At 47.1% G+C, this 144,179-nt stretch overlaps 1 protein-coding gene across 2 annotated transcripts; it reads left to right on the plus strand.

Annotated features, from left to right (window-relative positions):
- Window positions 1-18,070: 18,070 nt before the first annotated feature.
- ASPP (Ankyrin-repeat, SH3-domain, and Proline-rich-region containing Protein) lies at window positions 18,071-109,463 on the plus strand. Of its 2 annotated transcripts, XM_084584596.1 has the most exons (14): window positions 18,071-18,414; window positions 26,845-26,910; window positions 31,920-32,163; window positions 33,182-33,360; window positions 43,670-44,065; window positions 49,903-49,968; window positions 52,609-52,667; window positions 56,191-56,344; window positions 68,529-68,610; window positions 69,475-69,617; window positions 81,753-81,886; window positions 94,159-94,325; window positions 105,128-105,345; window positions 109,256-109,463. In XM_084584596.1, exons 1-14 carry the CDS (start codon window positions 18,406-18,408, stop codon window positions 109,298-109,300), a joined length of 1,962 nt encoding a protein of 653 aa, XP_084440722.1. In that variant the 5' UTR covers window positions 18,071-18,405; the 3' UTR covers window positions 109,301-109,463. The 2 variants fall into 2 exon arrangements, with proteins under 2 accessions (XP_084440722.1, XP_084440723.1); XM_084584597.1 differs by lacking the exon at window positions 26,845-26,910 and having other exon boundaries at window positions 18,073-18,414.
- Window positions 109,464-144,179: the final 34,716 nt, after the last annotated feature.

Here is a 144,179-nt window from a genome sequence, read left to right on the forward strand (position 1 = left end):
AGAGCACACGGTGGCAATTAGCGTTTCGCCTCCACTTAAACGCGGGGGGTGCGGTCGACTTCAGTCCCGATAACTCGATCCTCCTCAGTAGCCTGAGCCACTGCGGCGGGTTATTGAGCAGACCCATGCAATTACTTTGAAGACCAGACCCAGTGTTTCTGTTCTCTGGCAAGATTACGAAGACATAACATGTCTCTGCACTTGCTATTCAGACTAGGGCTCTAGAGCTGGTTATAAAGCGCGCTGTAGTTCTGCAGTTTGGCGCGATGGTGATACAAATGAAATGAAGATGATACTACAATAATAACACAGGATACAAAATTTAAATCTAATATGCTCTTGGCTAACCTGTGATGCAGCTTTTCAGATATCGCCTGTTCTGATATCACACTCTTCCATGAAATTATCTACCCGCTCTGCCTTTTTGACCGCGGAATTCGTGAAATCCATACTGTACAGGCAGTGGTAAAGCGCAAGCATGAAAAATCTGAACTCTTGCAACAGGAGCCCTATATGCGCTACTTTTCTGATGCTCAGAATGCTGGTTTGCAAGCTCGCTGGATTTTCCTGCGGTTGCACCGGTACGAAACCGCTCGCAGTTTACTATAGCAGTTTATTGTAGTTTACTGTAGCAATATATTGCATGTAAACGAGGCAAGCGTGTACCATTAAGCAAAGAAAGAACATTGGTTCATTGGTCAAGGAATGAACTAATTAGCGTGGTGTTGTAATGAAAGTGGGGCACTCAAAAGGAACTCCACTTCGTACGCAACCTTGTTGACGCTCGTCTGCAGCAAACACTTGATGCATATGGAGGCGATGTAGTCCCAGACGGCCGTAATAACCAACACATGCCCACTATTATAAAATATACGATTCCCTTGCTTACACTGTCAACGCGGAAATGCCCGCGAGACGCGCAGAAACGGCAGATCGCACGCGCGCACCACGGCCGCGCTTGCCGCATGAGGCCCGCCTCGGGTTCCGACGGCCGCCGCTACGCGGCTTTCAGTGGCGCCCCTATAGGCGCTGCGCATGGTGTATAGTATTCTAGGCACTGTACAGGGACTTGAATATTTGAGGGCTGGGATTTAAAACATTCCTATGGAAAATCTACTACCCCCTTCGAGCTGAAATAACGTTCACAAAGTAGTAAAATATAGTCTACGTTATCTGATAAGTCAGTCAACATCGGTACTTGCCTAGATTTTTCGAAATCGAGAAAAAACTGCTCTCGGTGGCGTGCACAATTTTCGCAGAAGAGAGTCGAAAAGCTATTTTGACATGGTGCGTCATCTGTCGGGCAGCGAGGCAAGCGCGCCAACGGCCGGGATGGAGCTTGCCTCACTGCTCGACAGATGACGCACTATGTCGAAGCAGCGTTTCGACTCTCTTCTGCGAAAATTGTGCACGCCACCGAGAGCAGTTTTTTCTCGATTTCGGAAAATCTAGGCAAGTAACGATGTTGAATCACCTATCAGATAACGTAGACGATATTTCGATACTTTGTGAACATTATTTCGGCTCGAATTGGGTAGTAGATTTTGCATAGGAATTTTTTAAATCGCAGCCCCCAAATATTCAAGTCCCTGTAGTATAGATGGGCTCCGGAAGAACAACGTCGCACAAATCTTTGTACAACTTTTTCTTTTCACATTTGATAAATATTCTTTTGAAAATCTTGCAGAAAGAAATCGCACACTTTAAACAACTTCTCTAAAGTAACCAAAAATACCTCCCGTGTAACATTCGGTTGGTACAACAAAATCTGGCAGTGCACGTCCAAGCCTAATTTGGCAGACAGTGAACAAAAATGGATCATGAACGTCACGCAGGAACAGAAATCTGCTGACAATCTGCCGCAAAAAAAAGATGCCCTAAGCCCACGCCTCCATCCTTGGCACTTCTGAATAAATTCGTGCGGCTGCAAATTTCCCATTTTGAAGCCCACACAAAAACCGCGAATACCCTATGCAGCTTCTGCACACCGTCGTCTGCGTCAGTCGTCTGCGTCAGTCGTCTGCGTAGCCTAGCGCTGTGAATTTTCTGCGTGTTGGCTTATCGGCCAAAGTCGCGATTTTTCGTCGCGGTTCTTTTACTCTGTGCATCTCATTCCTGCTGGCTCTTCGCCCCTTCGTGAGACAAGAGACTTGTCTGCGTGCAGCTCCAGTTCCATGGACCCATCTCGTCTGCGATTGTGCTGGTCATTACAGTCGGTGATATCCGCTGTGGTTCGTGTTGTTGAACTTGTTACATTCATGTGCTGTGGAGAGACGTAAGTGCGTTTCGAAGATGACGGTTCTTCCAGGAAGGGTAGTGTAAATTTTTAATAATGCATTTTGGTTATGTATAGCACGGTTACATGTGATTACTTGCATCAAATACCAACCACTAGGCAACTAGAACGCAGGTATTTGCTCCATGTTTCTACATTGGTTTGATGGTATGGAATGCGTAGAATGAATATGTGCATCATTTATTTAATTTCGTATCAACAGTACACATGCTGAAAGAAGCAGTGCCGGCAAACTGGGTTATTTTGTAGTGATAAAGCAAGCATGCAAGATTACAATGTTAGCGCAGAACACAGAACACTACTGTAAACTTTTGGCTATGTAAAGTATGTGTGTGTGTGAGGGATACCTCGTCGCATCTTTTCATTTTCTGTTTCACGTGCAGTTATTAAAAAAGGGAAACGATATCTACTGTTCTCTGTGCTATTTCTTGCTGCGGTCGGGTACGCTTGCTCGCGAGCGCCTGCGCCCTCGAGAGCGCTATGCTTGTGGTTTTTCCAAGGTATATCTACCTTGGTTTTTCTTTACATCACACTGTTCCTGCCGCGAGCCGGTCGCGCCGCGGAAGAACGATGACGCGGTAGAAAATCCACGGGCAGAGCGTTTTCCCGGGCGCGGGCGCACGCGAGCGCGCGACCCGCGCTGCTTGAAGCAACGTACCGACACCCCCTTCAGCACACCGTTTTTTTGGACCAGTCCGCTATACGGCTTCCCCCGTCAAGTCCATTTTTTACGCGCCCCCTTCCGCTATAATCCTATAATGGGGAGTTTGGCGCTAGCGTCTGTAATTCGTGGCCGCTGGTAGGTAGGGAGTTTCATACCCCTGACGCAATCTTGCACAGTGTAAAACTTGCATTACATACCACAGCCTAGAAACGAAGCAGAGGTTGCACACTGTCGCTCTTGCAAAAATTGATAAACCAGTTCCTTTCCACTTATCTGCCCTTTCCCGCATGTCATCTGTGCGTGCTCTCCAATGTCTCGCTATCACGATAGCATGCTAGTGGCACGCCAAGGTACTTTGGCTGAGTCGTCACCCAGGACACGTTTGCAAAATTATCAGGAGCACTTTGCCATCTACCATGCCAGAGTCCCAGGGACTTGGACCAGTTTACCCTACTGCCTGTAACTTCGTTAAAGTTTTTACAGAATCAACAACTTTGTTTATACCCTCCTGGTTAACCGTGAAAACCGCAACATCATCGGCGTACGCCAGCAGCTTCACTTTCACGGCTTGCAAACGAAAACCAGCAATATTCTCATTGTCCAAGATATTTAAGCAAAGGGTTTCAATGTAAATGCAGAATAAAAGAGGGCTGAGGGGACAGCCTTGCCGCACAGAACGCTGCACGCTAATGGGGGCCCCAGATATTTATTTACGACTAATCTCGTAGTGTAATTTCGGTACGACAAGGCCACGCCCTCACGAATAACAAAACCAACATTTACATGGTCTATTATACAAAGCAGAATTTCATGGGCAACACAGTCAAACTATAGGAAACCCAAGCTCAAGTTTCGCCGCACGATGGCAGCGCCGCATTCCTGGCATGGTGGCGAAATATGAAACGATGGGACGTCGCCGGAACAGACGCTCCGCTAGATTCCTGTGCACGTGCGGCGATCGACTTGCCCCTGGCGGTTATTTGGCGATACAAAAACGCTTCCGCTGATGCGAAACGGAGGTACTAAGTAGCATTGTGTCATGGGTAGCCACAATAGTAGGCTAAGCGCCAAAGACGAGGCTCACGTGTGGAACTTTGCAGATTTCATTGGAAGCGTTTCCACAAGACCTGTTTTCCAACCGCATGACAGCATTCTGAGAAGTCTCGCGCTCTTTGTGGAAACGAAAAGGGCCAATTTTACCCTTCTCCATAAACTCAGAAATGTTCGACAGTTGACAAAGGCGTCTTAGAGAGGCATCAAAAGAGTACAATGGTTTAACGCCATCTATAAGAAGTGAAAGGGGTAGAGGATTATCCTGCTCTTCGCTCCGCGCGTGTCTTGCTTTGCCGATTTTCTGTGCTCTCTCCCTGCTTTGCGAGTGCTCTGAAAGCAACCAAATCAACAGATATCCAGCGTGCGACGTCCGCGATCGATAATGATGTGTGAATGTGCCCTACGACCAAGAAAATATCTAGGAACGAGGCCTTTTTTTGTTTTGTTTTATTTTTATTTTTTTTTGGGGGGGGGGGGGGGAACATGCTTGGCTGAGCCGCTTTTACAGATTTTCGCAAATTGGCCAATAAATGAACCAACATTATTATTATTCATAACCAAGATATGTTGGAAGTGCAATACAAAAGCGATCCTAGTTATGGCTCGATTGACACTATTCGCACGGAGCACCCTATTCGCGTCACAGGTTTCGTAAATGCAAACCAAATATAAATAAATTACAACCATTCAGTAAGAACCGAAATAAAGCACGATTGTAGTACAAGCTTGGATTTCAGCTTCCGTAATTCCGAGCCAGCGAGCCGGTTATGTCGCGTGCAGCGCGCAGAGCACGCATGTGCTTTTGAGACTGCTAGCGTTTGTGCCTTTGAAGAAACATCTCCTTCGGACTATAGCTTATTCTTCTACTGCAAGATTTGCTTTAGTAAGATCGTAATAATAAAAACAAAACCGTATATAGATCTCATGCTACAGGCCAAAACAATAATCAACAAGCCAGCAACTTTATCTCAGAGTACTGATAATACTTCCGCAGTTTTTAAACATATTATATACGACAATATAGTTGCATAGCTGACTTACCTCGAGATAAACTTCCTACGTTTTCGCTATCGTGGGAAACGCATTCACAAACAATATTTACTCATCGCCGTCTGTCGTCTGTTCTACAGTGCTGACGTGAATAAAAATTTTCTCGCCTATAAATACTTCTCTTCCATGGAAATACGCGGCAGGTTGTCCAATAATCAAGACGGAATGCAGGCGGCATGTTGCGATGCGCCTGCGGGGGCGCGTCAGGGCGCGTGCTCGTTCGAGAGAAAGCGCGCGGCGCACGTCGCGAAGGCAGCGAGCCGAGCCGGTGGCGTCCCAGTGTGTGTTTTTCTGCCACAGATGGCGTTGCCCATCAGGAACCGCAATCCTTGGGTAAACGAAGGATTGGCATACATTGGAAAGCATGAGCAATCACTTAAGGCCAAAGGGCGAAGGAATGCCGGGATAATGAAGCATAAGGCATTGTGGGGATACAAAAGGTATGAGGTTTTGAGGGGTATTTGGAAAGGAATTATGGTGCCGGGACTTACTTTCGGAAATGCGGTTTTGTGCCTAAAATCAGAGGTACAGTCGACATTAGAAACAAATCAGAGATCCGTTGGACGATTAGCACTAGGTGCCCACGGCAAAACTACAAATGAGGCGGTACAAGAAGATATGGGCTGGGCATCTTTCGAAGTGCGGGAAGCTCAGAGTAAAATATTATATGAGGAACGCCTGAGGAAATTGGACAGTAACAGATGGGCAGCTAAAGTATTTAAATACCTGTACCTAAAAAGCGTTGACTCACAACGGAGGAAAAGAACTAGGAAACTAACTAATAAGTATGCTAGTAACAAGGACGGAGAAATAAAGAGCATTAAGCAACAGGTGAAAAACACAGAAGGTAAACATTGGATAAATTCGATGGAAAAGAAACAGAGTGTGGAATTATACCGAAAGTGGAAAATGCAGATCAGGAAGGAAGATTTCTTTGATAACTCAAGAGGCAGCGCCCTACTTTTTGAAGCTAGATCAGGGTGCCTTAGAACACGCAGCTACGAAAAGAAGTTTAACAATGGAGATGACGCATGTGCTGTATGTGGAAACTCCAGTGAAACAATTGACCATATTATACTCGAATGCAACGGTATCCATCCGGAAGTTGATGCAGGCGCAGTAACTGTTCCTGAAGCTCAGGGGTTTAGAGATACCAGTGGCCGGGTGAATAAACCGGCGGTGGAAACTAGCAAAAAACGACTGGAAGATTGGTGGCTTAAAAGCAGAGAAGTGACATAATGTTGTAGTGTAGAAACAAAGATGTAATAAATAGAATGGTGGTTTAGTTAACCATTCTAAATCAATAATTAAGAAATGGGGAGAAAAATGAGCATGATAGTTACTGCTACCACCCCGTTTCAAAGGGGACGATCCCATATTCCATCCATCCATCCATACCATTGAGGGAACGGAATCACGCCCATGCGGCGCCTTTCATTTGGCGCTTCCTCGAATGCCACACCACAGAGCATATATAAAAATAGACGCAGTACAGCAGGCATCAGCGGCGTTTAAGGGGCCACTGTCCAGGGAAGGACCTTTTAGGCGAAGGAGCCCAGTGTTTCGATCAGGTACCAGAGATAGTCTGTGCAAAATGCTACAGTGACACGCGCGCCGCAAAGCAACGAAAATAAGCTCTCTCATGCTCTCCTTCGGGAAGCCAGCTTCCCCGTTTCCTGCGCTGGCCCGTCGATTGATTGATTGATTGATTGATTGATTGATTGATTGATTGATTGATTGATTGATTGATTGATTGATTGATTGATTGATTGATTGATTGATTGATTGATTGATTGATTGATTGATTGATTGAAACTTTAATTTCCACCGATTTAGGAGGCCCCCTACTCCCCGCTGCTGGCACGCAGGCCTGAGGAATGGGGGCTGGAACCTCCGCGACTAAGGACTGGCGATTATAGATTGGTTATTCGCGGCCTCAGCCTCCAGGCGGACGGCTTTCTGCTGGTCAGCGGGGACGTCGCTTCGCAGCAGGGTTACCCAGGCTTCTGTACTTTTAATGTTGTCCCTAGCGCCCGGAGACTTAGGGCATTCCCAAAGTATATAGTCGAGGGTCCCCCTCGCTTCGCAGGCTTTACATTTATCATTATTTCTCTCATCTATCTGGGTGTGAAACAACCAGACAGGCTTCGGGAAATTTCCAGCTTGTAATAATTTATTATTTAAGCTAGGATCCGGTGGCGGCATCAGACGTCTTCCTAATCTATAATTTTCGATTATTTCTTTATAAGTTTGCAAACGTTCGTCCATCGCCTGGCAGTCGGGCGGCTCCGCGTTTGCCCGGAAGTAGAGACCTCGGGCTAAATCATAGGCCGCCTCGTTGCCGGGGACGGACGTCTGTGCTGGGACCCAAATTAGGGTGATTTTGCGATCGATTTTAGTTGCACCTTTTAGAATTCGGGCGGCTTCTTGCGAGACCCTGCCTTTTCCGATATTCCAGAGAGCAGTTTTACTGTCGCTAAAGATCAATCTAGCCTTCGTTCCGACGCAAGCGAGCGCTATTGCGACCTCTTCAGCCGTGTCTATGTTTCTGCTTCGGATGGTGGCGGAGACGACTGGTGCGCCGCTACCATCGACTACCGCGGCGACTGCCGCCCCTGATCTGCCGCTTGCAGCGTCTACGTCGGCAACTTTTTTTACTCTGAATTCTTTTGCACTTTTAACCAGTGCTCCTGCTCTCTTCTCCCGTCTCTCCTTGTGGTATTCTGTGTGCATGTTGCGGGGAGAGGACGGACAATGATGTTCTTGCGACATTGTGGCGGTAGGGCAACCTTGTCGGCTGTGCCCCTATCTATTTTTCGACCCACCCATTCTAAGATGGTTCGACCCGTGCTCGACCTACTTAATCTCTCATGTTGGGCGATTCTCACCGCTTCAGCAAGTTCCGTCCAGCTATTATGCACTCCCATTTTTATCAGGCGTTCCGTAGAACAGGAGATGGGTAGACCCAGCGCCCTCTTGACGCAACGCCTGATGAGTGCGTCTATCTTATCTTTTTCATTGGTCCTGATGTTGAGGAACGGTGTGGCATAGCATATTCGACTTATTATGTACGCCTGCATCAGTCTCAAGAGGCTTCTCTCTTTGAGGCCTCTTCCTTTGAATGCAATCCTCCTAAATATCCCTGTTACTTGCGTCGCGTAGGAAGTGAGTTTTTTTTTTATCGTTCCGTCGTTATACCCGTCCTCTTGAATAAAAAGTCCGAGGATTCTGATTTGCTGGACTTTTGGTACGGTTTTGCCATCGACCTTAATTTCTACGTTAAAGTCGCCCTTGCACCTCATTGATTTTGGATTATATATGAAAAGTTCGGATTTTTGCGGAGAGCACGAAAGACCCATTTCGGCCGCGTAGGACACAATGGTGTCCGCCGCCGCCTGTAGGCGTTCCTCTATGCTGCCATCGCTGCCATTGTTCATCCAGAGATTAACGTCGTCCGCGTAAATGCTGAACTTCAGGTCTTTTATGACTTTAGGAGCGGCAGGAAGGCCTCTCATCACCACGTTAAAAAGGAAGGGGGAGAGCACTGAGCCTTGCGGCGTTCCTTTACTTCCCAGGTGGACAGTGGGGGATTCTAGGTCCTGAAACTTTGGCTTCAACGTCCTGTTTGTCAGGAAATCCATTACGTAATTATATGTCATCTCGCCGACTCCTAATTCCTGTAGTCCCGTGAGAATTGGCTGCTGTTTTACGTTGTCAGATGCTTTTGCTAGATCTAGTGCTAGAATTACCTTCGCGTCTCTGGATTTCGAGTCAATTATGTCATGTTGTAATCGGAGCATAACGTCCTGTGTGCACAGGCCCGGTCGGAACCCCACCATCTCGGGCGGCCACAGGTCGTTTTTCTCCATGAAATTAGTTAGCCTTGATTGGATTACGCGTTCCATAAGCTTTCCAATGCATGAGGTTAGAGAAATAGGTCTGAGGTTTTCCAATTTAGGGGGCTTGCCAGGTTTTGGAATTAGCACAACGTTTGCAGTTTTCCACTGCTGGGGAAGACGATCGCTACTCCATACTTCTTGCATGTAGTTGGTGAGTGCCGTTATGGAAGCGTCGTCTAGGTTTCGTAGCATTTTATTTGTTATTCCGTCGGGGCCGGGAGCTGATCGCATCTTTAAGCTCAGCATTTCGGCTCTAACTTCCGCTTCTGAGATTGGCGCGTCGAGGGCCTCGTTCGGTGGGCCCGCGTATTGCCTAAAAGGGAGGGATGTTGTATCGCCGACATATGTGTCTACAAGTAATGCCGACAGTTGGGCGAGTTGGTTAACATTCATGATGGAAAATAGCGCGAAAGTACACGAAGGACGGAAGGAAGTAAGACACGGACAAGCGCTAACTCTCAACTGCAGGGTTTATTGCTGAAGCACGCAATAAATACAGGTCACATGAAAAAAATAACAGAAAAAACAAACGGGAAGAGAAGAGAGAGAGAGAGAGAAGCAGCCTCCTAAATGGGAAGCTAGGTCATAACATAGACAGTGATACACAGTAACACGTGCCACTCATTGCTGGGGGGGGGGGGGGGGAAGATACAGCTAAGTATAGATAAGTAAAGTTAATGTAAAGTAGAGTCTAAGAAATCAAATTCGCAATCTACCAAGTTAACCGACGGTTCGCTGACACACAAATTTTGACATTTTTTAATATAGTAAGCCTCCATAATTTCACGAACCAGCTTGTCACGATGTCTAAAAAGAACGGTGGCCATAGAAAAAAGCGGTGTGCACTTTTGATTCCCCCTATGGTTCTCTTTAATGCTACAAGCGCGGCAATGCTCCGGAAGATTACCAGACTGTTCTTTTAAAGAGTTGTGGTGTTCCCCTAGCCTAACGTTGAGACACCGCCCCGTTTGTCCTATGTAAACGCCTCCGCAAGACAAGTTGCCTTTGTCTTGCGGAGGCGTTTACATAGGACAAACGGGGCGGTGTCTCAACGTTAGGCTAGGGGAACACCACAACTCTTTAAAAGAACAGTCTGGTAATCTTCCGGAGCACTGCCGCGCTTGTAGCATTAAAGAGAACCATAAGGGGAATCAAAAGTGCACACCGCTTTTTTCTATGGCCACCGTTCTTTTTAGACATCGTGACAAGCTGGTTCGTGAAATTATGGAGGCTTACTATATTAAAAAATGTCAAAATTTGTGTGTCAGCGAACCGTCGGTTAACTTGGTAGATTGCGAATTTGATTCCTTAGACTCTACTTTACATTAACTTTACTTATCTATACTTAGCTGTATCTTCCCCCCCCCCCCCCCCCCCCCCAGCAATGAGTGGCACGTGTTACTGTGTATCACTGTCTATGTTATGACCTAGCTTCCCATTTAGGAGGCTGCTTCTCTCTCTCTCTCTCTCTTCTCTTCCCGTTTGTTTTTTCTGTTATTTTTTTCATGTGACCTGTATTTATTGCGTGCTTCAGCAATAAACCCTGCAGTTGCGAGTTAGCGCTTGTCCGTGTCTTACTTCCTTCCGTCCTTCGTGTACTTTCGCGCTATTTTCCATCATGAATGTGTCTACAAGTTTAGTTATTAGTTCCGCGTCAGTCCCTCGAACGCGTGTCTTGCCTTTGCTATTGTTGTGTTTGACTGTGTTTTAGAACTGTCGGGATCAAGAAAATATCGTAGCAGGCTCCACGTCTTTGAAAGGTTCATGTTGCCCTCCATTTCATCGCACCTGTTACACCAGTTTTGCTCGCAGAGTTTAATTGCATAATCCTCAATTTCCTTATTGTGCCTGGCTATTTTTCGCCTTAGGTTTCGGTTCCATCTCGGACACCGGAGGCGTCTTTCCATACTTTTTTTGCTTCCCACATGTGTAGGAGTTTCCTGTTGACTTTTTTCGGTGCATCGTCCCCCTCTAGGGTAATGGTAGCAGATTTAACGTGATGCATGAGGGTTTCTGCCCAATCGTCGATATTTTCAATATTTTCGTCCATGTTTGCAGATTCCCTAATTTGTCTGAATTTCTCCCATTCGATTGCGCTGATGATCTTTTCTCGTCTTACTTTGACTCCCCGTTTAAGCGTTATTTCGAGGACGTAATGATCGCTTCCAAACTTGAGCTCTGTGTTCTTCCACCTAAGCTCCTCTATATTTTTGATGAATGTTAAGTCAGGGGTTGTGTCTTTGCACACACTGTTTCCCACCCTGGTCGGGCAGCCAGAGTCTGTCTGCAGGGTAAGGTTTAATTCGTGAAAATCTTCCCATAACTGCCTGCCCTTCGGATCTTGCCTATTATATCCCCACTCTTTATGGCAGGCGTTGAAGTCTCCTACAATTAGCAGGGGGTTAGCTCCGGCTGCCTTCATTGCTTTGCGAAATAATGTCTTGAACCTAACTTTGCGCTGCTGAGGAGAGCTATATATGTTTAAGATGAAAATACTGGGTTCCTTCTTCCTGCCCGTGATGATTTCAACGAAAACCGCCTCAATGTCGCGGGAACTAATTTCATGTTCGATTACCGCTACGTTCCTTTTGACGAATGTAGTGACCCGGGATTTTTCTCCCCTTCCACTGATAATTTTCTGATAATTTAATTACTCCTTTGCCAGTTTCTTGTAGGGTTACGACTAGAGGTTTTTCAACTATTTGCTCGAGATGTTGTTGCACTAACACTCGCTTGCGCGGGAATCCTCGGCAGTTCCTCTGCCATACCGTCGAATTATTCTTTGGTTGCGTTTTGCCCATGTTGGAATTGGTCAAGTATCCCTTCTCTCACTGTTTGCCTTTCTGCCATAGCAGCAAGAGCCGCGTTTGTTTCTTAAATTGTTCCTAAATTCGGTTTAGGGCACCTATGATGTTGGTCATGCCTGTCTCGAGCCGCTCGAGTCTCGCCCCGTATTTGGCGTCTAGTCTACGCTCTATAGCCACCAGCGGATCCGTTTCCCCGCCTCTTCGTTTCTGCGGGGGAGGCGGCCTGCACTGTTCAGTGATCATTGCGTCCTCCTCCGTGTCTGACGCCGCGGGTGGTGTTAGCACCTTTGGCGTCGCAGGTGGTGGTGTCGGTTTGGCTACTTGTTTTGCGGGGGGAGCCTGTGGAGGCAGGGGAGCCCCGGAATTTGGCTGTGATTTGGATTGGTGGAGGTCCTGGGTGAGTTTCTTAATTATCTCCCTCAGTTCCTCAACTTCCTTTCTTAACTTTTCTATTTGTTTATCTTTTTCTTTGTTTTCCTCATCTTTAGCCTGGGGAACCCCACTGCTGAAACTCACGGTTTTACTGCCCCCGCTCGGGCTTCGCTTTTGGGTGGCCGACGGGTTCCTTGGGTCCCTGGAGTTGGCCGTGGCTCTGGATTTGGACCCCGACCTGGACTTAGAGTAAGAAGAATAAGAATAATGTTTATTTAACATCTTGAGGATGCTGGGTGCGCCGGCAAAAACTTGGATCCGGACCGCTCCCTGCTGCTGCGGGAGCTTGAACGGTGACGTCGGTCGGCGTCCTCCAACTGCGGGAAGTCCCCGCTCTGCGCCCGGAAGCATCCGTCCCTGTCTTGAGAATATCCGCGTTGGTCACGGTGGTCTCTTCTGAATTTCGAGCGTCCTCTGCGGCCGCTCTCAGGTGTGGTGTTGGGATATTGCTGCTGCTCGTTGTGCTGCTACTGCTATTCGGCAATTTTCTGCTCCCATTGACGTTTTTTGGTCTGGTAGTGAGTCCTGTAGAGTTCTCTGCACTTCTTGTGACCAAGCGGATGGTCTTTACCGCACAGCTGACATTTTATTTCGCAGGTGTGTTCCTGATCTGGGCGCTCTTCTCCGCATCCTCTGCACTTAGCGTTATTGGGATCTGGGCAGACATCTTCGCGGTGCCCTAGGCGCCCGCACGCGTTGCAAACCTCGTATTTCTTTCTATATAATACACATTTTTGCCATGTAAGGGAGAGTTTCACCCACCTCGGAACCTCTGGCTTTTCAAACATTATGAGCACGGTGGTTGAGCTCCTGCCCAGGCGCCTGGCTCCTAAGCACGGGGGGGTTGCCTTTGATCGTGCGTAGCCGTTGCACTATTTCTTCCTCGGTGATGCGAAGGGGAATATCGTGTACCACCCCCTTGCCGCAGTCTTCGGGCATAGCGACGTACGCCGTGATTTCGATTTTCTGGCCCTCGAATTCGAGGACGCGTAGTGCGACGTATTTCCTTTTCCGGTCTTCGCTGTCTGTTGCGATGGGGATAGACTGCTGTTTTGTGTTGACCGAGAAGGTGTCTTCCGCAGCCTCTCTGATGTTTATATTCGCGGTGCGAGCGATCAACTCGGCAAGTTCAATGTTGCCGTACTTAAGCAGGCGGCTGACTCCTCCACGCGTGGGCGGAGAATTATTTTGTCAGTTCCGTCGGGTATCTTGATCGATTGCCTTTCAACCGACTTTGCTGCCAATCTCTTTCCGGCGAGCTTGGACGCGGCTCGCTGTCTCCCTTGATCATCGGTGACGCTGCGTGCCTCGTTCTCAAGTGGCACCGCCTTTCCTCTTTTCTTAGCAATAAACCACTGGCCAGGTTATTTCAGCTCCGCAGGGTCTATGCTCGTTCCCTCCTCATTTCATTTTCGTCGAGCTTCTAACGGCCGGGGGTGCCTTTGTTTGCCTAGGCCTGACTAGGCCTAGTGTCCCCCGTGGCTTGCGAAGTTCTTCAAAGCCTCAGAAATGTGCGAAAGAATCGGCCCACCTTGGAGTCTTGATAATCCGCGGTGAGCGCTTCCTGAACAGAGTCGAATCCCACAAAATTTCCGAAATCCAGTGGCCGAAATAGAGCGCAAGCATTCGTGGTCGATGAAGCCCATCGATTGCACGTCCGCTCTCCAGCTTGGTCGGCGTGGCCTGGCCCGTCGAGCCACATTAATGACGTACTTTTCGCGAACGACGTCCATTGGTCCGTCTCGCTGTCTGAGGGTGAAGGATGGGTGTCTACCACTCGCGGCGCGCGTTTCCCTCGCCACGGCCCGACTGAATCCAGAGGCGCGCTCCCTCGCCCGTTTTCATTTTTTTTTTCGCGCAGGTGGAGTGCCATGCCCCACCTCCCGCCAAACGCGGAGGATGAAGGGGAATTTGTCTTGCGGAGGCTAGACGACCGGGTAGGAGAGTGAAAAACCTTTGCGAGGGAACGGAAGGAATCGGGTGATTGGGGTGGCTGTAACTGCGTTATTAGTTACTCTTTTCAAAAACATTTTGCGGCCTTGCGTTCTGGGGGCGAAGTCTCACAGTTACCGGGGAAGAAAATACTTTCGACCGGAGGGTGGACAGTGGGCCTTCAATGGTTGACAGCAAAGAAATGCGCAGTATCTGTGAAAATTGTAGCCAATCACAAACTGTCTACAGTCGATGCTTAAATTGGCTTTCGCCTTGAAGCACTTTAGTGAGCCAGAGTGTGAGTGCCCCTGAATTCTTTTCTTCGCTCCCTCCACCCCCCCCCCCCCCCCCGCGCCCTTTTTCTTAAGGCGAAAGCCTTTAATGACTCTTGCTGTCGTGGACAAACTGTGTTCTGCTTTTGAGGCGTTCTGATTGGCCGAGGCGGGATGCTTCCCTGCCATCTGCAATGCCACACTTGAACTCTCGCCAAGGAACGCCACGCGACAGGAGCGATGGTGTACCGTCCAAACTCACACTTGCCGGAGAAAGTGTGATAGATACTGCGCCTTTCATTTCCTGTAAACCATTTATAATTATATGTAATACTGCAACGAATGCCGACAAGAGGCTAACGATGGGAGGCAAATTATAGGATAGGAAGGGTAGGCTCCCAAAGCCCAGAGACGTGCTGCTCCGCGCCCTACGTACAGCGTGCCCGTTTACTCCGCCGTGGTGCGCTTTTTACGACGCTTGCTCAGTGTTTACACAGCTACTTCCACGCTAACTGTCAGTTTTTCTCGGCTTCGATCACCAGCAAGAGGGCGACGAAATTCGAGACAGGGAAAAATAAAATAAAATAGGGGAATGGAATGGCCACCCACCGCGCTTTCCTCCGGATTTTTGCGTTCGCTTGCCACACTAGAAGTCGGTGGTAAGTAAATACGACCTAAGAAAACGCAAAATAGGCTATATTAAATGAACAGAAAGCCACATTTACAAGATATATCCAGCATCCTGAGTGCTCACAGGGCAATACTGCGTCGGCGGCTAAGAATCTCCAATCGACGGGGGACGCGACAGCTAAGGAGGAGGAGGAGGTAAACTTTAATAAAGAAGAGGTCGTAGGCGCGGGGTGGGTTGGCGTTCCCGTCCCCGCGGTGGGCTCCTCTTCTAGGCCGGACGCCAGGTGGCCGACCGACGATGTCGTTCGGCGACCTCTTCGGCTCGCTCCGTGACTCGGAGTTGAACCTCCGGGTCGGAGCTGAGCAGCGCGGCCCCCCACTGAGATTGGGTAGAGAGCTGCAGACTCTGTGATGGCTTGTCTTGATTACATGAGTATAGGATGTGTGGTGTGTCTGCCTTTTGATGTCCACAGAGAGAACAGACAGGGCTGAACTGCTCTGGGAACCATATGGAGTACATGTACGGATTAAAGAAAGTGTCTGTTTGAAGCTGCCGCCAGGTGACTTGTTGTGTTTTACTTAGAGATCGATGTGGTTCTGGGAAGATTTGTCTTTCTTTCTTGAAGTGGGTAGTAATTTCTTTGTAGGTTGTCATCCGCTCCCTAACCGACCTGAGCTCAGGGCAGCGCACCTCCCGGTTAACTACGAATCCTCGGGCAAATTGGCGCGCTGCCTCGTTCCCAGGATGGTCCGAATGGGCAGGGACCCAGATCAATGTGATAAGGCGGGTATGGGAGATTTTTTGTAAGATTTTGATGGCTGCGGAGTGGGCCCTTCCTTTTGCAAAATTTCGAATTGCGGTTTTAGAGTCGCTAAGGATGTATTTGGCAGTGGTGGAGGTAATGGCTAAAGCTATGGCAGCCTCTTCGGCCTCCTCCGGAAATTTTGTTTTATTGATTGTAGCCGATGCGAGGGGAGAACCTCGATGATCGACAACTGCCAGGGAATAGGCATCTCTGTCCGCATGTTCTGCCACGTCCACGTGCGCCGTGTCTTTCTGTACTGAAAATCTTTCGTGCAATTTTTGTGCTCTAGCCCTTCTTCTGTCCGTATCATATTCTGGATGCATGTTTTTAGGCAGATGACGGACTATTAATTGCTCGTGCACGTGTCTTGGAATCGGCAAAGTGTGGGCCCGGGTCCCTTCATATTCTCTTCCTGCTCTTTTTAGGATGAAACGTCCCGTTTCAGTGCTTGACAGTCGTTCGTACTGTGCGGTGAGGTGTGCTTCCACCATTTCCGCTAAGGTGTTATGAATTCCTAACTTTAGTAGTGTTTCATTTGGGGTATGACGAGGGAGGTTTAGCGCAATTTTATAGGACTGCCTAATTAGTGAATCCAGGTCGTCTCTTTCTCTAACTGTGAGGGTGACGTATGGTGTAGAGTAGATAACTCTGCTAAGAACGAAGGCTTCTACTAGTTTCCTGGTCTCAGCTTCTTTAACTCCTTCACGCCTATTCGCGATTCGTCTGAGGAGGAGGGAAATTTGGTTGACGGTGTTTTTCAGTTTCTTAATTAGTGTGTCGTTTTTTTGGTTTGACTGTATGAGCATTCCCAAGATTCTTAGTATTTCCACTTCTTGGATGGCTGCACCTTCCGCGTAGATTTTTATCGCAGGCGCTTTATTCTTTCTTTGACGCTTTGGGTGTAGAATGAGTAACTCAGATTTCTGGGGGGAACACGCGAGTCCCGCGGCTTGCGCCTCCTCTACGACTACGTCTACCGCTCGTTGTAGCGTATCTTGTATCGTGCCAATACTCCCCTTGGTGGTCCAAAGGGTGATATCGTCCGCGTACAAAGAGTGTTCTAGGTCTGGGATTCTTGCGAGTTCGTGTGCCATTTTGATTAGGGTTATATTGAATAAAAAGGGGGAGAGGACCGATCCTTGCGGAGTTCCTCTATCTCCTAAAGTGAAGGTGTCGGATTTGATAGTGCCAATTTGAATTTTAGCCGTCCTATCGGAGAGAAAGTCTTTGATGTAGTTAAACGTTCTTGCGCCTACATTCAGCAGTGAAAGAGATTCAGGATTGCTTTGTGTCTAACGTTATCAAAGGCTTTGGTTAAATCTAGGGCTAGGATTGCCCTGGTACTCCTTTCTTGCTCATGAGATAGGACTTCGTTTGCTAGTCTTAGCATCGTATCCTGTGTTGATAAATGTGGTCTAAAGCCGACCATAGTGTTTGGATATAAATTCTCTTTTTGCATGTGGGACTGGAGTCTGTCTAGTATGACGTGCTCTATCAGTTTTCCTATGCAAGAAGTAAGCGAAATAGGTCTGAGGTTTTCGAGCGCCAGCTTTTTGCCAGGTTTTGGGATGAATTTAACGATGGCATGTTTCCAAGACGCTGGGAGTTTTCCCTCCCTCCAACACTCGTTCGAAAAGTCCGCGAGGGCTGTGATAGAAGCGTCGTCTAGATTTCTGAGTGTCTTATTGTTAATGCCGTCCTCTCCTGGGGCGGATGTTGTACGTACCTTAAAGAGGGCTGCTCTTATTTCCGCGACAGCTAAGAGAAACGATGGACAAGAGATTGAATTTCGCGGTCATTTTCTCATGCGTCGGACAGGGCAGCGCGTACGACGGCATGCCGAAGTCGCCGATTCATCCCAGAACCCAGCTCGTTTCTTGTGATGATCAAGCTTCATAAACATTGTTCACTTAAGATCTCAAAATGTCTCTTCTACACTGCGCGGCCAAAAAGAAGAAGAAGAAGAAAAAAAAAAAAAAAAACTATGCATTGATCGATGATTGAAACAGAAACCGAAACTTCAGTTAATTTTTTTTTTACCTGTTGTGGCAAATACCACAAAGAAGTCAGTGGGTTTAGAGCCCGATTTGAAAGAAGAAAATACGCAAGTAATTTTGATGTCTACATTTAGAATTTTTCTGGGTCAAAATACGCTGCAGCGCACACGTAAGTACATACGTTCATTTGGCTAATTGCGCTGCATACGCTGTATCTGAAAGGCTGTCTGAAACAAGTCCCGAAACAATTATTGCAGGGTAAACGGGACACAAAAATGCTGCACAATAAAATGTGAGCTGCCGTAATGTGCAACGTGGGGGAATCCCATTCAAGGCAACATTACGGAAGTAAAAAACAAAGATGTAAATAGAGCGGTGGAGTCCAAGAGAGAGAAGGCGCAAAGGGCGAAGCCAACCGCGTGGAAAGGAGCACGAAGCGTTGCTGCAGCGTCGTTTTCCTCCCGTCCGAGGCGGTCCGGTCCGATCGCGCACCAGCCTCCGGAATGCGGCGGTTATTGGTTTACGTTGTGTCCGTGGCTGCGTTGACGTGAGAGCGGACCCACGGCCATGGTTTTGGTAAGTGTTGAGCAGTGCCGCGCAACAACCTGTTGACGTGCGAAGGCCTTGAGGCCTGCCGGCACTCGTGCTCCACTTTGACATGTTCCCGCGAGAAACCGCGCCTGTGGCTTTCCGTGCGTTGCGCATTGCTCTTCGTGCTATCTCATTGCGATCGAGTAGCGAGGCTGCTGCGCGCGTGAGCCCGTAGCTATCAGCTAGTTCCGCGTTCTCTGCTCTCACTAGACCACGCAGTGTAGACTCGATGCTCTTGGCTGGGTCACTCGTAGCCGGGACGGCAGTCTCGGTGCCGCGAGCGCTTGTATAATGGCGAATTCCAGCGGCCCGTTCTCAGAATCGAAGTTGCTCCAGTTTACTGCGCGCCTTTCGTACACGTGCTTTTCGACCAATGGATTGTATTACGAAAACAGCGCTCTGATCTAACTCTATACTCTCCTAGTAGCATTTCGTACGCGAGTTCGGTGCTAAACTACATCGCAAGCGTCTTTCCGTCTGAAGTTCGCTCGCGGCTGCCCGTGCCTCCGACGCGCGTGGTTGGCTTGTCGTGACGGGTGATGTCCTCCACACCGTCGTGCTGTCGAGGTTGCTGGGTTGGCCTTGCCGGTGCTTTGGCCGATGTGCCAAGTGCAACTGACAAGCGTACTTGAGCCTCCATCGTATGTATACGTGCCCTCGCTGTCTCAGTCAAACGTTGGTGTGTCTGGTATGAAAGCAGTCGCAAATGATCAATCCGTCCGACCTCCCGTGCTGATTCACGGACCGTAGATGGTGATTATCTCAGCTTGAAGCGCTCGAAATTTCCATGATATGTTAATTGATGGTCGTTCTCCGAAGCTGCCACTTGGAACCGTGCCGCAAGCGGTTCGTGGCACGTTACTGGTTTAGTCTCGTCTGCTGAATCATGAACATATGCAGGAATACCTGAGTATTGATGTATCCACGTTTTGTGTTGTCCTACTGCCAGCACTATCTGTTAGTATTGGCCTCTTGTTTCACGTTCTACTAATTGAAAGAAAGGCTTGCAGTGACATGGCTCGTAGCTCTGCTATCAAGGGCTGGTTGGCTGCCAGTCATACCGTGTGAATGGCATGTTGTATTGTTGAACACTGCTGCAGTGTTGTGGTCTGGCCTGATAGCAGTTTTAATTCTCTCTTCCTATTGGTACACATAATGGCTAGAAAATTGTCATATCGGAGCTGGTGTCTGGTGTCGCACGTCGTGCTGTTGAAATATATCATAGTTTCACATCTAAACTTCTTTTTCAGAAATGATGATTGTTTCGCTTCTTAAAAACATTTGGAGAAGCTTAATGATGTTCATATGTTATGTGTCTTGCCCCGTAATATCTTGCCCCATAATGAGCTAAACTTTGGCACGTTCCAGCTTTGTCATTACTCTGTTGTGCATGAACTTGGTTCCTTTCCACCATGTCCAGAACAGTGCATTTGACTTACTGACTCATGAATAGTACTTGCAGGGAATTCAACAGGTTTTGGATGTAATATTTTGGTTTTGTTACGGACTGGCCTAAAGTTATTCTTCAGTTCATCTTGATTCTAGCTTCCACAGGGCACGCATAATACCAACATAATGCGATATCAATGGCAGTGTGTGCCTCTTCTTTCATAGCTTGGCGTTAAACAGCACATTTACTGATAGTCAACTGGCCGGTTGTGCATAATGATAAGTGGCTTGAAGTTGGATATGGATGTCACGGCAGTAGTGATGGATTTTGGCTCCAATCTGCTACGCGGTGCAGGAGAGTGTGCAGTATTAGAGTATCGTGTCACCAGGGGGGTGCAGTAGCATCGTTCACAAGAGCTTGAGAGAGTTTTTGAGAGAGGCAGTGTAGAGTCATGGTCTTGAAAGGACAAATATAAAAACGGCGCACATAAAATACGAAAACACAGAACAAGACGGACAAGCGCTCTTGTATGTCCTGTTCTCTCTGTTTTATGTGTGCCGTTTCTAGATGAATCATTGCCGACTGCTCCAACTTTATACTTTACTGAACTCTTTTCTTTATTTATTTATGCATAATCCCACAATGCCGTTAGGCATTACAACAGGGGGGATGGGACATATATCCAAGCAAAATATAATCATACATGCAGGAAATGTCACAATTTGTCGCAAACCCCCGCCTTTACGGTCAACAGAGGCGCGGGATCCCCTTTACAGTTACCCGTTGTCCCTCTATGAGGTTTGAGAACACATTTAAAAGTTAGGCCGGTCAACCTGTGAAGTACGTGAATCGGTGTGTGATTGAGGAATATGTTCAAATAGGTCACTTTCTTTTACAAACAATTGAATGTTTATAAATAGTAGTCCAAATTACACTGCATAATAATAGAGTACAATAAAAAAAAAATAAAATGCCCTGACACGATAGTCATAAAAGACAACTCGGTAAATGACAAGAGGAAACCTAACAATGAACAAAACACTGTACTAAAAAGAAGGCTATAAAGGTAACAGAGCAAGTATTCCAGATATAATAAGTAGGGGCAAGGGTTACATAGAAAACACAGCGTAAAAGTATTACTATGTCAGGTAAAGGTTAAAAAAAGCGAAAATAATGCTCGATTGAACACCAGTCTGTGGCGAAATGGAATTCTCACGGCTTCCTTGCGAGTTGAGGCGTCGAAGGCTGGGTTGTTTGGTAGCGGAGGCCATACAGATGAGACGATGCGTCGATCGCGGACCCGGTTAAACAAAAGACGATTTCCCGGAGTGGCCGTGAGAGTGGCCCGGAAGTCTGAATCTTCCCAGAGTGCACTAGCGCAGGCGTTCTGTGGTCTGTCATTTTATAACTCTGCTTCTGCGCAGTGCCCACGTCAAGGACGTCCGGTCACTGCCCCATCGGCGTGTGAATCTTGCTCAGAGGAGCGGCGGGGTCCCGTGAGCTTCACTCTATATCTGAGGAAGAAGCTCCCTCAACTTCCGCTGTATAATAAGTAAGGCAGCTTGTGACACTGCCCCCCACTGAAGAATATTGCCTCGGAATGTTCTAGACAGAACGACGTTATTGCGCCCCGCAGAGGGGTTCGATGCACTGAAGAGCGTTCGTTCATTACGGTTCATGACGCTTACCATATACGCACTGGTCAGAACCCGCACAGCACCACAACACTGTAATTTGTCAGTCATGTCTTGAGCACATGTCACAAGTCATTGATCACTGATAACAATCAAGTGAGCACAAATAGACAGGCACATCATGCATAATTTTCATTACACAATCAACACAATGCAGCTAGGTAGTGGTGCAAGCCGAACAACTATTCCAGCCGGCTCATGTAATCTGCTCCCACGTTCTTGCTGCCTTTAATATGCTCGACACGAAAGTTGTATTCCTGAAGCTTAGTACTCCAGCGAAGAACGCGGCTGTTCGCAGATTTTGTTTTTATGAACTTCAAAGGCTGGTGGTTCGCTAGAACGAGAAACCTTCACCCGTTAAGGAAGACTTCAAATATCTTGATTCCTCAAACGAATGCTAAAGCCTCTTTCTCAGTGGTAAAATAGGCTACCTCTCAAGGGAGCAACTTGCGGTTCGTATAAGCAACTTAGTGCAGGATTTCGTCATGCGATTGAAGCAGAACGGCTCCAACACCTCTATCAGAAGCATCCGTTCGCAGGACGAATTCTATGTCAAAATCTGGAAGTTTCCGAATTGGTGCTTCTGCCAGTTTTTCCCGCAAGTTCTTGAAAGCTAGTTCTTGCTTGGGGCCCCAGCTCACGACTGAAGGTTGTCCCTTCCGTGTTAGATCTAACAGAGGACAGGTCAGGTCAGCATAGTTCGGAATGAAATCACAGTAGTAACCCGTGAGTCCCAAGAAGGATCGGACCTGCTTCTTTGTTGTCGGACGTGAAGCTTCTTGTATTTTCTGTAGGGTCATGGTGAGGCGTGACAACTCTCCGGACGCAATTTGGTGGCCCAGGAATGCGACGGGTTCCATTCCGATCTTGCATTTGAGTGGTTTGATGGTGAGACCAGCCGCCTCAATTTGAGCAAAGAGCTCGTACAATGTTTGGCTATGCTGTTTCCATGTCGCACTTGTAATGAGTACATTGTCGAAGAAGTACACCACGTCGGGAATATTGGCCAAGATGCTTCGCATCAGCTTCATAAAAATGGCTGGCGCCGTCTTAATACCGAAGGGCATATATCGGAATTGAAAGCGCCTCGTGCCAACCGTGAAAGCAGTCATCGCCTTTGAATCGGGTGACAACAGTACTTGCCAATATCGCTTAGATAAGTCCAGCTTGGAAAAGAATTTCTTGCGGCCTACCGAGGCGATAAGGTCGTCTGTACGTGTTAAGGGCTCGGCGTCGTCTGCGATGACTTCATTTAGCTTCCGAAAGTCAATGCATAGCCGATGCGTCCCGTCAGGCTTGTGTACGGCGATCACAGGGGAGTTGTCGGGCGACTCCGATGGCTCAATGATGTCTAATTGGAGCAAGTCGTCCGCTTCTGATGCAATTGCCTGCCTCAAAGCGTACGGTAGCAGATATTGTTTTACATTTATCGGCCTGTTGCTCTGTAACTTCAGTTGGCACTCGATCAGCGTGGTCTTTCCCGGAAGGTCCGAAAATATACCTTCGTAATGTTGCAGAAGTTCCTTGGCTTTGCTCTGCTCTAGGTGGTCAGTCTCGGAAATGTGTATGTCCCTGATAGACTGCGTCTGGGAGGGCTTAGGAAACTCTGTCTCTCCAGCGTCTGTGTCTCCTCCTGCCGATATTACTGCACCGACAGCTGCCACGATAGTGTCGTCTTTCCTTTGCTGGTATTTCTTTAGCATGTTGATATGGAATATTTTTGTGGCATGGCTCAAATCCACTTCATAGTCGGCATTGCCCCTGCGGCTGATGACCGAAAAAGGACCCTTCCATTGCACGAGTAGCTTATTGTGCTCTGTGGGAAGCATAATAAGAGCCTGCTCTCCTGGTTGGAGTGAGCGTTTGCGGCTCTTGATGTTGTAGTAGCGGCTGTAACGCTCTCCTGCGCGCTCCAGCTCTTTGTGGGCAAGTTTACAGGTATTTTCCAGTCTGTCCGGTAGAGCAAGCACATACTTGTACGTAGTTAGCAACTCGTCAGGGATGGTTGCATTAATCCAAAGCTCTCAGGAGTCCACGCACATTTCGTCCATATAACAGTTCGATTGGGGAAAAGCTGAGGCTTTCTTGGGGTACTTCCCTGTATGCGAACAGGAGTGGAGCCAGGTAGCGATCCCAATCAGTCTACCCTGACACATGCGCTTAATTAAGCATTTGTTTAGGTGTGCTGTTAAACCGTTCGACTAGGCCGTTCGCTTTTGGGTGGTAGGGAGAGGCATGCAGCTGTTTTACTGACAACAGACGGTTAACCTCTTTTGTTACTTCGGACGTAAAATTAGTGCCCCTGTCACTGATGACCTCTCTGGGCACTCCTGCACGGGAAAACATTTCGACAAGTGCTTCGGCTACCCTTTCGGTCTCGGTGCTAGGAAGCGCGACTGCATCAGGGTACAGAGTTGCATAGTCCACCATGGTCAGGATGTACCGATTCCTTGAGCGGACTTCGGGTTGAGTGAGCCAACGGTGTCGATTGCCACCCTCTGGAACGGGGTCTCAATGACGGGTACTCGGACCAAAGGCATGACCCTTCGGAGTTGTTCGTAGGCACAGATCGCAAGAGGCAACGAACCGCTTAGTGTCAGCCTGCATTGCGGGCCAGAAGAATTCTGTCTGAAGCTTTAGTAGGGTTTTCTTTGCCTTGGTGGCCTCCAATAAACCCATCATGGGCCAGCTTGAGAATAGCTGATCTGTACTTTTGGGGCACAACAACTTGAGTGTACTCCCCGCCGGGCTCGGCGACATATTTCATTTGAAGGACGCCGTTAGCAATGCAAAAATGGTGGCTACCCTTTCCTTTCTTCGCTTGTGGTAGGCGCGATCGAAGCACAAGTGTAGGGTCGCGTCATTCTCTTGGTCTTAAACCAACTCCTCGCGTGCCTGTGCTCTAGTCACTACCGGTCAAGCTACAGTGGCATCCGAAATGGGTGCGGTGCTCTCTTCAGTGTACTTCAGTGCACTCCGTAGTCTCGTTTTTCTGTTGTTTTGTGTCAGTTTGAATCGGGGTTGTCTGCTGGTCTAGCACCTTCCACATTTCCCAGCACCAAATCGTACTAGGGATTCTCCATACACTTAGCAGCAAGAAGTCGTCCCTTAAAGTATAGGGTGTCGACATCGGCCCAAGCTTCTGGGAGCATTAGGACTGAGCGGTCAAGTAGGTAAACTGGAGACTTCGTATCGGTGATATCTTCCTTCCGTACTAAGTCCTTCCTTACCACCACCATGTTGCAGCCCGTGTCTCTCAAGACTCTGATTGTCTGGCCTCCAATCATGCCGATAGGTAAGCATTCCCTGACTGCGCATTCTTTACTGGTGAAACCAGCGTTGATGACGAGGATCTTCCCTCCGTCCTTTAGTTCTCAACGCATACTGTAGCGGACTCCCGATTTTCTTCTCTCTGTTTTGGGGCCCCATTTGTCCAGCATCTCCTGCTTGGATGACTTGGCTTTCCGCATTTGTGGCATTTCTTGGGCGGTCCCGATACGTTGGAGGGGGCGGCCTGGCAATTTTTGGGGCAGTGTCCCGTGCGTGAACAGATAAAACATTTCTTTTCATCGCTGCTCTTAGCATCCGATAATTGAAGCAAATTTTCCTTTCTCTCGGTAGTCTTGGAGACAGTGTTTTCTGCCTTATTCTTCAGGGTGCTTCGCTTTCCGAAGTTCGACCAGCCATGGGCCGCCACATACTTTTCTGCCCTTGCTACTGTTTCCGTGAAGGATGTGTGCTTGTTTTCATTCAAAAACATTTGTAGCGGAGTGGCGCAGTTAGAAAGGAACTGTTTCTTTAGAATCAGGTCAAAGAGATTTGCATACTCTTTCTTTGTGTCCGACAGCTCTATCCATCTGTCTAGGAAGTTCTGTAGACGCGTCATGAATTGTGAACACGTTTCTTCGTTCCGGGGACTAGCAGGCCTGAATTTTTCTCTGAACCCTTCTTCTGTCATACGGAAGCGAATTATGAGCGCCTGCCGAAGCTTGTTGTAGTTTAAGCACTCAGACGCAGACATGGGACTAAAAACGCTGAGCGCTTCACCACTTAAACATAGACTAAGGGCTGTAGCCCACTGATCGTGAGGCCAATTCTGACTCTCAGCGACATGCTCGAAATACATGAGGTAAGCGTCAAGGTCGTCCCTGCCCTCAATAAAAACCGGCATCAGCTTGCGCGGGCTTATGCGTTCGGGCTGAGCAACTTGACCGTCCCGTGTTTCTGACCTTGTCTCTATGGTGCTGTTAGCGTCAGCTGCCGGATTATTCGGTAGGTCTCGCTGGAGCATCAGTAACTCCTTTTCTTTCTCCATCTCCGCCATCCGGAGTTCAGACTGTTCTTGGGCCTTCTGCGACTCTAGTTCTGCCTCCTCTTTCCGCCGCGCACGTTCCTCATTGCGTTCTTCTCTGTGACAAGCTTACTCTTGGTCTACCCATTTGAGCTGCTCTTGACCCTCAAAGCCGAAAGTTCGACCATACTCAACAAATCGTTCTAACCCTGCATCGGCCATGTTAGGTGGGAAGCGTTATGCAGTGTTTAGACACAACACTAAAAAAAATTGCACCTATTCCTCTCTCTCTCACCGACACTTGGTTGACCAGTCCTGTTCGCAGACGCCAATTATGTCAAAAAACCCCGCCTTTACGGTCAAAAGAGGCGCGGGATCCCCTTTACGGTTACCCGTCGTCACTCTATGAGGTTTGACAATACATTTAAAAGTTAGGCTGGTCAACCCGTGAAGCACGTGTGTCGTTGTGTGATTGAGGAATAAGTTCAAGGTCACTTTGTTTTACAAAAAATTGAATATTTATAGATATTAGTCCAAATTACACTGCATACAATACAATGCAAGAGTGCAATAAAAAAAAATAAAATGCCCCGACATGATAGTCATAAAAAACGACTTGGTAAATGACAAGAGGAAACCTAACAATGAACAAAACACTGCACTAAAAAGAAGACTATAAAGATAACAAAGCAAGTATTCCAGATATAATAAGTATGGGCAAGGGTTACATAGAAAACACAGCGTAAAAATATTACTAAGTCAGCTAAAGGTTAACAAAAGCGAAAATAATGCTTGGTTGAACAACAGTCTGTGGCGAAATGGAATTCTCACGGCTTTCTTGCGAGTTGAGGCGTCGAAGGCTGGGTTGTTCGGTAGCGGAGGCCGTACAGATGAGGAGACGCGTCGATCGCGGCCTCGATTTAACAAAGGATGATTTCCCGGAGCGGCCGCGAGAGTGGCCCAGAAGTCTGAATCTTCTCAGAGCGCACTAGTGCGGGCGTTCTGCAGTCTGTTATTTTATACACTCTGCTTCTGTGCAGCGCCCGCGTCAAGGACGGCTGCCCCATCGGCATGTTGAATCTTGCTCAGAGGAGTGGCGGGGTCCTGTGAGTTTCGCTCTATATCTCAGACAGAAGCTCCCGCAACTACCGCCGTATAATAGTTGAGGCAGCTTGTGACACAGTTCCTCTTAACAATGCATGACAGCAGTGTACACTTTTTATATCAAAATCATGGCACGCAGGACAGCTATGCTTTAAAATAAATAACAATAAAGGGGACTCCGAGGGAAATAAGAACTTAGCCTTCAATGCTAAAAAGTTGCCCTGAACCTGAATAGAAGTTTCACTGAACATGTAGTTTGTGAAGGTTGAGTGTTTCACGAGTTAATACTTATGATGATACTTCTTGTTAAAAGCTTGACTGGAAGTCTTGCACATTTGTCATGCATGCACATCCCAACATACCAGTTTGGCATAGACTGACATCACAGAAAGTCACGGCAGGTTTGTGTACTAATTATAGTTGTTCCTAGCACATTTGACAGCTTTGTAGCAGGCTGAGGTGCATGGAACCCCCTTGACCTTACTTGCTTGTGCACCAAAATTCTACAAAGAAGTGAAGCGTGAAGGTTAGACACAAAACACATATGCAAGCAGCAAATGTTCTTTAAGAATTCGTTATTTTTGTTGTGAAAGCAACACTACGACAGCCAAAGCGACACCTTGCGTGGCCGCAACTACGCCGTGAGGAGGCATAACGGTCTCCTCATAAAAAAATCAGCCTGCCATGACATTTGAATTCACGTTACCCCTATGCCACGGGCAGGAGCTACCAACTCAGGTCGCTCCTTTCATATGGGAGGATGATATCAGAATTAGCCTGCCGGAACCGTTTCATTCTAGTTACCCCTACGACACGCAGGCACGTTCATACAGCTTGGTTGAAGTGTGACTTTATATGTGGGCTGGTAGATTACGCTCTCGCGTCATTAGCCTTAAAGGATGAGCTTAAGTACTCACAATAATGTAGCACTTTACACTGATAGGGCATGATAGGGAATAATGTAGCAGGCAAAACTAGCTTCCGCCGTTGCTTTTGCAATTCAACTAGGGTTAACCAGAGCTAAACCACAACTATTTTTTTTTTGAACGGACAGTGCAGTATTATATCCTTCAACACTATCCAATGGTCCTCAATATTAGAAGCTTGAAATAAGAGCAAAATTTTGTTACCCGGAGCAAATGATTTGGTTACTGTAGGAATCATATAGCTAGGTAGGTAATGAGCTAAGATGCTCTAATTATCTAATTAACTTTCTGACCAAAGTATGGCAGATAGTGCCTATCCAGAGTTTGAAGCTGTGGGCAAAGCAATGTCTTTGCGGTTTTTAAAAGGAAGAAAGTGACTTTCTCTGAAGTGCTGCAATAGAAGCAGTTCAGTTCAGTCGTTTAGTCGTGTCCGACTTTTCGTGACCCTATGGACCATATCACGCCAAACTTTCCGGTCCGGTCTCTCACTATCTTCCTAACATCACATAACTTCATGAAGTAGAAGCAAGTGTGGTGCTATTTTCATGCTAAAGGGAAAACTTGAATGTGTTAGGCTCACAGGAAATTGGTGCAAATACATCTAGTGATGTCATGTTGCAGGGACTACAGCACTAAATTTAGGTGGCCTGCTCCATTCTACCATGACAGACAATGTCGTTTGCTCCAACACTCTGAAAAAATAATGACTACGCTATTGTTGATGGCTGTCCATATGATTTCACTCATCTTTGAAGCAAAAGAGCATACATGTGGATGTATACAAGCATGCAGTTCAAATTTGGTGCCATAGAAATATCGCGCATCATATGTACTATCGGCAACAAAAGTCTGCGGACCATGCAAACTGCAATCAAAGTGCATAACTTTCGTATCGGTCAGCAGTCTGGGACCATACTTGTCGATGTGAAAGTTGGACTTCAGTTCTTTCATGCGTGCTAGAGAAAAAATTGTAGAGGGCACTTTGGACCTCTAAAGTGCGATGAGGCAAAAGCCATTATAGCACGGTGGATCGTAGCCCTCCACTACTCCACCTCTATCCTCTCTCTTCTTTCACTCTCACCTTCCTCCCTTCCTTTGCAGCGTGGCACATGTGTCTGTAGAGAATTGTGACATATACTGCATGTTTTCTATCCTGTAAATCAATTTGAAATGCCGCTGATGCCTGCTGTACTAACGCCTCCTAGACATCTGGGTCTGCATCTATTTGCTGTGTGGTGCGGCGTTCAAGGAAGTGCCAAATGAAAGGCGAAAACAGCCAGCATTCCATTGAATGCATCGAAGTTCACCGGCATTCTGTAATTTGTTTACAGGAAATTAAAGGCCCAGTATCTGTCACTCGCGGAATCCCGCTATCCTCACGGTAGACAAGGAGAATTATGATAAATGTTTCACGATCCGGGGTGTGGCACAGTTGGTAAAGTGCTCGGCTGGGGATCCAAGGGATCGAGATTCGATTTCCGGTGGCGACAAGGTTTATTTATTTTTAACTATCTCCCTCGAAAGCGTGATAACTTCTGCCGACAGTTTCTGCTGACAACGATGAGGCATTATAGGCTTCCGCCTTAATAACGGTTTAATTCTTTAACTTGGTGCTTGCAGCCCAAAATCGCCAGACGTGTGGTCCAGAGACTTTTGTCCCCGATAGTACCAGGTTTCCCGGATGCTTCAGTGCTCAGTTTTGATTTTAAACAGCAAAAAAAAAAAAAAAAAAAATAAAGTCAGATTTTTTCATACTGCAGACATTCAGGGAATGACCTTTCATTCATTTCAAAAACTGATATGACTTCATCTAGTTGATGGCTTCGAGCTCCCCGTATGCACTAACCACCAAAGCATCTTATTGATTTAACTAGTGTATAATTATTAATTAGATACCTAATTACAGAGACTTCCTTAGTACTCTAGTAACTGATGTCTGCCGTGAATGGGACTGTATTAAGAAACTTAGAGAATATTTGCGTACACACCCAGTATGCCAAGAGCCATTCTAAGATAGGCACTGTGTCATTCATTACCTGGGCTAAATTGAGCCAGGAGAACTCCACATAAAAGCTTTAAGATGCTCAAGATACATAACGTCACCACATGCCAGTAATGACAGTTCACCGTCTTTCTAATGTTCTTTTTTTCAGCCTGGCCTAATCCACTCACTAGACTTACAAACCTGTGATGAAAGTCACAAAAATCTATAGGCTTCAGGTTTTAAAAATATCTAATAAAATAAAGGGGAGGCGGGGAACACCCATTCAAATGTATTGGAAATAAAGGGAATCAAGTTGGCTTTTAGTTGTTTCCGCTTGTGGTTTTAAGATAAAGCTTCTTTCTTCTCTTATCACCGAGAAGGGAAGTTCAAGAAAGCATATTAAGTGAAAAAATGAGTCGTTTGAACTGGGGCAGAACAAAGTGGACTTGCTTCACAGAGTGTGAATTTCATAGCTAGAGACAGCCATCTTTCAGTAGCAAAACATGTAATGTTTCCCTATGGAAGGAAGATTAACTGCTGAACACTACCAAGATCTCCGGCAGAAGGCACATGTGGAGCTAATATCATGCTTGAAAATGTCGACCTCGAAAAGTGTGTTAATTGATCCTCAATGTTCGTGGGGGATTGAACAGCACAAGGTGACAAGATGAAAGTGCACACAGCCACCAATTCCAGCGTCAGCTATCTTGTCAAAAAAAAAGGTAGCTAAAAATGAAAAAGTTATTTTTGACTTTTTGGCGAAAAATGAAGTCAAAAGTTACGTTTGACTTCATTGCATGGCGCAGAGAAATTAGAATTTCTCTTTTCAGGTGCCATAAAGTCCATCTTGAGGAATATCGCAAAACAGAGGACGGATGAAAGAGAAGACGACACAAACGCTGATGTCACCGTCCATTTAGCCTTCTCTTTCATCTGTCGCTTGTCTGTTTTGTGGTACTCCTCAAGGTGAATGTTAACCATCTTGCCCTATACAGTGTGCTACGAAGTATTGAGTGATCTGTTTACGCAGCTTTTTATTTCGTTAGCAGATCTCTGCATCTTCAACTTGCATTTTGATCTCTTGTTTTTTGCTACGACCCATGTGGTAACTATCGTGAGGTGCTTCATTTTGCCTCTTGGCCGATTAGCCTTGCCACAAGTGTACAGGTACAAAAATGTCATTTCTTTTGAAATGCTTCTCAGCTTGAGTCGAGTTAGACCTGCGTTGTGGACAAGTAAATAATTATAGAAATTACAATATTAACATATTACCTTACAATATGCTTTCTATTGTACATTGTTAATTTGCATCAGCCTTGCCTGCTGCTTTCAGTGCTTTTCATGTCAGCTGTACTACATCTTGAACTGCTCCATTTGCTCCATTTGCCTGCTTATGCTTTGAGCTTGTATGACAAGTGGAGAGATGTTGTAAGCCAGATGTGTATGCCTTAAGTGTGGTGAACAGGAGAAGGTGGTGAATGCTGGCATTTACAAATGAAATTCTAATGCTGTCCAGACACAATTTGTGTCAGGGAAAGTGTTAGCAGCTGTCCTGTGTCTTTTTACGTGATATGGTAGGCCAAGTTCCCTGCCAGTTTCATCATTGTCACAGAGAGGATGCTGGTAATTGTATTATTTTATAGACACAGATTGCTAGCCATGGCAGCTAGTGCAGGTGTAAAAGGATGGATCTGTTGTATGATTGGCACTCTTCTATTCTTATTTACATTGGGATTTGGAATGAAACTTGTGAATCTAGACTGATGAAACCATTTAAATGTTCTTTTTTGTTTAAACTGTTTGCAATGTACTGAAACATGCAAAGTTTATTGCATTTCTCCTTTCAAGGGGAACTTGCAAACATATGCTATGACATCCACGAAAGTAAAATTCACTCCATTGATGCACCCCATTGGAGGCTACTTTGTGGCAGTGCTAGGAATTTTCTGTTAGGGTCTTCAATATGGGCACGATAGTGAGAACTGTGAAGATCACTGTATGCACGGAAAGAGTGGGGATTTGTGTCAGGTGCAATGGAACTGACTTGTTGTAGTAATTTCATCTGATTGTTTCTGAAGCACCCACACCTCACTCTGTGCAGCTGCCTGCCCCCGCAGCTGGTGATGGGCCCCCGGCATCCGGGGGTGGCGCCCTGAGCGTGGCGGAGCTGCGGGCGGTTGCCCTACGCCAGCAGCAGCAGCTGGCCTGGCAGCAACAGCAACTGGTGGCGCGAGAACAACGGCTGCGCTTTCTCCGCCAGGCTGCGCCCCATGAACCGCAGGAACTGAAGCTGCGGAGGCTGCGCGCACAGCTTGACCAACAGCAGGCTGGGAATGCGAGCCTCGGTGGGTGCTCACTTCCACATTGGGAACTGTCGGGAATCCTAGGGGAACGGTAAAGTGATTGTTTGCTGGGATTGCATGTTAAAACAAACTTGTGGCAAGCCGAGCAAATGTTCTGGTCCCTTCGTCTTAATGGAGTCTACCATGGTATGCAACCGTCGCATAGCCAGAGGTAGTTTTAAGGAAGAATAAGGTAACATTTTGTACTCAGTTGATGGGAGTGAACAGGGGTTCTGAGAAGTTCCTGTGATATTGGTCACAGATGAACGGAGGGCTGTTGCAGCACTAGCTCAGTGTTCATCTTGCTTCATCCGAAACCAATACCTGATGCTGCTTGCTGTGCAACGTGATGTGCTTTCATTTTTCTTTCTGCAGCATAATTAGAGAAGGAGGCTGGGAGATACAGGCACAATCAGCCATATTGTAAAATAAAATTTAAAAAAAAGCTCAGTGTTTTTGCATAGGTCAACACTTGCAGGTGTGCAGCTGTGCACTTCTGTTGTTTCTGGGCTTTTCTGTGAAAGGTTGTTGATTTCATATGTGTGCGTGGGCACCCAGCCTTTGCTACTTGCACTTATGTGATTACTGAATACTTTTGCAGTAACATTGACCTTGTTTGTGCTTTACATTTGCTTCGTTCTTTCTTTCAAAGCATCATTGCAAGAATTATTCAGGGAGCTTGGGTTTCACTGTAGCAAAGGAAAGTGCAGATTCTGCTGTAGCTGCCACTGGCATGTGCTGTGGTCTCCCTTGTCCTTAGCAGTGCTATTACCCCGATGTAGTTTGAATTAGATTTACTTGAGAAAATTTGTTTTGTGTTCTTGCCTTGACTTTGGTTATTTTCTTCCATGGCCCCTAAGCACCAGTCTCTGTCTCCATGAGGGAGATGAAATTTTTACACCATGTCATGTGATAACGACAGCAGTGATCTTGGCATTTCGCTAGTGATCTGCGTAGTCAGGGTTAGGTGTAGAGCGTCCTGCAGCTCCTCGATGAAGCGGGCATTCACGTGTCTGCGCAGCGGCTGAGCTGGAGGCCGTGCGGGCGCTCTTCTCGGCCAAGGAGAAGGAGCTCTCGGTGGCTGCGGCCAAGGTGGAGGAGCTCACCCGGCAGCTGGAGGAGCTGAGGCGCAACACCACTGGCAGCACGGGTGTCACACCTGCCAATGCGGCAGACAGGGCACGCCACGACGTGCTCATGGTAGGCAGCTCCTCTTTCCTCTCTCAATTCGGGAAGGCCCAGCTATCGCACTGATCAGCTTTTGGCCAAATACCTTTGAAGTGGACGGCTGTGGCCTTCTCTGCTGAATGCTGGGACTTCTGCTTCCCAGATGTTACTCTAAACATGGCAGATTTATTAGTTTCGCTTGGAATTGATACAGATCTGTGCACAGTCATGGATTTGTTGGTAGATAATCAATATTAGAGGTCATGGTAATGAGAACTGAAATAGCTTTTGCGTCACTAATCGGATCATAGTGCAAGTTACGGTTGTGATTCCTACATCTGCGCACCAATTTGCAAGAGCTTTAATAAGAGCATAGCAAGGGCATCAAATACAGGGCAGTGATGTCACCGTGACAAAAATTTCTGGTTCCTTGAAGTTTGAAATATTTAAGAGGCTACTGTATTTCCTGAAAGTGCCTTCTTTTTAATTACATAGCATAAAACTTACAGCTGAGAGCCTTTTGGGCAATTATGTTGGAATGATGGCAAGCCCAATGATGTAGCGCTCTTTGCATCACACTGTTAACTTTCCAGCATTGTTTGCCGGCTTAAGAGATGCAGAAACTAAGTGCCTTATCCTCCATAATGCGTCAGAATTAATATTTGATTACTACAAAGTGCTTCAGATTACAAATATAAGTGCTTCAGGCTGCACCTAAATTGTCATTACTCTGCTTCATAGCACTCCAAATTCGAAATATTTTCCTTCAAATTGCAATTTTCTGGTAGCGTCACTCACGTTGCTCTATATATTGCATTTCACCACCAGAAGATAAGGCTAGCTTACCTCCCATTGGTAGAGAGAACCTGCTGTAGTAAACCTGCATAAAGTTAAAATGCGGGTATAGTAAAGTGAAAAAAATAGCCCCAGTTCATCTTCCGTACACGACTGTACAGTTTTGCCTCCTATAGGGAAGACTTTTTTAATTAAAATTGGTTATAGTAGTAAAGTGCGTCTAGCCGTGGCGGCAAACTTCCCACGGACTGACATCGCCTCGGCCACGTTACCTAGGATCGCGAGGCAAATTTTTCTTTGTAGAGAAAAAAATAATAATAATAACACCGAGTGTTTTTTTCTAATGACTTTACCACCAGGCTCATCAGCTGGCTACAAAGATAGAAAGGATGTGGCGCAGTCCATTCAGAAAGTAAAAGAGAGTAAAATTGCAGCGAGAAATAGGGAATGGAAGAAATGGTCAAACATTCATAGCATGCCGCAGCGGTGGCAAGAAGTGGAGGCGTGGCGTGTGTGGTTTTGCAGCGCTTGGCTGACGCGCACATTTCTCGTCTATTTTCTCTCAAAAATTCAGAAACAGCGGAAAGTGATGCAGTTTTCATGCAGGGCTTTGATTTTGAAGTCAAGTTCAATATTCGTAGCCACATTGTTTTCATGCTTAAAAGCACTCCCACAAGATGCAAACAAAATAATCTTATAACTGAGAAAAGAATGGCCCAAGCAGACGATAAGTGAGCGATGGAAAGTATTTTAGAGTGTTTCTTTGTTTTCATAAAGCTACAACACATGTTTAATAAGTAGCCATTTAATTACCAAACATCATCTTCAGGACCATGTTATCACCAATAACTGATATAGTAAAGATTTTTGCTGTTGCGAGGGACCTTACTATAAAGGGGTGTACTGTAGACATTGGTGCGAAACAATTGCAAAAATTGTTAGTTGAAAAGCAAGCCAAAGACTTGAGCATGATATGTGCAGATGGAAAACAAAAACAAAAGACATTTATGTTTGTGGCAGTGAGTAACAGAAAACATCGTTGTGCTTATCTATTCCAAAAGGTTGGTACTAAGACTGGGGAGGCTAGCGCATGCATAATCCCGACTACCTCGTTTCCCGCTCATTCACATACCATACGCATACACAAGGATGCACTGCTCACACTTGCAGTGGAAAGGCGACAAAATGGGGCATGGTTTGATTTCATTTCATCTGATTGAGGGCTGTGCTGTGCAAAAGGACTTTTCTTGCTGCTTTTAACATGCATATCTCGGTGGCAGTGGCTGAGCACATTGTTAGGTTGAGAATGTAATTAGGGCTTCTCTGTTTAGAAGGGTAGAAAGCTCAGTACCTATACTGTATATGGGTACATGATTCCCACCATTTACAAATCACACCACTGTCATAACTAGAGACCAGATTTTTAGGCACTAAAAAGCACATTTTAGGCACCATAAATAGGCGGCTAAAATTGCATTTTAAGGCACCTAACGGAGAAAAATAGGCACTATGAACGCTATGAATTTTATCAAAAGTGCACACAGTTCCGAACTTCAGCACGCAATATCTACCATAAAATAAAAAAACACAGCAGGAATGATTTGGGACCTTAAGCAAGGTGCAAACATTAGAAGCCGCTTTTTTTTTAAGGCTGTCACGCAACTTTTCGTACAATACACATGCTTCAGCTGAGCGAAAAGGACAGTTACCAACCCTTTTAAAACACTTTGGTATACCTCAAAACAAACAATTCGCTTGTCGTGTACAAAAGTAGAAACAATGAACACCTTAACAGGAGGCCATGTATTTAGAAATTGATAGAAACATTGTCAATTCAAAGAATCTGACAAATGAGTTCAGTCTTCGTTCACACAGAAATTAAACTTATTTATTACAGGCATACACGATGCTCCAACATTAATAAATATGTTGTCATTTGTGTTAACAGTGTTTTATAGTTTGTGGCTTCACGTGTCTGGAGCCATGCGACTATCAAATGGTACTTGCCATTAGAAGGGTCTGGAAACCATAAATACGAGATGTTAGAAAATATTACACACAGTGCTGCTTGATGCGGAATACTACGCCGAAAAGAATCATAGTTCTGCACGGGCCTTACGTACATCCACGAGGATCCATGGTAAAATAAACATCATCCATCTAGAAATCACTGTTAAAGCTATGGAAGTAGTAGCAGACAAGCACCGTCTGCCAGCTGTCTAGTGTGGCCTGCTTCAACAAGATTACTGCCAAATGCCATTTGATGAAGATGGCATGCGGCTGGGGTACAAGGAACGAAAATAAGGCAGGTTACCCAGGTGCGTTAGTGCAGTGTTCACCACAGCCGAAATGGATTCGAAAGCAAACAGAATCTGAAAGCAAAACCACAGCAGGCCCTTTTTCTGTAAAATAGGGCATTTTTAGGCACCGATGTCGGAAATAGGCATTTATAGGCACTGACGCTCAGAATAGGCATTTATAGGCAATATAAACAGAGTATTAAGCATACAGTTGAATCCCACCACAACGAATACCGCCACAACGAAATTTCCGCGACAACAAATAATTTTTTATTCCCCGCGAGTATCCTATAAGAATTAATGGCCTAAATTTCTCTGCACAACGAACCATTTTTGCAGAGCGTTTCCGCTTCAACGAAATTTTCGCGTTCAAAATCGAAACCGAAACTAGCTTTATTGGCGAGAAGTCCAAGTTAAATCCAAAGCCACATTAAGCATGAAATCACGTGATTGCAGTTCCGCCATTTTGGCTTTGTGTCGTGGTCGCGTTGTTCACTCGCTGCCTTTCTCTTCGACAACGACGAGTTTTCATCCGCAGGACACGATGGCAACGCAAGTGAAAAAACGCAAAACTCTTTCCCTTGAGCAAAAAGCTCAAATAATCGCCCAAGCAGAAAGCGGAAGGAAGAAAGCGGCAATTGCTGAAGACTTCGGAATTCCTGCAAGTTCGCTGTCAACGATTCTAGGCAATAAGGACAGCGTGAGAATGGCACTTGCTTCAGGCACATCCTCGAAGCACAAAAAGGTGACGCGGCCCCTCCACGAAGAGTTGGACAAAGCAGTGCATGCGTGGTTTGTGGAAGCACGAGCCAGCAACGTCCCCCTGTCCGGAAGCATCGTCCAGCAGAAAGCCTTGAACTATGCATGCCTACTTGGCATTGATGATTTTAAAGCCAGCATTGGCTGGCTAAACCGTTTCAAGGCCCGCCATAACATCGTTGGAAAAGTGTTGTGCGGCGAGTCAATGTCAGCAGACGTGGACGGAGCAGCTGCTTGGAAGGCGAGTAACATGGCCGGAATTTTAAGCAACTTCGCGCCTGCAGACATTTACAACGCCGACGAGACCGGGCTATTCTACGAGATGTTGCCGGCTAGGACGCTCGACTTCAAGGGGCAGCGCTGTCACGGCGGCAAACACAGCAAAAAACGCATCACAGTGCTGCTTTGCACAAACATGGATGGCTCGGACAAGCGTCCGCCGTTAGTCATAGGCAAAAGTGCCAAGCCGCGCTGTTTTAAGGGAACTCGTAGCCTACCTGTGCAGTACAAGGCGAACAACAAGTCATGGATGACCCGCGCTATTTTCACCGAGTGGATGATGGCATTCGACCGCGACATGAAGCGGCAGGGCCGTAAAGTTTGCTTGCTTTTGGACAATTGTTCAGCGCATCACTCCGACGAAGTCAAGCTCACTAACACGGAGCTGAGGTTTTTCCCTCCCAATTGCACGTCTGTCTTACAGCCTCTCGATCAGGGCGTGATTCTTAGCCTGAAGCGCGCTTACCGCGGGAGGTTAATTCAGCGGCTGCTTTTTAACACTGAAACCGGCCGAGACACGAAGGTGGACTTGTACGTGGCACTGCAGATTATGTCTGCTGCCTGGAGCACACTGGGGCGCTCAGTAATTGTGAACTGTTTCAGGCACGCCGGATTTGCCGAAGGTCGACCCGTACACTCTGCTGGCCTAACACCAGGCGTTACAGACGACGACGAAGAGGCGTCACCGGCTCCGGGGATCGCGGCCGCCTGGAAAACGCTGGGAGAAATAGGAACCGTGCCGCCTAATCTCGAGCTCGACGAATACATCGGCGCTGACGCTTGTGTTGTTGTTCACGAAGATGTGAGTGATGAGCAGATCATAAAAGCTGCCCGGAATGATAAGGACTCTTCCGATGAAGAAGACGACGACGTACAGGAAGCGCCGGCTGCGGCAACCGCCGTACAGGTGATGGACGCTTTTGATGTCATCAGGAATTTCGTTGCTGTCCGAGACGACGATGTTGCAATGGGTTTGCGGACCGAGTGCGAAAATCGCGTGACGGCGTTGCTCGCCGTGAAGCGTAAGCAAACCAAGCTTACAGATTTTTGGCATTAAACGCCTTTGCTGCTGCTTGGGCAATTCTTTCTGCGTTTCACGTCAAATTTTTGCGATAACGAAGTTCCGCGAGAACGAATTTTTTTTCGTGCACCGTGAATTTCGTTATAGCGGGATTCAACTGTATTGTCAACACCTAATTCGTGCTCATATGGAAAAATGGTGCGCCTACGAAGGTCTCTAGTCATAACAAAGAAAGGTCTCTGAGTGGTTCTTGAGACATTTTAGAGGGTTCTCTGCATGCGAGGTGAGTATTCCGATCTTGCTCAATTCCAATGTTGTGAAGCAAACTGGCGATTTTAATGGCTTCGTCATGCTGAGGTTTAACTATGGTGTTATCACATTTTAATGGTTGGTTAATATAAAAAGTAAAAAGCAGGCTGAGCCTTATGGTAAGCACTGGTACTTTTTATTTAACTGGGGCACTATTAACACCATCCATTTATGGCAAGGGTAAGATGCACTTAGAAAGCTACCTCATGAGAATGAAGGAATAGGTTAGTTTGGGAAAGATGATAACTATAGCGAGATACACCTCACGAATGAAGTAGGAGACATTCCTCAAAAAGAGGCCCTCCAGCCAGTGGTGTCATCTCAGTGTCATAATGTTGGCAGCTAATCAGTTTTACTAATATTTACCCCGCCGGGGTGGCGCAGTGGTTAGGGTGTTCCGACTACCATTCCGAAGGATGCAGGATCGAATACTGACTTCGACAGCCGCTTTTCAATGGAGGCGAAAAGCAAGGCGCCCGTGTACTGTGCAATGTCAGTGTTTGTTAAAGGTTTATAGACACCATTTTTTGAAGTGTCGGAAGGAATATAATTGCTTTCCTGGTTATACAGAGATGCTCACCAAGCAATCTCAACCTCGCACGTTTCCGCGAAGATATTTTATTTTGATTTTAAAAACAAGCCAGGCAAGAACTCCGTTTTTCAAAACCCATTGGCATCGACATCTATGTGACGAAAGCGTGTACATAGGTAAACAACATGACGTAATCAAACAACTGTGACGTGGAGTCGGCAAAGCAAAGACCAGTGACGACACATGGCCGGACTCGAACAGCGCCGCCGCCGCTTCCGGCCGTGCCCTGAAAAAGAACTACGCTTCTGCTCGCTTTACTCGATGGCTTCTTCGTTGGTGCATGTTACAATTACCTCAACGGTGTACATATTGAGACTGCCTGCTAAACTCAGGCCACAACAGCATGCCTGCACAAGTGCAGGGCTTACGGCAACGGTGCCTCTCGATGGCGTGCCAGGAACATACTGCGCCGCTTCCCGCCTACCCTAGACGTCGCTAGCCCTAGCTGGTTTTACATCGAAGCGCCAGCAAAGGTGCTTCGGAACGGGCTAACGCTGTAATAAACGTCGGAGTTTAGCGCCGCTGTACTGGCAAGCCCATCTTGTAAAATATTTTCTTGCTTTGTGCGATGCCTTCAGCAGCGGAGCTAGCAGACATCAGGTGCGTCACACCGGGCAGCAGCTGTAGGAAAATAAAAAGTTCGCTTGTACAGTAAAACCTCGTTAATTCGAACTCGGTTAATTTGAACTGACGCTCGGGTCCCGGCATGGCCCTATGTATTTCAGTAGGAGAAAACGCCTGATAATTCGAACATGCTAGTATCCACAACGATTAATTCGAACTAGGAGCCCGTGGCTCACACAGCTCATCGCAGACAGAAGTCGGCCCATACCGTGTACAATGCGCAGAAAGATTACTAAAGACGCAAAAAACAAAATCTTTCAAATCTGCCCGCGCGCGCGAAACGAGGTACGCACTCAGTCACAGCGAGCATTCCGGTGTATGCCGTAGCAGGTTTTCGCTGCCGGGTGCCGCCAGGCTCCATCACACGAACGGTCCGGCGCAAGCTGTTGCAGGTTTTGGCTGCACCGCGGTTGCTGGGTGCGCTTTTGACAAGCCTGTTTTCTTTTTGTCCTGCGGTCACCTTGTGTGCACAACACAGTTGTCGGTGTCGTGCATTTGTTCGTGCCGCGGTGGTCCAAGTTTTACTGCTTTCGTTGTCTCACCGCTTTGCCAGCGATGACTCATCGATTGTGACAGCCATGGCAAACCGCGGTAAATACACGGCAAAGGACCTCAAGACGAAAATGGAGATTTTGAGTGAGGTGGAACGTGGTGTCCTATCCAAGACGGATATAGCCAAAAAGTACGACATCAAGAAGAGCACGCTGTCAACGTATCTCTGGAACAAGGAATCGATTAGTGCTGCCTTTCGTAAAGACGTTAAGGAGCCCTCTCGCAAAAGGCTACGGGCGTCGGCCCATCCCGAAGTGGAGAGTGCCGTAATGGCATGGATAAAAGAAGTTCGCAGCCGGAACATTCCGTTGAGTGGGCCCATAATTGCTGCGAAGGCTGCAGTCTTTGCCAGCCAAATGGGCATCAGCGAGTTCGGCGCGTCGGAAGGCTGGCTGTCGCATTTCAAGGCGCGTCACGGGCTGACATTTAGAAACGTTTGTGGGGAGTCAGCTGAAGTCGACAAGGAAACGTGTGAACAGTGGGTCTCCAGTGAACTGAAGGAACTGCTCGCTGATTATGCGCTCAGCGATGTATTCAATGCTGACGAGACGGCGCTGTATTTCAAATTGCTCCCCAGCAAGACCGTCACTTACAAAGGCGACACTTGTGCTGGCGGAAAGAGAAGCAAAGAAAGAATCACCGTCATGATGTGCGCAAATGCGACGGGCACGGAACGGTGCCGCTTGCTGGTGATCGGCAAGGCAGAGAAGCCTCGCTGTTTTAAAGGCATCAAGAAGCTTCCTGTTGATTACACCGCAAACAAAAAGTCGTGGATGACACGGGAAATTTTCACCGACTGGCTGCCCAAGCTAGACAGGAAATTCGCTGCACAGAACAGGAATGTTCTCATGTTCGTGGACAACTGTACAGCTCATTGTGACGTGAGTGGACTGACAGCAATCCGCTTGGCATTTTTGCCTAAAAACACGACTTCTGTGCTCCAGCCTATGGATCTTGGAGTTACTCAGAACTTAAAAATGCTTTACAGGCGCCACCTCCTAGAGAGACTTCTTTGTTTGGACAGTGGCAAGTCGTACGACATCGATTTGCTTGGAGCTGTCCACATGCTGGCATCATCGTGGAATACCGTCAAGCCGGAAACTATCAAAAATTGTTTCCGCAAGTGTGGCTTCAGTGACGACCCAGAAGCATGCAGCGCGGAGGTAGCGGAGGCTTCGTCTGATGACTCCGTCGTGCTCGACCGTGGCTACGCAGCTTTGTCGGAGGGTGTTGCCTTTGAAGCTTACATTGACGTTGAAAACGGTGTGGAGACGTCTGGGCCCTTGAGTGATGAGGATATAATCGCGGCTGCATGTGCTCCACAGGGCTCACGGGTGGCGAACACGGCTGAAAGCGATGAAGAGTCCGACGAAGGCGACGATCCGGTGCCACCCCCTAGTGCATGTAAAGTAGCGTCGGCGCTCGATCTCGCTGCACGATACTTCTCCGGCGATGAGAATTCGGATCCTGCGCTGGAACTCGTGGGCAAGCTGCAGTCGATGCTTGTGGAGTCGCGGCACAAGAAACGCAAGCAAACGCACATTACCGATTATTTTTCCGTGTAAATAAACATGTTTTGAAGCTCGCTACTCACACGAATGCATTCCGGTTCTTGTTTTCGGCGCATGAATGACCGATTAGTTCCGTTCATTCGCCGTTGCGGCTCGATTGCAAAAATTATCGGAATCGCCCTCCGTAAACGTGCAGTAGCGCCTAGCCCTCTTTACTCATGGAAATGAGTCAACATGTGGGCTCGGCCAGCACGGTGGGCCACGATGGCGCTCATTCCAGTGCCCGACTGTTAATTCGAACTCCTCCTAATTCGAACAATTTTCTCGGCCCCTTCGAGTTTGAATTAACGAGCTTTTACTGTATCACTGTAATTATTTCTACCAGGACCTCCGTATTGGCCGAATAATCCTCGTAATCTAATCGTGACTGACAGTCCTTTGTACAAATAGTTATGTAAGCAAATGAACAGCGGTCCGCGATAGCTAGATTACCGATAGCAGATGCTATGAGGCAGCTATGACTTGGGAGCCGATCGCGGCGGCCACGGCTTTATGCATCCAGATTGCCTTGACTGCGCCAAATGGCGCCACATGCTTGGACGGCGGCACGCAGGCCTTCCATGTCGTGACCAATCAGCGCGTGAGCACGGGAGCCATCGGGAGAGCTTACGGGTTACGGTGGCTGATCGCGTCATTACTAAAACATTTTTTTAGAACAGCTTGGCTCACAGCGTTGGCCAACCGGACTAATAAAGCAGCGTCTTCACGGCTCCTTTGTTCAACATTCCTACCAGTTGACATTTCCTGCGCGTCAACCCACCAAGCTTTCGTGGCTGCTGCTGATTCCAGCTTCGTCGCTTGAGTCGCAGACGAGCGGGTTGGGATTAAAGTGCCCGGCAATATTAGTAACATCTACGCTATTGGGCGAAATAACGTCACAGTACTAATTATGCTACGCTGAAGCGCTGCTCGACGACGATATTTTTTTGCACGTGCGACAGCAAGCAGACGAAAAACGCGACCCGAATGCGTCATCAGATTTTGTGTTTACGCGATCATCAACCTTGCCAGTAGGGGGCGCTCGCGTGGCGTTCTCGTATCTGACGTCATCGCGCTTGTGTCCGGAGAGATCAAAACCGAAACTAGCCCTAATAAATGCACTGATAATAAATTAATTGATCTGTGCTGGGGCTTTTTGGGTCACAGTCCCTCTGTTTTGGACCACTGTGGATCGATTAAAGCAAAAATACCGATACAGAAAATGTACGTGTCTATACTCCTTTAAAGAACCCCAGGTGGTCGATATTTCTGGAGTCCTCCACTACGGGGTCTTTCATAGACTTTGTCACTTTGGGACGTTAAAACCCCACAAACCACAACCACATTTTACCCATACTTATTTATGTTAATTATTTTATGAAACAGATATTTCCTGCTGTGTGTAATTGTTGACTGACAGGGCTGTATATGTTTGCACTGACTCTTTATGAGGAGGCCAATGCTTGTTTATTTTTTTTTTTTTTCACAACAGTAGCATTGGCAAGTTTTGATAGCTTGGCTCTCTCAATACATGCTCAACGTGTGGTGCTTATCTGTGCAGGCTCGTGCGCAGCGTGCGGGCCAGCAGCGGGAGCAGCTGGCCCAGCGGCAGGCGGAGGTGCAGGCTCTGGACCGGCGCATCGCGGAGCTGCGTCAGCGGCTGCACAAGAAGCGACTTCACAATAGCCAGCAGCAGCAGGCACTGCAGCAACACCAGGCACGGCTTCCACTCGGATGCGGAGGGGGAGGTGGAGGAGGCGGAGGGGGCACCCTTCCTACACCCCCGTCACTGCTGTTGGCCACCAATGTGGCAGCCGTTGAGCCCCGACCTCGGTCGGACCCCAAGTACCAGACGCTGCCCTACAACACCAAGTTCCGGACACCCGCACCACCCCTGCAGCCCCCACCACTGCCACCACCACCCCCACCTCCCTCGGCCAGTCAGAGGCAACCGGAGGTCAGTGGAGCCCGACACACTTCTAAGGGAGTGTGTTCCATTGTGGCTGAACGGTGCAGAAGACAAATGATCAGAAAAAGATTGCACAACCAAGCATCTGTTCATCATATGTGTGCTCCTTTTCTCCTCTTCCATTTCCTTTAATATTTGGCACAACGAATGCATGACAACTTGCTGAATGAACATTTCTGGCATAGGTTGTATGCTTGCACTGAGTAACTTTCAACTGCATCTCATGTCAGTCAATCATAATTCAGAAGCGTGACTTGAGGCCTAGGGGAGAAGGGAATGGGCATGCACACGTGAAGTTAGTACTCTGGGGCAACATCTTTGGAGGGTGCTAGTGTGGTTCCAAAAACAAACACGGGAGGGCATTACACGCAGATGGTCATGAGAAGGCCATCGAAGAAGGCCATCATGGGTTCCCTGTGCATTCACTGTTGTGTTGGCAGTGAGCTGTGACAGCTAGTGCAAACAAAAGCTACAGTACGGTGTTAGTCAAAAGTTTAGAGGCCAGTGGGTTTGCTTCTTGACTGTGCTGTGCAGCTTGTGATGGGAAAGAAGCAAGAAACTGATGCTGGAAATTGTGGGTTTAGTCTCTTTGGAGGGTTTTTTTTTATTTCATATTTGTTGCTCACTTAACAGAAATTTAACACGGTGCACCTTTTAGCCACTCTTGAGTATTAGTGTGTTGGCTGTTTTGTCTGGTCAGAGTTAGAAGAGGGCCACCATGTGTGAGCATGGTTCTGGAAAGACGAAACCCTGCTAGATGGGTGTAGGATGTCGCTACTGGGAGATGACAGGGTGAATGCCCGGTGTACTGTGCCATACGTGTTGTACAGGGGGAGCTGTGTGGAGGAAAGGGAAGGGGCACCCACATATGCACAGTGAATTTGCGACTTCCTCTGTGCACGTTGGCGTGAACTAGTATGAAGAGAGCGTGCTACAGTCAAACTCGAATATAACGAACTCGGATAGAGCGAATTATGTTTTATATCGAACACTTGAATTTCCGCTAGCATTATGCATATAAAATGTATTTTTTACAACGAATTACACATCAGATATAACGAACTCAGCGCGCGCGATCGGTCGCCAAACGCCCGCCAACTGGCGGGCCTTTGTGCCGGCTCCGAGTACTCTCCGGGCAGCCCACGCTGCCGGGCCGCAATACTTCTAGCGCATGCCGTTGTCAGATGAGAGGGGGATTGGGGACGGCTCCGTTCCCAAGGTCTCACATAGCGCATACGTCGTAACGCGCCCGCTAGTGTGCTTCTGCGCCGATTCCGCGTTGTCTCCAGGCGGCCTCGGCCCGTGCCGCGCTTTTGTAAAACGCAGGAGGGGCTCTCTACAGCAGCTTCCATGAGGGACCCTCCTGTACGCATGCGCGGCCGTCGCCCGGAGTAGCGTGAGTAGCCTTTAAAATCCGCGCCATCGGCCAGCCTCTCTTTGCAGCGCTCCTATTCGGCAGCTGCCTACTATGTGATCAAAGACGTGCGAGCAGCTCCGGACCTATTGCGCTTTGAGAAAGAAGAAACACCGGCCAGAACTGGTTTCAAGTTTGGGCGAAGGGAAGGGGAGAATCTTCGAAGGAAAGGCAGCCTCCGAACAACGAACTCGTCAGTGGCGCACTTTCCCGCATCCTCGGAGCTTTCTTTGTTCGCGTTTGCAAGTCGTGCTGCTGCTATCCTCACGATTCCGGACGTGCCTACGTTGCTGCTGACTTGCATTCCGGTGCTACATCCTGCAAGATGACGACGAAGCAGCGGCGTGCCCTACCCTAATTATCTCCAGCTTCTGACAAGCTGGAGATAATTCGCCGCGTTGGCCGTGGCGAAAAAAAGTCTGGCTTTGCCGCGTATTTCAAAATTCCGCGGAGCACGTTAAGCACCATTTTGAAAACCCAGTCGGCCATCAGAGGTTAACGACGAGCTCAAGAATAATTTGCTGGCCGCAATAGAAATGATCAACCGTGCCTGGCAAGACGTGACGCAATCCACAATCCGCAACTGCTTCCACCCTGCTGGACTATGTCGAGAGGATGCAGAAGCTGCTAGTGAAGCGCGCACTGTGCAAGATGACAGCGACGTTGCCACGCTGTGGGAAGAACTCGCTGATGTTCCGGACGCTGTGCCCGAAGAAGTTGCCCTGGAGGATTTTCTCGCTGTTGACGACAACGTAGCCGTGACAGCGAACACGTTGGACTCGGAAATTGTTGCCGACATGCTGGCATCTGGTGCGAACGAGGAGACCGAGGAGCCGCCGCCGGAAGACGATCGGCCTCGCCCAACGTTGCACGAAGCCCTTGCTGCTACCGATCTGCTGCGCCAATACTGCTCCGAAATACAGGGAAGCGGACTGGAGTATGTGGAAATGATGTCGCGTGTGGAAAGTGCGATTCTCGCTGATGGAGTTAAACGCAGTGTTCAGGCGAAGATCACTGCCTACTGCAAATAAGTGAGCATTTATCTGTGATAAATTTGTTTTGTAGATTCATGGAGCGGCACGATTTTTCTTTAATTAGTGCGTTTTCGCTGCGATGTTCTGGACATCGTGTATAACGAATTTGGTACTGAAGTTCTTTATACAGTCGAGCCCGCTTATAACGAACCTGAACATCACGCGGCGTCCGTTCGTTATATCCCGAAGTTCGTAGTAACTGGACCACAAACTAAAAAAGAGAGAAAAAAAAAGTTGGTGGTCAAAACACGAAATTTACTTCTTAGCAAAAAAGTCTGTGATGCTCGTTTGTTTCTGCAGTGCAGACGCGATGAGGTCGGTCTCCAGTTTATTTAAAGCATTAGCGTGCTCTTCGCCGAGTCCCTTGGCATAGACAAGTTGTCTGAGGCCCTCTATATAGCCCATTGCTACAGATGTGCTTACGGGTGCTGGCTCAGACGTTTCATCTTCATCTGATTCTTCCGCGTCGCTCTCGGCCCGCACTTCAGAAACGATGCTTTCGTTCGTGCACGGTTCCGCAATATCCGCGTCTTCATCTGCAGAAATAAAATCCTGCCAACCAATGCCAGGGCCTCCCATGTCGGAGTCGACGACGCGCTGCCACAAATCGCCGCCGGAATCATCATCATCGGAGGCATCAGGCCCGACGTCCGGTACTGCGTCGACGAAGCCGGCCTTGCGGAAACAGTTTCGCACGCAAGCGGTCGTCACTTCCACCCAGGCCGCCTTCACCATCTCAAGGGCTGAATACAATGAAACTCGGAGCGGCAAATTAGCGGCTGGACGGTCAACGGCGATGAGCAAGCGCTGCACAATGCGGCGCCTATACGATGCTGTAAAGGAGCGTATTATGCCCAAATCAAGAGGCTGCACTTTAGAAGGGGTATTGGGCGGCAGGAAAAGTACAGTCACTGCCGTCAGAGACGTTTGCACGTGGTGCGCTGAGCAATTGTCGAGCAACAGCAGCACGCGCCTGCTTTGCCTCTGCATGTCGCGGTCAAACTCGCCCAGCCACTCTGCGAATAAATCCCGTGTCATCCAGGACTTAGTATTATGCCTGTAGCGCACAGGTACATGGTTCCGAAAGCAACGTGGCTTCTTGGATTTTCCGATTACAAACGACATGCGCCGGTCGCTGCCATTCATATTAGTGCACAGAAGAACTGTAACGCGCACTTTACTGTGTTCACCGCCAGCGCATGACTCCCCTTTCATGGAGTGCGTCTTGTCTTGAAGCATCTGATAAAATAATGCAGTTTCATCTGCGTTATACACATCCTGCTCTGCGTAGCTTTCAATAATGGCTCGGTCTGTTGCAAGCCAATTGGCAACGCCCTGGTCACTTACCGAACGCGCCTCATTGACAATCGATTTAAAAACAATCCCATGCCGCACTTTGAACCGACGTAGCCAGCCATTGCCTGGGCAGAAGTCGGGAAAATCTAGTAGGAATGCGAAGTCTTTGGCTTTGCCCAGCATCATTGGTCCACTTATCGGAATATTGCGAGCCCGTGTGTCAACGAACCACTTCAGCAGCGCATCCTCTACGTCCGCATAGGTGGCCTTCCGCAGGGGCTTTCTGTCCGCTGTGTTGGCGTCGGAGCTGGCGATCTTTTTCTTATTCTTCAGAATTGTCGAGATGGTTGATTTTGACACGTTGTACTTCTTCACCAGCTCGCAATTTTTAGCACCTTGAGACAGTTCCGTCACAATTGCTCGCTGGAGGCAGGCAATTCCCGTCCGCCATCCCGAATTATACGACTCAGGCCCGACAGACGAAGCGCTCACACCACACACACGAAAATGACAACAAAGCGCCGCAACTGACGGAGCACTTGCGCACGTCCGACAATCACGCGAGGCAAGCGAGGAAGTGCCTAAGGAATGGAACGGAACGGAACGGACACACAGCGGGGCATGGTATGCAGCGGGGATACCAATGAGAGGCATCCCTGAGCGTCAGTGCTGCCACCTGTTGGCTCCTACCGTAGTTGCTTTCAACCGCCCATGGCCTCCGAGATTACCTCCGCAAATCTCGGAGGCCACGAACCGTCACCGCTGTACTGAATGCTGCGCATTCAGTCTGCCCGTGCAAACAGTACAACCGCTAGCGTATGGAGAGGCCTGCCTCCTGGCGCCCCGCGCCCCTGGCACGGCCGCTCAATGGAACAGCCAGGAAACGAAACAACGAAACTTCGAAGACTATGCCGGCAGCCGGCGCCGTGGAGACAGGTGAAGACGAGGGAATGGCGAGAGGAGAGGGGAGCGGAGTTGCGAGGAGGGGCGGCAGCGTGGCCTTGGAGGCCACACCACGCGCCGACACTCGTAGGCAGCGCGCGCCGGCGAGCAAAGGGTAGCTCGCTTGCGAGGAGGATTGCGAAAACAGACCAAAAGGGATGGGAGCCCATCGTTGTCTCGTATCGGGGCGCCGGGTTTACGCCGTCCGTTCGCTGTAACCGATCGGCAGCGCTCATGGACGTTCGTTATACGTGCGATCTTGTGCCATTGAAGTAATGTATATTTTGGCGGTCGCTCCGGTCTCGTTCGTTATAAGCAACAGTTCGTCTTAAGTGGGGCCGTTATAAGTGGGCTCGACTGTAAACGGGTTCGGTTATAGTGAAATACTTTATATAGCAAACAAATCGCGTTGAATTATGCAGTTCGTTATAACCGGGTTTGACTGTATTCTGTCCTGCGATGAACAGCAGCATTCAGTACCACCCTTTGATAGACTCCTCTAAATCTTGTTTAGTGCAGGGACTAGTAAATAGCAGTTAGTTATGTGTTTGCTTACTTTACTGGTTTCCGTGTTTGCTCCCTCAGTAGTCTAGAGCAGAAGCAGTGGCGCATTTGCCTGACCTGCAAGCTAAGAGGTTTGAAAGGCACTATCAGAGCATCAGAAAGATACTAGTACCAAGTATGACTCTCATGTGATGGTTCTGCTGTACACAAAGGAGTGCATTGGTCTGCTTTGCTGACCAACGAATGCCCTGTCGCCACACCGCCATCAACTCCAGACGCTGCAATGAGTGATGTCATAACAGCACTAAAGGAAGAAATTGCTCAGTTCAAGCAAAAAATCGCTTTGCTTTGCAAACAATCAAGTGTGGATTTCAAGACAGCATCAAGTATTGGAACAGCTTTCACATAGCATGAATTCCAATTTCATGGAATCATTCATCATTTGGGAGCCTTCCTCCTTCTAGGTATCAGTGATACCTTAGACATTCATCTCTGCATGCAGATGCCATTCAAACATTTCTTCCTTGTTTTACACGTTAACATTGTCCGATATGTATATCTATGGCTGCCATTTATTGCATGGTCTTGTATGTTCCTTGCTTAAGTGCATGCAATGCGGGTGTTTGTGTTGGCAGGGCTCCTCCACCAGTGGTGAGGATAGCAATCCTCCCGACCTGAAGAAGGCCAAGGAGGCAGATCCGGTGAGCATACTTTTGTCTCTGCTAGCTGAACCTCTGAACCTGGCTGATAGTAAAACCTTTCATAGGCAGAAGCTTAATTATACTGTTGTGGTCAATGCCAGCTTGAGATATTGCTCAAAGGACAGTTGCCAATGACTTGCATGGTGCTTCATCATCAATTCCTTTTTTTATTTCATGATCTTCACTGCCACTTTTAAACAACTCAATTAGGATGTTTTTTGCATGCATCTTGGAAAAGCTTGCCACATGTCATCTCGTTTGATTGGGGCTCAGAATTTGGGTCTTCCAGCAAACAAAGTCAAGACTGTGGGAATCATCTGCATGGCTCAAAGATCACCTTTACACCCGTGTGTAGCATTGATCCACTTTTTTGTAGTAGCCATGGATCAACAGTCATGGGCAGACATCGTCTTATCGACAGCAGTCTGCTGCAGTTGCAAAACTGAGCATGTCTTCGCTTTGAAATGTTCTGCCAGAACTGTCACTTACTGCAAAACATGGGACATTTGGTTTCGGGGCAGTCTGGGGGACTGAACAGTCAAACACGTCTCTGTGATACTTATTTAAAAAGCTTGCATGTTGATAGGCTGGCTGATCCCAGTATGTGCCCTGTCGGTATCGTTTTCTAGCCTAGGTGGATACATTCAGGGAACCATTGTCACACTGTCATCGGGCTAAGATTGACTCGTGCATACCAGGTACAAAACTCACTGTTGATGCCCAACACATGCGACTTGGTTTGAGTCAGATGTTGGATTATTGGCCAGATGGGAATCTCCGTGGCGCTGGCAGAGCCATATTCTTGACAGCCAAGGTGAGGGCTTTTACGCTCTCTTGAAGTGCACCAAGCACGACGCGTCTGCTAAGTTATGCTTCATCCACTTACTAGTGCTGCAGGGTGTAAAAAATGAGTGCAGTTGTTTACCGAAAATCAGGCTCCCGATTTTTTAGGCATTCTCGACCAATTGTACTCTTTCGCATTGCTGTGACATGCCGCTTACAGTCATGTATGAGCGTGCCTGAAATGCTAGGTCACAACTGATTAACTCGGTTTTTAGACATCACCTGCACCACCACTGCCAACAGAAGATTGGCAGGGTGATGTGTGTACGGTGGTACGTTGTTAATTCATAATTCAGCTCTGCACATGAGTGGTTGCTTTTGCACCATTCTCACATGTGGTCGGTCGGACATACTTAAATAGTCACAGCTTGCAGAACTCATTTGGGGTGACTCCTGTCCTCCTGAACACACAGTGAGCTAGCAGCTGTGACACGCATATGGCTTTACAGAGCAGAACAAAATGTCATTGCATTGTAAATCAAGGGGCTCATACCCACTACAGAATGCACTAGAGCTTAGGCTGTATTGCTGTAAGGAAAAACTGTCATTCTGATAACAGGCCACACGCCCTCATTACACGCAAGCCTCTGTGGAGTGCATACAATGACACATTACTTGTACCAAGACTTGTTTTTGGCTGTAAAGGATGGCTAACACTGACAGAGAACTTGCTTTGGTCGTTTGTTTTTCTTTATCGCCATCCCACCATCTTAGACATTACATTTGGGACCATCCGTGCAGTGAGCGCAGTACAGTTTCCGCATTGACAGCTTTTTGTGAGCATTGAACACTGGGCTTATAAGATTGCTCACAGCCAATTGCCATTGTCCACAAAGCACGCCAAGATTTAGAGGGATGTGAAACTTCAGAATGCACACAAATCTACCGGTCCCTGCTTCATCATAACTGGCAGTTAAAGTTTAAGTAAAGGGTTTTTCTTGAGTGAAATTTGATTTTTTTTACATTTTTATGGTCTCTATAAATTGTGGAAAAAATTTGTGAGCATACTTAAACTCCACCTTCTATGTGGGATGGTCCGACATCATTAATGGCTTCGTCCTGTGGTTTTCTTCCCTTCTGGATCCTCCCCTGGAGGCATCCTTTTCTACTCGCTTGACAACTAATCTTTAAATTCATGCGTCTATCATTTTGCACACGTTTTTACAGCATAAAATTGCAAGCAAGCGTCCCCTCCCTCTACACAGGCCAAAATTATCAGCAGGGGGAGGGGAGGAAAGGGTGAGAAAAAAAAAGTGCAGTGCACATGATTGGGCTTAGAGCTGAGATGGTTTGCCACTACCGAGTGCTCTCGCACTGCCAACGAAAACTAGTGAATTGATTGCCACCAACGTTTTCACCCAGCGCCTACCTCTAGTCTAATCGTGGCTCTAATAGGATTGGATTGCATTGGGATTCTTGTACTGAATGGGACTGGCCAGTATTGTGTGGTAAGTGCGGCGAGCTTTCTTGGAATTGGGCAGGAATGTGAAATTAGCCATGAAGTTAGGAGGGGCTGTGGCACCTGTTTTGGATGCTTGTTTGGAATTTCACAGTACTGTTGTAGGCTGCAGCATTGTGTAAAACACCACTTAGCGAAGTGCCACCCTGCAAAGTAATGTGTGCCCAGCATCGTCTGCATTTGTTTAGTTCCTTGCCTGAGAAATATGCTTGCCTGGTCCGAATAGTAGTGGCTAACTTAGGATTACTCTTAAATTGCCCAAAACTGGAGGCACACCCAATAGGAGATGGAGTGAATCTATCTTCTGGGCTGTGTTCACTCTTTGCATATCCATGCAGGTGGTCCCAGAAGCAGCCATGGTGGAGGCAGTGGCTGAGGATTCTCCACCGCTCATCTGGTGGGTGCACTTGGATGACTGCTATTGGTGGTCATATTTCTTTTATCGCTGCTGCAGTAAAACTGTTCAGGGTGCCTAGTAACCGGGAAAACCGGGAATTTTCAGGGAAATCTCAGGGAAATCATCCAAATTTTCTCCAAGTCAGGGAAAATGGCACATTATATTCTGAAGTGCATTTTCATTTTAAGTTGGCGCACAACAAGTTTGTTATTCATGCAGATTTCTTTTTTTGTGTGTGTGCTGAGTGCGCGGCCCCCATCGCTGCCGTGCCGGAAAGCGAGGCGCGATATATTACTTTCACCCAGCGCATGATTGAGCTGCCACAATAGAAGAACCAATACGCACGTGAGTTGGGTTCTCAATAAAATATGTAGAAGCGTTGCATGAGAGTAGTACGTGACGAAAAGCAGGAATAATCGCGCCGGCAGCGGCCAGCGCGAAAGGGATCGGCGAGCTGCGCTACAGCTGAGGTCCATTGTGACACTCCAGTGGTTGACCGCTCACGTCTTCGCGATATCGCCCCAGGTTCCGCGTTTCGTGTGCGCGATAATATTGCTTCACACTTTTATGTCCACAATCACGAACTCGGTACCGGCATCGCATTCCGCGCTAACGCCGAGGTAAAACTCACATTGGATTGCGGACTTTCCCGACAGAACGGACTTCCGCCGTAAAGTAGTATGCGGCGGTGGTGTCAACTCAGTGTACAGTGATCCAGGATGCAATTTGTGCTGTAATTTGAACCCGCAGTGTCGTGATCGGGCAGCGTTATGTTCCCTGCGTATCTAACAAGTCTGCCTCTAGCTGTAACTCTGGTCCTGACGGCATGCTTGTGGCCGACGTCTTCTGGTTTTGTTTTTTTCCATGCTCGTTTTTTACGGCTCCCAAAGGCTCGTTGCATGCAAGGTTACGATCTGTTTTCCGGCATCTCCATCGCAAGGAAAAACTCTGCACAAAGCTGTTCATCGAGAAACATCAGCGAAAACGAAGACGTGCATGAAGCGGCGGCTAAGGCGGTGAGCGCAAAACAGCGGAAAAAAAATAAATGACGTTCTGATCACACCAGCCAATGGGAGACGCGGAATGGCGGGGCGCTACGTGAGGCCATAAACGGCCTTCGAGAAACCGGTGCGCGAAACCAGTCTGCTTGAGCGAAGCCATGTTGTGATTGTGCAATTGCGCACAAAGAAAACGGTTTTAAACCAAGCCCAAGATTGTGGCGATCGGCAGGCTTCAACGCACGCGGGAATTTCGAACAGAATTCCCTTTTTTGGGTGCATTTCGTGGCTGCCATGGCGCTTTGCCATTTTTGAGGCTTTGCTGCTATATATTTCTCAGCATTGTTTCTTAAATGCAGGCACATGATGAGGTCAGTAGTGCTCTCCACTTGCATTTATTCCCAGGTGATGCATTTAAAGCTACATGTGTGACTCTTTTGTTGAAGTCAGCAGAGGTGTGTGTGTCAGCCCCTGGAAGCAGCATGCTGTAACCCTGGCTTTTAACTGTTCTAGCTTCAAGGTGCTGTCAGGCTTACTCCCTGAAGCCCTGCTATGGTGACCTTCAGCCAGAAGCAAAAGTGCCTCTCTTTGCATAAAAGTGCGAAATTCAGGGTAGGCACGCACAGTAGAAAATTATTCTTTTTTTTTTCTTTTTTTTTTTTGTTACCGTATTTACTCGAATCTAACGCGCACCTTTTTTCCTATATATCGTGTCCAAAAATTGGGTGCGCGTTAGAATCGAGTACGACCCTAAATCTCCGACATCATATCGCCATCGGCATTTCAAAATGGCCGCCTGGTATGCACTTCGAGCCTACTAGCTGGTCTAGCTGTCTATGCCTAGCTGCAGTAGCGTCCTTCGTGTGCTTTGGTACATGTGCTTTGGTTAGCCTACCCGTTTTCTGCGATTGACCGACCAGTATGGACGTGCCGAAGATTCGTCGAGTTCATCATGATGCCGCATTTAAAAGGAAAGTCATCGTGTGTGCAGAGATGGACGGAAATCGGGCTGCATCACGCGCATTCGGAGTTCCGGAGACATGCGTGCGGGACTGGCGCAAGCAGAAGGAAAAGATTTTCGGCAGCAAGGCTACACGAAAAGGTTTCAGTGGACCGAAGCAGGGCCGGTTCACCGAAATAGAAGAGCGGCTCGCAGAATATGTTCTAGAGCAGCGAGCGGCGCAGCGGCCAGTGACGACGGACCTGCTCAAAGTCCGGGCGATGCAGCTAGCCCTACAAACAGGGCTAACGCGGAGCGACTTTAAAGCGAGCAGGTGCTGGCTGTCTAATTTTATGAAGAGAAAAGGCTTTTCTCTTCGAAGGCGGACAGGGATATGCCAGAAGTTACCTGAAGAGTACGAAGAAAAGCTGCACAGTTTTCAGCGGTTCGTTCTAAGTTTGCGCCGCAAGTACGGCTACCACCTCGGCCAGATTGGAAATGCCGATCAGACACCGCTGTACTTTGACATGCCTGCCACCACAACCGTTGAAAAGAAGGGGGCGAAGCAAGTGCGCGTGTTGTCTTCCGGCCACGAAAAAACACGCGTCACCGCAATGCTTTGTTGCACCGCGGATGGACACAAGCTGCCCCCGTATCTCATATTCAGGCGCAAGACGCTCCCGAAAGGAATCGTGTTTCCGAGTGGCGTGATTGTGCGCGCCAATGAAAAAGGTTAGATGACAACGGACTTGGTCGCCGACTGGATCGATAACGTCTGGCGCAAGAGACCCGGCGGCAGTTTGGGCCTGCGTGCGATGCTTGTGCTCGACGCTTTCAAGTGCCATCTCGACCAACGCATCAAGGACAAGCTCGCTGCGTGCAACACCGACCTTGTCGTGATACCAGGTGGCATGACATCGCAGCTCCAGCCGCTCGATGTTTGCTTGAACAAGCCAGTGAAAGATAGGATTCGGGCGCTCTACACCGAATGGCTTGTGAGTGGCTGCCATGAATTCACTCCCAGCAACAGAATGAAGCGTGCCTCGCTGCAAGAGTTCACTGGATGGGCGAAAGATGCGTGGTGCACGATACCGTCTGCCATGGTCATCAAGGCCTTTAAAAAATGTGGCATATCGAATGCCATGGACGGCACCGAGGATGAGATGCTTTGGTCCGTCAGCAGTGACAAGGAGTTGTCTGACAGCGACGACGAGTGAACCTTGTGCCGGCATAGTGACAATCTTGGCAAGATAAGCCGTTTCCTTTTGTGTGTGTGTTTTTTAGTGCACCGAGATTAAATCTTTGCTTTTCCAAACGAGACGAAGTTGTATTGCTGTATGAAAGCGTTAGGTGCGCGGTACTCTTTTTCGCGGAGAACGGGTGCGCATTACAATCGGAGCTTTTTTTTTTTTCGGGGGTGGGGGTCACGAAAAACGGGTGCGCGTTACAATCGAGGGCGCGTTAGATTCGAGTAAATACGGTAATAGCCGAGTGTCTCCAAGCTGATAAATGAAGCAGCCTGAATTGGCCCGTGCATTAGTGAAGCGAAATTGCACATGAGAAACAGTGCATGATGTTGGTGCAGCCGTTCGGAGCCCCGCATCATCACTGTGGATGGTGCACCCCCGAGTCCACCTGACAGCAGCGAGAGTGAAGGGGAGGAGGAGGAGGAAGAGGAAGAGAACAGACACCCGGACAGCAGCCAGGACCAGCAGCAAAAAGAACAGCACCAGCAACAGGTATTGTCATATGGCCCTTGATTATTGGCTCTGGTCAGAGTATGGTTGCTTGCTTTGTCAGTCATTGTGTAGAGAAAGTCAACCTTGTAATCCACACATTGGTGACAGTTCACTCACAAGGTCTTTTACTGCCTCATTCTCGAGGTTGCGTTATTGCTGTTCGCAGAAAGAATCTCCGATAGGGAGGGTGCATTGGTGGGGCGAAGGCATTGGTGGCATTGGATGAGTCACACAGCACTGCTCAATCAAGAAGTGGCAAGGGTGTAGGTGAAAATCCAGCGTTCAAGCTAATGCTGCACACACCCTTTAAGGATGCTTACTGCTCAGACATTATGGAGATGCCAGCCTGAACAGTTGCAAACTTTTTCCCAGTTGCTGTGTCAGACGTTTGTTTTTTATAGTTTACTATATGAAAGTCATGCATCTTCTTGAACAAAGTAGTTGGATTGGGTGCTTGATCAAGACAGTGACCGCCAGTGCAGATGAATGAGGCAAACGGGACGCAGTTGTAATTTCCGCTATAGAGTGGAGCCAGTTTGCCCACAAATTAGCTGCACTTTTTTAATCCTTGAAGTTCTATGCATAAGAGTGCTGCACAAGCTCGGGCTTGACGTTGCGGGCCTGGGCCGAGTACGGGCTTGAAGGGGTGGGCACGGGCGGGCTTTGGCTGGCTGTGCACTTCTTTTGGGAATGAAGAAATCCCACCGCTAAAATTATTAAAGTGGTTTATGAATAAACCACTAATAGCAGATTTTTTAATTGTGAATATGAGAAAGATCATTTATAGACCAAGTTTAATCGGCTGTCCTCAGTGGTTTGTCCAAGTAACTTAGGTGCGCACACCTTTCGGTACTCAAAAACACGAGTGAAAAACTTAAAAATCAAATGCGTAGAACCCTGCAGTGCAGGTCTTGTGGAGCGCTGCAAGGCATGACACGTGGCTCGTTTACATGAGCACATGCCTACTAAAGTACACAACTCGGCTAGCTTGGGATTTTTCAGCCATCAGTGAGCACTCTTCGTCACATCTAGCCGAAGGCACTCTTGTATCATTTTGTTTTCGTGTTACTGCCAACGACTGGACATACGAAGCCTCATAAAAGCCACTGGAGAAGAACCTTTAATTGACTGCTCGGCAAACAGCCGTCTTTGCCTCTTTCCCCCCTCCCCCCCTCACAAGGAAAAACAAATCTCTACACTACGACACGCCATTTTTACCTGCCGTCTTTATTGAACGGCAGGTTCAATAAAAACAAACTACTCAGGGACAGCGGGGGAAGCGGTTATCGCCATGGCGATGGTCAGCACCAAAGCGGTTACCATAATTAGCGACTCCAAATCTGCTATAAACAATTTTGCGAGGGGCATGATCTCCAAAGAGACAGAGCGAATTTTAAGATATAAAGACTGGAACCAAAAAGAGGTGGAATTAATATGGGTGCCGGCACACTCGGGGAACAAAGGAAACGAGTTGGCTCACAGTATAGCTCGAGGTTATGTCAGCCGAGCAGTGAGCCAGGTTGATTCCCCAATTTCTCGAGAGATGCACTAATCTCATTTCATGACTACACTAATCACTTTAAACTAGAAAGGCGGATATATCCTCCACCAGACAAGAAACTAGACAAAAGACAGGAAGTAATCTGGCGTCAGCTCCAGACGCGTGCCTTCTTCAGCCCTTCTAAATTAGCGCACATGTACCCAGCACAATACAATCCAAATTGTAAACACTGCGGCGAAATAGCAGGATATGATCACATATTATGGAGCTGCACAAAAGCGCCGCTACCAGCAGACCTACTACCAGTCCCTTCTTTTGAGCAGTGGGAGGCTATACTGGCCAGCTCAGACCCATTAACGCAAGTTCGGGCTACTGAGTGGGCTCAAAAAGTCGCCGAGAGCAACGGACTTGAGGCCATCTAAGTGTAGCGCCCACAAATCGCTCATTGCTGACAATAAATGTTTTCCAATCCAAAAAAAATTACGCTACGAGAAACGTCATTCAATAAAACTGTATTGCATGAGGAATCTTCAGTATTCAAACACATATTTATGCAAAACAAACGGGCGTCTTTTTCCGTCTCCATAAATATGGGGAGAGTGGCCATGAATTATTCAATAGAATATTGTTGCACAAGATCTTTTAGTTTTTTTTTCTTTTCCTGCCCTTGATGACACAGGTCTTTGTTGCATAGTTGCCGGGGTCAGTCTCTTTGTGTGTGATTAATTTGCCTCAAGAGCTAATTGGTAATACGGAGCCATATTTAAAATTCCTCTAATCTGTAGCTCTTGAGTGTGCATGAGCACAATAGCTTTAACTAAGATGGCATGCCAGAAATTTCTTGACCAAGCATTTGCTTCTGCCATTACTTTAAGAAAAAAAGATGTGAACTGCATACCTACCGTCGCTAATCCAGGGATTGAGACAACAGAGAGAATTACTCATGGCTCTTAGCATATGCGATATTATTGGTAAGTTTATTGCAATCTCGTTTCGGACGTAGTGGCTGTGTACTGAAGGTAGGTCGACAGTTCCTCGTGCGATATATAGCCACTACATACAATCCTAGCAATCAACAAGCCCAAATAAGAGTCTTGGTAGTGCAGTCTCGTGCTCTTTCGATAAAAAAGAAATACTTCATGCAGTCTTTTGAAAATCTTTTCCACTCTATGTGCTTGGAATTTTTGTTCCGCGTTACTCGGGATGTGGACTCTGTTACAGTTGAGTCCACTTATAACGATACTACCAGTTTTAACAATATTGTTACGTGGCGGCAAGCGATGACAACAGGAGAACAGAGGACAGAAAGAAGATGCTCGATGTTCGTGAGATGACGTTTAATGAATCTGTGAGTGGACCTAGCGCACGCGCTCCTGCCCACCCCACTGCTCTCTTCTTCCTCCTTCGTACCTGCTGTACCGTCCACTTTTGTATGTTTTTTATGGTAAAATAACCCGCTTACTACAATGCCCCCTTGCCACATTATCGGTTATAACAAAAGTCTGGCTCCTGAGTTCTCATGCCAAAAGGTAGTGGAATGCGAAAACCTTGAAAAGAAAAAAGAAATTCCAGCTGCTGCACCCTCCCCGCCGCGCGCTCATACAATAGAACCTGGTTTCTGGCCTTCTCCGCATTGTAAGGCACGTGCACCTTTCTCCCGTTGCCCTTCTACCCCTCAGAACACAAACGCACTGCGCCCATAGCTCTGCGCTGCGCAACCCTCCTAAACACTGTGGTTTCTACGTGGACATAGGCCACCAACCACCGCGGGTTCGAGCGTCGCGCGAGCCGAAGCCCCGATCAGCCGTCACCACGCGCACACTGAAACACTGCAGCGCGCACTCAACCTCCAGAGGGAGGAGAGCACTTCGCTGCAAGGACACAAACCTCCAAGTTCACAAAGGAGACGTTTATTGAAACGCCATCCTCCAGCGGCACACACACACACACACACACACACACATACACATATTTACAAACGCACATACACACACATACGCAGTCACCGTGTCAAGGGAGCGCGCGAGGAGCTAGGCTCCCCTGCGCGCACAAGTGACACGGAGTGCGCGCCGCAAGCACGCAAGGGCGTGCTGTGATCTCTCTCGCAGTGACCAAAGGGTTCCTTTGAGAGAGTGTGGGCAACCACCGCAAGGTACGCCTGTCGCGGATCGTTGGATCACGATCGACAGGCTCGAGTTGCGCTCTCAGGTACGACCCGGAGCAGACGAACTCGAGTACACACTGGTCTGCGCGGACAAAGGCCGGCAGACAAGAACAGTTGCGTACGCACCTTACGATGTCTCGGAGGAGTCCCTCTCTGAGCTCCGCTCGGACAGTAGCGCGAGCGCGGCTGTCGAAGCGGTGCCGTGTTCCCGCCAAAAGGCGCCAATGAGAACCACCACTGGAACGCCAGGGCGGAGCTGTGGCCCGAACGACAGTGACAAGTCGCTCGAGCCCCTCTCCGCCGCCTCAGGCGGGAGAAAGGGAACGGGGAGAACAACTGGGAAGCGGGCGGCGGCCGCGCAAAGGGCAGCCGCAGCAAGCCCGAATCCCACATCCTCCTCTCCTTAATTGCCCTCCTACCCATCAGTGAAAGCACGCGGCAGGTCCCCAGCATGAAGAAAAGAATGCTATCTTCACGCAACAAGTCAACTACACTTCAGTTCCAGCAAGAAAGATCTCGAAAAGACAGACACTCAAGAAAGACAAACATTAGCAAGGCGCACAAAAAAGAAATGAACAAGATGACATGAAGAATAATGTACAAAGTTCCGGAGGCTATGTTACAACGACTATTTACAGAATACAACTATGTACAGAACAACTATGTACAAACACAACTATGTACAGAAGTTCCAAAGTTCGTCGGTGCAGCTCAGGGAGCCTGCGGTGACTCACCGCTCGTTGACTTCTGGGTGGCCAACGTTCATCCTTGGCTGCAAACGATCTCGGTCGGTGGTGGTACAGGTTAGGTGCAGGGGCAGCGAACACGCTGAAGGGGCCCCAGGCGTTGAAAGTTCGTGACTCCGTGGCGATCCAAGGCGCACATGGGAAGACCGCGCGGGGCTTCCTTTCCACCGCGCTCCGCACACGCCGGCAAACACACATGGCGCGACGTCGTCGCCTCCACGCCCAGGCACGCACACGCACAGCCACTCACACACCAAACAAAGGGTGATGCCGACCTTCAGCGGCGAACCTGTCCCGAGCACCTTCGCAACCGCGGCGGCCTTGGGTGAAAAGGGGCATCGTCATGCTCCCCGTCCCCAAACGGCCCCAACTTCATTTCCACACACACAGAAAAACCCGCGCGTCGGGGCTACCTAATGAGCAGCCCTCGCAATTTCAAGAAGAAAGATGAGTGAAGACACGCTGTACAAAATAAGGCACTCACTGTACAATATTTACAAGATAAGAAGCATCAACGGAAACAGAAGAAAGCGAAAAATGGGAAAAGAGACACAAAAACAAAATAAAATACAAAGGCTGGAACTGAGCGAGCTAGAAAAGGTAGAGACCAACCTTGCTTCCGGGTAGGGTTGAACGAGCAAGCTCGCTCGGTGAAACGGTATGCCTTCGGTTGCGGAAAAGGCCCGCCGTCCGGCATCAATCACATAGGTGACCGTCGCCTCACCTTGTACCGGTGCGGGGCACGGCTGCGTTCCACCGCATCGGGTGTGCCTCGGCGCTTGCCTGTGGTGACAATGGGCACCAGCGCAAGCTTGTCAGACCGTTACGCATAGGCCTTCAGGTCTGCAATGTAGGCACGGCTGGCTTTCCCCATAGGGGGATTCTCCAGCAATGAGCCCCTGCTTGTTACTGGGGAAATGCCCCATGAAATCGCAGGTGGCCATCTGCCACGGACGCACACTGTCAGTTGGTTTCGTCATGCCCGGTGGCTTGCCACCCCTCGACTTCTCCATTTGACAGACATGGCAGGAACGGCAACAGCGGAAAATGTCGCGCTTCATGCCGGGCTGTAGTCACCGATTGACTCAGTTTCTTGAAACCTTGGAGCCATTCAGATGACCAGCCAATGGTTTGTCGTGAGAGAAACGCAACAGAGCGCCGCTCAGACATTGGGGAATAGCCACTTCAAATGGTTCATGGAGTCATCATCCGTGGCTATGTATTTCAGCGCGAGCCCGTCATGGCCCAGCAAACATGAATCCCCGGGGCACGCCGCGACACACGCTGGCTCGTGCCCCCCTGCGCCCGCTCAATACAAGTAGCGTAACGGCGCTGCGCCCGCTGCAATACAAGCAGCGTAACGGCGCTTCGTCTCCCAGAGACCGTCGCTGACATCGCGACAAAACGGGTCATTTTGCTGGACCGTCGTAGCTCTTCATGGCCGAAAACGATCCCAGTCATTTCAAAGAAGAGCCTGGTTTCGTCCCCCCGCAGGTTCGCAGCAAAACTTCCGCTAGCATCGGCGTCTCAGATGTGCTCACAAAGAGCTTTCACCCTCGCCTGCTTTGTGAAGCGCTGCTTACCCGGATAGCTGAATGGGGAACCCGTCTGCGGGCGTCCCCTCCGTGCCGCTCTGCGGCTCGTCCGCTGTTTCGCCCCCTTCGCCCGCCGTCCGTAAAGACGCCGCCGCGGGCGAGTGGGGCACGGGATAGCGCGTCAGCTACCACGTTCGTTCTCCCCTGTAGATACTGCACCGAAAAGTCGAAATGCTGTACCAAGAGAGAATGGCGCGCCAGCCGGCTCGCAAGTTCAAGGAGCCGCATCAGCCAACTGAGCGCGCTTTCGGTCCGGTTTCCAGAGGGAGCCCGGCCGACGCCTCGCCGTTCCCCGAACAGAAATGACTGCAAGCGGGGTACGGGTGCTGTTGTGCGGAGATGCCGGCAGCGGCGGCGTCGCGCACATTGCTTCCGCAACGGCGTAAAGCTGAAACAGCGGAGGCATATGGTCAACGTTCGCACCGCAAGGGGGTCCGAAGAACCATGTAGCGTGTTTCAGTGCCTTTGCCGAGTGCCGCGCAGGGGGCGGCAGGCATGGCGCATGAGCTTGATCGTCAAGGCGACCGGCTCGGCCGATGTGCTGTCCAACGACTCATGGAGCCAGGGACAATTCACGTTGGGCGCCAGTTGTGGTTTCTACGTGGACATAGGCCACCAACCACCGCGGGTTCGAGCGTCGCGCGAGCCGAAGCCCCGATCAGCCGTCACCACGCGCACACTGAAACACTGCAGCGCGCACTCAACCTCCAGAGGGAGGAGAGCACTTCGCTGCAAGGACACAAACCTCCAAGTTCACAAAGGAGACGTTTATTGAAACGCCATCCTCCAGCGGCACACACACACACACACACACACATACACATATTTACAAACGCACATACACACACATACGCAGTCACCGTGTCAAGGGAGCGCGCGAGGAGCTAGGCTCCCCTGCGCGCACAAGTGACACGGAGTGCGCGCCGCAAGCACGCAAGGGCGTGCTGTGATCTCTCTCGCAGTGACCAAAGGGTTCCTTTGAGAGAGTGTGGGCAACCACCGCAAGGTACGCCTGTCGCGGATCGTTGGATCACGATCGACAGGCTCGAGTTGCGCTCTCAGGTACGACCCGGAGCAGACGAACTCGAGTACACACTGGTCTGCGCGGACAAAGGCCGGCAGACAAGAACAGTTGCGTACGCACCTTACGATGTCTCGGAGGAGTCCCTCTCTGAGCTCCGCTCGGACAGTAGCGCGAGCGCGGCTGTCGAAGCGGTGCCGTGTTCCCGCCAAAAGGCGCCAATGAGAACCACCACTGGAACGCCAGGGCGGAGCTGTGGCCCGAACGACAGTGACAAGTCGCTCGAGCCCCTCTCCGCCGCCTCAGGCGGGAGAAAGGGAACGGGGAGAACAACTGGGAAGCGGGCGGCGGCCGCGCAAAGGGCAGCCGCAGCAAGCCCGAATCCCACAACACAAATGCACTTTGCCAACGCGCAAATCCGATAATCTGCTCACTCACCCGCTCGCCCCTCATTTTGTGCAGTTCTGCAAACGGATTTGGTTGTTTGTGCAAGTTGATTGCGTCGAAGTCATTCCTGGCCACACGGTTTCTTCGTCTCATTTGAATCGCTGCCGAAACGGAAGATGGCTGATCCATCTGCTGATTTTCGGACTATCGGCAATGAATGTTTACCGCGGTCTTGAGATGCGAGAACGTAGCAAAGCGACATACGCGGAAAAAAAAAAGTTTCCTGCATGTGACTTGTGCAGCCGAAAAAGTGACAACTGAACGTGCTGTAACTGTAAGTAAAAATGAAGGAGGCGACATTTGGGCATTTTAAAGCAAAGGGACTACATCCCTGAAGGTTTCTAGCCATTTGAAATTGTAAATGTGTGCATTGCACTAGTAGACTTCTGTTAAATAATTGCCTGTTTCTTTTCTTGCTTTTTTCTCAAATCATGCATTGTTGACCACTTGCAGTTTTGCGGCCCCGATATCTCGGCACCCAAAGCACGTAGAGCTGAAATTCTTTTTGCAATGGGAAGCTGAATGTATGCTGTGTGAAATATTTGAAGCAGATTGTTTTTGTTTTTGAAAGCTAAAATTAATTATTTTGATGAGCTTATTACCACTTGGTACACACACTTTGTATACTGAAATTAATAAGGCTGCAATATGAGTGCTAATTAACATATTAGGAAATTACTCCCAACATTTCATTCTTTACTCTTCTAGCTACCTAGCCATGCCTTAATTTTCAGTTTTTAACTACTCAATATTTCAGAATTTAGGCCTTAAACAATGGAAGTTAATTAGTAATTATCTTGTAAACTAATTGGGCTACAGGAAAAAGGATTGCATATTTGAAATCAGCGAGAAAATTTCAGTAAGGCTGTGAATTTTTATTACAATTTGCCAAAAAATGATAGAAATAGATCTAGGGCCCATGTCCCCCCTTAACTGTACTTTTTTAAAGAGTCCGCGCAGACTGAGTGCTGGGCCTTGGCCGGGCCGAGTCTTTATAGCGCGACCCCAGTTCGGGCTTGCTTTATCAACTCTGGACTGGGCGGGGCCTGGGCTCGGGCTTCAATCTATGGGCCCGGCCCTCTACTATGCATTCTGTTGGGAACAGGCATTCTCACCGAGCACATAACACCTCGCTTGTCTGAAGCCAACTTGTGCCTCACAGGTAGACCACCTGACACGAACTTTGAATACACCTTGTGTTCACCTTTCATTATTGGCTCAGGTCAAGCAATAGCAAGGCTGTCACTTGAGCTAGTGGCAGTGGATGGGAAATGCAAAAAATGCGATTGAATTGCATGACAACGATAGCAGTTATAACGATCAAATTCTTGGGAGTTATCAGTTTTCCCATTGCCATTATATAAAAATAAACTACCATATAATGATCAGTTATTTGTGGCATATTGGTTACGACGATCGATAACTTTCTGGCCGCTGGGAAGGTGTTTACCACGAAAATTTCTCTCAATTTTGATAAAAAAACAACAAAGAAGAGAGTGACGGGAAAACTCAAGATAAGTGCTGCAAAAGGAATCGTCGTGGAGAAATTTGTGAGGGGCATGCGTGCAGTTAGGAAATGAGCACTATCATCATTGCAATCGCTGTCTGTCGCCTTGCAAAGGCTGCGGCCATATTGTCATCACCATTGCCTAATGGTGCGTCCACGGAAGATAGCACTGACCAAAACAACAGTGCAATAGCTCTCAAGATGAAACAGCAGATTCACCATGATTTCCGGCAATGTTTGAAGGAAAATAATAAGCATTCACAGTCTACAATTTTAATGATCATCAAGGCTGGGGATGTCCTGCATTTCAACCAGTTGCCGATTGGTTTTGTGCACACAAACATACTGCCACCTGCACACATGCTACTACAAGTGATGCTCACAGCAATTGTCAAGCTTCAGCTGCCGCTGAAGCGAGCACGAATTGCCGACCTTTTTAAGCATGCTTAAGGGATTTTATGGCTATTGATGTATCCTGTAATAGTGTTCAGTGCTCCTTACAGTGATTCGTGTTCAACCCGATCACCCATCGCTGGTAAGTAGGCTAACTTACGTGCATGGGAAAGTATGTGGTTATGTTGTTTTATTTGTTCGTTTTCTTCCCTGGTCCAAATATAACAATATGTAATTAGTTATAACAATTGGATTTTCTAGTTTTCTCAGTACAGTAGAATCTCGATGATACGATTACACGGCTGGTACGAATTTCGGGATGATACGAATGTTAAGAATGCTTTGAACAGACTACATTGTATAGAATATGTTAAGATTCGAGGTGATACGAAGAGTTTCTGAACCCGCCGCGGTTGATACGAACGTGCAAACCAGTCGCGCATGCGAGTGGGCCGGCGCGGCTGGCCTCAAGAGGGTAACATAACCGACGCGGCCGCCGCTAACTCCTCTCCACCCCCCCCCACCGCGAATGATACGAACGAACGTTGTACAAACGCACAAAGCCACTGAGCAGCTCAGCACAAGAGCTCAGAGAGGGAGAGGGTACCCACCACGGCCGCTGCCTCTCCTCTCCAACGCCCCTCACCTCACTAGCCGCCCTACCCCCACCTCCCTTTCGTAGCAAACCGACGAGCACTAGACAAGGACGGCCAAGGTGAGGCACGTGCCCAGTCACGTATGTCACTCATTCGCTGGCAGCTCGTTGGTCTATCGAAAAGTTGTCTTGCCGGCTGTTCCCAGGAGGCCTGTGACGCTGGCTGCCGCTGCAGTAGTTCTCCGGTTCTCCGTTCGCCGCTGACGTGAACTGCCCAAACGTTAGAAAGACGCAGGCGTTCGCTGCTGCTGAAATGTCGCGGAAGCGTAAAGCCCTTTCTTTTAAGGAAAAGCTTGAAGTGCTGAAGAGGGTCGACGAAAACCCTAAGAAGAAGCGTGTCGACTTAGCAAAGAGCTAGGGTTGGCACCGTCGACGCTCTGCACCATTGTTGGGAAGCGAGATGTCATCTTGAAGAATGTGCAGCACTTCGGTGCGAACGTGAAGCAGGCTAAAACAGCGACCCATGTCAAGCTGGAAGAGGTTCTGCTGACTTGGTTCCGCGAAGTGACAGCGGCCGGCGTCAACGTGGACGGCAAGGTACTACGTGAAAAAGCCGACACCGTCGCGCTTTCGCTTGGAATTGAAAATTTCCAAGCGTCTGGGGAATGGCTGCACCGGTTTAGGGAGCGGCACGGACTTGTCTACCGGGTCGTCTCAGGTGAAGGCAAGAAAGTGGACCAGTCAGCTGTAGATGAGTGGCTGAACATGCTGCCGGCGCTGATTTCGGAGCACGCGCCACGCGACATATTTCATGCTGACAAGGCGGGCCTCTTTTTCAGCCTTCAACCGGAAAGAAGTTTGTGCGTAAAAGGCCAGGCATGCCAGGGCAGCCAGAAAAGCAAGGAGAGAGTAACATCTTTTGCTGCAACTCTGATGGATCCGAGAAACTCCAGCTTACCGTCATCGGTAAGTCGAAGAAACCAAGGTGTTTCCGATCGGCAGAGCGTTTGCCTGTCTTTTACAAAGGTAACCGAAAGGCGTGGATGACTGGAGATTTTTTCCGCGAGTTCTTGACAAGCCTTGATCGGAAAATGGCGTCAAGAAACCGGAAAATTTTGCTTTTCGTGGACCAGTGCTCTAGCCCACGCAAAGGAAATGACATTCAATAACGTGAAAGTCAGGTTCCTGCCGGCGAACACTACCAACCATCTTCAGCCACTGGACGCTGGGATAATTAGAAATGTGAAACATCATTTCAAAGGACTTCTAGTGAGGCGTCTGCTGGCGAAAATTGACCGTAAAGAAGCAAACTTGCGGATCAGTCTCTTAGATGCTTTGCACTTTCTAGCCATGTGGTGGGATAGTGTAACTTCAGACACAATCTCGAACTGTTTTAGAAAGTGTGGATTGGCCATCGGACTTGATGCGGCTTCGGCAGGAGATTGTCAAGAGCCAGATGAAGACCTCACAATTGATGGCTGGGACAATCTGGAAACTGAAGCTTCGGCTCGGGACTTCGTTACCACGGACGACAACGTCGCGACCTGTGGGCTGAGGTCTATTGAAGACTTGGTCAACGAAGCGAATGATTGCGAAAATGAGCCTGACAGCGATGGTGACGCTGATGACGAGTGTGATCAGCCGCCGTCAACGGCAGATACTCTTCACGTTTTGGACGTTCTGCGCCACACCGTAAGTGCCGGCAGCGTGAGCGACGAAACCGTGGCACGGTTTTATGCCTTTCAGGCAGAGCTTGTCCGCGACATCAACAGCAAAAAAGTGCAGACAAGCATTATGGACTTTTTCGGCCGCAAGTAGTTCGCCATAATAAAGTTTGGTTCATTTTCAATTCATTCCCATGTGGAAGTTGACTGTTTTAGATCATACGAATTCGGGATGATACGAATATTTTGCGTGCTCTCTTGGAATTCGTATCATCGAGATTCTACTGTAACGCTATAAGAGGACTGCACTGCAATACACAGACTCTGGTAACATGAGGGGAAAGCCTTTGCTGTTTCCCACTGTGCAGCATGTGAGGCAGGGTGGGAAGAAGGCAGAGCCAAGCAGCTCACTGTCGTGGTCAAGGTTCATTACAATTGGTTAAGCGCTAGACGCCTGGCTCTCACGTTTAGACAGCTGTATTATTCCTGATTTTGTGTCTTGTCTGATCGTAATTGGTGAGCAGAGTCATTGACCACTGCGTTGTGTGCAGAGCACGGCAGAGCCATCTCCGACCTCTGAGCCAGATGGGTCTCAGCCGCAGCCAGCACAGCCAGAGCCACAGCAGCGTCCAGGTTAGTGGGCGCACGGTGCCTCTTAAAAGCCTCTCCAGCAAGGGTACCTGTTCTCTCTGAAGGGGCAAGGCTCGTGAAAAGGACCATTGACACTGCTATGCAGTGTAGCTCAGTGAGGGTTGAATAGTCCGACTTTTAAGAGTCCCTGGCACTGTACAAAGGGGCTTGCTCCTCTTGTGAGCAGCGGCAGTTCTCCTTTATCACACTGCCTACCACATGTCGTAGCTATGTTTTTATTATTTTGAGATTGCAGCATAACGTGAAGATACACAACAACAAAAAAAGCTAGATCCAGACTGTCGCTTCTTATACGGTACGAAATTTTATAAATCTTCAGTTGTTTAGATTGTCTCTTCTTTGTCTCTAGTTTTCTGTACTGCATGGCACTGTAAATAGTAACTTCTCGAAGGCCACCTGTTTGGGCTTCAAATGTCTTGCAAATGCTGCCTTTGCCTCCAAGGCCCTTTGTGACAAAAAGCACAACTCTCGTGGCATCTAAACGCGCATTCTATGTCTTTGAACTGAAAGAGCTGCTTCTCTGAGGTCATTGAGGTGCCCGTATGATAAGGGAATGGGACCAAATCATTGTCACTATGAAAGGCCTTACCTCCCACAATCTCGTCACCCTTGTCTAGCACCAGGGTTGGCCGTAAAATGTCGTTAATACCGTTCAGTTGTCATTCACTGGTAGTGCACTTTATGTTCAACACGAAATAGGCTATAAACACTTTTGCTGACCAATTTTACAGTCTCAGCTGGTAAAATTGTCCAAACGATCGAACAGTCCAAAAAATGAACATGAAAAAAAGTAATCTTATGTCTTCAGAAGCTATGCAGGAATAACATAGGGTGGTTTCGTTGCAGCCCGGGGCAACTTGCGGTCTGCAGGCAGCACGTGTGGTGGTCGCCGCAAGGGACCCCAGCGGGTGAGCTTTGACCCCCTGGCTTTGCTGCTGGACGCCGCCCTCGAGGGGGAGCTCGACCTGGTGCGGACCACAGCTGCCCAGGTATGGCTTGGAGGAATTGTTGAGGAACCCCATCAGCTTCTTCAGGAGGGGTCAAGAAACAACATGTGGGTCTTAGCTTGCATGATTTACTGCACATCACGCACGCATCACGCACGCATCAAAGAAGGGCTTGTACTTGGATGTACCCCCTCCCCTCGACAAAATGCTTGTCCCCACTGTACATGCGCGGTTGGCGTTAGTTGGTAGGTGCGTGTGACAGATGGTGGGACCTGTGCAACACACACCTCCTTGCCACTTTACAGCCGTAGTTGGCTCCCCATGGAATTGGATTGTGCCTGCGCCTAACGTGTGCTTCTTTTCAACCAGCAGCAGAGAAATTTTCTCCACTCCCCAAGGGGTGCCACACCTTGTGAAAAAGGCAACTCACCGTATTTACACGCCTATAACCCGCCCCTGTATATAACCCAGACCGCTAACTTTGAACTCAAAAAAAAAAGGTCCTCGCATATTACCGCACATTTATCTGAAAAAAAAAAAAAAAATAAATAAAAATAAGCACTAGAAAGATACAACTCCACACTTGGTGATCATTTCATTTTCAGAACATTTATTCAAATGACCACCACAACATCACTAATTATCCGATCCTCAATCGTCCCCGCTCTCACTGCTACTATCCGAGGCTTCATCGCCGCTTTCAGAGACGTAGTCATCCTCCGAACCATCTAAGCTGTTACTGATGGCACATTTTTTGAAGTTCTTACGCACCAAGTCGGCCGGTATCGCTTTCCACCTGAGACGGCAAATAGCTGTGCTCCTTACAAAGTCCGATGACATATTGTTGAAAGTCAACAATTTTTTCTCGTAAGCATCAGGAAGCCGCTTGTTTCCCATCACATCGAAAATCCATGTCGTGTCGTAAAGTGCTGAAGCCATCCACGGCTTGCACAAAACTCGCGTGAAAGGTTCATTTCCCGGCCCAGCTTCAGGGCTTCCATTTGAGTTATTTCTGTCGAAACAGCGTGGCCACGACTCGTCTGCTGCTACTTAATGAACTTGGCAAGCTGCGCCTTGAGGGAGGGTACGAGCCAGTCTTCGGACCACGAAAGACTCGCCTGTCTCGGTTCGTTGTTTCAAGACTCCTTTTTCTTCCTCCAGCCGCGGATGCACGACTCGTCCAAGTCATGTTTTTTGCTGCAGCTCTGTTGTCGATTTCTTCGGCAGTGGCTATAACCTTTAGCTTCTCTTTCGCTGTGAAAGATTGCCGCCGAGTCGCACGTATGGCACCAAAACAAAGCAGGTCAACAGTGCAAACTGGGTTGACTGGGTGTTGTTGAAACAGCACCTGACAGAAGACCCAAAACAGACTACGCTATAGATGTGGATTTGGCTACATCGTTTGTTGGGTCCTTATCAGCTTGACAAGCGTTGATAGCGATGAGAACTCCCCACTAAGCACACACACACACACACACACACACACACACACACCCCCATCCATCCCAAAAAAAATTTGCAGATAACCCGCACTCCCGCTTTTTTAATGCATTTTTTTTTTTTTTTTCAAATCCTAGGTTGGCTTATACGCAATTAAATACGGTACAATGTCTACCTGCTTGTATGTTTTGCTTTGAGGGTTTCTTTTTTTTTTTTTTCAAATTCATGCCGTCCAAACTTGAGGAGGACTAATATGTGAGTCTCAGTAGAGCAAGGCACACATCCAGCTACAAAAAGAAAGGGAAGAATCGTGATGGTGGGCAACGTCATCACGAATATGGACAAGATAGTCAAAGTAGCCAAGGAGTTCTATACAGAACTCTACGTAGCCAAAGTAGTCAGAACCGTAACGAGATTAGCGGCAGGGAAAAACAGTCAGACGTTCCGCCAGTGACGAAGGACGAAGTCAAGAAAGCATTAGAAACTATGAAAAGGGGGAAATCGGCTGGAGAGGATCAGATAACTACAGATTTGCTAAAGGACGGGGGGGGGGGGGGGGGATCGTGCTAGAAAAACTGGCCACACTGTATACGCAGTGCCTGGTGTCATCGATGATACCGGATCCATGAAAGAATACAAACCTTATCCTCATTCATAAATAAGGGGACCCTAAGGACCCTACAAATTATAGACCAATCAGCCTACTGTCTGTTACGTATAAGGTATTTACTAAGGTAATCGCTAATAGAATCGGGACAACCTTAGACTGCAATCAAGCAAATGATAAAGCAGGTTTTCGGAAACGGTACTCTACTATCGATCATATCCATACCATCAATCAGGTGATAGAAAAATGCTCGGAATATAACCAGCCTTTATACATGGCATTCATTGATTACGAAAAACATTTGACTCAGTTGAAACATCGGCGGTGATGCAGGCATTGCGAAATCAGGGGGTGGATGAGCCGTACGTGAAAGTGCTGGAATATATACAGTCGAACCCGTATATATCGAACTCAACGGAGATCGCGAAATAGTTCGATATATCGATAATTCGATATACAGAAATCGGCTTGGGACAGCACTTACGATGCGAAAAAACGATACCGCATTTGTCGCGTAATCAACTCACTCGCATAATGAACCCACCCTTCACTTTTGCACTCGAAAATTTTGAAAAAAAAAAAACAAAAAAAAAAGCGTTAAGGCCAGCTCGCTCACATGCAAGCGATTAAGGGGGGACACGGCTCTTTGGCACCGAAAATCGGCCTGAAAATCGGATTTTCAATTTTTTCATTTTCGTATTCCTCGCACCATTTCGCATCTGCACGCAAATTTTCATCCTTATACCCCGCGTATTTATGAAGTTATAGCGATTAAAAAATGCAGTACCACACCCACTGCCCTTTAAATTGTGGACAAACGACACCCAATTTCGATCGCCCGGCGCATGAGAACTACGCGCTCCACCGCGGCGATTTTGGTCTCGTTCGAAAGCGCGCGCTTTCGGCTTATTTTTTCTTTCGGAAAGCAACCCTGTGCGCTCCGCCTTCCCCATAAAAAACAAACAAAAAGATAGCATGCAGCGCGCGCTACTATTGGCCGGTTAAGGCACGTGATCAAAATGGCGTCGTTTGGTTGGTTCCAGCAAGCTAGCCCTGAAATGCGGACTCCCAGTGACGCCATTTTGTCTTTCTGCCGACCACGCTAGTGCAACGCGAGAGTCATGCCAGGCGCGAAGTACCGCTCTTTGCACAAGTTCGGGCGAAAGCAACCAAAGAAACGCGTTAAGAATGCGACTTCGTTGCATACTGTGCAAGAAGCAAGTGCCAGTGCTGCGGGATTGTGTGACGATCACGTTGCGGGCGGCGACGCTTCTCCGATTCCGCTGGACAACGGCGCCGTTCTTCGTGCCGACTGCAGTCGTGTACGTATTGATACCGCGCCTGTCACTAACAGTGACATAACTCAAGTGAGTGCCCGTGAGCAGGCTACGCTTGATAGACTGGTATCGACGCCGGCGACGGCACGAAAGACCGCGCTGTTCGCCGATGCAAGTGGTGCGTCCGCAGAGTCAGATGCGGACGGAACAGCCTCCTATGCGGTAATTGACCTCAGCATTTTGAATATCCTCCTGGATGCCGTGCGGTGCAAAACGTGTCGTGGATGCGTGCGTTTAATTACCAGCGACCGGAGCTATGGCCTCGCCGTAAAACTGATCGTGCTGTGCGACAACTGCGGTGAGATTGCGGCCGAGTGGAACTCGCGGAGGGTTGACGGCGAGAAAAGGTGCAATCCTTTTGAGCTGAATATTCTGGCTAGTCGAGCAATGCTGTCGACCGGTAACGGCCAGACAGCAATGAACGATATCTTTTCGGCGATGGGGTTGTCGCGGCGCGGGATGCACAACAAGACGTTTCAATGGCATCTGAAGAACACACTGCAACCCGCTGCTACCCGAGCCGCCACGACCGCTATGGCACAAGCCGCGCAGGCAGTGGCGAAGGTCTACGATGACTTGTGTTTTGGGCATAGGGGGAACATTGCCGTGTGCTACGACGGCACATGGATGACGCGCGGACACTCATCACATATAGGCGTCGGTGCCGTGGTGGAACTCTTCACTGGTTACGTGCTTGATTATGTGGTGTTGTCAAACTTTTGTCTGGGCTGCGAAATTGGTCCCAAGCCAAACACTGACGGCTACGAACTTTGGAAATCACGCCACCAGTGCCAAAAAAACACCAACTCCAAGGCTGGTCAAATGGAAGTAGAGGCTGGCAAAATTCTGTTTGAAAGATCTCTGCAGCGCCACAACATGCGCTACACAACCATGCTATGCGATGGGGACAGTCGCACGTTCAGTGCTCTTAAAGATGCTGCAATCTATGGCTACATTGAAATAGTCAAAGAGGACTGCATAAATCACGTGCACAAGCGTATGGGAGCAGCTTTGCGCAACCTCTTGCAGAGACACAAGGGTGCAGGGAAGCAAAGTCTTGGCGGCAGAGGAAGGCTGACAGCTGATCTAGTTGACAAGCTGGCAATATATTATGGCCGAGCGCTTCGATCAAATGTAGGTGATGTGGATGCCATGCAGCGAGCTGTGATGGCGACATATTACCACATCACATCTACTGATGACTGCCCCAAACACAGTTTGTGTCCTACCGGTGAGAAGTCATGGTGCCGCCACAACGCTGCAAAGGCAAAAGAGGAGCCTGCACCAAAGCACAATTACAGTCTGCCAAGAGATGTGGCTGATGCTCTTTTGCCTGTTTATAGTCGTTTATCAGAGAAGAGCCTGCTGCAGAGGTGCATTCGGGGGAAGACCCAGAACTCGAACGAAAGTTTCCACTCGGTCATCTGGACCTTGATCCACAAAGAGCGGCACTCATCACTGTTTGCTGTGGAAGCAGCCACAGCAGAAGCTGTGCTGCGCTTCAATGCCGGCTGCAAGCATACAGCAGCAGCAATTCTGCAAGAATGCAGTACAAATGTGACAGCAACTGGGTCCAGGAGAGCTGAAGAAAAGGACTTGCACCGTAGCGTACGTTCTGCAAAGAAGCGGGCGGCTTCGCTTGGCGTTGCTAAAACAGAAAAAAGAAAACACCGCGACAGCATGCACCCCGACTATGCTCCTGGTGCATTTTAATAGCATGAGGTCTTTGGGGTTGCCCTTCCTGATTAAATGCCGTGAGGCTTGAGTGCTTCCGACAATCCCCCAATTTTGGTAGTGTTGCATTTTTTAAAGATCAATATCTCTGGTCCTGTTCTTGCTATTGCTTTAAAAATTTTTTTTTCTAGAAAGGGAATCCTGCGAGTCTCATGAAACCAAGGTAAATGCAGTGACGACAAAAGAAAATTTGCTGAGAAGGTTATGTTGTCTTCGGTACCCAAATGGAATTTTCCTTTCAAGCGTTTCCTATTGCGTAACTTTGGCTCAAATTGGCATAGGCCATTAATTTTCGCTTCAGATCACTTTCCACCTGTTTCTGATCTTGTTGACATATCAATCATTGACATAATTTACACCTACATGCTGTGAAGTGTTTTTCCTCGTTTTCTCAAAACTGCAATTTTGAGGGTGCTGCAATTTTGGAGGAGAGATATCTCTTAGTCTATTTGTGCTATAGCTCTCATTCTTGTCTTGTTAGAAAGAGAAAACCTTCGACAGTGCCGTAGGACAAAAATATGTACAGTTATTATGCGGCAACATTTACCGAATTAATTATCAATCTTAGGTGCCAACCTGGGCTTTTATTCATAAAAGTTTGACTTATTGTAACTTTGGTTCAAATTCTTCTACCACGTTAATTCATGACTAGCGGCACTCTATGATCCTTCTAGATCACTCTGGCAGGGCTATTCTCCTCATGCCATAAAGTGTTTAGTAATTAACTCACCTCCAAACGAAGAACATGAATTAGGGATTATTTTGAAAGCTATTTCATCTACAAGAAAACTAATCAGATATTTGAAATCAGCATGCAAAAGTACATTAATGGTGCAAGTTTCAGTCAGATCCACCCATAAATAAGGAAAAAGTTTTAAGAGGGGTGTCCCCCCTTAAGCAATCTCAGCGATGAGCCGCAGCGACAGAGCAAAAAATTTCCAACTTGTTTGAACTGCGTCCCTCTGGCAGCTTGAAACAAGGTTTCTGTGTCGCCGCGGCAGAAATCGCCAGCGTTTTCACTTGCATGTCGCACTCCATTTGGGTCGTCTCATCCACAGCTCATTTCTTGGCAGCGTGCCAAGATGCTACGCAGCGATAACATCCGGGCGCGTTTATCTTTTGATTGCTCCTGCGGTGGCAGGGAGCGAACTTGGCAGAGTGCCCGTGATGGCTTGATTGCACAAGCCTGGTTCGATTTATCACGCCGCGCTTAGGGCCGGCGTAGTCCACTGCCAAAAAATATTGGAAAGCGTGGTAGTCAGTAGCTGCAAATGCTGTTCGAAGCGAAAAATGCTAAAAGCCGGTGTCATGATTGCAGCTGACCGCGTGCTTTCGTTAATTCATACATGCAAGAATAAATGCCTTCAGCAAAAAAAAAAATAATAATAGTAAGCCGCTTCCTAACGCCATATCTTATGCTACGCCGCGCGTACAGCACAACGATAAAAATAGACGACTCTCAGAAAAAAAAAAAAAGATAGATCTGCCGCTTGTTAACTTCCGCTGCGCGCAGAGGGTTCGCGACACACGCTGGGGAAAGCGTCCGACGTTCTGTCTGAAAACGGGCTGAGCTGGCTTGGCGCATGCGTAGCACGTGCTACTGTGAACGAAGGCCGGGAAAGAGAAAGGAGAGAGATAGCTCAGCAAAAGAATGGGCACACCCTTGCGCTTCGCTCTGTCGCGTTTTTCCCCACTCGTTCCCACTGGTTCTCTCTGGTTCATTCACGCACATGGCTTGCAAATGTCACGTGCTGGTGCGCGGGAAACGATAACCGCAAATGCGCGCGCCTTTAGGGAATGGGCGTGGCGCTGCCCTAGCCGAACTGTCCCCTCTCATGGTCTTTGGGAAAGGCACACTTTCCAGTGCGTGGTGCGGAGTTCGGTATATCGAATGACCGGTGAAATTGAGTTCGATATATGACGCGGCTTTTCTATACTTTTACATGGGATTTTCAAGGGGATATTCCGTGAGTTCGATATAACCGAAATTCTATATATCCGGGTTCGACTGTATATAATGGCTGCACAGCAACCCTAGTTCTGCATAAAGAAAGTAACAAAATTCCCATAAAGAAAGGTGTTAGGCAAAGAGACACAATCTCCCCAGTACTATTCACAGCTTGTTTAGAGGAAGTATTCAGAGACATGGAATGGGAGCAGTTAGGGATAAGGGTAGATGGAGAATACCTCTGTAATCTGCTATTTGCTGATGACATTGCCTTGCTAAGCAACTTGAGGGATGAACTGCAAATAATGATTGATGACCTAGACAGGAAAAGTAGAAAGGTAGGCATGGAAATCAATATGCAGAAGACTAAGGTAATGTTCAACAGCCTCAGGAAGGAACAGCAGTTTACATTAAGTAGCGAAGTACTGGAAGTAGTAGGTGAATATGTCTACTTAGGACAGGTAGTAACCGCAGATCAGGACCATGAAAAGGAAATAACAAGAAGAATAAGATTGGGATGAAGCGCATTTGGCAAGCACTCGCAGATTATGACTAGCAGCTTACCGGTATCGCTGAAGAAGAAAGTATACAACAGTTGCATCTTACCTGTACTCACCTATGGGGCTGGAACATGGAGGCTAACCAAGAGAGTTCTACGTACTTAAGTTGAGGACAACCCAGAGGGCTATGGAGCGAAAAATGGTAGGGGTAACATTAAGAGATGGGAAGCGTGCACAGTGGGTCAGAGAAATAACTCATGTTACCGACATTCTAGTGGAAATTGAGAAGAAGAAATAGACATGGGCAGGACATGTAGTGCGAAGAGAGGATAACCGGTGGTCGCTTAGGGTAACAAACTGGATTCCAAGGGAAGGAAAGCGTAGCAGAGGGCGGCAGATAGTTAGGTTGGCGGATGAGGTTAAGAAGTTCGCAGTTGTCAAGTGGATGCAGCTAGCAGAGAACCGGGTTAAGTGGAGAAATATGGGAGAGGCCTTGGCCCTGCAGTGGGTATAGTCAGGCTGACGATGATGATGATGAATATGTGAGTCTCAGTAGAGCAAGGTGCACATCCAGCTACAAAAAGAAAGGGAAGAATCGTGATGATAACAGCACTGGGGCAGAAGTCCCTGCATTTCCTGCCACTTTTGCGAGTTCTCCAGCAGTTGCTACTGCCGCTACTACTCAGAGGTTCTCATGTGCCCCACCATCTCTGTCAAGAGAACAGCACAACAGGTTCTCATGTAAGACTAGTGTATAGAAAGAGAGAAAATACTGTATTTATTCGAATGTAACGCGAGGGTCGACTTTGCATATCGCCCAATGGTAAAAAAAAATAAAAAATAAAGCGAAATAAGTGCTTAAAAGATTACTTTAATAGAAATTTTGGCCCTTGCAGTCTCATTAAAAATGCTCATTCACTGTCGTCGTTGGAGGCAAAGTTAGGAATCGTCTTGCTTTTCACTCGACCTCCCGGGCGATGTTGTCGGAAGCCTTTTCGGTCAGGCTCACATACAAAAATCAGCTCCCGCTGCATCTGCCACCCATTTATGATAGATCAGTTAATGTCTAGCCGTCGATCTGCCTCAGAATTTCCTATTTCTTCTGCTATCAGAATACAGTAGAATCTCGATGATACGAATTGCAAGGGAGCACGCAAAATATTCGTATCATCCCGAATTCGTATGATTCAAAACAAGTCAACATCCACATGGGAATGAATTGAAAATGAAACAAAGTTTATTATGGCGAACTACTTGCGGCCGAAAAAGTCCGTAATGCTTGTCTGCACTTTTTTGCTGTTGATGTCGCGGACAAGCTCCGCCTGAAAGGCATAAAACCGTGCCGCGGTTTCGTCGCTCACGCTGCTGGCACTTACGGTGCGGCGCAGAACGTCCAAAGCGTGAAGAGTATCTGCCTTTGACGGTGGCTGATCACACTCGTCATCAGCGTCACCATCGCTGTCAGGCTCACTTTCGCAATCATTCGCTTCATTGACCAAGTCTTCAATAGACCTCAGCCCACAGGTCGCGACATTGTCGTCCGCGGTAACGAAGTCCCGAACCGAAGCTTCAGTTTCCAGATTGTCCCAGCCATCAATCGTGAGGTCTTCGTCTGGCTCTTGACAATCTCCTGCCGAAGCCGCAGCAAGTCCGATGGCAAATCCGCACTTTCTAAAACAGTTCGAGATTGTGTCTGAAGTTACACTATCCCACGACATGGCTAGAAAGTGCAAAGCATCTAAGAGACTGATCCGCAAGTTTGCTTCTTTACGGTCAATTTTTGCCAGCAGACGCTGCACTAGAAGTCCTTTGAAATGATGTTTCACATTTCTAATTATCCCAGCGTCCAGTGGCTGAAGATGGCTGGTAGTGTTCGCCGGCAGGAACCTGACTTTCACTTTATTGAATGTCATTTCCTTTGGGTGGGCAGAGCACTGGTCCACGAAAAGCAAACTTTTCCGGTTTCTTGACGCCATTTTCCGATCAAGGCTTGTCAAGAACTCGCGGAAAAAATCTCCAGTCATCCACGTCTTTCGGTTGCCTTTGTAAAAGACAGGCAAACGCTCCGCCGATCGGAAACACCTCGGTTTCTTCGACTTACCGATGACGGTAAGCTGGAGTTTCTCTGATCCATCAGAGTTGCAGCAAAAGAGTACTGTTACTCTCTCCTTGCTTTTCTGGCCGCCCTGGCATGCCTGGCCTTTTACGCACAAACTTCTTTCTAGTTGAAGGTTGAAAAAGAGGCCCGCCTCGTCGGCATTAAATATGTCACGTGGCGCGTACTCCGAAATCAGCGCCGGCAGCGTGTTCAGCCACTCATCTACAGCTGACTGATCCACTTTCTTGCCTTCACCTGAGACGACCCGGCAGACAAGTCCGTGTCGCTCCTTAAACCGGTGCAGCCATCCCCCAGACGCTTGGAAATTTTCAATTCCAAGCGAAAGCGCGACGGTGTCGGCTTTTTCACGTAGCACCTTGCTGTCCACGTTGACGCCGGCCGCTGTCACTTCGCGGAACCAAGTCAGCAGAACCTCTTCCAGCTTGACATGGGTCGCTGTTTTAGCCTGCTTCACGTTCGCACCGAAGTGCTGCCCATTCTTCAAGATGACATCTCGCTACCCAACAATGGTGCAGAGTGTTGACGGTGCCAACCCTAGCTCTTTTGCTAAGTCGACACTCTTCTTCTTTTCGTCGACCCTCTTCAGCACTTCAAGCTTTTCCTTAAAAGAAAGGGCTTAGGGCATTACGCTTCCGCGACATTTCGGCAGCAGCGAACGCTTGCGTCTTTCTAACGTTTGGGCAGTTCACGTCACAGCGAACGACAGAAAGAAGCGGCGAACGGAGAACCGGAGAACAACTGTAGCGGCAGCCAGTGTCACAGTCCTCCTGGGAACAGCCGGCGAGACAACTTTTCGATAGACCAATGAGCTGCCAGCGAATGAGTGACGTACACGACTCGGCACGTGCTTCGCCTTGGCCGTCCTTGTCTAGTGCTCGTCGGTTTGCTACGAAAGGGAGGGGAGAGTAGGGTGGCTAGTGGGGTGAGAGGCGTTGGAGAGGAGAGGCAGCGGCCGCAGTGGGTACCCTCTCCCCCTGCGAGCTCTTGCGCTGAGCTGCTCGGTGGCTTTGTGCGTTTGTACAACGTTCGTTCCTATCATTCGCGGCGGGGGGAAGGGGGGGGGGGGGGGGGGAGTTGGCGGCGGCCGCATCGGTTATGTTACAATCTTGAGGCCAGCCGCGCCGGCCCGCTCGCATGCACGACTGGTTTGCACGTTCGTATCAACCGCGGCAGGTTCGGAAACTCTTCGTATCACCCCTAATCTTAACGTATTCTATACAATGTAGTCCGTTCAAAGCATTCTTAAAATTCGTATCATCCCGAAATTCGTACCAGCCGTAATCGTGTCATCGAGATTCTACTGTAGGTTTCTTTTGAAGCGAGTGCCATACTGTGCACGGCGTGTTGCCATTATGCGAAATGCGGTAATGATAGCAGTAACCGCACTAATCCACTGCAAAAGATGCGACAAGCATGTTATATAAAGATGAGAATGTGATTCTGAGCCTACAAGTTAAAAGCACAACGTTTTGACTTTGGATGGACTGGAATTTGGCTGATTTCGCTTCCCTCGTACTCATGTTGCCAACATAACATAGTATAATCGGACATAAACTGAGTGGTGACAGAGCCAATGTGGCTGCAGCTTGGTGCTGCTTTAGGCCAACCGAATCGTAGTATTCGATTATAACGCGAGGGTAGATTTTGAGAGCCGAAAATCATACAAAAACTTGTGTTACATTTGAGTAAATACGGTACCTTACTACTGCAACTCATTTATCAGCCGCCTTTTGGAGCCAGATCATGTCATCACTATGCTGACCGTGGCATCGTCAAAAAAATGGATCAGATCTCAAGTCACCTCGTTGCTTAGCGCGATTGTTTTCGACAACATTTAATCGTGTTATATGTAGGGAGGTTTTGAAACATAGCACAGAAACACATAATCGCTGTTGTACAAAAAAATGTGACGAGAAAAGAACAAGCAGGAAGGATGCACTTTCACATCTAGTAGCAACGCTATGCTTTCCTTGCCACCTTTGAAGGATTAGCATACAACAGTAGCTACGCTGCATGCTTATATTCAGGTAGTTTGCTGAGCTTTAACAGAGTGAGGTGTTCACTTCTGTAAGGTGACCCATGTGACGACATGTCAGGCTCATGCTTGGCACACTAGTGTACTGTTGCCTCCAGTAATGCAGAAATATTGGGGCTTCTGCAGCTCCCACAGTATGTGGTCCACTGTGTCAGTCTCATTCTGTCAGTGAACTTGTACAGTATTCCAGCTTACTTTATTCTGCCAGTTTCCTCAAGTTGGCAGTAAGGTCAACCTGAATGATATGTAAACCAACATTCGAGGAAATGTAGCAAAGCTCATTTATTAGCCACAGCTGGATGTCTTGCATGTCATTCGAAAGGAAGATCACAGAACAAAAATGTGCTGTCTTGTGTGGCTAAGCAGTGTCAATCATTCAATACAGTCAACAGCAGGAGAATGCTAGGTGTAGGTAAGTCATTGCTAGAACGCATTTGACGTAAAAATTTATATGCAGGTTCCCAACCCGAGTGCGGCCAACGATGAAGGCATCACGGCCCTGCACAATGCCATCTGTGCGGGCCACCTGGACATTGTCAAGTTCCTCGTTGAGTTTGGGTGTGACGTCAACGCACAGGACAGCGATGGCTGGTGAGCTCTCCTTGCACCTGCCGACTGATCCTTTTCACATTCAGCCATAGATATTAGTGGCAATCTCCAAGAACACCGTGCCTTACAAGCCTGCCCCTGTCAGCATAGTCAAACCTTGATATAACAAACACGCATAAAACGAATTATTAAATATGTTGAACTCGTCCGAAGTATTTTTGTCAAACACGTGTATTTTTAACTTCCTATAGCGAACACGGTTCGGTATAAAACGGATAAAACGAACTTCGGTACGCTGAGCACTACCTCACTTTATTAGCAGGAGACAGACTTCGTTGCACTACAGGTGTGTTATGCGGTGCAGCAAACGTTTCGGGCTACCTCGCAGGCGCTGACAGCACTACAGATGCCACGTCGGCATTGAGAGTAGACAGCCAAAGAAAACGTTTGCATCTCGCAACTGCTGACAGCGCCGCTTCAGCAGCGGTGGCAGTGGCACGATGGAATGTTGTTACTTTTGCCCCTTTGCTTCTTTTGCGTTTTAGTGTTAGCAGTGGCGTGGCCGTCGTAGTTAGTAGCGTGGTAGCATTCTGTGGAGGTTGCGTCGGTGGTTGTGTCGAGTGTGGTGCGTGGGAGTGCGTAGTACTGTGATGGCTGTGAACATGAAAAAAAAAGAGCAGCACTGACGTTAAAGACCAAGCTCGAGATAGTTCAGCGTGTGGAGAACGGCGAAAAGAAGTGCGTTCTTGCGAACTTATATAGCATCCCAAAGAGCACTTTGAGTACCATTCTCAAGAGCAAAGCTGTCATCAAGGCACAAACACAAGAGACCACACGGACAAGTGCACAGCGTCTTCGGCCCCCTGCGTTCGGCGACGTGGAGAAGGCGCTCTACAAATAGTTTTTGGACGTCAGAGCTCGAAACATACTGGTGTCGGGACCGATGCTTCAACAAAAAGTGAAAGACTTTGCCTGTATCCTCGATGCTGAAAACTTCGTCGCCAGCTCCGGATGGCTGCAAAGCTTCAAGGCATGCTACGACATCGTAGGCAAAACGATCTCTGGCAAAAGTGAGACGGTTAACAGCGAGAGCATCAAAAAGTGGTTGGAAGAGGAGTGGCCGCAAATCCTTGCAAAATATCAGCCCAAGGACGTCTTCAATGCGGACGAAACGGGCCTATTTTGGCAGATGCTACCCAGACATACCCTTAACGCGCGTGGAGAGCCGTGCCATGGCGGGAAGCAAGGAAAGGCCCGGATCACTGTTTTGCTTGCCGCCAACATGGAAGACACTGTGAAGCTGCAACCCTTCGTCGTCGGGAGATTTAAAACCCCGAGATGCACGAAAGGGGGCCGCATACTCCCCGTAGAGTACACTTCCAACAAGAAATGTTGAACGACACTTGAACTTTTCGCGAAGTGGCTGCTTGCTTGGGACTGCGAGCTTGTGCGCGAGGGTCGCAAAGTGTGCGTCCTCGTTGATAACTGTACCGCACACAAAACAGATGTCGCACTCAATAACATTGAAGTTTGCTTTCTTCCGCCTAACACTACAGCCAAGCTGCAGCCTTTAGATCAGGGTGTCATCAGGGCTTTCAAGGCAATTTACAAGAGGAGACTGATTGACACTCTTCTTGTAAAGCTTCGTATGAAGCAGCACTTGAAGATTGACTTGCTGGGAGCAATCCAGATACTTTAAGGGGGGACATGGGTCTTGAGCAAAATTTTCTTAATATTTGTCCTGTCAGTATGAAATTTGCAGGGTTTATGTAAATTCTTGTGCTGGTTTCAAATATGTTGTTAGTTTTCTTCTACATAAATTTGCTGAGTAGTTACAGCAACTTTTCTGTTCCAGACTTGCGGGAAGCTTGTAAAAATATCTACTGAAGGGAAATTGCTAAAATGCACATGGATCTGTTCCTGAATGTCTAAGGAACACAATAAAACAAGTTTTGTGCTCCTGCCTTACTACAAGCCAAAGTTATGGAAGTTTTAAGTTTCAGCTTCACAGGTGCAACCACCCCCTTTCTACATCTTCTTATGTTTAAAAATTTTTCATGCAGTTGAGACCTTGTATAATAGCTTTATTGTGTTCCTTTAACACTCACGAGCCAGTAAAAAAAAAAATCATTACAATCTAACGAGTAGGAGAGCCACAATGCCACCCGCAAAATAGAAGGGTAGGCAAAATTTTCATTTTGAGAAAAATGGAAAAAACGAATTGCAATGTCAAACACTAATTTAATCAAACAAAAACTGTAGAAATGCAGGCCACTGTGGCCTAGAAGGCTCCTGGACAGTAATCTGCATTGGGTTTGCCCTTCTGCTTTCGTTTTGCAGCAGTCTGAAAAGCTGCAGAGGAAGCACGCTTCCTCTCTGCTCTCAGACATTCACTGGTGCAATGCACACGTTTACAATTTAAAATGGCTAGAAACCTTCAGGAATGTAGTCTCTTTGCTTTCCAACGTCCAAGTGTCGCCTCTTTCATTTTGATTTGCAGTTGCAGCACATTCAGTTGTCACTTCGTGTTTTTTTTTTTTTTTTTCTTTTTTTTACGTACGTCGTTTTGCTACGTCCTCGCATCAAGACCGCGGTGAGGAACGTTTATTGCGGAAAAGAAATGTAATTTGGAGCTGTTTGCTGCTTCCCAGTGCTCTGCATTGCACTGGAAGCAAGTGAATTCCCTAAGGACTATGAACGAGGTCCGATCGGCGCAAACGCGCGGCGAGCTCTACGAAGACGACGTGTCCCGCAGTTTACGCATTGGAGAATAAGTTTGACGGCGATTCCTTATCCCCGTTCACTTTTTTAAATGCCAATATCGCCGCCATATGTTTTACGCTCCGCCAATCTCGGCAAACTGTTCAGATCTGACGATCGTGAACTCCGCATCGCCAAGCGGACTGTCCGCCGCGCTGCCGTCATCGTTACGAACACAATCCGTCTACCGCTTCGTTGCTGGAGTTGGCGCGAGTTCAAGATTTTCCTGTTTTGAGCTTATCTTTCTGCTCATCTGCGGCCTGCGTTATCACTGTCGCGGCGGGCGCGACCGCTGGCAGTAGCAGTCCCCCGTGCTGGGGAACACGCTAGGCCTACTTCAGGCTCGTCACACGATCGTTCGGCGCACGATTTCCGTTGGCCGGAGCGCGCACAGCCGGGGCAGGACATAACTTGAGATGATTATTCAACTATTTTTTTCACTTTTTTCACAAATTCTTGCCATGAACTCACCTCGCGGTTCGGAACCAAGCGCGGCAGGCGTCACGCCTCCACCGTCTCCCCGCGGCTCGGGCGCGCCGAGCAGACGCCGTCAGCCAGCTCCACCAATGCGGGGACGCCTTATCGTCACGTGCACCCCGAAAGCCAATGGGATTGCAAATGCCACGTTTTCTTTTTTGCTATTTTTTATGCGACCAATGGGCGAATGTAAACAGCGGAGGCGGCAGTTTGAAGACGAAAGGCGGCTCTTTCGAATGAGACCAAGATGGCTACGGTGCCGCGCACAAAATGGGAGCTACGCCTCGCGGAAAATGGTTGTTTCGGGGGTCGTTTTCGGCCCAAATTTGGGCGACATCGATTATATAAATTGGCATTGTGACTAAAATACCGACCCTAGAGATGAAAAACTTAGCAGATAGGTAGATAAAGAGCTACTGATTTCGCAAATCACATTTTCTAAAAAGTGATTTTTTCGCGATTTTTTGGTCCGCAAGACCCGTGTCCCCCCTTAAGCGGCATGGGGCAATGTGAAAGGCGAAGCGATTGCCAACTGCTTTCGGCACGCTGGTTTTGTTCCAGTAGAACCCCTGCAGCAAGTGATGATGTTGATGATGCCGACGAAGCAGAAGCAGAGCTCCGCGAGCTCGATGAGGCCTGGAACGATTTTTCGCGTTTTGTTGGTGACATGCCCGCAACAATGACTGTAGAAGACTTTGTAGGTGGCGACGATATCGCACCGACCTCGGCTATACTGACGGACGTCGAAATCGCTGCGCAAGTCTCTGAACATCCCGATGAAGCTCAGGCTGACCCTGATGAGAACATTGCTAGTTCACAAGAAGCGCTTGCTGCATTGGATTTGCTGCACCGCCACTGCAGTGCTATTGAGGGCAGTGTGTTTGCCCTTGTTGAGTGTTTGCAAACTGTGGAACAGGGCGTAATACGGAACGCGATCAACGCAAAAAAGCAGGCTGCGATAATGCAGTTCCTTGCGCCTGCATAAATGGACGTGACCCAAGTAAGCACCCTCCGAGTTGCTGTGTCTTCTCTGATTGAATTTTGCTGCTCTTGCATGTATTTTCTGCGAAATTTTGTACAGTCGAAACCGGATATATCCAACTCGAAGGGGATCGCGAAATAGTTCGATATATCGATAATTCTATATACTGAAATCGGCTTGGGACGGCACTTAGAATGCGAAAAAACGATACTGTATTTGTCGTGTAATCAACTCACTTGCATAATGAACCCACCCTCCACTTTTGCACTCGAGAATTTGGGAAAAAAAAAGCGTTAAGGCCAGCTCGCTCACATGCAAGCGATCTTAGCGATGAGCGGCAGCGACAGAGCAAAAAATTTCCAACTTGTTGAAACCGTCTCTCTGCCGTATGAGCCACCGCCACAGCTCAAACTCAAAACAAGGTTTCTGTGTCACCGCGGCAGAAATCGCCAGCGTTATCACTTGCATGTCGCACTCCGATTCGGTCGTCTCATCCACAGCTCATTTCTTGGCAGCATGCGAAGATGCTGCGCAGCAATAACATCCGGGCGCGTTTATCTTTTGATTGCTCCTGCGGTGGCAGGGAGCGAACTTGGCAGAGTGCCCGTGATGGCTTGATTGCACAAGCCACGCCGCGCTTGGGGCGGGTGCCAAGATCGCAGCAGCTGACCGCGTGCTTTCGTTGATTCATACATGCAGGATTCCCGAAAACAAAAAACAACTGCCCCCCCCCCCCCCCTTCCCTCGCTTAACGTCCGAGCAGCACAATAAAGAAAGGATGACTCTCAAAAAAAAAAAAAAAAAAAAACAGAGAGCTGCCGCTTCTTAACGTCCGCATGCGCCATAGCCACGTCAGCCGCCGCACGCAGAGGGTTCGCAACACACGCTGGAGAATGCATCCAACGTCTGTCTGAAAACGGGCTTAGCTGGCTTGGCGCATGTGTAGCGCGTGCTGAAGGAGAGAGATAGCTGGGCAGAAGAATGGGCACACCCATACACATGGCTTGCAATCGTCATATATTGGCGCGTGGGAAACGATAACTGCAGATGCGTGCGGCTTTGGGGAATGGGCGCGGCGCTGCCCAGACCAGCCGTCGCCGAACTGTTTGTTCCTTCTCATTCCTTCCGCGCATGGCTTTAAAACGTCACGCGGCAAACGGCCAAGGATGATGCGATCGTCTTTGGGGAAGGCACATTTTCCAATGCGTGGTGCGGAGTTCGATATATCGAACGGCCGGTGAAATTAAGTTTGATATATGACGCGGCTTTCCTATACTTTTACATGGGATTTTCAAGGGAATATTTCGTGGGTTCGATATAACCAAAATTCGATATATCTGGGTTCAATATAACCGGGTTCGACTGTAGTTGAATGCGAAATCCTTGGAAAAGAATAAAGAAATTCCAGCTGCTGCACCCTCCCCGCCGCGCACTCATACAATAGAACCTGTTTTCTGGCCTTCTCCGCATTGTAAGCCCGCGCGCCTTTCTCCCGCTGCCCTTCCACCCCTCGAAACACAAATGGACTTCGCCAACGCGCTGACAGCGCTGATCCGCTGATCTGCTCACTCACCGGCTCGCCCCTCATTTTGCGCAGTTCTGCAAACGAATTTGGTTGTCTGTGCAAGTTGATTGCGTCGAAGTCGTTACTGGCCTCACGGTTTCTTCGTCTCGTTTTAATCGCCGCCTAAACGTAAGATGGCTGATCCATCCGCTGATTATCGGACGTTGCCAGTGAAAAGAAAGCGCTCGGCTATTGATTTGGAGACAAGTGCAGTATCGCGAAGGAGTACGCACTATCGCAACCGACGGTGTAGACGATCATCTGCTCCTCTGAGAAGTTCGACAAAGAAAAGTCCTCGCTTGACAGTGGGTGCAAATGCGTTCGACAAGGCGCCTGACGACGACAGTGACGGCGACGACAGCGACAATGACTCGGTAGGGCAGGCTGCCTCATCATTGTTCTCACAAGAGGCCCTGCAGTTGATTCAGTCCCTCTGAGGCTTTATTTTCGCGAGGGACCTTCCGCTGCACTACGTGGTGTATCTAGATGCCATGGAGAAGGATGTCGACACACTTCGCGTGAGGCAAGCAAGGCTAACGGACATGGGGCTTTCTCGTGCAAGCCAGTGAGATGTATGTACGTGGTGAGATGCTTGCGGCGATTTCACCACAGGGGCCTGCATGCTCCAATCTCCTCTGCTTTTAAATAAAAGTTTCGTCTTTCTCTCTCTCTCTTCACCCCAGCGTTACTTCGGGATTTCTCAAGCTGAGGGGAGCCGCGGCAACCTTCTCGTATTTTTTACAAGACCCCTTTCATCATCATCATTAACCTGACTATACCCACTGCAGGGCGAAGGCCTGTCCCATATTTCTCCACTTAACCCATTCTGTGCTAGCTGCATCCACTTGACCCCCGCGAATTTCTTAACCTCATCCGCCCACCTAACTTTCTGTCGCCCCCTGCTACGCTTTCCTTTTCTTGGAATCCAGTTTGTTACCCTAAGCGACAATCGGTTATCCTCTCTTCGCACTACATGTCCTGCCCATGCCCATTTCTTCTTCTTAATTTCCACTAGAATGTCGGTAACTTGAATTATTTCTCTGACCTACTCTGCACGCTTTCTATCTCTTAATGTTACCCCTACCATTTTTCGTTCCATAGCCCTCTGGGTTGTCCTCAAATTAAGTAGAACTTTCTTGTTTAGCCTCCACGTTTCAGCCCCATAGGTGAGTGCAGGTAAGATGCAACTGTTGTATACTTCTTGAGCGATACCGGTAAGCTGCTAGTCATAATCTGCGAGTGCTTGCCAAATGCGCTCCATCTCAATCTTATTCTTGTTATTTCCTTTTGATGGTCCGGATCTGCGGTTACTACCTGTCCTAAATAGACATAATCGCCTACTACTTCCAGTACTTCGCTACCTAATGTAAACTGCTGTTCCTTCCCGAGGCTGTTGAACATTACCTTAGTCTTTCGCATATTAATTTTCAAGCCTACCTTTCTAGTTTTCCTGTCTAGGTCATCAATCATTATTTGCAGACCCCTTTCGGGGCCACCAAAACGATGTCTCAGCGGAGCTCGCATGTCACTTGCTGTCCGTGACCCCTCTCTGCAGTTGTTACGCATTTTTTTCATGCAAACCGTTTATAACAATTATCGGTTATAACAATGGAAATTTTGTGGCACTTGAATATTGTTATATAAGTGGACTCGACTGTACTGACATTTCCTGATAGAGTTTAATAGAGTTTACGTAGTATGAACTGTCACGGTTGTGTTTTGAGCACCTGCGCTCGCCTTCCTGCTTTCAAGAGAAAGGAAAGAGTACTTTTCTCAGCTGGCAGAAAACTAGCGGGCAGCGAATTTGTGCTTAGAAAGCGGACCGGGTTGAAGAGCACGTTTTCTAATCTAAAAGAATTAGTAATCTGACCATGTGTCATGAGACGCCTTCTTTGTCCGCTTGTTTTCTGACAATATGGGAAAGTGTGCTTTTCATTCTCGCAAGAGCAGAAAAACATATGCAAAGCACTGAAAACCGAACCCTGACAGTTCATACTGCGTGCAAAACCATGAAATATTTTGCAGAAGCATCGGCAACTTGTTAACTCCCCAACACGCGCAAATATTCAAGTGCTCCACTCTGTGTTTCACGTTGGTGAGTTAGCACATACTAATTGTGTCTGAGAACGAAATGGCAGTCAAGCATCAACGAAAACCCTTCAGAAACACCAGCAAACAATGCGTGGGCTACCCCAATTTGTGTGCAATAAATTGGCAGCAAACGACACAATTAGAGAAGGCACAGTGACGGCCCCGTATACTGTGCAAGAGCTGATGCCAAGTTAAACGCAAATTATTGTACCCCAAGAAGGCGAAAGAAATGGAGAAGCACGCATAGTGCAACTAGATATTGAGATAGCGTCACGCTTCACTCCCGCGAACGGTCATCAGCCGAACCAGGGGCTGCAGCGCAGTGGAATTCGAAGAAGGAATCGCGAAGGCGCGCGCAGCACTATCTTTTTCACTGATTTGCTATCTAGGAAAGCGAGAACGAAGGGGCCGAACCCCCTCTCAGTGCATACCCTCGCTACCGTCGCGCGGCGGGGCGCACATCCGATAGCAGCGCCACGATAGCGGACAGCAACTGTTCCTCGGCTATTCGGAGCGTTCTGGGAACTTTTAACCACTTCAGTACCTTGTACATACTTGCATATGCTGCATATATACATGAGCATATGCTGCTCGCACACTCACATATATCGTATTTGCACGATTCTAATAAGCACCTTTTTTTCCCGAAAATGAGTGTTTAAAAATACATGCGCGTGACATTTGGACTCAAAACTGAAAAATCTTAAAAACCGAAACCAAAATCTCAAAACCCGAAATGAAGCAGCTCAATAAACCTTGGCCAGCAACATTGACATCGGCATGAGCAAGCCAGTGAGCTTCCAGCATGGACGCTTCCGGTAAACCTCCTCTGTTTTGTTTGTCCAACCGCTTGATGTGTGCTTAAATCATGGTATCATGGCTTAAATAAGCCCGTAAAAGATCGCGTGCGTGCCATGCATGCGCAGCATACAGCGACTGGCTCCGTGAGCAAGCCCTCACACGATCTCAATGAGAGAGTGACACTCGGACACATTGCGAGACGGATTCATGGCGTGAGGAAGACCCTTCCGCTAGCAGTGGTCATGCGTGTACAAGATAACCTTTTGTTGTTGGTGAACAGCGAGAAAGAGCTGTCTTCCAACTTTCACGGCAGGTAACCTATGACGTCCACATCTCATGGTTGTGTTTGTGAGTGCCAAATTTGTTCCATTAAATGTTCTAAGAAATTTTCAGACGCTTCTTCACTGCATTATTTGTTGTGCGTAGTAGAATCGGCGCCAGGTTATTTTCGCGCTTTCCAGGCATAAAGTGTTACTGTGCGTTACAATTGGGGGTGCGTTAGATCGTGCAAATACGATAGACTCAAGTAGCCCTTACATCTTCGCTACATCTTCAGCCAAAAGTGTGACATTAACCAGAGTCTTTGAAGGAATTTCCACTGGCATTGCTTTGGTAAGCGATGGTAACAGTGATGTGCATGTTAGAAAAAGATGGCTGAAACAGTTACTGTCAGGCCAAGGTCCCTGGACTCCATGCTCTAGTTTGAGGGAGTTTATGTGTCTAGATAAATGAAGTACAGTCGAACCCGGTTATATCGAACCCGGATATATCGAATTTTGGTTATATCGAACTCATGGAATATCCCCTTGAAAATCCCATGTAAAAGCATAGGAAAGCCGCCGCTGAGCTGTGCCTTCTCATTACTTCAGCGCGTGGCTTGAAAACGTCACGCGGCAAACGGCCGAGGTGATGCGATGATCTTTGGAGGAGGCGCACCGCCCAATGCCTGATGCGGAGTTCGATATATCGAACGACCGGTGAAATTGAGTTCGATATACGGCGCCGCTTTCCTATACTTTCACATGGGATTTTCAAGTGGATATTCCGTGAGTTCGATATAACCAAAAGTCGAAATATCCGGGTTCGACTGTATTTGTCTCTGGCGGGCCAGGCCGGGCCGACACATGCAACTTTTGCGAAAGCGTGAATACGGCCATAGAGCGATGGGTAGAATGGCAGCATTTTCTCTCGTCCTTCCCACGCGAGAGCTTCCGAGTTGTTTTTCGGTGTCGACCCGCCTTTCCTTCTCGCCGAGAACATATTTTTGGTAGCAGTCAGTGAACAAGCATAGGGGTCCAGGAGCGCCGCAAATGCCTCAATTCAATGCATAACTTGTTGTTGCACAATAAGGTAATCGTACGTATGTGCTGTCTTTATATACTCAGCATTTCATGATCTTGGATAAAAATTATCACCCTAAAATTTTCTTCTGTATCACTGCTTCGACTGCAAGTAAAGATTGACGGGCCAGGGTCAGGTCCTTTCAGAGCCGGACCGGACCGGGCTCGTGTCTGTAGTGTCGGGTCCGGGCTGGGCTCAGGCTAAAATTTTCGGCCCGTGCACTCCTCTCATGTTCATGTATGCGCGCGTGGCCTGCTGTGATGGTCTCACCTCACCATACAGTACTGCAGTGTCACATGCGCCTAGTTGTTCAGCTCTGTGGCAGTGTGTGCATGTATGTGTATTCTTTCCCCTTTCTGTGACTCTTGTCAAGATGAACTTTCAGATAACATGCGGACATTCGTTCGGTGTCCATAGGATTCTGTCTAGAAAAGGAATCCACTTAAATTGTTTCACGTGCTCTGCGATTGAGGCACACTTTTTCAGGGACTGGAAAGAGCAGTGACCCTTTACAGTTGCACTGCGTGATGGAAAACAGTACAGTCGAACCCGGATATATCGAATTTCGGTTATATCGAACTCACAAAATATCCCCTTGAAAATCCCATGTAAAAGTATAGGAAAGCCGCGTCATATATCTAACTCAATTTCACCGGTCGTTCAATATATCGAACTCCGCACCACGCACAGGAAAGTGTGCCTTTCCCAAAGGCCATCGCATCACCCTCGGCCGTTTGCTGTGTGACGTTTTCAAGCCCCGCGCCTAAGTAATGAGAGGGGACAGTTGGGCTAGGGCAGCGCCGCCCCCATTCCCTAAAGGCGTGCGCATTTGCGGTTATCGTCTCCCGTGCACCAACACGTGACATTTGCAAGCCATGTGCGTGAATGAACCAGAGAGAACCGGTGGGAACGAGTGGGGAAAAACGCGACAGAGCGAAGCGCAAGGGTGTGCCCATTCTTTTGCCGAGCTATCTCTCTCCTTTCTCTTTCCCGGCCTTTGTTCGCAGTAGCACGCGCTACGCATGCGCCAAGCCAGCTCAGCCCGTTTTCAGACAGAACGTCGGACGCTTTCCCCAGCGTGTGTTGCGAACCCTCTGCGCGCAGCGGCTGATGTGGCTATGGCGCCTGCGGAAGTTAACAAGCGGCAGATCTATCCTTTTTTTTTTTTTTTCTGAGAGTCGTCTATTTTTATCGTTGTGCTGTACGCACGGCGTAGCGTAAGATATTGCGTTACGAAGCGGCGGCTTTTTTTTTTTTTTTTTTTTTTTGCGGGAGTCATTTATTCTTGCATGTATGAATTAACGAAAGCATGCGGTCAGCTGCGATCATGACACCGGCTTTTAGCATTTTTCGCTTCAAACAGCATTTGAAGCTACTGTACCACGCTTTCCAATATTTTGTGGCAGTGGACTATGCCCGCCCCAAGCGCTGCGTGATAAATCGAACCAGGCTTGTGCAATCAAGCCATCACGGGCAGTCTGCCAAGTTTGCTCCCCACCGCAGGAGCTATAAAAAGATAAACACACCAGGTGACGTTATCGCTGCCCAGCATCTTGGCACGCTGCCAAGAAATGAGCTGTGGATGAGACGACCCTAATGGAGTGGGAACAGAAACCTTGTTTCGAGCTGCCGCAGTGGCTCGAACAGCAGAGGGGACGCAGTTCCAACAAGTTGGAAATTTTTTGCTCTGTGGCTGCGGCGGCTCGTCGCTTAATCGCTTGCATGTGAGCGAGCTGGCCTTAACGTTTTTTTTTTTCTTTTTTTTGCAAATTCTCGAGTGCAAAAGTGAAGGGTGGGTTCATTATGCGAGTGAGTTGATTACGCGACAAATGCGGTATCGTTTTTTCGCATCGTAAGTGCTGTCCCAAGACGATTTCCGTATATCGAATTATCGATATATCAAACTATTTCGCGTTTCTCGTCGAGTTCGATATATCTGGGTTCGACTGTATAGAGTGCTTCCACGCAAGACAACCACATTTCCAGAGGATAACTTCTTTGCACTTTGACTCCAAAGTGTGGGGGAAGCCCTTGTGGAAACATTCTTCCTCGAGGGGAGTGTTCTTGCTGGTGTGGAAAAGGCAGGGCATCTTTTCATGCTTGCCTGGCATGTGGTGCAAATCCAGATTATATAAATTGCAGGTGTGTTCTTTTGCAGCTCATTGTGCCTGGTAAACAAAAAGGCACGCAGACATGAAGTGGATCTTCTCTGTGACTTGCGCCTTAAAATTGGCTCAATGTTTCAATGATAGAGTAGTGCTACCTTGTCCTCACTGGCTGGCTGACACGTGTGTGCAGGACGCCCCTGCACTGTGCCGCATCTTGCAACAATCTGGCCATGGTGCGCTTCCTGGTGGAGCACGGGGCATGTGTGTTTGCCGCCACCCTCAGCGACCACGAGACGGCCGCCGACAAGTGCGAGGAGGATGAGGAGGGCTTCGACAGCTGCTCAGAGTACCTCTACGGTATTGTTATTTTTATTCTTCTGACACCCACCACAGTGGCTCAGTGCATCCGATAGAGGCCGCATTCAAAGACTCCCGCATACTACTTGCGATGTTGAAATTTATTGCTCTTGAGTACACGTCTGTTGTAAGGTGGCTTTACTCTAGGTCCAGGGTTTACCAGGCATTGAGACTCTGGGATCAAGGACGGAGTATAGCAGGTACAGTAGAAACCCGTTCATACGTTTTTCACTGGTCCGAGAAAAAAAACGTAACAACCGGGAAAACACAACAGTGAGGAAGGCTCCGAAAAGGATCGAGAATGGTGCAGCTTTCACTTCAAACAATTTATTTTCGCAAAGTGACGTTAGGACTTTAAAAAAATCAAGAATTATGGACTGCCGTTTCTTTCGCTCGCTAGAAAACACCAAGTGCTTCTCAATAGCCTGGAAAGCCGCATTGCTGTCCGCGTCGCTTTGAGGTGCGACATACCTACAGAGGAGGTCCAGAGCCGCGACCGCTTCTCCAACGCTCGGATCTGACAAATCCTCGGAATAGTGTGGCTCAAGCTCGTCATCACAACCTGCGGCTTCACTCGCGACTGAGCTCGCAACAATATCACCGATACTCTGGCACTCTGATGTCACGATGGCAGCATCTACTGCGACGTAGTCGTCGTATGTGAGTCCCGTGGCACCCAGCGCATCCATCGCCTCAGTGAGCTCTTGATCGCAAGAGGCTGCTTCTGACTCCCCAGCGTCTGTGCCAGGAAATTCCCCTTCGCCGTCCGTGCAAAAGCCACTCTGCGCGAAGCAGTGCTGTGCAGTTGATGCGGCCACTGCAGCCCACGCTGAAGCGACATAGTGCATAGCGTCAAGCACCGAAATGGTCGTAGGCTGCTGTCCACGATCAATACGCGCAAGACAGCGCTTCACAACACACTTCCGGTAGGAATGCTTCAGGTTCTTTATGATGCCGGCATCCAGCGGCTGCAGATGGGTTGTAGTGTTCGGTGGGAAGAACACAAGCTTGACGTTCTGAAGAAACTGCGGGTCTCTTGGATGGGCAGCACAATTGTCTAGAAAAAGGAGAACACTCTTGCACTGGGATCCCATCTTGTTGTCGAAGTAGCGAAGAAATTCTTCAAACAACGAACACTTCATCCACGCACGACTGTTACTTCTGTAGTGACCTGGCAGCAGGCGAGTGTTCTTCAAGCACCGCGGATTTCAATATTTGCCGATTACCCATGGCTTTAACTTATCGGAACCATCCATGTTGCAGCAAAGGAGCACCGTCAATCGTTCTTTACTGTTTTTGCCTCCGTGATACGCTTCTCCTTTCAGGCTTAGGGATTTCGACGGCTGCACCCGAAAAAAAAAAAGGCCCAAAAAAGGCCCGTTTCATCGGCGTTGTAGATGTCACGAGGCGCATAGCCCTCAATTAGTGCAGCAGATAGTGTGGCCTTCCAATCGTCGACTGTTGCCAAGTTCACACTTGCTGATTCACCGCTTACTGTCCTGTTTGCGATGCCGTGCTTCTTCCGGAAACGGTCGATCCAGCCATTCGACGCCGTAAAGTCCGTGATGCCCAGTCTGTGGGCGATGTCCACTGCCTTCTCGCGCAAAATGCTGCCATCAAAGTTGACGCCGGCAGCGCGAGCTTGCTTGAACCAGGTCAGAAGAGCCTCATCGAAGTTTCCATACTTGGCTCCACTAGCCTGCTTAGCTTTTGGGCCGAAAAGCGCTGCATTGCCTTCAATCTCGGCACGCTTTGAGACAATGATGTTAAAGTGAGGTAGTGCCTGGCGTCATGAAGTTCGTAATATCCGTTTTATGCCGAACCCCGTTCAGTATGGGAAGTTAAAAATACATGTGTTTGACAAAAATGTTTCGGAAGAGTTCGATATATTCAATAATTCCTTATATGCATGTTCGTTATATCGAGGTTTGACTGTATTAAGCTTTTCAAACACGCTTTGTACTTCATTATTTTCGATGGGGTCCAGAAATATGGTTTCAGTACTCAGAGGGATTTTACTGAGGTCATTGTACCTGCAGGGGGGTTAGGAAGGCTAATGAAATGCTTGTTAAATTTGTAAACTAATTGTTTATCTGATATTTTAATCCTGTTTTGGTTGGTAACAATATCGCTGTGACTATTGTAGGCAGAGAAAAGATCATTTAATTTTTTTCCACACAACATCCGTACGACCTGCAGTAGCTACCTGGTTTGCATAGTACTCCTTTTTTGCTCAATAAAGTTCTTTGTTTAAGCAATTACGGTATGTTTTAAATTTCTGCAAATCACTGCATTCTTTCGTTTTGCTAAATTTATAATATAATTTATGCTTCTCAGTAATTTTACTCATATGCTGACAAATAACCCATGGTTTCCATATAGAGAGTTTGCACCTTGCTACTTTTATGAAAAACTTTCTATATGCTTTTAACGATGCCTAAAAACAATTCATATGCCTTGTTAGGGTTTGTTTCGTGAAGAGTACTGCTCCAGTCGACATTTTCTAGTGTGCCTCTGAATTTTAGGAGAGTTTCATCATTAATTACCTGAAAGTGGTCTTTTGAACTATCAAGCTTAATTTTAGTGTTTTTAACACAGAAAAATAGGTAAGTGGTCACTGATATCATAAGTGATGATGCTAGATGTAAGGCAGCGAGCTTCAAAATTTGTTATGAAAACATCTAGTAAAGACGAGCAAGAAGCTGTGATGCGTGTTGGTGAATTAATTTCATTCGAGAGACCATACATCTTCAATAGAACGTGTAGATTTTTAGCATGCTTATTTGAGACATAAATTAATGTTTATATCACCACGGAACACCAACTTTAAACAAACATACAAAAATAATGATTCAAGAAAACAAAGGAAATTGGTAATGCAGCCATGAAGGGGACGATAACATGCAACAAAAATCATGTTGCCGAGACCAAACAAGTGGACAGAATTTCAAAATCGCTTGTGGGTGTAATGAGCATAGGTAGCAACTCTGCCTGGAATGTTTTCCTAAGCAAAACGCAAACACCGCCTCCGCGGCCAGTTACACGATTTAAAAAAAAATGTTTGATAACTATCTAACCGAGGAATATCTATTTCACTGATGCACCATGTTTCAGAGATCATAATGATATAAAAGGATTCATTGCAGGACTCTAACTCCTTGTTTCTGATTGAGCGTTAAAATGAAGACACTTCAAGCTTTTTGCAAACCTTGATCCGATACGGCTTTTAAGTTCACCAGGATGAGCGTATTGGGTAAAAATGCTAGGGTCAATGCCAGTCATACAATGTACTAAATGTAGCCCAAGTGAGACGTTCGAGTTCACATGCTTTCCTTATGTGAATTGCTGATATGCCATCAGACTTTCTTAGCAATACTCTGCCCTTCTAGTGCCACACATACTTGTGATTGTGTGCCTTTGCCCACTCTTTTACTTCTTTCAACAGCTCTCGATTTCTTTTAGTCAAGTTTTCCAGCAGATGCAATTCATTGCTCGAATCGGCCACTTTCCTCCTACCGTATTTACTCGCATAATGATCGCACTCGCGTAATGATCGCACCCCTGAATTTTGAGGTCAAAATTTCATTTTTTAAATTCCCCGCGTAATGATCGCACCCCGAACATGGAGCCGCCTGGTGGTTGATCTGCAGTCATCCCGCAGCGAATGCATTCCGACGAGTTCCCAACCTAGTCTAGTAACGTTGGAGTTCCCATGATTCCATGCTTTGTGGCGTTCGCCATTTTGCAATTCGGCAGCGTCGTAGCGTGCTTTGTGTTTTTGTGCGAGTTTACGCCATTTCACCATGGGGCGGTATGCCAGTTACACCGCCGCGTTCAAGCTCAAGGCTGTCGACTATGCACTGGAGCATGGCAACCGCGCTGCTGGTAGGCATTTCGGCGTGGACGAAATGAGGGTACGCTATTGGAAGAAGCAGCACGAGAAGCTGATGGCTACGAACAAGACACGGCGGGCTTTCCGTGGACTCAAAACAGGCAAGTTCCCTCGTGTTGAGGAGGCGGTCCTAGAATACGTGAGGGTGGTGGTGGTGAACTCTTTTATTGCGCCCAAAAGCAGGGGACCAGTCAAAGGGCCGGTTGCGCTGACTTAGAGGAGGTCGGCGGGGATTCTTTGGGATGCCGCGGCCTCCACCGCGCGTTGGATAAGCCAGCGTTGGTCTGCTGGCTCGGAAGTACACAGGAGAGACTCCCACGTCTCTGGTCCCGCTTTGTCTCCAGGGAAATCTGGCACGGCAGGCCCTGATGTTGTTCGCGCTTCCCGGAGCTTGTTTACTTTAGTCAACCAATCACTAGCTGCTAATTCTTCTCGAGAAATTGGGATGCCTTCTACGGTGACCCTCATGGCGAACTACGGCGCGCGGGCACGGTCCACGGCGCAGCCCAGCTGGCGAACGCTGCTGCGACGCAGGTGGCGAACGCCACTGCGACGCAGAGCTCCGTATTCTTCGGCGCGGCGCAGTAGGCCTAGCGAGGCATCTGGCTTGGTCACGGGGAAAAGTTGACCTAAAATGGTCAAAACTCCTTTTACGTACTTCTGGTTGGTGTCCCTGGATTCCGCTCGTCTTCAGGAAACCGGTGATATCAACGGAAGTATTGTAGGGTCTCACTGTCTAGGGTAAAAACACGAAATCAGCAGAGCTCATGTGGAGTTCGTCCGTTGTCCTCTCAATACGTGAGGGACCTGCGCAAGGATGGTTGTGCAGTGTCATTAGAAACGATACAGACACAGGCGCGCACAACTGCCAGGAAGCTGGTAATCGCCGCAAAGGATTTCCGCGCTAGCTCCGGTTGGACGACTCGCTTTATGCGACGGAATGGACTTTCCCTGAGGCGGCGGACGTCGTTGTGCCAGCGGCTCCCAGCCGCGTATGAAAGCAAAGTGATAGACTTCCATCACTTCGTCACTAGGCTTCGCGAAAAATGCGGTTACCTCATGTCGCAAATTGGAAACGCCGATCAAACTCAACTGATGTTCGACATGCCCCGGAATACAACTGTGAACGAGAAGGGTGCTCGGAGCGTCCTCGTGAAGACGTCTGGCGCAGAAAAACAGCGATGCACAGTCATGCTTGCTGTGACGGCCGACGGGCGGAAGCTGCCACCATACGTGATCTTCAAACGGAAGACTATTCCGAAGGGAAACTTTCCCCGTGGCATCCATATACGTGCACAGATGAAAGGGTGGATGACTGCAGATCTGATAGTCGACTGGATCAAGACTGTTTGGGGAAGAAGACCAGAAGCATTTCTGCTTCCCTCGCTTCTGGTTTTGGACAGTTTTAGGTGTCACCTTGTGGACAGCGTGCGTGCCAAGCTTAAAGAGCTGCGCACGGACATTGCAGTCATTCCTGGCGGCCTGACTTCGCTGCTGCAGCCTCTCGACGTGTCTTTGAACAAACCGTTCAAGGACAACGTTCGACGACTTTATGCTGAGTGGATGACGATGGGCCAGCATGATTTGACGCCGAGCGGAAAGATTAGAAGGCCATCCGTGGAGATGCTGTGCTCGTGGATCACAGAAGTGTGGAGCAGTATCCCTGACGAGGTAGCGGCTAAGAGTTTTAAGAAGACAGGCATATCTAACGCTTTGGATGGAACGGAAGATCACTTCTTGTGGGATTGTGAAGATGCTCCCAGCGACGACACTGCCGTTTCCGATGAGTCGTGCAGCAGTGAAAGCGAGGATGGCATGGATTCAGACTTTGATTAGAGTACTGACGAAAAAAAATAAATGGGCATTGTGCACTCCATGTGATGCTTAATGTGCGTGTTTATTGCAAAGGTAAGCCTTACTCAGCTTTTATTTTTGGTTGTAATCGAGATATATGTTCTAAGACGTGTGACCTGCAACTTGTTTGCGTTTTCGGTGCTCAAAAATTTTTTGTAGAAAATTTACCCCGCGTAATGATCGCACCCCGAAATTTGCGTCAGTATTTAAAAAAAAAAAGTGCGATCATTATGCGAGTAAATACGGTATTTAGCCACCACGTGTCTCTGACGCTTTGCTTAGTGAACCAGCAAATAACGCCAGGAACTTTATCACGCCTCGCTGCCAATCGATGAACTACATCTACATCTTGATCGTGAGCAGTGGTAGCTAGATTTTTTCGGCGATATGTAGTGTTTATTTCTGTCAAAAGGTCTTCATTACCTCTTTTTCGAATTCCATGGAATTCCAAGTTTGCTCGCCGATGTCGCCATTCCAGTTAGCCGATCTGGTCTTCTGGCACTCAGTGTTTTTCTCCTGTGCCTTAAGTTTGTCTACTCTATAAGTACTTTCTTCTGGGCGAGTTGGTTCATATTAGCAAAAGGTAAAAGACTTGCGCAAAAAGTAGATGAAGAAAGAGACGTGACAAGAAGACAGAGCGCAGAGTGCTCTGTCTTGTTGTCACGTCTCTTTCTTCATCTACTTTTTGCGCAAGTCTTTTACCTTTTGTCTACTCTGCTCTTTATTTCCTTTATGTCACGTTCATTTTGTTCTACGCGCTGCAGCAAGTTGGATATCTGGTTGGACATGAACTGTACGGCATCCTCGATGCCATCGACCGTTTCTTTCAGCGGCATTAGAATGTTAAGCTTTTGGTTGATTGTCTGAAGCATGATTTATATATCACGTTCTTGATCAGCATTACCTTCGGATTTCTCAGGTCATTGTGACTGAACTTTAGATCCTCTGCACTGCTGGCACCTCCAAGCTTTGCGATATACGTCACATTTTGATTTTAACATAGTCTCAAGACGCCAGCGCATTTACCCATACGATATACAGTGAAATCTCGTTACTATGAACACCACATTAACGAACTTTTCAAATTAACGAATTTTTTAAGAATCCCCGGCAGATTTGTCATGTTTTCAATGTAAAACTATTTCAGAATTACGAATTTCAAAATAGCGTATATTTCAGAATAACGAACATATTTTATTTCTTGTTCTATAATTTTGGAACATCAGTATTACGAATTTGGCTAAAATTAACAGCACCGCAGCTTGCAACTCTCGCGTGAAACGAAACAGAAACCGCCGTTTCTGTGTGTATGGTCCGTGGGCTATAGCTATCATCATCAGGACATCTAGGACCAGCTCCTAGCGCCACCATGAAGCTATGGTTTATTACGCAGTAGCCAGCAGGCCTAGCTGCCTGCGTTTTTTTTCTTCCTGTGTTGTGTGCCGTACGCGACTCGGTCGTTCGTGCGTTCGCATGTGCGGGACGGTTTCTTCTTTTTTTTTTGCCGCTAATTATCTTATTGCGAAGTTTGTGCGAGATTTGCGATGATATTAGCCAGCAAAGTTCCAAGAAGATATGAACGCAACTGCTTTCACTGCAAGAAATCGACGCAGGGAAAAAGCGATTCGGCCTCTACAGACAGCTAGCATTGCCCCATCGACTGCCGCGATCATTATGAAAGACCGAGACAAGATTTTCAAAGCTCAGGGAGCATTGAAGATGGGGTCATAAAAGCTCCGATGTGTTTTTTTTTTTTTTTCACATGGACAAAGTTCGTACTTTCATCGCTCGGTGCAATCACGCACGCGATGAGGTATTCCGGAAAGCGGAAGGTGTATGTGCTGTAGTGGTGTAATGTAGTGCGCGGTCGTGCTTGCTGCACGCGGCAGAAGAAAATAATGGATTTCTTCAAATAAATCAGCTTTGGAGTTAGTGCAACCTTTTCACTTGAGGTTTTGCTTGTCTACACACGTGCCTACTGCCAAGGTACGTCATTTTCATACCTAGGTTTGACCACTGGCTTATAATCGCAGATTTTTCATTACAACAATATTTCAAAATAACGAATGATTTTTTGCGGTCCCGCGGGATTCGTTATATCGAGATTTGACTGTATAGTGTGACAAACAGCGCAGCATACGCCATCATTTGACTCTGACACATTCTCATTACACTCAGGGCACTCAGAAATTTAGACATGGCAAATGTTTTGGCAGCAGCAGTAGTATAGCAAAATTTAACTAAGACACATAATGACAAAGCCACCAACCTGCAATCATATGTGGAAACAAATTAGTTGTGGGTTCTTGTGGCCACTGCTGCTGCCAAAGTGTGCTTGTTGTGCTTTTCTTTAGAAGACTAGCTTTTAATGACTCAGTTCAGTTCATTCGTTCAGTCGTGTCAGACTGTTTGTGAGCCTATGGACCATATCACGCCACGTTTTTGGGTCTCTATCTTCCTAACATCACATAACTTCATCTGCAGCGCCTCAATGATGCCATCTAACCATCGCGTTCGCTGCCTACCCTTTCTCCGGCGACCCTCAACCTTTCCCAACATCAAATCTTTCTCCAGCGACTCCTCTCTTCCCAAAGTAGCTGAGCTTTAACTTTAGAATTTGACCCTGCAATAAGCAGTCGGGGTTTTCGACAATACCGACCGATTTGATCTCCTGGCAGTCCAAGGAACTCTCAAGAGTCTCCGCCAGCACCACAATTCAAACGCGTCAATTCTTCAGCGGTCAGCCTTCTTCACAGCCCAGCTCTCGCATCCATACATCACAACTGGAAAGACCATAGCACGAGTTATACGGATCTTGGTTGGCAGACTAATGTCTCTGCTCTTTACCAGGCGGTCAAGGCTAGCCATGACTCTCTTTCCCAGAAGCAGGAAATGACTAGCTGTCCCCATTAGCTATGTGGAATATATTTTGGTAAGTTTTGCTTACATAGGCTGCCATAGGCAGCACTGCCAACTTGTGCCTCTAATGTTTCATGGTGTAATTAGTTACTCCATATTTGAAATGGCATTTCATACTTTCACAATCTGTTCTGAACGTTCAGGTTGCTCCTTGCGAAGGATCACATCATAGGTGCACTGTGAGAACTGCTCTGAAAGCTTTTGCTCTCCTGTATTGTTATGTGCACTAAGCCTAATCCCCCCCCCTCCCCTTCCCCTCAGCCTGGTGTGATTTGTACAGTGTCTGCAGCTGCCATGAGACTGGTTCAGTTGGAGTGGTGCGGAAGAGGCTTGCAGTGGTGGATATGGTGGGGCTAGATGGGATGATTACGATCATTTTTTTTCTTTTTTTGTGCGAAATTATGCTATACGGTCGAACCCGGATATATCGAATGTTGGTTATATCGAACTCACGGAATATCCCCTTGAAAATCCCATGTAAAATTATAAGAAAGCCGTGTCATATATCGAACTTAATTTCACCGGTCGTTCGATATATCGAACTCCGCACCACGCACTGAAAAATGTGCCTTTCCCAAAGACGATCGCATCACCCTTGGCCGTTTGCCGCGTGACGTTTTCAAGCCATGCGCGGAAGGAATGAGAAGGAACAAACAGTTCAGCGACGGCTGGTCTGGGCAGCGCCGCACCCATTCCCCAAAGCCGCACGCATCTGCAGTTAGCAGTTATCGTTTCCCGCGCGCCAATATATGACGATTGCAAGCCATGTGCGTGGGTGTGCCCATCCTTTTGCCGAGCTATCTCTCTCCTTCAGCACGCGCTACGCATGCGCCAAGCCAGTTCAGCCCGTTTTCAGACAGGCGTCGGATGTTTTCTGCAGCGTTTGTTGCAAACCCTCTGCTTGCGGCGGCCGGCTGACGTGGCTGTGGCGCCTGCGGACGTTAAAAAGCGACAGCTCTCTCTTTGTTTTGTTTTTTTTTTTTTGTTGTTGTTGTTTTTTTTTTCTTTTTTTCTTTTTTTTTTGCGAGTCATCCTTTCTTATCGTTGTACTGTTCGGACGTTAAGAAGCGGCGGGTGTTTTTTTTTTTTTTTTTTTTTCTCGGGAGTCGTTTATCCTTGCATGTATGAATCAGCGAAAGCACGCTTCAGCTGCTGCGATCAATGAAGCGTGATAAATCGAACCAGGCTTGTGCAATCAAGCCTTCAAGGGCACTCTGCCAAGTTCGCTCCCCGCCACCGCAGGAGCTATCAAAAGATAAACGCGCCCCGACGTTATCGCTGCGCAGCATTTTGGCACGCTGCCAATGAGCTGTGGATGAGACGACCGAAACGGAGTGACGCGTGCTATCGACATGCAAGCAAAAACGCTCGAAAACGCTGGCGATTTATGCCGCGGCGACACAGAAACCTTGTTTTGAGCTGCCGCGGTGACTCGAGCAGCGAGAGGGACGCAGTTCCAACAAGTTAAAAAATTTTTCGCTCTGTCGTTGCCGCTCGTCGCTGAGATCGCTCAATCGCTTGCATGTGAGCAAGCTGGCCTTAACGCTTTTTTTTTGTTCAAATTCTCGGGTGCAAAAGTGGAGGGTGGGTTCATTATGCGAGTGGGTTGATTACGCGACAAATACGGTATCGTTTTTTCGCATCGTAAGGGCCATCACAAGCTGATTTTTGTATATCGAATTATCGATATATCGAACTATTTCGCGATCCCCTTCGAGTTCGATATATCCGGGTTCGACTTAATTGTCTTCACTGAACACACAGAGGTGCATGTACCTCTACCTCCTTTTCATTTGCTAGGTCTATTTTGTCACTTCGAAAGTGTACTGCTTATCTCTTTGGAATAACAAAGAAAAGTAATAATCACCATCAATTTCACTGTAACTGCTTGCAGCAGACTTGCACATTGCATTTATCCACTCTTAATTGAATGTGAACATCTGTATGGGGGTGCAGTGCGTGTTGACATCTTTTTTGTGTGCCTCTAGGACAGGTAGAGGTGCTAACCAGCATTTTGGAAGCCGGTACAATTGTCGGAGGCTAAATACAGTTAGGGCCCTCACCCTAAAGTGAACCTAACCAAGCTGGTGACGGGTATAGAAGTGATCAAGGCCTTGTTTCCATCTTTCCCGTGCAGGGGTCCAGGAGAAGCTGGGTGTGGCGAATGGTGGTGTGGCATACGCGGTGTTTGACTACGAGGCCAGGCAGCCGGATGAGCTGAGCTTCCAGCAGGGTGACATGGTACAGATCCTCCGGCGTGGAGGAGCCGAGGGTGACACAGAGCAGCCCTGTGGCTGGTGGTGGGCGCGCCTCCGTGACGGTCGCGAAGGATACCTTCCTCGAAACTTGCTCGGGGTGCGTTTCCCATTCTTTGTTGCTGAAGGTTGGCTATCGCGTAGATATGGCAGCATTGTGGGGCTGAAATTCTGAAAACTCGTGTCTCTCCCTTGTCTTGTGCCTAAATTACCTGCACTCTCCTAGATTAGTCTTCATTAGCCTGATTGCTGCATTCTTGATTAACTCCACGCAGTGCACGCTAAAGCATCAGCGAAGCAAATGAATTTTATCCAATTCTGTTCCGTACCGCAGTCCACTCAAGCATTCAGACCAAGAGACTTTTGATGAATTATGCAAATTTTAGAGCAAAAAAAGCATACCTGAAGTTGATAGTACCATTACTTCATTTCAAATAATCCGCAACTTTGAATAAACTGATTTCCAATTAAGGTGGGTCTATACTTTATGAGACGGCACTGACAGCAGAGTAGCATGAGTGGCCTTTCAGAGATAGCTAAGGCCTTAAAGGGACACTAAAGAGAAAACTGAAGTGGGCTTGCATCGATAGAATGCCAATTCCTGATTACAAAAAATACACTCTTACTAAAAACAGAGCTGTTATAAGGTAGTAAAGAGGAAGAACAGAAATACAGGTATCGCCGCCATAGCCGAAACGCGCAGCTACAAATCACGTGACGCGCTATGGATCACGGAGGCTGACAAATGCGAATTACGTTGCCCGTTTGAATGCAGTCGTAGGTTTTGTCTCGAATATAATAACACGCTTTTATCATACGTAAACGACGGCGAAAAGACAACGTAAACATTGCAAGGCAAATACAAAAATATACTTGGAGGCGCCACAGGCGCCCAATTCAGTTTTGGTTATGTTTCTGCTCAGGAATTTCGTGCGCACTAGGATGGTTTGTTTGGACCTGCAGCGCCTGAATTACGAGCTTGGAGCAGCAGATGCGCCTTGCTGGTGCCCATTTGAGCATTCGGAGGCGCGAGCGAGCGAAATCCGCTGCCGCCGACACGCTCCTTCGTTCACACTTCTACGCCAACATATCGCCGCCGTCGCCGCTTCGACTGCGACCTGACCGCTCGACTGCAGCTACGTACGCCACGAAAAGCATACATATGCTAAGTACCGAAGGAAAAACGCATTATCATTCAATTGTTTACTAAATCATGGCACATCTGACCAACATACTGTGTCAACAAGACCTTCAACGTACTATTTGCAGGCGTCGTAAACAAAAGGGGCATACTTGCCGCTCATACCAAGGAGAGCATCGATATATTGCGCTCGTCGCCCGGCGAAAAAAAGGGCCTTGGGTAAAAAGTAAAAACTAAAAATAACGAAGCACCAGAAATACATTACAAAAAGTAAAAACAAATCGATTCGTAGAAAAAAAAAAAAAAACGCCAGTAGCGGTAAGATTCGAACTCTCCACTGCTTAATCCGTACGTTCGGCGCTAACCGCTCGGCTATGTCGCGCCACGAGAACGCTGGAAATATTTCCGGTCTTTATGTCATGGCCCCATTTACAATAAAATGTTTCTGCTGCCGGTCTAAAAATTACAACTTCTTGACCATCGGCGCATGCTGCCTGCTCTCACGACTTGCAACTAATGTTCTGGATGCCTATACGCACTATATTGTGCACTGGATTCATTTTAACATGTGGAATTTCATAGCGCTGGCAAATTTAGTGGCGCCGGCACTTCGGTCATGCTCTGCTACCGTGGACGTAATTTTAGCTAAACACGGAGCTGTAGCACGAACCTTGAAGGAAAAAAGTGCGACGAAGCTACAAAACTGACAAGCGCAGCAGCGAAGACACTATTTTGCTGGTAACTAAATCTTATTTGTATGTAAACATGTCAGAAAGCGTTGCGATGACCGAGGGCTCGGTTTGTTTATACGCAGTGCAAGAAGGAGCGCAAAAGCTTGAGAAACATGTAAAGTATTGTGCATTACAAGCGCTCTATGTTTTTTTTTTTTCTTCCTTTATGGGCCCATCGCTCGGTAAATTACTCTCTTCATCGTTTTATTTATTTCGGCTGTGGCCGTCATTGCGAGTAGGCTGTTGCCATGTTGGCCCTTGAGGGATGCGACGCCGCGGGCCGCGCCGGCTCGCTAGCTATCACGGAATCTCCGCTTACGTCATAGTGTGCGTCACTCAACTCCGACTACGTAGTCGGAGGGCACAGTTTGAATTCGACCGGCGGGAACAAGAAAAAAACCTCAACTTCTTATCGCAATATCTCAGCAATTCGATTTTTTGCTGCCGGCGACAGTGTTACCAAATGTAGTTTATTAGATTTTCATAGCATCTTTGGATGTCTTTAGTGTTCCTTTAAACAAGACCTTATGTAAATGCACAAATGCAATCAGGTTAGTATTATCGAGTATGCAGTATCTTTTTTCTGCTAGTGATGTGCTACCATCAAGCTCAATTACGCATTTGCGTTAATGCACAGGCGGTGCAATTGGCCTCCAGGGAATTAATGTCTTGAAAAACGTTGTGTCAGCCTCCGTGGCTCACTTCCTGTGCTGTCCCAAAGTTTCCTTGCTGAAATTCAAAGAGAAGTACTCCGAAAAAGCTTTCTATCAACTGCGTTGGCTGCACTCTAGCATTCAGCAATTTCCATCATTCCTGTTTTCTAACAGGATGTGCATTTTGTGAAACAAATTTCCTCACATTTTATTGAACACAATTTGCTTTTTGGAATGCTAAGTTATACATTTGTTGTATGAAATTCTCTCTTCGGCCTGGAGATGTCAATCCACTCAGCATCGCAAAAATTAAATCTTGCAAAACATCGTAACAGTTTATTGAGCAGAATGTTGAACCAGTCTTCTGCTACTTTTTGTTAATGGTCGTCTAGACTTTTCATGATGTTCGGAGTTGTTTTTTCTAGAGTGGTCCGCTACGGCTTGCCTCATAGCGTCTATCTCAAATGTTAAACCCTATAAACCAAACCAGACTTTGAATTAAATTAATTTGAATTCCCAAATAACATGAACAGTGTGAGAACGTTTGGTTTGTTTCCTGTAGGATTTGCATGTCCTTTTGTGGCTCCCGCTAAGAATGGGGGCCCTGCTCAGTGGTACTCACTGCGTGTATGTGCATGATTCTGTCAAGAAAAGTAAACAATAAACAGCAAAAGTTATTTCATTTCATTTATTGTACCCTCAGGACTTTCGCATTACAGAGGGGGTGGGAGTAGTAAAACAAAACAAAATGCAAGAACATTCATCACTACAAGACGACGTCTATGCACTTTTGCTTAGAATGGAGGGAAGGCTGTCTTTTTTCGAGAGAGGGGGGGGGTGCCTGCTCTTATGTGGGGAACTGTTATTTTGAGGGGGCACCTTTTATTCCGAGCTGGAAGTGTAGGGCACCTTGACGTCGATGCAGAGATGGCCAGATGTTGGTGGTGATTTCGCATTTCCTTCAGCAGATGGAAAGAGTCATGGTGTGCCTGCTCATAGAGTTGGCAACAATCATGCTAGGGAAGGAGAGGTAAGAGGGAAACACAGCTAGGCAGCTGGGCACCCTCTGAGGAAAAAGAAATAATAGGAAAACAACAAAATTTCGAATCACTTAAGTCTCTTTCTTTTCTGCTCGCCTAATGCATTGTGCAAATGTCCAATTTGCCTTTATCCTGTGGCTGTTATCCTCTCATTGTGAGGCAACTTGTAATCATTTATCGAACTGACCTAGCAAGCTCGCATATCTTTTTATGGGGAATGTTACTGATAGATAAAATTCCATGGTTCCTTCATATAATTTATCGCTGCTTCTCATAGAATATTGCAAATGGTTTGTTCTGAATTAGGGGAATTAGGGATATTTAAAAAAAATCTTTAGTAGCCCTAGTTACGACTTACAATTGTGCATTGTTTATGTGTTCAGTCATAGAGCACACATAATCAGCGCAGCCTTTACATCGTCGTCCTTTATCCTGTTTTGTGCAGCTCTACCCACGGGTGCAGCCCTGCCGACCAAGCCCAGAGGAGTGAATTTGTGTGTTGTCCAGAAATATTTTTAATTCTCTGAAGAAGCCTTGCACTCTCTCTGCCACAGCCACAAGCTCAGGTCTACAGCGTCTCTGGACCGTTCACGCATTCTGTGTGGCCGCCTTTACACAGAACAGAGACAGATGCAATAAAGCATTCAAACGCGTTCCTCCTCTGATCCTTCCAGCTCATATCCAAAACACAAATTGTGACAGCTGAGCTGCGTCTCTTTGCACGACCGGGGCTTCTTAGGCAGCTTACTACACTAGGGACCATAGTGTTTTAACCCATCGGCTTCCATGGGCAGCCATGAGGGATGAGGCCCAAGTAGCTCTGACCGGAGATTCACTGGCCTGGGATAAAGGCTGTTTCCGACAATGTTTCATAGATAGCAGCACAAGCAACTTTTAGCATTTTGCTTCATGTATTACCACCAGATGGATATGGCTGCCCACAATCTTTGAGTGTTGCATTTTTTTTAATGCGCGGAAAGTTTGCTGTCCTGTCTTGTGATCGCTATGGCATCACAGAGAAGTCGTAATTTGATTGGGGCGGCAATTCTTGAGTTGTGTTCAACAGTGATGCTGAGAGCGATGTTTGCAAAGATGATGACATTCCCTCAGATGATGGAGATTCCAATTCTGGCAGTGACAGTGATGTCGATCAGGATATAAGTTCATGTTGATGTATTGGGCTCGTTAGCACCATCTTCAATGGTGCAAAAACTAGAAGATTGGGAAAGGAAGGTATTGTAAAGCTTCCATTCACTGGTCAACCAGACATCAAGAGATCCGTCCAAATACAGGCAGGTGAGAGTCCCAGTGGTTTAGGAATGTTCGGCAGGCTCCTCGGAGAGATTTGGAACATGATCACTTTGTATACAAGCACCTTTGCTTGCAAAAGGCAGCGTTTGTAACCCGATCCCACTTGGCAGGAGACAATGAAATGAAGGGCTATTTTGCCATGTGTGTGTTGATGTGTCAAGAAAAAAAGAGCACTGTACAGTTATCTGCATTTCTGCGATAACACTTTTCCTTGAAATGAAGGTGAGCTGTTTTAAAGTACAGCCTGTGCTTGACCACATAGTAAAGTATCGGCACACCATGTCGTCCAGAAGTGAACCTTTCAGTGAACGAAAGTTTCGTGAAATTTTGTTGTCAGTTGTCAAATGTACAGTTTATCCCCTCAAAACGAGCAAGATTTGGACTAAAATTTTATAAACTGTGTGAATATTCAAGTGGATGCTGCCTCAGGTTTGCCGTCTACAACGGAGAAAGTGAAAAACACCTGCTACGACCGAGTTTTTGTGCAGTGAAGCAGTTGTCATTGACTTTGTTGATAAACGTCCCTCTGATGGCCATACACATTACATGGATAACTAGTACTCTTCACCAATGCTATTTCATGACATAGTTCAGCGAAAAACGTTGCGTTAAGACAGGACTAGAGAGACGGGGACAGAACAGATGTAGCTCTGTCCTGTCTTAATGCTACGTTTTTCGCTGAACTATCAAATGCTATAGGCACAGTTCGTATTACCACAAGAATATGCCGAAGGAATTCAAAAAGTGTGAAAGGAAAAATGGTGAATGCAAAGCTCTATATTCACGAGGGATCATGGCCCTTGCATGGCAAGAAGCAGGTAACTATGCTTTCAACGTGGCACAATACAGCCGCTGTAACTGACACAGGAGAGAAGAATCGGAACAGCATGCCAGTTTTGAAAGCAAAGGTTCTCTGCAACAGTACTAGTATGGGAGGAATCTGGAGGAATGGACCGTGAGGACCAACAACTGGCTTCCTTTCAGACTATGAGTAGGTACGCAAAAGGGTACGAAAAATCTTTTACATCATGCACATTGTTGTTTCCAACAGCGGTCTTAGTGAAATCGACCGGCAAGCAGATTCACTATACTGATGGAAAGTAAATCTCGTAAAGAGATTTTAGAAGCAGCTGTTCTTCCCCAGTACCACTGCCAAAGGACGAAGGAACCCATCTGCTGCTCCCACGCCAACCAACAAGATAAAGCAGAATCCTTCGAAGCTATGCAAGGCACAAGGCAAAAAATCTGAGGGCTGATGCGAATGTAACAAATGCGCAGCCGCACTTCACATGCTTGTATGTTTAAGGCATTCCAAACACTAAAGTCATATTGAGCCTGAATGTGCAGTGACTATTTGCGACAACAAAATAGTTCGACAGGTTTAGCGAAATCTATCGCTAATTTTGTGGTGAAAAAATTTCTAAAATTATATGCAGAATGCCAGACACGAACAGCTACGTCCCAGGTAGCACCAAACATTAGAATAATGTTATAAAATTGTTATCTAGGTTGTCTGAATGCTTCCTAACATTCTGTGACAAAAACAACATTACAATATTCAAAAGAAACATTTTACTAATGTCTTGAATGCTTTAATAATGTTATTTAATGTTTTATGGTGCATTTAAAGATTATTTTAATGTTACAAATGTTTCAATATTGTCTCCTGAATGCCCACTGAGTCCAAGCACTTTTGCCCTTTTTCTTCCAGTAACTATGCTTTTTCAATAGCACTTTTTTTACAACTAGTAGAGCATTAAGATGATGCCCACCGTGGAATGCAATGGCAGTCTTAATATTTTGTTTGAAAGTTTTGCTCATTATACATTTGCTACTATCACTCGTGGAATACTTGTCGGTGATGGACATAGAAGGTATGACTCTATGCTATTTGTTCAGGGATGAGGGTAGGAAGGCTGAATTATGGAGTTGTGCTGTATTGTAGTCTTTGCAAAGCGTGCAGGCTGAGTACCATCACGAGAGGTGGGCCTACACGCTCCTGCAAGGTTGCTCTACATTTTCACGAATGTTACATTTGTGTTGCACACATAATAGATTTATGTTGTTTAAATGTTTATAGAAACATGCCAATCTTTATATGTAACATTGCTAAAACATTAGAAAAAAAAGGACAATAACAAAATCAAAATAATGTTTGGCTGAAAGAAATATGTAACGTTGCTCTGATATTTCGGTGCTACCTGGGGTAGGGCACGGAAGCCAATGGATAAAACATCGATTATGATATCAATTTGTTGCGCTTCTCACATCTTTGGCCGAAATGGGAGGATGCAGTGCAGTATAACATGGAAGTGGTTGTAGAATAGTTTGAGGCTTACTTATGAAGATTTGGTACAATACAAGCTCGTTAATTCAAACTTCGTGCGACCTGGAAAAAATGACTCGACGCTGATGCGTTAACATATATCGAGCGTTAGCTCATTGAAAACTATTCGTTGGTGGCACTTGTGCCTTTTATCACGATGGCATAACCCTATTACGGCGTCTCAATGGTTAAGACACCCGGCTACCAAAATGGACAGAGAGAAAAAAAACCTTTATTAAGATGAAAGTAGAGTGATAGTTCACTCTAGACGAAAGCCTTTCTAGGCTTGTGTAAAGAACTTGTTCGTAGCCGTAGTTCTCGAAACAGAATCAAAAGTATGATTGTGATCGATAGAGGATGATGTGAGAATGCTGCAGGAAAAAAATTGTGTCTGTAGGATGATTAGTAATTAGAGCCAAAATGTAAAAGTAATATAAAATTCCAAGGGAAGGAAAGTGGCAGAAAGTTAGGTGGGCGAATGAAGTTGAGAACCATTTTCCAGAAACCCAGATGGCCTGTCCTGCACCATGGTTCCCATCAACCTTCCCGCACAAGACGTGAGTAATGGCCGGGCGGAGGTTGTCTGTATTATATATGGCTTTGCCAGCTTTCAGAATGAAGGTAATAGGGCGGTCTGCCATTCCATGGCCGCTCGATGGAAGTGCACTAGGTGCAGCCTGCTACGTCGCCCGAAACCGGCGAGAGGCGCCTACTTCCAGTCGCCACCACCGCAGCGGCACCGTTCAGGGACAGCCGCGCGCGGAGAGCTGCGCCTGGCTGCGCTTTGAGGGAGGCGTCGGCGTGGTAGAAGCCTTTTATTTTACGGATATAAGAGCTCCGCTTCACACAATTTGGCAACACGAATTAGTATATACTGTCATGTCTAGTGTGACCACTTCAGCACTTAGCGCTTGCTCGTCAAGGATGTATACTGGAGTGTACCCCGAAGTTGTTCAGCAGCCATGGTAGCCTAATGCATAACCACTTAATTAACTATGTCGCGAATTCCCTGTGCCATTTTCATACCATTTACTCATTCCTGCATACAGCTTTTATACACAGATTGATGTCAACCTGTTTTAAGCTGCGCTATCCAATAAAAAGTGTCCTATATGAGCAACCTCTGTGAAAATGCGACATGTAATCAACCTTTCTATCTCATTCTGACAAATGTTACGGTGGAAATATGAAGATATTTATTAGGTTAAATCTAGATGATAACCTGGGACCAGTTGGAGACCTTAAACTTCGTACGCCAGAACGCTATCCGTCGTGGCTTCCCGCATTTTGCATGACCGGACAAAGTAAGCGTGCTTAATAGAGCCGGTCTGCCTCAAGGTGCTACGTATATGCGCCGAAAGGTTTTAATTACTATTTTTATTGGCTGCTCGCAAACCCATACAATTTTGCTGACTGGTAATTTTCAATGGAAGAATGCGCATCGAATGTTCCTGTTATGAAACTCTTAGCTGCGATCACAACAATGTTCATGCTTCAGAGCGCAACTTCAGCCGAGATTCAGCAAGCAGCCGAGTACGCTTATTTAATGGCCACGCACAAAAAAGGAAGAAAATTACCAATCGCAGACGGAAAACCTTTCTTGAGAGAGGTTATGCCATAGCCATAAATGTCGCTCCACTGTTGAGTTGACATTTCCAGCCCAGCTCGCTATCAGTGGGGGCAGCAACTTAACGATATCTTGCATAGCGCCTTAGCATGGGCACGATCATTGTTTTTATAGATTAGCTGCAGGTACTGTGTACTGTGTACAATGATGAAATCAAAAGTTATTTACACAGCTTGCTACTTCGCCGGACCTCTTCAGACTTCATCATCCTGTTATTGAAGGTGCTCGTAAGCTGACAAAGCTTGATTACTTCCTTTGCGAGGTACATCAAGCCTCCATTGTCCTTGGTTTTCATTAACCTGTAACTGGTCCAGTTGACTCATATTTCCTGCAACAGGCTCTTACAGGACTGACATGTCGCCTCAAAACCATTACCAAATATCGCATAAATTAAGCAACAACCTGGTAGTGATAAACAAAACTTGGGGTTCTTAAGTCTCCTTGAGAAGCCTCGTTAGCTAGAGTGCCCGCACTTTGCTACCTGCTTATTCACCGTATCCCCTAATTGCTGCCTCTGTCGCATATCATTAGAATGCAGCCTTAAGCCACCGCATTATATGAAATAGCACCCTACACATAGCCATATAAAGCCGCCTCTTTACCCAAGCCGTATGAATGTGCCCTATAGGAGTATAGTGTGCCTGACTTGGGATCTAGGGTCTTGCTTTCAATAATTCCCATTTCACCCTTACATCTTATTGACTCTCTCTGGTTTGGCAGCTCCTGCCACATTGAACATGTCATGTGTTCTCATTGCGCCAAAGGTGTCTGGCCATATCATCAACTAATGTGCCTCTTACCAGAGTGGTATTTTTACGACTTTCCGCCGAAAGAGTGGGCGCTGGATTTTCTCAGGAATGTGGCTTTTCAGTTTATCGCATCGGCTCAAACAGTCTCAAGAGTATAAACAAATGTTGTATGCACAGGCTCCTTTACTTGCAAGGCCACTCAGACTAGCGCGGCAAAATTTAGAACAAATTGCATGCTTGTATAAAAAAAAAACCCTTCGTAGCTTTTTCTGATATGTCCTCGCAACATAACCTGCGAGAAAAGCTTCTGGTGCTACCTCATCGTGTTCATCAGCTTCACAACACATCGTTAAAGATCCTAGTTCACTGACCAGCTCCCTGGTAACTAAATAGGTTAAACAACGTGACGGGAACACAGGAAAAGAGGCCGACACAACTAGCGCGGTTGTGCCGTCTTCTTCTCCTTTGTTCCCGTCACGTTGTTTGCACGGTTAACCTATAATTAATTACCAACAAGTCCAATCTGCCGTCCCTTGTAGCAAATTCAATGGCAGCTGATAGGATGCTTCAGCATCTGGACCTCTTAAAGGTCAACTCCGGTGGTTTTTCCATCATTCTGTGTTTTTGGTTGAATTAAAATCCTCGGCACGTCCTGACTCGAACACAAAAAACCGTTTTTCGAAATTCCAATTAGAAGTATTTTTAAAAAGAAAGAACAGCAAATCGAAACCGAAACTGCTTTCACGGCCAGAAATGACGTCCCAGGTGACCGAGACCGGACCGAACGCTAACTAACAAGGAGGCCGTCGCTTGGCGGCGCCTCAAGCTGGGAATTTCCCAAATCCCGTCTGGCTTTTCCACACGCAAGTGGAGGAAAAGGCGGACGATAAATGCGAAACCTGCGGAAAAAGGGGTACTCTGGATCACATAATCTGGCAATGCCTTGATTCCCCTGGCGCCAAGGAAAACATAAACAGTAGAGAAGCCTGGGAACTGCTACTGCGGAGCGAGTCCCCCGCCAACCAGCAGCAAGCTGTCCGCCTGGCGGCTGAAGCCGCGAAGAAACACTGTCACTTCGCCTGTCTTTAGTCGCGGAGGCCCCGGCCTCCGTTCCATAGTTCCATAGGCCTGCGTGCCGGGGGCGGGGAGTAGGGGGCCTCCTACATCGGTGGAAAAATAAAGTTCATAACAACAACAACAACATAGAGAAGCACTCGTACGTGCGTTGGATGGTGAAAATAAAGCATGGAAATCATGAAGCATTGCATAAAATGTCTGAGGTCGTTCAATATAAGCCTCAAAATTTCATAATTATGCGGGAAGTGGACAGTAACACCGGTCAACGCTAATAGAACTAAGATCTAAGATCAGTTGCCAAACTCTCCGGGTTGCGTATTGACAAACCATATCCCGTAGGAGCACTCGAGCAGACGACGCTCTGACGCGCAAGCACGTGACACAACGTCACTTCCGCGAGTAGCAGCGACGCTGTTTCTCCCTAGCGCCTTGTGACGAGACTACTCATGGTTTCAGTTTCGTTTCATGCAGGGCTCGCATTTACGTTTTTTTCCCGCTAATGTTTGTCAAAGGTACTCATGTTTCGGTGTCGTTTTCGCGCAGCGCCCGTATTTGCGCACGGCTGTCGGTTGAAGTTCACGTAAAAATAACGCGAATTGCCGTCGGCTAAAAGTTCGGTCACGCGATCACGTTAATTTCGGTCCAGTGACCACTGCGCGAGTTTTTTGCTCTGGTGTTCTGTAAACGTCTGTCGGTTACCGGTCACGTGTTACGTAAATTTCAGTCCAGTGGTCACTTGCGCGGCTGTTCTTGTTCTGGTATTTTCTGGAATCGTCGCTCGGCTCGGCTACACTGGCTACACCCCGAAGTTTGCACTTCTCCCCATCCGCATAGCTCCACGCATTTCGTCCGGTGCTTCTGGGTTGTACGCACGTGCACTTTGCTCATCCGTTGCGCGCTGCGCTAACCAGGGTGATTTTGTGCTTGGCGAACTTGTGTGTCAATTGCGGATAACTAGAGATGATGGACGAGCTCCCAGAGCCGCTCGAGCTCGTAAAAGATGAGCTCGCGTCAAAAGGGCTCGGATCAGTGTATCGCGCGAACCTGACAAACGAGGCAGCCGTCAACGAATGGCTGGAAGCCTACAGCGTCGAAACCAACAAGTCTTGGATTGTGCAAAAGGTTCAAAAGGATGGAGAAAGATACGTACTTTGCCGATCAGCCAGTATTGCTCATAGCAGTATATTTTTCATCATCATCATCATCATCAGCCTGATTATACCCACTGCAGGGCGAAGGCCTCTCCCATATCTCTCCACTTAACCCGGTTCTGTGCTAGCTGCATCCACTTGACCCCTGCGAACTTCTTAATCTCATCCGCCCACCTAACTTTCTGCTGCCCCCTGCTACGCTTTCCTTCCCTTGGAATCCAGTTTGTTACCCTCAGCGACCATCGGTTATCCTCTCTTCGCACTACATGTCCTGCCCATGTCCATTTCTTCTTCTTAATTTCCACTAGAATGTTGTTAACTTGAGTTATTTCTCTGACCCACTCTGCACGCTTTCTATCTCTTAATGTTACCCCTACCATTTTTCGTTCCATAGCCCTCTGGGTTGTCCTCAACTTAAGTAGAACTCTCTTGGTTAGCCTCCACGTTTCAGCCCCATAGGTGAGTACAGGCAAGATGCAACTGTTGTATACTTTCCTCTTGAGCGATACCGGTAAGCTGCTAGTCATAATCTGCGAGTGCTTGCCAAATGCGCTCCATCCCAATCTTATTCTTCTTGTTATTTCCTTTTCATGATCCGGATCTGCGGTTACTACCTGTCCTAAGTAGATATATTCGCCTACTACTTCCAGTATTTCGCTACCTAATGTAAACTCCTGTTCCTTCCCGAGGCTGTTGAACATTACCTTAGTCTTCTGCATATTGATTTTCAAGCCTACCTTTCTACTTTTCCTGTCTAGGTCATCAATCATTATTTGCAGTTCATCTCCCGAGTTGCTTAGCAAGGCAATGTCATCAGCAAATCGCAGATTACTGAGGTATTCTCCATCTACCCTTATCCCTAACTGCTCCCATTCCAAGTCTCTGAATACTTCCTCTAAACAAGCTGTGAATAGTACTGGGGAGATTGTGTCTCCTTGCCTAACACCTTTCTTTATGGGAATTTTGTTGCTTTCTTTATGTAGAACTATGGTTGCTGTGCAGCCACTATATATATCTTCCAGCACTTTCACGTACGGCTCGTCTACCCCCTGATTTCGCAATGCCTGCATCACCGCCGAGGTTTCAACTGAGTCAAATGCTTTTTCGTAATCAATGAATGCTATGTATAAGGGCTGGTTATATTCCGAGCATTTTTCTATCACCTGATTGATGGTATGGATATGATCGATAGTAGAGTACCGTTTCCGAAACCCTGCTTGATCCTTTGCTTGATTGCAGTCTAAGGTTGTCCTGATTCTATTAGCGATTACCTTAGTAAATACCTTATACGTAACAGACAGTAAGCTGATTGGTCTGTAATTTTTAAGGTCCTTAGAGTCCCCTTTCTTGTGAATGAGGATAATGTTTGCATTCTTCCATGCTTCCGGTACCGTCGATGACACCAGGCACTGCGTATACAGGGTGGCCAGTTTTTCTAGCACGATATCCCCCCCGTCCTTCAGCAAATCTGTAGTTATCTGATCCTCTCCAGCTGATTTCCCCCTTTTCATAGTTTCTAGTGCTTTCTTGACCTCGTCCTTCGTCACTGGTGGAACGTCTGACTGTTTTTCCCTACCGCCAATCTCATTACGGTCCTGACTACTTTGGCTACTGTAGAGATCTGTATAGAACTCCTCGGCTACTTTGACTATCTTGTCCATATTAGTGATGACGTTGCCCGCCTTGTCCCTTATCGCATACATCTGGTTTTTGCCTATGCCCAATTTCTTCTTTACCGCTTTAAGGCTTCCCCCGTTCTTTACAGCATGCTCAATTTTCTCCATGTTATACTTCCTTATATCGGCCACCTTGCGCTTATTGATTATCTTTGATATCTCGGCCAATTCGATCTGGTCTGTTGGATTGGAAGCTTTCATACTCTGCCGTTTCTTAATCAAATCTTTCGTCTCCTTAGACAGCTTACCGGTATCCTCTCTAACTATCCTACCGCCTACTTCTACCGCGCACTCAGTAATGATATCTCTGAAATTATTGTTCCTTGCCTCTAGGGTAATGTCGCCATCCTCAGTTAGAGCTGAATACCTATTCTGTAGCGAGATCCTGAATTCTTCTGCCCTCCCCCTCACCGCTAATTCGTTGATGGGTTTCTTTCTTACTAATCTATTGCGTTCCTTCTTCAGATTTAGGTTAATTCGGGACCTCACCATCCTGTGGTCACTACATCGAACTTTCCCGATTACCTCTACATCCTGCACAATGGCGGGGGTTGAACACATTATGAAGTCGATTTCATTTTTAGTCTCTCCGTTAGGACTTTTCCATGTCCATTTTCGGTTCTTCCTTTTGCTGAAGAAGGTATTCATGATTCGTAAGTTATTGCGCTCTGCAAACTCAACTAGTAACTCCCCTCTGCTATTCCTAGAACTAATGCCATAGTCACCTACTGCCTTGTCTCCTGCCTGTTTTTTCCCTACCTTGGCATTGAAGTCGCCCATTAGTACAGTATACTGCGTCTTTACTTTTCGCATTGCCGATTCTACATCTTCATAGAAGCTTTCAACTGCCTGGTCATCATAACTACATGTAGGTGCATAGGCCTGTACAACCTTCAGTTTATACCGTTTATTAAGTCTAATTACGATGCCTGCAACCCTCTCATTAATACTATAGAATTCATCTATATTACCCGCTATATACTTATTGACAAGGAAACCTACTCCTAGTTGTCGCCTTTCTGGTAAACCTCGATAACACAGTACATGCCCATCCTTCAGTACAGTATATGCCTCATTCGGCCTCCTAACCTCTCTAAGCCCTATGACATCCCATTTCATGCCCTCTAGTTCCTCTAACAGCACTGCTAAACTAGCTTCACTAGCTAGAGTTCTAGCATTAAACGTTGCCAGGGTCAGTTTCCAATGGCGGCCTGTCCAGCGGAGCCAGGCTTTCTTAGCACCCCCTGCTGCGTCACAGGTCTGACCGCCGCCGTGGTCAGTTGTTCCGCAGCCGCTGGTGACTGAGGGCCGGGGTTTTATGGAGCTTATCATAGGAGGTTGTGGCCAATTACTGCACCAGGGTGGCCAACTCCTGTTCTGGTGAGGGAGTGCGTTGCCGGAGGTGTTCACCGGCATCAGGTCGCACCCCAAACCTGTATATGCAATTCCATCGACACGCGGATTTTTTTTTTTTTTTTTTTTTTCATCCGGTGGAGAATTGCGCGGCACCGGGATTTGAACCCCGGTCCTCTTGCATGCGAGGCGGATGTTCTACCGCTACGCCACCGCTGCCCCTCGATCCTCAATAAGGGTTAATTTTTAGCATTCTGCTATCCCTGGGCGTATTATTTAAGATAACGACAAATTTTAACATGCTTTATTGACGCTAGCGCAGGAGATCCATGAACAGCCTGCGGGAGGCACAGCGTGTGCTGGCAGTGCTGTCTTCAAATGATGCTTGAGTGCGCTGTTGCCGTGCGAGCTACACGACATTGCAGATACTGCGTTATAAATGACTATTGCAAATGCAGCTTTTTCTACCGGTCACGCATTTCTTTTGCTGTACCTAATTGGTAATTGTTGACATAGCCGCGACTCGCGTTTTAAGTTCGGTATCCTTGGTCAAATGTAATGACGGTAAAGCCAGTCATACAACAACAATATTATTAGGTGCGGAAACAATGACAGAACGGCCCCAGAATTCAATTGCACTGATTTAATTGGAATCCCAGTGGCCGCAATCGCTGCCAAGATTTGATGATCGTCATCGGCACGAAAATCATTAGTGCAAAACACAGCCGATTTCAAAGGCAAGAAATTTTCCTTTCATGACAGAGTCCCACTGTGCTCAAAGTTTCTTGTTCTCTGGGAAACTAAAAAGCACCAAGTCGCGTGGATCATCAATGTTCACACAACGAAAAGCCATGCTGATAGCCACTATTGTTGCTTCACAAACACAATGTTTGTTTTTTAATGACACGAAGAAACTATGTTTTGAACATCCACCAACGTTTATTTTAAAACTGAGCAAAGGAGGTTCACTAGTCGGAGGGCGTCGAAGCGCACGGTGCATCACTCAGCAATAGCTGCATATCTGCTGGTTGACCTTGTGGAATATTTGTACATGGGAACCTTCAGCACAGAACGACCGAACTGGAGAAACCAAGCAGCACCAGCAGCACATTGCACTAATTCCTCGATCACTAAAATGCGGGATGGAGCGGAGCAAGTGTGCAAGCCGCATGGCCGGCATTCCATGATTGATGTTACATCTGCCTCTTCTCCAGTTTCAGTGTCTCGCCCCTGCTGCTCCCGGCAGCGATGAGGGCGTGACCATGGCGCGTTTTTAACAAGCGATTTTGGTTTTTCTCATCGACGGAATTCATAAAAAATTGACTCACATGATTAGCAAAACCTTTTCTTTCCAACCACCGAATTTTGTGCAATTTGAAAACCAATTCAAGTTTCCCTTAAGGAAGCAGAGGCATAAAATTTTCGTTGAGCATTATATGTGGAATGATGTGCAGCACATTAGTTAACATGAACACAGTCGAACCACTCTACAGTAAATTCATTTGAATGGGCAAAAAAGACTGCGTCACCCCTTTATAGTAAAGTCACTGGGACCAGCAAAAATCTTTATTATATCAGGGTCTTTACATCAGCTGTTGGTGATGACATGGTCCTAAGATGCTGTCTGGTAGTTAATTGGGCACTTACTGAACATGTGTTGTTGCTTACTAAAAAAAAAAAAAAAATGCTCTAAAATACCTTCCACCTCTCTGTTATCTCATAGTGCAATTTTTTTCAGTCAAAAAAATTTTCACGTCTTGTCAACATGGCTACGAATACAACCAAGTTTGATTTCAAGTGAAAACCAAAGCCTTGCATGAACGCTGTGTCACTTTTTGCTGTTTCTGTCTTTTAAAAGACAATAAATGATAAAAGCGCGTGGCAATCAAGTGCTGCAAGACCACACATGCTGTGCCTCCACTTCTTGCCTCCACTACCTCATGCTTCGTGCTGCACAGTGCTGTGAATGTTTGCCCGTTTCTTCCCCTTTCCTATTCTTTGCTGCACTTTACTACGGACTGCGCCGCCTCTTTTTTTATGTTTGTAGACAGCTTTACTTTCTTTCTTTTTTTTTTTACGCGCTGCGTGCTTTTCCTCACGGCTTCGAGGCCTCCGTAAAGTAGGCCTCTCCTAAGTGCTGCTAAGTTTGGTGGTAAAGCCACCTAAAAGACCACTACAATACAAAAAATCTTTGCCTCACGATTCTAGGTAGTGCGCGGGCGGCGATATCATAATGTGGGAGTCATCGCCGCGGCCAGGCGCACTTTACTATAACCGATTTTTACCAAAAATGACTTTACTATAAAGGAGGGAAAATGTAGAGTTGTCTATGGAAGATGATCTTGGACTTCAGTTTCACCTTACTATATCAGAGTTCTTAATATATCCGAGTTTACTATAGCGGGGTTCTACTGTATCAGTTGTTGAAGACATGGCCCTGTTGATCCTATATTGTAATTAAATGGCTACTTCATACACACGTCATGCTAATTTATAAAAGAAAAGCTCCGAAATACCTTCCATCCTTCTCTTATTGCCTCTTTATGCAATTTATTATTATTTTTTTGCAGTCACCAGATTTCATGTTTACATCTTGTAGAATTACCGTTTCAGCTCGATTACAACATGGCTATGAATACAGCACAAGTTTGATTGCACGTGAAAATCAAAGCTTTGCACGAAGACAGCATCGCCTTCCGCTGTTTCCATCATTTAAGAGGCCTAAAGCAGTTCATCGTGTGCCCGATGCAGTCAAGCACGGGTGAAACACACATGCCACGCCTCCACTTCTTTTCACCGCTGCCTCATGATTCACACTAACCAGTGCTGCGAAATTGCGGCCGTTTCTTGCCTTCTCTACTTCTCACTGCACTTTTAGTCTCTTTTATTGCATTCTCAATGCATCACGCCATCTTTCCATGTTCGTAGAAAGTTTTACTTTTTTCATTTCCTATGCTCAGCATGCTCTGCCTCATGGCTCCAAGACCCTAGTAAGAAGTACTTTGCTTTGGGCTAGTTGGTTCACGGTTGAAGTGGATTATGAAGACGGCGCGAAAGTGACGAGGACAAGGAAGGAACACCAAAATAACAGGACAGGTGCCAACTTTCAACTGACTTTCAACGGTTATAGTAAGGCTGACTTTTACCCAGAGCTGATTAGCCTAGTGGTAAAGCCAAATCAAGAGCCATTGTTTTATTGCTATTTTTCTGAGAAAAAAAGAAATATCTGCTTCACGATCCCAGGTTGTGCACATGACGTGATGTAGTTTCGTGGAAAGTAGGTTGCTGCAGCCAGACGCACTTCACTATAATCGGTTTTCAGCAGGTGGCATTACTAGCAGCAATCACAGATTTCGTTGATGTCTGTCTGAAGTCGCCGTCTCATCCAAGAATCTCAAAACGCGATGGCGCCAGTTAGTGATGAAAGCTAAAGGCACATCATTGGTGATGGGAAGGGCACGTGGCTCTTTACTGAAGGGCACTCTGGAGTGAGTGCAGAATGTAACAAAACATGATGACCACTCCTCAAAGTATAACACTGCGCACTCAGGGAAATCTATGATCTTTTCCAGAGATATGATGATGTAGTGGGCTAACCAATAATGGCAGCATTTTACCACAAGATTACTTACTCATCAGTTCGTTTTATGCTTATCCTTGTAAATTAAAACTATAAATAATTGTTCTCGGATATTGGAGTACTCAATCTATAAAATATGAAGTAAGATCTTTTTCATTTCCACCATAATCTCACGACATGTTTTGGTTGGTGTTCAGTCCTTTAACACATCAGATTATAGGCATGATTTCAGCCCACCACCTTTGTCTTGCAGGCCAGGCACACTAGACAAGGCCACGCCAAGGCACGCCTGGTTGGTGTGGGAACGAGCAAGAGTTCATATGTACACATGTGCGCAAAGTGGAAACACCACGCAAATAGACTGAACTGCGTGCCTGCATTTCCTGACACTGCAACAGCTGTTTGAGATATGCATAAGGTGCTCCTCTGATATGCTTGCCTGCTTGCCTGAGCAATTCGTCAGGTGCTCGTGCTTATCAAGAAAAACAAAAATCGTAGCAGCTAGAGTGGTCTTGTAAGTAACGTGATATATTACGAGTGTATGCTAGTGAGCATGTGTGTAATTACAGAGGAAAATAGGCTTAATGTGCATAGGAATTAACCCTTTGAGGGTTTTTGCCTTAAATGTACGGCGGCTGTTTTCCGTCCCGCAAGGTTTTTGCCGTACCGGTACAGTTTCAATCCTCCATTTGAAATCTCGCGCCCTAATTATGATGAATGCTCACTGGGCGGTGCTGCCACCTCCCAGGGCTGACAAGAAGCGCTTGAAATTTATTGCGCTGCCTTCTTGCGAAGATAAACAGAAGTGTATTCTAGCTGCAGCGTGTCACACGCCTTATCGCGGTTTCGGTTTCGCGACGTGATCGCAACAGAGGCGCAAAACTTGATTTCTATCTTTGTGGGCGCTTCCATGCAGGGGATAAACAGAACTGATTCCTAGCTGCAGCTTGTGGGCCGGTTCCTAATATTTTTCTACAATTTTTCCTTGACTTTACTCATATTGAACTTTCAAAATCCACAATAAGTAATTTGACCATCTAAGAAAGTTTTAAAAAATAAAAGTCGACCCTCAAAGAGTTAATACCCTGAAGAAGCTTAGGCATCAAATTTTTGTAGAATTTTTCTTGTTAATGACGTGTAAGACGTTACTATGCCTACGACCCATACATAATTTATAAATTGAATATTTAGTGTGAAAGCACTCATCTAGCCGTCCCACCTTGAGCAAGAAAGATGATTTTGTGGCTTAGTCTAGTTGCTGCAGCGACAACAGCTATGCTTAGCCTAAGCCTGACCACGCTATGCCTGACCACAGTAAATTCACAGTAATGACCTTTGGCCTTCACCTCTGACCTTGAGCTTTGTGTTCTCATCTTGCAAATGTGTGACATCACACGGTTATCATGACGACAGACAATGATGTCAGCGGAGGTGAAACTGCTTCAGCTGCAGCTGGGATGGAGCCCATAACGGGTTCGTTAGATGGTTAGTAGATGCTGCAGCCGAACAGAGCTTTTGCACAGATCAGTCTAACCAGATTAAAGACAACCTAACCTTTGCTCACCTGTTTCGATTCCAATAGCCAAGAGATGACTATGGCATCAAAGTTAAGCTAGGTCATATGAGGGATGAAACAACAGCACATACCATGCCTTGACTGAACATAGTCATCTCGAATGTCATGAACATGTTCTGTTTGATTTGTTTAGTAAAGTGCATAGAAGGACATGCAATTCACTATTAGAAAATTGAGAATATTTGCACACCCCTACTCACTACTAATGCTAACATATTAGTAATAATTTGGGCTATTTTCTATATATACACCTACCAAGGGTTTATGCAGTCTTCCTGATATTATATGGGACTTGTAGTAAACAGACTGCCCTACATGGAACAGTATGAAGGAAAAAGATATCTCTTGAATTTGCCTGGTCAAGGGTTCCAATCTGTGCAACATCATGTGATATATTTTTGTATAAGAATCCGCTTTCTTTTGAATAAAAAAGTTAGTAATCATTGTCAAATAATTTATACTCGGCTAGTGCTATATCTGGGTTGAATTTCAGTCAATTTAACAAAAAGTGGAGCTATATTTCTCACTTATACTGGAGTCGAAAGTACACGAGCGCAATATATTAGGCGATAGTTTCCATGCAGACCAATGCAGTTAGCTGGCAAGCGCGAGAGAAGAGACTTTTGAAGGAAGTCATCACCTCGAAGCTAAATGACTAATTGTAGAAATGATGACACAAAGTGCTAGTCACATGCCGTCAATCTGATAACTTTCCCTTGTAAACGTTCGTAAAATCAGTTTACAGAAAAAAAAAAGTCTTAGCCAAAGAACTTATACTGAGTGAACATCTAGTGAATATCTGCGGCAAATGTTAATAATATATCATTATAGTATACATTATAATGTCCACGTTGAAGAGAGTAGAAAGTGGACATGTACCGAATACCCACATATGCCCACACATCTCTTGATGAGATATTAAATGATATTCTGTAGATATGTAGCCAACATCTTTTTAGGGATCAGAGCAATTGCTGAAAAATGCCAAAGAAGATAATTGTTTATCCAAGCTAAAAATTTCCTACTGGTTTCTTGAGGGGATCCTACTAGTTCCAGTAGTACTGGTTTATAAACACATTCCCCATAGCCACTGGAATCGGTAGCGGCTGGGTCTCCCTGCAGAAGGTCGGTTGGGTGCATTGGTTCTGGTGGGCCTGTTGACCTATGAAAATCTTGGTGCAGCAGCTGCCTAGGGCCGCACTATCAAAATGAAGACAAGGGCAAAGGTTTCATAAGTGTGAATCATACTTTATTATTTTCCATGTCTACAAAAGTTCTGCAATCTGCGTGGACACTTTTGTCTTGCTGTGTGGTACTGCTGCAGGTGTTCCAGCTTCAATCAGATGTTGCAATGAAGTTAGCTGCACAGCAAGATTTTTTTCAGAAAAACATACAGCACCACACTACTTTAATCTAAATATCAACAATTTGGAAAGCAGCCATTCAAGAACAATGCATTTGGATTGTTTGTGTACTTGCATCACCAAGGGCTTAGATTACTTCCAACCAAAGCCATCATCTCAGCTTTTAGACATTAGTTGATGGCATGGTACCCTGCCAATTTAACAGTCAAACCATTCCATATGTGACACACCACAAATTGTTAGTGCTGTGCTTCGCATGCTATACAGCTGCTTACAGTGCGATCAATAATGTTTCTGTCTAGTTTGAGCTTTTTCAGAATCAGTGCGTGGCGAGCCTGTGTATGCATTTGGACCAGAACATGAGAGTGAAAGTGTGTGCAATGACAACTGGTGCATGTGGAGAATATGCACTTCATGTGTTATATGTCGACTATGCGAGACAAGTGCAATCTACTGTGTGCGTGGTCTTCTCTATAACTCGAACCAATTCACTGCACTACAACATTGTCATCAACCATTTGTATACTCATTCTCCTTTTATTTCCCTTTTCTCCCTTCTCTAGTGTGGAGCAGCACGCTAGGGTCATATTGCTGCTGGCTGAACTCTCCATCTTTCTTTTTGTTGAATTATTTTCATCGCTATCTTGCTTATTCACTGTGCTTTGGGCCTCCTTGCAAACACAAATGTGGCTATTTGCAATTCAAAGTAGGTTCTTTGATGGCTGCATGGCTGCCCAGTGTCATTTGTGGAACTGAAGTCACATCTGCCACTTTTTCCTGCCAAAAAGTTGAAGGCATTTGCCAGTAAAACAAACTGCTTCTGCATAAATGGTTTACAATGTATTGCTTGCCATGCATTTACTAAACAGCAAAGGCATTGTTTCACCTAAATTTAGAAGCAGCGTATTTCAGTTTTGTTTAGTATAGTGTCCCAAATTGACTTAGGCTTTGCAGGATTCTGTAGTGTAGGTCTCCGGCTCATTTTTGACCAATGATTTTTTTTTAACATGCACTGACATCACACAGTAAATGGGTGCCTTACATTTTTCTCTATCAAAACATGGTCACTATGGCTGGGATCGAACTCAGGTTCCTCAAATTTAAATGCCTAAAACTGGTTGTTTCATACTATTTCCTAGACGACTTTCATCGGGGTAGCCTTGTAGTACCTAATTTACTATAGCCACAAGTCCTTGTAGTACCTAATTTACTATAAACACACTTGTGGCACATGATGATGACATTAACAAGCGTTTCTTTGAAATGTTGGATTGCTAGCTGACCAGTGTGCAAACCATAAGGGAGTGACGTCAAAATACTCTGGTTCTCCCCTCTTCAAGTGTTGCTATAATTTGTGAGCTTAATCCTTTAATTTTGTAGCAATGATTCCTTCTTCAAAAAGATTGGTAGGCATAATGGTGCATGTACAACATGTCACCTAATTCAGAAGCTTTTGAAGTGGCTGTAAGATAGTTTGGAATTCAAGTTAGCCAAGGTCACTTTGAGATGTATACAAGGAATAAACAGTTGTTGTGAAAACCAGCACTTATTTATCTGACTCAATATTGAACGGCACCATTCTGCGTAAGCATGTTATGGGGTGCCCACAACTTCAAAAATAAACACTGTTGTTTCTTCTTGCCATGACACTTGAGCAGAATACCAATCACATACATAAAGAGTTACAAAAAACAAATTACACAGCATGCTATGCCACTGCCTCTGCTTAACAGGTGCAGTTAAGTTAGCTGTTGCGCTCAACAAATGCCTATTCAACGCAGTGCTCTCAAACAAGCGTGAGTACTTTAAGAGGGTGGAAATTCTGGCTGGTTGGTGCATGATCTGTGGCTAAAAACAGCCCTAACACGAGACGAAGCAGACGAAACAGCGTCGTGTAACCTCTGCTTTGTCTTGTGTCAGCGCTGTTTTTAGCCACAGAAGCGCGAGTACTTGGTTATCGAGTTCACCTAATATCCCACTACTTTCAGAATCAATAGTTTGACGTCGCCAGATTATGGGCTTCAGAAAAGGGCGGTTGCCGCTATGACCAGGGCGCCGTAATCATGCGTTCCCACTACTTTCAGAATCAATAGTTTGACGTCGCCAGATTATGGGCTTCAGAAAAGGGCGGTTGCCGCTATGACCAGGGCGCCGTAATCATGCGTGCGTTCACAAAACGAGAGCATGTTTTCATTTCAAGGATTATTACCGCTAATTTCAGAAAACTGGCTTCGCTGTTCCAGCATGTTGCCATATAGAAACATTTCCGTATTTAAATGCCGGAAACTGGAAAAAAAAATCCTGAGTGAAAACAGCTGCTCACAAGGTAGCATAAAATGAGAGACGGCCTTTGAGGTGTAATTTAGCATCTGTAGTAGTCTACATTTGCCCTTGGGTAGGCCAGCAGCTTTAGCATCCTTAGCGAAGACCCCCGAGCAGCGATGCAGCATCACAGCAAATGTTGCACAAATACACCACTTAACCACGTTTTTTTTTTCCTCTCTTTTTTTCCCCCCTTTTTACCCCCCATATTCCAGCGGTGCTTATCTAAATATTGCAGTGCTACTAACCAAGGCACTTTCAACGATTAGTGGCTCCAAGGCGAGCGCCAACGGCGCTGCGCAGCTTTCTTGGAATCGACACACTTGCACATCCAGCACCAGCACAGTCGGCATCCAGCATGTTTAGGCAGCAAAAGTTCAGCAGTCGTGGCTTCACAAAATCGCTTGCTGTCAGAGTCAAACACCAGACTTCGAGATGACGGCCAAGACACTTGTTTCGAACTGCAAACATCACAGTATCCAGCATCCAAATGGCACGGCTTGGGCCACTGCATTTATAAAGCCTCAAAACTGCGGCCGCAGCACCCCTTAAGCCACAGGCACTACCACTAAGCCATGGTAGACGTTTGTCTGGTTAACCAACGCCCCAACGCCAGCGTCGGCGAAGCAACGGCGCGTGCGTGTGCGCCGCCATCTTCCTTTAGCATAAAAAAATAGAAACAAGCAAAAAACAACTTAAAGGAAGTGACGTCGTGTCACGTGCTTGCGCGTCAGAGCGTCGTCTGCTCGAGTGCTCCTACGGGATATGGTTTGTCAATACGCCTCCGGGTTCTCCATGCTGCTGAAGCGGCGCGTCAATTTTACCGCGAGGTGGCGCTGCCGTCGAAACAGGCTCTCGAAACAGCTAGGTCGAAAACAAAATTTAATAAATAGAATGATGGTTTAGTTAACCATTCTAAATCAATAATTAAGATATAGGGAGAAAAATGAGCATGATAGCTACTGCTACCACCCCGTTTCAAAGGGGACGCTCCTATATTCCATCCATCCATCCATCCATCCATCCATCCATCCATCCATCCATCCATCCATCCATCCATCCATCCATCCATCCATCCATCCATCCATCCATCCATCCATCCATCCATCCATCCATCCAGCCAGCCAGCCAGCCAGCTCTGCCGTCGAAACAGAGTTGACAGTTGACAGCCGTGTGGTGCGGACGCGTGTTCCATCGCTCCTCCGATTGCACGTGGCTACCGGAAACGGACGGACTGGCGACAGCGGGAACTTCCGAAGCGTCAAATAGATAAGTTCTTTCTTTTATTAACTTTATTTCGTTTTCAGCTAGGTAGGTTAGGTGCAGCCTAAAGAATAGATTTTAGCTCTTGGTTTGCGAGTGCCCTGCTTTTTCAAGCGAAAGATATGCGCTGCGTTCGGCTCTGGACTATCTTGACAGCCGTCCTTTCACAGAGGAGAAAATCCTCGGCCCATGGCCACAGAAGGCGTCTAACGACAAAGCCTTCAAAGCACTTATGTGTTTTATGAGAGACACAAACTTGATTGAGAAACTGTGACTGTGCTCCTCGCCGCCTTACCTTTCCTATCATTCTCTTCTATCTTTCTCCTTTAAACTCCTCATTCCCCTTCCCCAGTGCAGGGTAGCAAACCGGAAGCTTTCCTGGTTAACCTCTCTGCCTTCTCTCTCTTTCTCTCTCTCTCTCTCTTGGTCCTAGCGGCCTGGTTTTTCGTGCCGGCAGCTAGGTTTTCTTGGTGAATTCATTATTTAGCTATCTTGTTTAGATAAATATTTTTTTTTTCTAGGCTATTGGCATTCGCAGAATTGGTTTTTAACGCGTGTTTGCTAGTCGTTTCTTGTGTCTTCTTTTGGCAATTTGTATATTATGAGAATTCGTAATAGATATAGTTCAGTCGATGAGCGCTTAAGATGTGCAATCAAAAGAAGGTAACGTGTACTCAGTGTGAGGCGCAGGTTAATCTCAAGGAAACGCGTTTTAACTCTGTAGGTGAAGCGGAAGGCAGCGACTTTTTGTGTCGGTGTTGCGTACTGAGTGCGCGTCTAGATAGATTTGATCAAGAAAGGGGCAGTTTAGTGTCTCGTGTGGATGATTTTGAAAATGAAGTACGTTTGTTAAGAGCGGAAAATCAGAAACTGCTTGGACAGCTTACTCAAATTGAAAAAAAAGGGGCCGACTTTATCCTTGGAACCAACGAGGACGAACATTCCAATGCGGGCCACGTGGCTGGGGCCAGCACTGGCATGGAAGGCATAAGCAAAGTAGGTCAGGTGGATCCGAACCGTCAGAGTTATTTAGAAGCAGCTAAGACGCCGGAAAAAAAGGAAGAAGTAAGGAAGAATGAAAATCCCACAGATAAGGACACAGATAACCGAAAGCAGGAGTCAACAGTTCGGAGAGGGAGAGAGAAGGCCCAGGTGCTTATCGCCGTAGATTCTAACATGAACAGGTGCAAGCGATATATCTTGGAACGTGTAAGGGGTGATAAGAGAGTGCTGGTTGGAGCCTTCCCAGGGAGAACAATGAGGGCAGTGCTAAAAGAGAGTAAAAATAGGCTGTTGAAGAATTCCGCAGAGCGCAGTATATGGTAATAGTAGCCGCGGTGACGCTGCAGGAGGGGTGGAAAGTTTAGCTGAGGGAGTTGACGAGATCAGGGAGATAGCACAGCAGACGCAGATAGTTGTATGCACAGTACCGCGGTGCTAGGATTGAACGGAAGGATGGAAAAGGACGTGGTGACAGTTAATCAGGACATAAGAAAATTAAGCCTGGAGAAGCGTTTCGAAGTGGTTGAGGTAAACAGGGAGGTACATAGTGTAGGTTTTGGTAGGGCTTTTCAGCGAGATGGCATTCATTTTAACAGAAGGGTGGGAGCAGAGATCGGCTGGCGCCTGGCAGGCAGGGCTGTAGCTTTTTTAGGGGGTCCGCGAGGACTCCGTGCACAGAGGTAGTTAGAAGTGAAGCAGAAGAAAGTGTAATAATGGAGGCTGAGCCCCCAAAAATGGCAAAGAGTAGGTCAAGAAAGAAAAGTACAAAAAAGAAATTTAACACTAGGATCAGCTACATAAACATGCAAGGAGGTAGAAAAAGAGCGAAATGGCTAGAGATAGAACAGCAGTTGAAGGATGACAAAATAGGTGTGTACGCTCTTTGCGAAACTCATCTCAGGGATCTAGAAGATCCGCCTTTTATAGAAGAATACGTCTGGGAAGGGTGCAACAGAACGAGAACGGAAAAAAAGGGTGGAGGGGTAGGTATGTTGATACACCAGGGAACAAATTGGCAAAGAATTAAATCATCTTGTAAAGAACATATCTGGGTTTCAGGAACAATTGCCGGCATAAGGACATGGCTAGGGGTAGTTTATTTAGGAACAGGACATCAATGCAGGCAAGAGAACAGGGATCTTGTTGAATGTCTCAGTGACGATATAAGCCAGTTTGGAAACGGGGCCAATATTATTCCACTGGGGGACATGAACGGCCACATCGACGATCTGGATGGATACACGGATTGTAACGGCAAGCTAATGCTAGATTTCTGTGAGCGACACGATCTAGTTATAGTAAATAGAGAAACAAAATGTGAAGGCCAAATCACGTGGGAATTCCACAACAGGCAGACGACCATTGACTATTGTCTAATGTCGCAGGAAATTTATAGTAAGGTCACAAAAATGGAAATAGACGAAGAAGGCGAGTGTAGTCTGGGAAGTGATCATAAACGTATTAGTCTGCAGATGGGGCCCTTGATGAAAAGAGAAATGGAACTTAGACAAAACGTAAACACAAAATTAAACGACGATCAAATAGCGCAGATAGCAGCAGACATAGAGGAAGCAATATAGAAAAGCCCCATGGAAGACTGGAATTATGAACAGGTAGAACTACTCATAAGGAGGAAAATTCAGGAGGTTAAAGTAGCAAACCGCTGGAATGGAAAGAAGAATTGCCACGGAGCTGGTGGAATAAGGAAATCAGGGAAGCTATTGAACAACGACGGGCTGCTTCAAGGGATCACCGAATGGCAAAGAAGGCACAGGTATCTCAGGAGGAAATCGACCAAAAATGGGAATCATATCGACAAAAGAAACTTCAAGTGCAGGCCCTCGTCCAAAGTAAAATAAGACAGTCCACCGATCGCTGGATGGCTGATATACACGATGCATCTAGAGGCGGAGCAAGGAAATTCTGGAGCCATATAAGCTGGCTAGGGAAGAAGAATCAAAGAAAGCAGGATCGGATTCAAGATAACGAGGGAAATTGTTTAAAGGGAGATAACTCAGTGAACTACATTACATCAGTTATAGCCGAGTCATTTAAGAGCGACGATAGGGTAATCTCCGCAAATCAGGAAGCAACACAAGGTAGCAGAATACAAAGCAGCTTAGAACTGACCAATCTAAACTCGAAAAAGGCAGAAAAAAATATCCCTAAAAACACATCTACAGGAATAGATGGAATTCCGATCAAGCTGATTAATGAACTCGGTCCAAAAAGTAAGGAAACATTGTTAAAATCTCTGGAAACAGTCATAACGAATAAGCAAATTCCGGACAGCTGGCGGCAAAGTAAAATGAATTTGATTTACAAAGGGAAAGGAGACAGGATGCACATAAAATCCTACAGGCCGATTACCGTAACATCTGTTATGTACAGGTTAGCCATGCAGGCGGTGAAATTAAAGGTGCAAGCATGGGTTGAAAGTAACAAGATACTCGGAAAACTTCAGAACGGCTTTATAAATGGTAGGCGCTTAGATGATAGCCTGTTCGTGCTTACCCAATGCATCGAAATATCTAGAGTGGAATACAGACCTTTGTATTTGGCCTTCCCATGGACATAAACGGGGCGTACGACAACGTAAGAGGGAACTCCTGTGGAACATATTAAAAGAAGAAGGTATCGGTTATGAGATAATAGAGTTCCTACAGGAAATATAGCGGGATAACAAAGTAGAAATTTCGTGAGAAGGGATAAGAAGTACGGAGGATGTCAAAGTATGCAAAGGATTAAGACAAGGATGTCCTCTATTACCGGTGCTGTTCATGATTTATATGATAAACCTGGAACGGAGGATATAAGACAGTAACCTAGGTTTTAACCTGTCATATAGATTAGGTGGAAAGGCGGTAGAGCAGCGCCTCCCCGGTTTGATATATGCAGACGATATTGTGCTGCTAGCTGAGAGTATGGAAGAATTGCAAACTCTAGTTAAGTATTGCGGAGACGCTCTAGGCTTCAGTTTCAGCGCAGTTAAGTCGGGTCTGATGATTTTCAACGGCTCAACTGATCGGGGTCTTAAAATGCAAGGCCTTGAAATACCTAGAGTAGCAGAATATAAATATCTGGGGGTATGGGTAAACGAAGGATTGGCATACATTGGAAAGCATGAGCAATCACTCAAGGCCAAATGGCGAAGGAATGCCGGGATAATGAAGCATAAGGCATTGTGGGGATACAATAGGTATGAGGTTTTGAGGGGTATTTGGAAAGGAATTATGGTGCCCGGACTTACTTTCTGAAATGCGGTTTAAGAAACCTCGCCGCACAGGAAAGCTGATTGTTGCACGTGTACAGCGCTGAGTGGATTGCATTTGCTGAGATGCTTTCTGCGGCCATTTTCATAGAATGTGATAGTGTATTACTGCATGCGCCACTAACTGTAAATGATTTCCTGAAACCAAGGAAAGTATAAGGGATTTCCGATGTGTGATGTTAATATATAATGGTAAATTAGTAGTGTAATATTTTGTTTTGCAATGCCAATAAATTTCACCGTGTGAGAACTTTTACACACTTCTTCACAGAACTTACAATAATCAGCGATTAATTTTCAGTAACGTTAAAGTGCAAGCTACGAATTACTCGCTGCGAAGACATCGTTATAAACTGCGCATGGGCACTGTCATGTTCTGGTAAGCAATTTTACAGGCTGAAAATTTCTTTATCACCAATTATTTAGCAGTGACTAAATCTTATGCGAAGTAAATTATTAGGGTTGCTTCCAAAACAGGTGCCGGATATAAAACTATTTCGAAAAAAATGGAGGTCATCTTATCATGCGACTATAAAAATGTATTTATTCCCAACTAAACACTGATATTTAAGCCCACATGAAGCTGTTTTACTCCCCTTGTCTGAAACGATGAGTTTGCTCGGAAGACAGCACTTGGACGAAAAGGGATTATAATGATTATAGTAGGCTACCAGTGAAGTACATTATTCTAGGTGTATTATGTAATATTTAGTGTAACAATTAGGTGCAGGGAAGATGTTTCCCAAACATTCGAGCATTTCTCTAAAGCAAAATGTGCTCACAACTACTTTTACGGATGCACAGAAGCCTTCAACAGCAAAATAAAAAAAAAATAAAAAAAAAAAAGAAAATAAATGCATATTGGCCCGGGTTTAACGCATGAAAGCGGCATCGGCTATGACGGATGATTGCAGAGGCTGGTTTTGGTGTGTGTGTGTGTGTGTTTTTTTTCATTATTAACACCACACTACCACGTGGGATTGTTTATTGTGCAGTCAAATCCCACAGCAGAGGAGCGCCTTTCGAAACGGTCGTGATTGAATCCCCCGTTCTCGAAATCAGCAGTCGAGCGTCCTTACCATTGAGACACCGCGACAGAGGTTTAAAAGCAAAAAAAAAAGTACTCACACAACTCTATCGGGCATACAGAAGGCATATAGCAGGCATAGAGTGGTTTGTTCAAACTACATTCTGCTATATGAAGCAGTCTGCGGTGGCATATGTTTTAGTAGCTGCGTGGTATTCCAAACAGAAACGGGAATATGCGATTTCTGAGCGTTTACATTAACTTTTATTTACGGCAACGACCTGTTTTACTTTGACACGGCGGTAACAACAGTACCACTTCGTTTGAGACATTGCATGTCAAAGGATCTCAAGCGCTGAAGACCGCGATGGATGATGTCCTTATCCAAGCATGACATGCTCGATACGGACAAGTATATTTTTTTTTAATGAAACGTGGGGTTATAGACTATTCATATTTATTTTTCAAGAGGCATATAGGTAAGAAAAAGTGCACAGGAACCCCGAAACAAACAAAAACACTCCTGTACACGCCTCATGCGCGCGCGTAAATCACTGCGGGCTGGCACGCGACGCAAATACGCATCCACACTGAGTACGTTTCGCCGCTGAGCCGCAAGGTGGCGACTCTGCTCGATCTCGAGTCCAATCTGCCGTCCCTTGTAGCAAGTTAGCTGATAGGGCATTATGCTTTAGCATCTGGACTTTTTAACCTGAGCGCCGCTTTCATTTCAAAGAAAGCGAGTGCATTTCCACTCCTCGCTGCTGTCTTTGCCTGAAGCGAGCTCAGCAGATCAAACTAGAGGGTCTCTTAAATGTCTCTTAAGCGAATGACGGCGAAAACCTACCCTTCTCCTATCATTTGCCTCTCATCGTTTACCACAGTTCGTCATTTCAAGTCGTCGTTTGATATATTGGTCGTTTCCCAGTCATGATGAGTCTGCCTGCGTAGTCATTGTAGCCCTTATTACTCATAACTAAGCAGGTTACTCATTTAAAATCAGCAGTGGTCATATGTTGTCGTTTCACATATTCGTCATTTCGCACTCATTAACAGTAATGATGAGTCATGCCTAGCTATTAAGTCCTTACCACACATCGCTAAGCACTTTTACTCATTTCTAATCAATTGCGGTCATTACATGTCGTAGTTTGATATACTGGTCATTATACAAATCATTTTAGTCATTATTAACCATTAGTCATCAGCATTACTCATTACTTCTATCAATGTCTTTTTATAACTTTTATTGATTACCTATCACCATCAGTCATTTTCATTCCTAATCTCCCTCCTTGCACGTCCGCTTTTGCGACTGACACACCAGTGCATAGATGCGACGCACAGATTTTCGCTCAATGAGCCTAGAACGGCTTCCGCCTTAAAAAACAAACGCACCCTTCTCAACGTTAACGTGCTTGCACACGTGCACACAAAAAGGTTTGCGTTTACCACGCAGACGCAAGGCGAACGCGCCCAGAAAGGAAGCAAACCGCGCGCTCAGAGCCGGCGACTCCTGTGGCGACGTGTCCCCGAAGAGTATTGACAATCCATATCCCGTAGGAGCACTCGAGCAGACGACGCTCTGACGCGCAAGCACGTGATACAACGTCACTTCCGCGAGTAGCAACGACGCAGCTTTCTCTCTAGCGCCTTGTGACGAGACTACTTATGGTTTCAGTTTCGTTTCACGCAGGGCTCGCATTTACGTTTTTTTTTTCCGCTGGTGTTTGTCAAAGGTACTCATGTTTCGGTGTCGTTTTCGCGCGGCTGTCGGCTGAAGTTCACGTAAAAATAACACGAATTGCCGTCGGCTAAAAGTTCGGGCGCGCGATCACGTTAATTTCGGACTGCGCTGGCTTTTTGCTCTGGTGTTCTGCAAACGTCGGTCGGTTACCGGTCACGTGTCACGTAAATTTCAGTCCAGTGGTCACTTGCGCGGCTGTTCTTGTTCTGGAATGTTCTGAAATCGTCGTTCGGCTCGGCTACACCCCGAAGTTTGCCCTTCTCCCCATCCGCATAGCTCCGCGCAGTTCGTCCGGTGCTTCTGGGTTGTACGCACGTGCACTTGGCTCATCCGTTGTGCGCTGCGCTAACCAGGGTGATTTTGTGCTTGGCGAACTTGTGTGTCAATTGCGGACAACTAGAGATGATGGACGAGCGCCCATAGCCGCTCAAGCTCGTAAAAGATGAGCTCGCGTCAAAAGGGCACGAATCAGTGTATCGCGCGAACCTGGCAAACGAGGCAGCCGTCAATGAATGGCTGGAAGCCTACAGCGTCGAAACCAACACTTCTTGGATCGTGCAAAAGGTTCAAAAAGATGGAGAAAGGTACGTACATTGCCGATCAGCTCGTACTGCTCTTAGCAGTATATTTCAATCATTGTCAAATAATTTATACTCTATATATGTGGGTTGGATTTTAGCCTATTTAATAAAAAGCGGAGCTACACTTCTCGATTATACTGGAGTCGAAAGTACACGAGCGCAATATATTAGGCGATAGTTTCCATGCAGACCTATGCAGTTATAGCTGAGAAGCGCGAGAGAAGAGACTTTTGAAGGAAGTCAGCACCTCGAAGCTAAATGAATTGTAGAAATGATGCCACGAAGTGCTAGTCGCATGCCGTCAATCTGATAACTTGCCCTTGTAAACGTTCGTAAAATCAGTTTACAAAAATAAAAAAATCTTAGCCAAAGAACTTATACTCAGTGAACATCCAGTGAATATCTGCCGCAAATGTTAATAACATATCATTATAGTATACATTATAATGTCGTTGAAGAGAGTAGAAAGTGGACATGTACCGAATACCAACATATGCCCACACATCTCTTGATGAGATATTAAATGATATTGTGTAGATATGTAGCCAACATATTTTTAGGGGTTGTGAGCTGTGTAGTAAGAGTACAGCACTTTATAATAAGAGCAATCAGAGCAATTGCTGAAAAATGCCAAAGAAGATAATTGTTTATCCAAGCTAAAAATTTCCTACTGGTTTCTTGCTAGGATCCTACTAGTTCCAGTAGTACTGGTTTATTAACCCATTCCCCATAGCCACTGGAATCGGTAGCAGCTGGGTCTCCCTGCAGAAGGTCGGTTGGGTGCATTGGTTCTGGTGGGCCTGTTGATCTATGAAAATCTTGGTGCAGCAGCTGCCTAAGGCCGCACTATCAAAACGAAGACAAGGGCAAAGGTTTCATAAGTATGGATCATACTTTACTATTTTCCATGTCTACAAAAGTTCTGCAATCTGCGTGGACACTTTTTGTCTTGCTGTCTGGTACTGCTGCAGGTGTTCCAGCTTCAATCAGATGTTGCAATGAAGTTAGCTGCACAGAAAGATTTTTTCAGAAAAACATGCTAGCAACACCACACTACTTTAATTTAAATATTGTGAGCCTTCCACGGATCCTCTTTCATTTGCACATACCATAATCTTCTTCTTTTGTACATACCATCGTCATTGTCCCGCGGCGCCGGCTCCAGCACGCGCCTGGGTTCACCATCAGGTTAAAACGCTGACACGGCGTACCTTGCCTGCCGTCACGACTTTGGCGTCTCGACCTGGCCTTCTTTCACAAGTGGTGGAGGTGAAATTTGATCCCCTTGCTGCCTTGTGCCCTGCCTCTCGCTGGAGCTACGTTCCGGTCGCCGTTTGGCACCAACCACCATCATTATGTCAACCGAGAGCAGTCCCGACCCGGCCGGACCCTCTACCTCGGCTACACCGCAGCCTCTCACTGTGCCCACTGTGCTCACACGACAACACGACCCGCCGCTGTTCGCCTGTCATCGCGACGAGGACGTGGATGACTGGCTTGACACTTATGAACGCTGCAGTGCCTACAACCGGTGGGATGACGCTTTAAAATTCCTCAACGTTTCCTTCTACCTTATTGAGGTCGCCAGGAATTGGTTTATCAACCGCGAGCCCCACACCACTAACTGGCCCACCTTCAAACAGCAGTTCCGCCAATACTTCGCCGACCCGGCAGTTCGGACTGAGATCGCGAGAAACAAGCTCGCTTCCCGTCTTCAAGGTCCCGATGAGTCGTATGCGTCTTACATAGAGGCCATACTTGCACTTTGCCGGCTTATTAGTCCCACCATGCCTGAAACTGAACGCGTGCACCATGTCATGAAAGGAATCAATTCTGTGGCTTATAACACCCTACTTGCCCAGAATCCATCGTGTTGATTCCATTATTACGACCTGTCAACGCCTCGAACAGCTGCAGTCCTCCCGATTGCAGCCCGGCTTCTCTACTGCCCCCCCCCCCCCCTCTACTGACTTCAATCTACGAGCCCTAATTCGAGCGATACTCCGCGAGGAGCTCCAAGCCTTGAGCCCTTTCTGCCGGCACGGGTGTGATCACTCCTCTTCTAATAACGCCAGCCTCCGCACCATTATTAAAGAATTGGCAACTATCACCCACCCTGTCGCACCTGACCCTCCTGCACCTCGTACAGCGCCGACTTATGCTCACGTTGCTGCATCTCCTCCTCCTTTTGTTCCCCCCCCCCCCCCCCCCCGACAAGCACCGCCCTACAACCACATCAACGCCGTGACGACGGCTCAGCCTACGCCACCCTATTACGCACCTTGGCGCCCCTCTCGCCCAGTGTGCTACTACTGTGGAATCAGAGGACATATTTCCCGCTTCTGTCGTCGACGCATTTAGAACGAGCGGCGTGGTTACGACGCCTTCTAAAGTGACGTACCCTCATATTATCAGCGACGATCTATTCCCAGCCCACCTCGTCGATCCTCTCCACCGCCGGTATCCTCGTCTGAACCAAGTGGCGCCCATGTATCCCAACGCCGGTCCCTTTCCCCATACCGCCGCTCTGTTTCTCCACATCGACCAGCAACAACTGTTCCTGTCCGTCATTAGGAAAACTAAGCGATGCAGTTTCCGGAGGTGAAACTGCACTCTGCGAACTTACCAGAAAAGTCCTCCTCATCGCCCGTACAATATGATTTCCATTTTAGCTGAAGGATTACCGGTTGAAGCTTTGATTGACACAGGGGCTGCAATTTCTGTTATTCGCGCTGATTTGTGCCACCGTTTGCGGAAGGTAGCGACACCATACGATGGACCTAAACTTCGTGGAGCAAATGACGTCCCTCTACATCCTTCAGCAAAGTCTACAGTTCGAATTGTTATAGACGGCGTCCGCCACCATGTGCAGTTTGCTGTGCTTTCACCGTGTGCGCATCAGATTATTTTTGGATGGGATTTTTTGTCGACCGCGTCAGCGTTAATTTCTTGTGGCGACCGTGTCATTCATACGACAGACAGTGATTTTTCATCTGACATGTCTGAAGGACGTCATTTCCTCATTGCCGCAGATGACACTGTATTGCCTCCACAGTGCGAAAAACTTGTTACCGTTGTTTCGGAACACATCACTGACGGGGATGTACTCATCGCACTATCTCATCGTCATCTTGCACGTGGAATCGCCTTCCCATCAAGTCTTGTACGATTCCGCAGCGGCTCAGCGATTATAGCTGCCACGAACACATCCCGTGAATCCCTCGTGCTGACTAAAGGAAGTTCCCTGCCATGCATAGTGGATGCTCACCCTAAGTCCATGATGGTGCTCACCGCCCCGCTACCTCAGCAACGTGATTCATCGCACATCTCTCTTCCGATGCTGTCGAAGACAATCAGTCCGGACCTCATGCCGCACCAACGCAAAAAATTGCTGGAATTGCTTCAAGACCATCAAGCCATTTTTGATGCCACTTCCCCTCCACTGGGACGGACTAGTGTTGCACACCACCGCATCATTACTGAAGGTAACTCGATCGTACGCCGACGACCTTATCGGGTTTCTCTCTCGGAACGAAAAGTAATCGAAGAAAATGTGAATGACATGCTCCGTCGCGATATTATTCGTCCATCAACAAGCCCATGGTCCTCCCCAGCAGTATTAGTTAAAAAAAAAAGGACGGATCGGTACGATTTTGTGTTGATTATCGCGCACTAAACAAAATTACCCGTAAAGATGTCTACCCGATGCCGCGAATAGATGACGCCCTTGACTCTCTCCAAGGCGCCGAATATATCTCGACTTTGGATCTCCGCTCAGGTTATTGGCAAATACCAGTGCATGAGGGCGACAAAGAAAAAACCGCTTTCGCAATTCCCGATGGACTTTACGAGTTTAATGTTATGCCCTTCGGCCTGTGTAACGCACCAGCGACATTTGAAAGAATGATTGATACAGTATTTCGTGGCCTAAAATAGGGAGAACCTGTTTATGTTACTTGGACGACATTGTTATCTTTTCGGCAACTTTTAACGACCATCTCACGCGCCTGAATGAGGTCCTCACGTGTCTCCCTTCAGCGGGCCTTCAGCTCAACACCAAGAAGTGCCACTTTGCGCAAAAGGAAATTAAAATATTGGGACATCTGGTAAGCCGTGACGGCATTCGTCCAGACCCAGATAAAATCAGCGCGGTCTTGAACTTTCCTCGTCCGCAACGGACTGCATATTTGCGCAGTTTCCTCGGCCTGGCGTCACATTTCCGGCGTTTCATAAGGCATTTTGCAACTATTGCTGCGCCACTTCATGAACTACTTAAAGCGCGCAGCTCTTTCGTGTGGACTGAACAGTGCAACACTGCTTTTACCGACCTAAAGCACGCCCTCACATCAGATTCCGTTCTTGGCCACTTCAGCGACAGCGCTCCTACCATCCTGCACACTGATGCCAGTGGTCACGGTCTTGGCGCTGTACTTCTGCAGCGCGATGCAACTTCGCGTGAGAAAGTCATTGCCTTCGCCAGTCGGACCTTGACTTCAGCTGAGAAAAACTACACCATTACCGAGCAGGAATGTCTTGCCGTCGTCTGGGCTGTTCAAAAGTTTCGCCCCTACCTCTATGGTCGGCACTTCACAGTTGTGACCGATCACCATGCTCTTTGCTGGTTGTCTTCACTGAAAAATTTGACAGGCCGGCTTGGCCGCTGGATTCTACGCCTGCAAGAATACAATTTCGACGTCGTTTATAAATCGGGTCGCCAACGCCAAATCGGGTCGCCAACACGCTCTTTTTCGCTGCCCACTTACGGAATCAGCCTGCTGTTTTTCTTCGCAACGAATTTCCACCTCTGACCACAGCCGACCATCTCTTCCCCCGACGCATATCACAACAGTTTCTTTTGACGATCCTGCGCACAAACACGCACTCCGCTCGCAGCAATTAGCTGATGCCTACTGCCGGCCCATCATCGACCGCCTTATCTACGCTTCGAACCCGCCCAATGCTAGGCTTCGCCGACAGCTTCGCAATTTCAAACTCGAAGATGGCATACTACGCCGCTACGTGTATTGCCCTGATGGAACTCGTTGGCTCCCAGTCGTGCCGCGTGCGCTTCGCCCACGTATACTGGCGGCTTTCCACGATGACGCTACTGCAGGTCACCTTGGTTTTGACAAAACATATGACCGCGTGAGGTTGTCCTGATTCTATTAGCGATTACCTTAGTAAATACCTTATACGTAACAGACAGTAAGCTGATTGGTCTGTAATTTTTAAGGTCCTTAGTGTCCCCTTTCTTGTGAATGAGGATAATGTTTGCATTCTTCCATGGTTCCGGTACCGTCGATGACAACAGGCACTGCGTATACAGGGTGGCCAGTTTTTCTAGCACGATATCCCCCCCGTCCTTCAGCAAATCTGTAGTTATCTGATCCTCTCCAGCTGATTTCCCCCTTTTCATAGTTTCTAATGCTTTCTTGACCTCGTCTTTCGTCACTGGTGGAACGTCTGACTGTTTTTCCCTACCGTCAAACTCATTACGGTCCTGACTACTTTGGCTGCTGTAGAGATCTGTATAGAACTCCTAGGCTACTTTGACTATCTTGTCCATATTAGTGATGACGTTGCCCGCCTTGTCCCTTATCGCATACATCTGGTTTTTGCCTATGCCCAATTTCTTCTTTACCGCTTTAAGGCTTCCCTCGTTCTTTACAGCATGCTCAATTTTCTCCATGTTATACTTCCTTATATCGGCCACCTTGCGCTTATTGATTAGCTTTGATATCTCGGCCAATTCGATCTGGTCTGTTGGATTGGAAGCTTTCATACTCTGGCGTTTCTTAATCAAATCTTTCGTCTCCTTAGACAGCTTACCGGTATCCTCTCTAACTATCCTACCGCCTACTTCTACCGCGCACTCAGTAATGATATCTCTGAAATTATTGTTCCTTGCCTCTAGGGTAATGTCGCCATCCTCAGTTAGAGCTGAGTACCTATTCTGTAGCGAGATCCTGAACTCTTCTGCCCTCCCCCTCACCGCTAATTCGTTGATGGGTTTCTTTCTTACTAATCTGTTGCGTTCCTTCTTCAGATTTAGGCTAATTCGGGACCTCACCATCCTGTGGTCACTGCATCGCACTTTCCCGATTACCTCTACATCCTGCACAATGGCGGGGGTTGAACACATTATGAAGTCAATTTCATTTTTAGTCTCTCCGTTAGGACTTTTCCATGTCCATTTCCGGTTCTTCCGTTTGCTGAAGAACGTATTCATGATTCGTAAGTTACTGCGCTCTGCAAACTCAACTAGTAACTCCCCCCTGCTATTCCTAGAACCAACGCCATAGTCACCTACTGCCTTGTCTCCTGCCTGTTTTTTCCCTACCTTGGCATTGAAGTCGCCCATTAGTA

This window comes from Amblyomma maculatum, chromosome 11 (assembly GCF_055883805.1).
Source record: "Amblyomma maculatum isolate TAMU_Amacu chromosome 11, ASM5588380v1, whole genome shotgun sequence".
Lineage (NCBI taxonomy): Eukaryota > Metazoa > Arthropoda > Arachnida > Ixodida > Ixodidae > Amblyomma > Amblyomma maculatum.

Bases quoted from the DNA above. Each gene is read 5' to 3' on its own strand.
- ASPP (XM_084584596.1), top strand. The intron at 52,668-56,190 runs GTGGGTGCACTT...ATGTTGGTGCAG, and splicing joins GATTCTCCACCGCTCATCTG to CCGTTCGGAGCCCCGCATCA. The intron at 68,611-69,474 runs GTTAGTGGGCGC...GTTTCGTTGCAG, and splicing joins AGAGCCACAGCAGCGTCCAG to CCCGGGGCAACTTGCGGTCT.